The following is a 144,179-nucleotide window of genomic DNA, read 5'->3' on the forward strand; positions in this document are numbered from 1 at the left end:
TATTCTTCTGCTTCAACTTTTCCCAGATATATTTCCTGATCATCAGAGGCCACCATATTCAGTGTTTACCTGTGCCTTCCCATGTTTTGTCTTCATATTTGTAAATAATTTGCTTATAATTAATTTTTATTAAAATGGTAGATCATATTACTGACCTTCATAGTTGTTGAAAGTGAGATTTCCAGTCTTCCACACATCTTTCAACCCTCCATCTTTAAGCTATGTCCATTTTTTATGTAAGTAATTTTTATTTATGCGACTATAATTCCACAAATATTTTTCACTGATCACCTCAGTAGTGTCCCTTGATAATATTTTCTTTCTTCTCATGGAATTTTTACAAGCATATCTGCCGTGGATAGAGTAATAGTTCTTCCCAGTGGTCAAACATAGTGCTAAATACTCATTTCCATTTTATTTCTGAAGATTTCCTCATCTGTCTTCCTACCCTGTTTAGTTCTGGGGAACTTAGGTTGTACAATTATATGATAGAAAAATATTTATTATCTGAAGGCCTAAAAAGATATTTATTTTATCTTTATTATTGATCTATAGTTGCTAGTGGATTAAATTCTTGGTTAAAATAAACTTTTTTTCTTTTAGATTTTAAAGTCATTATTTCATTTAATTTCCAAATCTTGGGGTTGTTAAAAAAAAAGTACTTTTTACTCTCATTCCTTTTGTATATAATTTTTATCTTGTTCTTCTGGCTGCTTTTGGGTCTTTCTTTTAATTTTTGATATTCTGAATTTTCATAAAGATGTGACTTGCTGTGGGCTTTTATCATTAAGTGTACTGCCCATTCATTCATACATTATTTAGAAAATACATGTATATAAGTTTTGGAGAATATTTTTATTATATATTTTATCATATTATTATTATTGTATTTGTTTGAAACATCTCTATATCCATTCTCCCCTTTTTATTTTTCTGATATCCCTGTTATCTCTGGTAGTTGGACCTCTTGGATTGATCCTTTTCTTCCTTCATTTTTTTACTATTCTACCTTGTAAACAATTTTATTGAATTTATATTCACAACCTATTACTATTGCTCTATTACTTTAATTTTTATTTCAAATTATTTCTTCATCCTGGATAATTTCAAATGATCTTTTTATTCTGTACATATTTGTAGTGTTATCCTTTTGTGTAATGTGATAGCTTTATGTATCTGAAGCTAGTGTTTGTATGTAATTTTCATCTGCTTACTGTACTGCTTGTTTTATTCAGCTTCATTTGTTAATGTTCTTCCCATTCATGTAAGCTCTCTCAAACATCTTATAATCATTCTGGTAATTATTGACTCTCTATCCATAACTAAAATTAAGGCACTGGAAAGGTAATTTTGAGTTTAAGATAATAGATGGGGCATAAGTACAAGAGGACTTTTGCATGCAAGGTGTTTGAGTGGACAGACAGACTTTGAGGGGAAAAGATAGCACATTTCAGATTTTTTAAAGATAGCTATTTCCATGAAATTGAGTTTCTTTAGAAACCATATTCCAGGCTCCAGCTTGGGGAGGATATAGAATGATTGCGGGGTGATGCAAAGTACCTGAGACACTTCATCGTTCTCTTTTTAGCTTCCATTTTATTTCTGTGTTTTTATTTTCTCACCTTAGCTCTCCATACCCACTCTCTTTTATCTAGAAAGCCATACGCTCTCAAGTAAAATATTTTCAGAAAACGATATCTTCTGACAAGCTTGGTGAATTAATTACATGACTATGAGGTTGAAGGTGAGGCAAGTGGGTAGGGGAGGATGCCCATGGTTATCGCAACTCTGATGATAGGTTTTCAACTAAACTCTTTGGTTAATCTCTTAGGATAAAGCTTTGCCCCCATCTTACTGTGTAGCCTGTGCCATCAAACATGAAGTTTTTGAAATTTCTATCTGGTAAACCATGCATCTCTTTTTTATTCTTTTCTGAAGGTACTCACTCCAGTATGTTAAATTAGACAAGGTCTCCTTTACTTGGTAAGTCAATGAATAATCCTCTATTGTCCATTTCCACCTTCTAAAATCTGTTGGTGCATTAGCCACACTGTTGGATAAATGTACATTTTCACAATTCTCATTGGTTTGTTACCTTTTCCTCTGTATTGTCACTATAGTGAAATCTGGAGGAAAATAGAAAATCCATTTCTGACTTCAATTCATTATGTTTAACTCTTAGTCAAGATTTAGCTTTTTTTGTCTGCATTTTTAAAAGAATAAAAGTACAATTGAACTAAGTAATAATTAATATGGTCATTTCAATTTTTTAAAAAACTGCTCTTCCTTCTGAACACAGTCTTGAGGTAAGTAACAGAAACCCTTCCCATGTCTTTTAGTACAATCTCATTTTGCTCAACTTTATAGCAGTCCCTGGGTTTTTAGGACATATAAAATGGCAGAGGAAAGTATTGAAGGGCAAAATCATCTTGTAGAAGAGAGGACTCTAGGGTTTCTGCCACACATAATGGCTTTATCAACAGTTTTCATTAAAAACACATTCAAGCTAACATTAAGTTCCATCACTTATAGTGGGACTTTTTATGTATGTGCCAAGGAAGGAAATTTAAAAATGTGTTGTGTAGGGTATATTGCAATCCATTTAGGAGAAGTTCATCATTTCCATAACAAAATTATAAACCATTCAGATGAATGATTTATCACCAGATTATTGGAAAAAAATTCTCCATTCTCTTTTTCATTCTTTCTACGCAGTGTGTTGGCACACAAGATGGTTTTATTCCTATCAAATATTGAGGGGTGGAGCTCCTAACTCAGAAAAATAACATAGGCAAGAATGGATTTTACTTTTAAAAAATGATGTTCCTGAGAACCTATAAAACAACATGGATTAGAACCTACAGATAAACACTTAACCTTCCAACATACACCCTAAGAGCATTATTCCCAAGAGTACTGAGACAAATTATGACCTATGGTTTATGCCATACCAGAAACCAAAATACAGAAATGTAAGCAGATTTTTCCAGACTGCTTTCCCTAACTCTATCAGTTCCCTGGTAACCCTGCTCTTGATCCTCTTTACACTGAACCAGTTAGACATCTACTAATCAGACTCATCATCTTTTTTAACTCTAGTTGAGTGCCTTTTTCCTGGTCTATATAATATTCCTAACTTGGCCTCATCCCTGAAAATTAATTCCAGGGGAAGATGAACCATTCTGTGAGATAGAGAAGCAAATGAACATTGTTACTAAGTCTGCCCAAAGGAAATGTGTGTTTGAAAACATAACAGATGATGATTATATTAAAAGTAGCATTGATATATATGAGCAAAGCATATCATGGCTGTTTTATACACATTAACTTTATTTTTTATTTTCATACCAACCACATGAAGAAGGCAGGAGTCTATTTACATTTCACATTATTTTAAAAGGGTAGGTAAACTAAAATTATACAGAGATGGGATTAAATTGTTGGATTTATATACAAAACCTAAATCTCTTTCCCACTCAGGGTGGGACTCAACCTTTTGTAGTAGCATAGAGTTAAATTGAAGCGCCTTGTATCTATTCTAGTTTTGCTTCCTTTCCTTTTTTATTCTTGAACTAATTAGAAATACAAGGCATCTAAATGAAATAGAAGTAAAATTGTCTCTGAAGATGATGTGATCATATAATCATATATATATACATATATATATTTATAGCCTTAAAGACTCAACAAATAAGCTGTTATACCTAATAAATAAATTCTGTAAAGTTGCAGGTTACAAAATAAATGTATAAAAATTAGTTATATTTTTACACACTAACAACAAGCTATCTGAAAGGTATTAATAAAAATATCCCATTTACAATAATATTAAAATACAATCTTTAGGAATAAATTGAACCATGGTGGTAAAAGATTTTTACAGCGGAAACTATAAAGCATTATTGAAAAAAAACTGAAGGTACAAATAAATGAAAAGATATCCATGTTCATGGCTTGGAAGAACTAATATCATTAAAGTGTCTATGCTACCCAAAGCAATCTAAAGTTTCAATGCAATCCCATCAAATTTCATGGGCATTTTTTACAAAAATTTTTAAAAATCCTAAAATTCACTGAGGAAGATGGCAGAGGAGTGAGGGGAGGCTGTGCTTTCAGGCTCCCGAGACCCATCTGTAGTTTGGACTAATTGCAGACAGAACATCTCAGTGAGCAGCTGGACACTGGTAGGAATCGAGCCTTGGCACTGCTGGATTAGAGAAAAACCATCTGGGAACAACCTGTTTAGTGAGGCTAGTGAAAGAAAAAGGGATGAAACGGGGTTCCTGACTGGGGTGGCTGCCTGAGCTGCGGCTGGAAGTACACAAAGGCTTTTTGGGGACCACAGGCATCCCCAGAGGGAAGTCAGGAGGAGAGCGGATCTCGGCCATCTCTCAAAAATAATATTTTTCATCCCTAAAAACAACTCTTATCTATTCTTCCTATAGTATAAAAGCTCTAATCTCTCGACATTTATATTAATACTGGCTCGTTGGCTGACGATAGCAGCATAGAGGGTGGAAGATATTTTTGAGGGTGCAGGTCTCCAGCCGGGGCTGTGTGTTTATGCTTTTAACAGCATCTCCACAAAAGAACTCAAGACGAAGTGGATAGAGTGACTCTCAATCAATTAGCCAGAAGGAAGATCCTACCAAAGAGCATCTGAAATATAACCAGACAGCATAAACAAACGACATAAAGGGTACCCCAAGAACATCATGCTCAGGAGATCAAAGAGACTGAACCACTTATTCCCCCAGGTCTCAAATAAAGAATCTCATACCACAAAGGTGGGAAGTCAAAGCAGAAAAACCCAAAAAACAAACATATACAAGAAGAATCCAACATGGTAAGATGCAGAAACAACCTCTCAATGAAAAGAAAAGAGGAATCCCCAGAAAGAGAGGTAGATGGAATAGACATAGCCCAAATGTCAGACACGAAATTCAAAACAACCCTGGTGAAGAAGCTCAATATACTCAACAACCTTAAAAACAACTATGACAACCTCCAAGGAAGTTACCAACAGCTCCAAGAAAATTACAGGCAACTTGCAGAGAATTACATCAGCATAAAAAAAAGACATAGAAACTATGAACAAGAACCAGGAAGAAATGAAGAATGCAATCTCTCAACTAAAAAACACAGTAGAATCAGTCAAAAGCAGACTAAATGAAGCAGAGGATCAGATTATTGAGTTAGAAGATAATGTAGAAAAAAATTCTCAGATGATAAAGCAAAATGGAAAAAGATTGAAAAAGTATGAAGAACAGGTAAGGTAATTACAGGATAGCATAAGGAAGAACAATACCAGAGTCATTGGAATTAAAAAGGGATCAGAAAAAAATGAATAGAAAAACTGATAGGAGAAATAGTGACAGAAAATTTTCCCAACCTGATGAGAGAAAAAGTTATGCAAGTCCAGGAAGCACAGAGAGTTCCAATAAAGAGGAATCCAAAAAAACCCACTCCAAGGCACATCATAGTTAAAATGGCAACATTCCAAGAAAAAGAGAGAATCTTAAAAGCAGCAAGAGAAAAACAGCACGTAACATACAAGGGAGCTCCAATAAGGCTATCGACCGATTTCTCAACAGAAACACTACAAGCCAGAAGGAAATGGTCAAAAATATTTCAAGCAATGAAAAACAAAGGCCTACAACCAAGAATACTCTACCCAGCAAGGCGTTTCTCAGACAAAGGAAGACTAAAAGAATACATCTTCACCAAACCAGCATTGCAAGAGATGCTAAAGGGAATGTTCTAAGAAAAAGGAAGAGAAAAAGGAGTAGAGGAACAGAGGTACAGAGGGAAATGAATAAATACATGTCAATAATAACCTTAAATGTAAATGGATTAAATGCTCCAATTAAAAGATATAGGGTAACGGAATGGGTAAGAAAACAGGACCCACATATTTGCTGTCTACAAGAAACACACCTCAAAACAAAAGACTTACACAGACTAAAAGTAAAGGGATATAAAAAAATATTCCAGGCAAATGGACCTGAAAAAAAAGCTGAGGTAGCAGTCCTTATATCAGATAAAAAGGATTCCAAAGCAAGGGCAATAAAAAGAGACAAAGAAGGACATTTCATAATACTTAAAGGAAGAATCCATCAAGAAGATATAACACTGATAAACATATATGGACCCAACATAGGAGCACCCAAATACATAAAGCAAATACTAGAAGACCACAAGAAGGACGTTAACAACAACACACTCATAGTAGGGGACTTCAACACACCCTTATCAACAATAGACAGATCATCGAAGGAAAGAAACATCAAGGATATACAGGCATTGAACAACACACTAAACCACATGGACTTAACTGATATATATAGAACTTTTCACCCCAAAGAAGAAAAATATACATTCTTTTCAAATGCACATGGAACATATTCAAAGATAGACCACATGATAGAACACAAAACAAGCCTCAACAAATTCAAGAAAATTGAAATCATATCAAGCATCTTTTCAGACCACAATGCCTTGAAACTAAAAATCAACCTCACAGAAAAAAATCAAAGACACCCAAACTCATGGACAATGAATAACACGCTATTACACAATGAATGGGTTAACAATGACATCAAAGAAGAAATCAAGAAATTTCTAGAAACTAATGACAATGAACACACAACAGCCCAAAACCTATGGGACACAGCAAAAGCACTCCTAAGAGGGAAGTTCATAGCAATACAGGCATATCTGAAAAGGGTAGAAGAAGCTCAAATAAAAAATCTAACCCTAAAGCTACAAGAACTAGAACTACAACAACAACAAGCAAAGCCTAGGGCAAGAAGAAGGAAAGAAATCATCAAGTTCAGAGCAGAATTAAGTGACATAGAGATTAAACAAACAATTCAAAAGATCAACAAAACTAGGAGCGGGTTTTTTGAAAAAATAAACAAAATCGACATGCCTCTAGCCAGGCTCATCAAGAAAACAAGAGAGAAGACCCAAGTAAACAAAATCAGAAATGAAAGAGGAGAAATAATGACTGATACGACAGAAATACAAAAGATTGTAAAGAATTACTACAAACAACTGTATGGCAAGAAATTGGACAACCTAGAAGAAATGGACAAATTTCTAGAAACATATAACCTTCCAAAACTGAATCAAAAAAAATAGAAAGTCTCAACAGACCAATAACAAAGAAGGAAATTGAAATAGTAATCAAAAATCTCCCTGCACACAAAAGCCCTGGACCGGATGGCTTCACAGGTGAATTTTACAAAACATTTAGGGAAGAACTAACTCCTACCCTCCTCAAACTATTCCAAAAAACTCAAGAAGAGAGAAAAATCCCAAACTCTTTCTATGAAGCCAGTATCACACTAATCCCAAAACCAGGTCAAGACACAACGAAGAAAGAAAATTACAGGCCAATATCACTGATGAAAATAGATGCTAAAATCCTCAATAAAATATTGGCAAACAGGATCCAGCAATACATCAAAAAGATCATACACCATGATCCAGTGGGATTCACCCCAGCGATGCAAGGATGGTTTAATATTCGCAAATCAATAAATATAAAACACCACCTAAACAAAATGAAAGACAAAAATCACATGATCATATCAATAGATGCAGAAAAAGCATTTGATAAAGTACAACACCCATTTATGATGAAAGCACTCAGCAAAATGGGAAGAGAGGGAGTATACCTTAACATAATTAAGGCTATATATGAGAAGCCTAAAGCTAACATTATACTCAATGGACAAAAACTGAAAGCATTCCCCCTGAAATCAGGAACCAGACAAGGCTGTCCACTCTCTCCACTCCTATTCAACATAGTGTGGAAAGTCCTAGCCACAGCAATCAGACAAGAAAAAGAAATAAAAGGCATTCAAATTGAAAAAGAAGAAATAAAACTATCGCTATATGCAGATGACATGATAGTATACCTAGAAAACCCTATAAAATCCACTAAAAGACTACTCGATATTATAAGTGAATTTGGCAAAAGAGCAGGGTACATAATAAATATACAGAAATCTAAGGCATTTCTGTACACCAACAATAAAATATCAGAGACAGAGACAAAAAAAGAAAATACCATTTACTATAGCAACAAGAAAAATAAGGTACCTAGTAATAAACTTAACCAAAGAGATAAAAGACCTGTACTCTGAAAATTACACAACATTGTAGAAAGAAATTAAGGAAGGTACAAATAAATGGAAGCAAATATCATGTTCTTGAATGGGAAGAATCAACATCATCAAAATGGCCATACTACCCAGAGTAATTTACAGATTCAATGCAATTCCTATTAAAATACCAATGACATATTTCACTGACCTAGAACAAATACTCCAAAAATTTATATGGAACCAAAAAAGACACCAAATAGCCAAAGCAATCTTGAAACAGAAGAACACAGCAGGAGGAATCATGATACCAGACATCAAACAATACTACAAAGCCACTGTGATCAAAACAGTCTGGTACTGGCATAAGAACAGACATATAGATCAATGGAATGGAATAGAGAGTCCAGAAATAAATCCAGGCCTCTATGGTCAACTAATATTTGATAAAGGAGGAAGGAACATAAAGTGGAGTGAGAAGAGCCTCTTTAACAAATGGTGCTAGGACAGGGACATGCAAAAAAATGAAACTAGACCACCAACTTACACTACACATGAGAATAAACTCAAGATGGATCAAAGACTTAAATGTAAGCCACGACACCGTAAAAGTCCTAGAGGAAAACATAGGCAGGGAAATTTCAGATATCCCACATAACTGTATTTTCATGGATACATCTCCTAAGGCAAGAGAAATAAAGGAAAAATAAACAAATGGAACTACATCAAACTAAAGAGTTTCTGCTCAGCAAAAGAAAACATCAGCAAGATGAAAAGGAAACCAACCATATGGGAAAACATGTTTGCCAATGATATCACAGACAGGGGACTGATCTCCAAAATATATAAAGAGCTTATATGACTCAACATCAAGAAAACAAACAACCCAATTAAAAAATGGGCAAAGGACCTGAACAAACACTTCTCCGAAGAAGACATACAGAAAGTGCATAGACACATGAAAAAATGCTCAACATCATTGGCCATCAGAGACATGCAAATAAAAACTACAATGAGATAGCACTTTACACCAGTCAGAATGGCCATCATCAACAAATCAACAAACAACAAGTGCTGGCGAGGATGTGAAGAAATGGGAACCCTACTGCACTGTTGGCTGGAATGCAGACAAGTGCAGCCACTATGGAAAATAGTATGGAGTTACCTCGAAAAACTAAAAATGGAACTGCCTTTTGAACCAGTGATTCCACTGCTAGGATTATACCCGAAAAATCCTAAAACCCTAATTCAAAAAACTTATGCACTTCTATGTTCATAGCAGCCCTGTTTACAATAGCTAAGTACTGGAAACAGCCTAAGTGCCCATCTGTAGATGAGTGGGTCAAAAAACTGTGGTACATTTACACAATGGAATACTATGTAGCAGAAAGAAAGAAGGAACTCCTGCCATTTGCGACAACATGGATGGAACTAGAGAGAATTATGCTTAGTGAAATAAGCCAGGCAAAGAAAGCAAAATACCATATGATATCACCTAATACAGGAAACTAAAGAACAACACAAACAAACGAACTAAATAGGACAAAGAGTAGAATAGTAGTCAATAGTGAGGAGGGGGGAGGGAGAGAAGGGGGATAAGTAAGGGAAGGGTCTAGTCAAGGAACGTGTATAAATGACTCATGGACATGGACAATGGGGAGGGATATGATTGCAGGAGAAGGGGTGGGTTGGGGGGGAGCCATTGGGGAGAAATGGGACAACTGTAATTGAAAAAACAAAAAATAAAAGAAAAAATTCTAAAATTCATATGGACCCCCCAAAGACCCTGAATAGCCTAAGTTTTCTTGAGCAGGAAGAGCAAAAGTATAATAATCAAAACAGTATAATACTGGCATAAAAACAGACATATAGAACAATGGAACAGAAAAGAGAAACCCAAAATTAATTCACACATACAAAGTCAACTAATTTTGGCAAACGCAAGAGAATACACAACAGAGAAAGAAAGTTTTCAGTAAATAGTATTGAGTAAATTGGATATTCACTTGAAAAAGAAATCCTAATTTTAAAAATGGATACAGGACTTCAATTGGGTTTATTTTTTTTCAAAAAAAAAAAAAAACCAACATGCAAATGGCTAACAGGTGTTTGAAAAGATTCTCAGTATCACTAATGATAAAGAAAAGGTAAATCAAAATCACAATATCACTTTACACTTGTTTGAATGGCTCTTACTAAAAAGTCAGAATATAGAAAGTGTTGACAAGAATGTAGAGAAAAAAAACCCTTGTACACTTTTGGTGAAATGTAGGTTGGTAAAGCCATTATGTAAAACAGTATATTTTTTTGTCAAAAATTATATATAACTACACTATGATCCAATAATCTCATTTATGTGCATACATCCAAAAGAAAAATGATAATATCTCAAAGAGATATCTACATTCCCAAATTCAATTCAGCATAATTCAAAATAACTACGACATGGAAACTACCTAAGTGTCTGACAATAGATGAAAACATGATATATACATAATATATGATACATGCACATATACACACTGTGCATATCATGTGTATATATATTGTTGCATGCACATGTTCATACACAATTTTATAGTATTCAGCCTTAATAATAGGAAATCCTTCAACATGGATTAAGCTAGGAAATATTATGCTTATTTCACTTAAATATGTTATCTTTAATTTTCTTTTTAAAGCCACACTTACAGTTACAAAGACTAGACTAGCACTTACAAGAGACATGGGGGAAAAGATGAGATTAAAAACAAAAAAGAAATTGGAATTGCAGTTGCCAGGGGCTGGGCAGTGAGCGTCACTGAACTGAAATTATTGTTCAATAGGTAGAGAGCTTTAGTTTTGCTTAAAAAACAAACAAACAAACAAACAAACAAACAAAAACAACAGTTCTGGGACTGGAAGATGGTGATGGTTATTCTACAATATGAATGTACTCAATAGTTCCATACCACTAAAGTGTACACTTAAAAATATTTATGATAGTACATTTATGTTAGTCTATTTTGCCATGAGAAAAAAAATGAATAAAAAAAAAAGTAAAGGCAAAAAAACTTAATGTTGAATTCATAGATCTGTAAGGAGGTCTCTGGACATAATGAGTGGACAATACTCACTTGAAATTGTTTGCAAATTGTGTATTCTTACCCTCCCCATTTAGAGGAGAGATTCTAAGAGCTTTCAACAGGGACAGCTATGAAAATTAAGGAGAGGTTAAGAAAAGTTCTTTCAGTTGTTTGCAATTTAAAAGTTATCAAAATCCAAATGTTTTATTGTTAGATTTTCATGTTTAAGAAATATTTTAGTGCCAATAAGTTATATTATTTATCCAGCCAATACTAATAATTTCTTAGAGTTAGTGAATATTCTTTTTAAGTGCCTATTCTTATCTCTCTTAAATGTCAAAATATTCTGAATTTGCAGACCCATCTCTTCATTTGACAGTCAAGAATTGGTGTTTAGAGATTGTAAATGATTTGATCAAGGTGACAAATGCCTATTCTATATAATTAAAACCCAGAAAGGCCAAATTCTTATTCTCACTAAGGTCAGTAGACACTTAGAACTTTATGAATAATTACTAAGATTTAATATGAGCATAATAGGTATCAGGACGCCCCTTGGCTGGGAATGGTCTGCCTGCAGTGTGGGGATGAGTCAGCACTGGGACCCGGCCGGCTGCTTCCCCAGCTCTCCCCTCAAAGCCACCACACCAAACTCTCCCCAAGCATTTCCAGTCCTCTCTGTCTTCCCACTGCTTGTGCCCAGGGTAAGTGGGGGCTAAAATATTTTTGTATGTGATCCGCTTAAGAGCTCTTTTTCTCCAGCTGTTTCTCTCCGGCTAGCAAGAAACCCTGTGGCTTTTTGCTTTTCTCAGCTGGATACTATTTTACTTTCCACTCTGTTGCTGTAGGCTGGGAAGCTCAGCTGGGGGTTTAGACCCTGCCCTTCTCAGGGGAAGCCCCCAGCTGCTGAGCTGTTTCTCAGTCCCTTCAGTTGCCACCCATGGGAGCCCAGTCAGCCTTTCCGCATCTCCACACTCCCTACCGGTCACGTTGTGATGTAGCAGCCTTTTCTGTCTCTCCGTGGTTATAAGACTTCTCTCCAGCTGGTGTTCGGTTGGTTATTCCAGATGATTTCTCCAAAATTATGTTGTAAATCCAGACTAGTTCTGGGAGGAAGTTAGTGTAGCTTCCACTTACTCCTCCGCCATCTTGTTTCTCCTCTGTTGTTCATTTCTTATGATAAAATACTCTGTGGTCATGACCAGAAACCATTATGGTTCCTGCATGAGAAATAGGGCTTTTAGTCTGGAACAGGTGATATTTCTATTGATCTTATCAGAACATCAAACCAATTATAATAACATGGTCAGTATAAAGTTCTGTGTGAATGGATTAGAAATACTTTTGTATTGGTGAATGCTAGAATTAAAAACTATTTAGATAACGAAAAGAAAGATGAAGTAAGAGGAAGCAAAACACATTATATATGGGGGGAACTTCTCCAATTTAATTGTATAAATAAACACTCTGGTAATCTGATTTAAAAATGAGCTGTGGACTTGGATAGATATTTATTCAAAGAAGACATACAGATGGCCAACAGGTTTATGAAAACATGTTCAAGGTTACTAATCATCAGGGAATTAGAGATCAAAACCACAAATAGTATATCACCTCATACCTGTCAGCTATTATCAAAGAAATAAAAGACAAGTATTGGTGAGGATTTGGAGAACTTGGAACCCTTGCACACTGCTGATGGAAGTGCAGAATGGTACAGCTGCTGTAGAAAACATTATGGTAGGTCATCGAAAAATAAAAAACAGAAATGCCATATAATTTAATAATCCCACTTATAGGTATTTATACAAATAGGTTGAAATCAGGATCTCAAAGAGATATTACCTCTCCTGTGTTCACTGCGGCACTAATCACAATAGCTAAGATGTGAAAACAACCTGAATATCCTCTGACTGATAAACAGATAAAGAAAATGTGGTATATAGTAAAATATATGTACAATGAAATTCCTTTTAGTCTTAAAAAGGATTTTGCAAGATGTAACAAAATAGATGAACCCTGAGGACATTATGCTAAATGAAATAAGTCAGTCTTAGAAAGACAGAGACTGTATGATTCCACTTACATGAGGCATCTAAAATAGTTTTTTTCATAGAATTAAATAATGGAATGTTGGTTCTCAGAGGCTAGGGGATGAAGAAATGTGAAGTTACTAATCAATGAGGTTAAAGTCTCAGTTAGGCAAGATGAATAAATTCTAGAGATGTGCTATACAATATTGTACCTATAGACATAGCCCTGGCTGGTTTGGCTCAGTGGATTGAGCATCGGCCTGCGAGCTAAGTGTCGCTGGTTCGATCTTCCAGTCAGGGCACATCAGAGAAGGAAAACTCTGACTCCAAAAAACCTCCGCTGCCTTGCGGCATACCTCTTCAGGGGAAAGGCTAAGGGAGTAAACCCCGACAGAAAATCCGGAGCTGGAGTCCCTAAGGCGGTTTGACGTTGTAGTCAACACCGGCAACTCCTACGGCACACCTGAAGCCAAGCTGTATTGACTCCGTCTTTCCCTTGGACCCTTCAGCTGCGAAGAGAGGGGGGGTGTGCTGCATGGGCAACAGCAGATCCTCCATATCACCCTTCCCAGGCTCTGTAGCTTCAGCTTCACTGGAGAGGACACTCCAGCGTCATCGCAAGATGTCGATTCAACACGGGAGGAGACAGATACTGTGTCACTCCCGAGTCGGACTGCACAGCCATTCTCGGCGGTGCAGATAGACTCTTAAGAAGCTACACCATCGTCTCTCGAGACGGACGGCTGCCGATGACGAATAGGTATCACAGATTTAAGCACCACATACATAATGGCATTTCTTTCTTCACAACATTCTTATGAAATAGATGCTTATTAGTTCTCACAACAGTTTATGAGTTGATGCTTTCACTTCACAAGTAAATAAAGTGAGACTCATAAATATGAACTTACTGTATTTTTTTTCTCTAATTACACTGGGGAACAATTTTTAACACAATTCCTGTTGAGTTCTATTTTTCAGCTGTTTTACACTTAAATAGGCATGTTGATTTCAAAACTGCAGTTAGTTTTCTTCTATCACATCAAGGTTTTTCTCGACAGCTTATGTTAATGCAACCACTCTAGGCTGGATTGAGCCTGGATGGAGGGAAGCACTAGTGCTCTCCTATTGGCTGAGAGCAAACCTCCCTTGAGTGAGAAAGGATGGGGGATAACCTTGCAGACCAGTGACAGGTTCATACTTGTCTAGGTTATTCAGTTACACATGAGATACTGTGGTGAGGAGTTGTGTGCTGCTCTATATAGTGAATCATATTCAGAAGTGTAGTCTGAGTACTTGTCTGTATACAAGGAGTTAGCAGAATTTATTTATTAATTTACATACGTACTTATTTCCTTTCCTTCAGATCATGTCTGCCTCTGCTATTTCTCATCATAAGTGCCTAAACAACCCTGATTTATTTTGTTAAATCTGTGGCAGTTTCACCATTCCCAAAGGACAAACATCAGTGCATTTGTCAGGCAAGCCTATTTTGCATATTATAAAGTAACACTTGGTGATCAAGATAAGTCTTGGGCCCCTCACAAGGTGTGCAAGCAGTGTGTTGAGAATTTATGGATGTGGATGAATGGAACACGTGACAAATTGCCATTTGGAATACCTATGGTTTGGCGAGAGCCCAGAGATCATTCAAGTGAGTGTTCCTTTTGTATAGTGAAAACGTCAGGATATAAAAAGAAAAATAAATGTAAAATAGAGTATCCTGGTCTACCATCAACTATATGCCCAGTGCCTCATTCAGCTGAAATCCCAATGCCAGTTTTCATTGAACTACCCTCTTTCAAAAACAGGAGTATGATTAAGAACTAAGTCACAGCAATGATAAGGATTTTGAAACCAAAGATGACTCAGTTCATAAGGGATTTGATCAGCATGAGTTGAATGATGTGGCACAAGATTTGGGACTATCCAAAAAGGCTTCAGAACTCCTAGCTCAGACTCAAGACTGCATGAGAAAAACTTGCTTGAAAAAGGAGTGAAGGCATCCTACTTTTGATCAAGAGAAAGTGCATTTCTGCAGTACTTTCAAAGTGATGGTAGCTTTGTGAATTGTCATAACATACATGGTTTAATGGAGGAATTGAGAATTCCAATCTAGAATGCAACTGACTGGTAACTGATCTTCGACAGCTCAAAGCAGAGCTTGAAGTGTGTCCTCCTCCACAATGGCAATTTAGTTGGTTCAGTCCCAATTGGCTATTCAGTTTGTTTTTGTGAAAAACATGAAGACATAAAGAGTCATTGATCTGTTGCAATATCACAAGCACAATTGGATCATGTGTGTTGACCTTCAAATGGTCTGCTTCCTTCTTGGTCAGGTATACACCAAGTACCCCTGTTTACTGTGTATGTGGGACAGCAGAGGTCATGAGAAGCATTGGGTGGAGTTGAATTGGCCTCCAAAATCTGACCTCAAAACTGGTGATCCAAACATTTTACATGAGCCACTTGTTGACAGGAAGAACATTACATTCCCACCTCTGCACATAAAACTGGGTCTCATGAAGCAATTTGTGAAAGCTTTGCCAACTGAAGGAGACTGTTTCAAGTATCTCACTTTGGCATTTCCTAGCCTGTCATTTGAAAAGGTAAAGGCCGGTGTGCTTGACAGTCCACAGATTCAGAAGCTCATTAAATATTTAATTAGGACAATGTCAGAACTCCAAAGGAATGCTTGGTTGTCATTCAAAACTTTGTCAAGGACTTTCTTGGAATTATATGAGCACAGAATTACACTAAAATTGTCCAGAAACTCCTGGAGAACCTCAAAATGCTTGGTTGCAACATGAGCATCAACGTGCATTTTCTGCATAGCCATCTTGCTGACTTCCTGAAAAACCTTGGTGCAGCCAGTGATGAGCAAGGTGAACAATTCCACCAAGATTTGAAGGTCATGGAGGCATGGTATCAGGATAGATGGAATGTATGTATGATGGCTTACTATTGTTGGAGCACCAGGCAAGATTGTCCACAGATTGAACACTCCAGGAAAAGCTATAAGCATAAATTTACACATTAATATGAATGTTTTGTAGCCCAACGTTGCTACTTGTACATAATTTGACTTACAGTAACAATATATAGCCTTTATGTAAATAAAATAACTCTAAATAAACAGTATATTCAGGTCATTTTTTTCTTTATTTTCCTTTGTATGTACATTTTGTATGATATTTGGGACAAAGGGAGGGTATCCTGTACCTTAAAAAGCTGACGTGATAGAGAAAAACTGGCATCATTTTTGGATTCAGATGCCAAAAGTTAGTCAAAACCAAGTGTCAGATCTAACTCAATAGAGATCGTGTTGCCCAGTGTCATGAATGAAGAGTGAACTGTAGTCATTGGCACAGAAGATATATCAAGAATGCAGATCTACATGGCACAGAGATGTGAAAGCATCCAGCTACTAGAGCTCTGTGAAGGAAACTGTTATAGTAGTCCCTCTCTATATTGCAGTTCACTTATCATGGCCTCATTGTATCGCGGGATTTTAAAAAATATTATATTTAATTATTTATTGCAGATTTTTTGCTATATCATGGGATTTTGTGGCACCGTATACATATTTATATGCGTAGTATTTATGATTTTTGCCCTGGCTGTTTTGGCTCAGTGGATTGAGCGTCGGCCTGCGAGCTAAGTGTCGCTGGTTCGATCTTCCAGTCAGGGCACATCAGAGAAGGAAAACTCTGACTCCAAAAAACCTCCGCTGCCTTGCAGCATACCTCTTCAGGGGAAAGGCTAAGGGAGTAAACCCCAACAGAAAATCCGGAGCCGGAGTCCCTAAGGCGGTTTGACGTTGTAGTCAACACCGGCAACTCCTGCGGCGCACCTGAAGCCGAGCTGTATTGACTCCGTCTTTCCCTTGGATCCCTCAGCTGCGAAGAGAGGGGGGGTCTGCTGCATGGGCAACAGCAGACCCTCCATATCACCCTTCCCAGGCTCTGTAGCTTCAGCTTCACTGGAGAGGACACTCCAGCGTCATCGCAAGATGTCGATTCAACACGGGAGGAGACAGATACCGTGTCACTCCCGAGTAGGACTGCACAGCCATTCTCGGCGGTGCAGATAGACTCTTAAGAAGCTACACCATCGTCTCTCGAGTCGGACGGCTGCCGACGATTTATGATTTTAGTGATTTTTACCTAAAAATTTTCAAAAATAATAAATATAATAAATGATTCTAACATTAAAAGACTATTAAATCAAACTAAAATATTGGACACTGTTTACAATATGTTTTTTTTTTTTGCTGATGAACACATACATTATGCTAAAACAAGAAGTATGCTCTAGCTTGTTTTCCTATGTGAGATTGTACATGGCACACAATTGGCTGATTGATGGAAGGCAACAAACCAGAACACTGTCTTGTGTATCCTGGGTGCTGATTGGCTCAGTAATCGTAACATCAGTCTGTCTGCTCTCCCACACTGTGCGCATACAGTCAGCATCACACCTTGTTCACTTCACTCCTATCTCCAACAGCTGTGCATAGTTTTGCTCTGTGGTGTTGTGTTTTGTGAAATTTTCCTTAAAGACTGAATTTATTGCAAGCCTTACAATGCCACTCAAACTTTCTGCATCTTCTAAGGATTCTGGCAGTGAACCCAAGCACCAGAGGAAGATGCTTACCATAAGGCAGAAGGTGGAACTTCTCGACATGTTGAAGAAAGGGAGAAGCTATGCATCTGTTGGCCGCCATTAGGGGATCAACAAGTCTAAGGTTCACTATATAAAGAAAGACAAGGAGAATATCAGGTCTACGGCATCAGTGACTTTCCACAAAACAACAAAGAGGGTGATTACTTCACACAATAAGATCATTGTGAAGATGGAGTCTGTATTAACTGTGTGGATAAATGATTGCAGAAAAAAGAATACAGTATTCCCTCATTTATCATGGGTATTACGTTCCAGACCCCCCCCCCACAAGAAGGAACCTTACATTCATTCTACACTCTTAAACCTATGTAACTTTAACAACATATGTATACAGTACCACAAAATCCCAAGATATAGCAAAAAATCTTGGATAAATAATTAAATATAATAGTTTTTAAAATCTGGCAATATGGCGAGGCCATGATAAGTGAACCACAATATAGTGAGGGACTACTATATCTCACTGGATACAAACACCATCCAAATGAAGGTCAAGCAACTGTATGATCATCCCAAAGAGGGATGATCATGACGGTGATGAAAATGAAAAAGAGAACAACAATGATGATGCTGAAGCAGGACCTTCAAATGCTTCTCCAACCAGACCAACCCCATTCAGTGTCAGCAAGAGCTGGTTTGACAAATTTCAGACACTCTTTGGACTCAATAGCATTTCTCTGCATGGAGAGGCTGCCTCTGTATATAAAGCTGGAGCCAAGGAGTACATGAGCAACATGTTCAAAAATATCATAAAGGAATGAGGATATAAGCCTGAACAAGTTTTCAACATGGATGAAACGGGCTTATTCTGAAAATGGATGCCATCTCACACTTTCATTATGAAGGAAGAAGCAAAACCCTTTGGTTTCAAGGCCCCAAAAGATAGGGTAACTTTAATCATGTGTGGGAATACTGCAGGCTTTATGATAAAGTCAGGGCTTATTTATAAGCCCAAGAACCCAAGGACCCTAAAAAACAAAAATAAGAATATGTTGCTTGTGTACTGGATGCACAACCCTAAGACTTGGATCACAAAACTCCTGATGACTGGTTTCATCAATGTTTTATCCTGGAGGTTAAAGTTTATGTGGCAGAGAAAGGCCTTCATTTCAAAGTGCTTCTGATAATGGAAAATGTTGGAGGTCATGCTATTGACCTGACATATGATGGCATCCAGATAGACTTCTCACTGCTGAACACCATATCACTCACTCAGCGAATGAATCAAGATGTTATTCATGCTTTTAAGGTACTCTATACCTGAAACACCCTGTAAAACCTTATTGAAGCTATGGACTCGGATGAAGACTTCTAACTAAAGGCATACTGGCATGAGTACACAATTGCATCATGCCTCCAAAATATTCAAAAGGCCATAAATAAAATGAAGAGTGAGACTTTGAATGCCAGCTGGAAAAAATTGTGTCCAGAAGTGGTCCATGACTACAAGGGATTCTCTCCTGATGAAATCCATCTCTCTGTGGTCGATAAGGCCGTGAAGATGGCAAAAACACTTGGAGGAGAGGGCTACAGTGACATGACTACTGGAGACGTAAATACCCTGATCGATGTGCACTCTCAACCATTGATGGACAAAGACCTGGAGGAGCTGACTAAATCAGCAAGTGAAGAAGAGGATGTGGAACAAGATGAACAATGGGTTGAAGAAGAGGAGGAGGTTGGCCTAACACTTGATTGTCTTGTAACCATGGTCAGAATGGCCAAAGAACTTTAATGAATGGCTGAAGAATGGGACCCCATATGGTTCATTCATTGCAGTTTGCAAATTCAGTTGACAGTGCCATGTCAGTTTATAAAAACATTCTCAATCAGAAAAAGAAGCAGCGCCAGCAACTCCCCATAACTATGTCCATCACTCGAATGAAGAGGTCAGTTATGCCTATGCCTTTAGCAGAAGTAGAAGTTACGGATGAGGCCTAAGATACTACTACACCACCTGAAGAAGCGCCTGATGAAGTGGTGCTTTTAGAAGAGCTGTAATGCTATTTTTTGCTGTGTAGTACATTCATATCACCTTAATCACCTTCATCGTCATCAGTATTGCACAGCTAATTCATCACCTTCATCATTCAAGTTGTAGTGTTCTTCACTGGTGAGTACCCATATAAAATTTTACAGTACTGTATATGTATGTTGTTAAAGTTACATAGGTCTAAGGGTGTAGAATATGTTTAAGAACATAAGTAGTGTTTATAAAAGTGTGGAAAAGGTTAACAAGGGACTGGAAATAGTTTATAAGTGTGTGGGAATGGTTCATAGATCCTTAAAATATATATAAATACTAAAATAAATGTAAGGTTCCTACTTCGCAGATTTTCATCTATTGCAGGGGGGTCTAGAATGTAATACCCATGATGAGTGAAGGAATACTGTACTTAAAAACCTCTTGATATTGCAGAGTAATGGAAAGAATATGGAAGCCATTATTACTATTATTTTTTAAACCAACAACAAGAAGATGATTAAGATGGACCCAGACACCTAAAGCAAACCTTAAAAAAAGGAGAGCTAAGACCTTGACTTTGTCATATACTGGCTGAAGAACTTGGATAACTTACTTAACTTCTCCTCTCCTCAGTAGCTTGAAACCATTATCACTTGTAAGACTATTTCCTTTTAAATGCAGTTCTGCCTGTCTGCCCCTTTCCATGGCAAACATATCTTAGTGTTGCTTAAAATTTTTATATCCGTTTTTTTACTTAATTTTAAGTATATTTTATTGATTATATTGTTATAATAGCTCCAATCTTTTCCTGCTTGCTCCCCTCCATCCAGCACCACTTTCCCCCAGCAATCCCCATCCCCCTCACATTCCATGCCTATGGGTTGTACATACAAGCTCTCCCGCTTCACCCTTTCCTATGTTATTCTTTTTTTAATAAAATAATTAATTAATTTTTTAACAATAAAAAAATAACAATCCCTCCCTCTCAGACTTAAGACCCTTTATAATCTTATAAAGGAGGATGGGCGAAAGTCTCAAGCTCCTCTAGCTGCTTCAAGCTGGACATGGTCATCGTCCTACCTACTCTTGGGTCTAGAAATCTCTAATAAGAGTGGGGGTGTGGAGGGGAGGGTGACCTTCCCACATGGGGAAGGATCGTGCAGACTCCAGGTCAGTTGGCTATCCCTGGACAACAGCGTACTTGGTTTAACAGGCTAGCATCCTTGTTGTATTCTGGAGGCAACAGATTTGGCAAAAGGGTTAAAAGACATCATTCGATCCATAACCACTAGATGACAAAATGCAGGTATTAATTTTTCAATGTCCCACATTATGGAAAAAAAGGGCTTCTTTGGAGGAAGGCGTGCCAGGCATGTCTCCCCTGTCCAAAATCTTTTTGCCCATTATACTTAGCTTGGGCTGAGGGAAATATTTTGGGTTTCCCCCTTCTCAGACATCTGGGCCCTTAAGGTCCAAGCCATTAGGATAGAAAAGAGAAACCAGTTTTAAAGTGAAGCCCATAGACCTCCCCATTCTTCACCAACCCAGCCACTTAGTTCAGCCAAACCACTGAGTCTCAGGAGGCAGCTCTGCAGACAGAATTAAGTGAGGCCTATACCTGCAGACAATCACTCAGGTAATAAAATCATATGCTTATGCCCTCTGAAAATGGAAAACACATGTTAATTTATGTAACATAACCCACACACAAGTTTATAGATCTGTAGGACTGTCTTATCGGAAAGACATCCAGTTGCAAGGCATTTGACATTCTTCTTGCCTGTAAATTAAACATCTTTGATAATGCCACAGACATAGTTTAACTTTCAAATGAAAACATATTTTAAATGAAAAGAAACTTTAAAGATGGTTAGCTGCACTACTTTATAGTCTGCCATTGATCATTGTGATTTTCCTTGAATCACAGTTTTTCTCCCTAAGATTACCCTCCTTGTCATTAAAGGGATTGCATTAAGTCCATTTTTAATTTATCCTGTTCCTTTGCATAAACACAACAAGAGCAGAAAATGATCACTTATGATCTTTAGTTCTGCTTTGCTGGAACTTACGCAAGGAACATTTAGGGTGACCTTCATTCTGCCCTTCAGGGCACAGAGGCTGAGCCACATACCTGCCATTGAGCCTTGCCTGTAAACACCTGTCTTTTCCAAGTCCTTCAGGTTTTCTATTGTGCCGTAAGGTCTCTTCTAGCCATCTTTCAGGAAAACCTTCATTCCTTCCCGGGAAAGATTGCTGTGGACCACACAACCGACCAAGGTACCGGGCCTTTTATCTCATGGACTTTTATTACCTTTGAAAGTCAATCCCAGTTCCTCAGGGTTTTTTTGGTAACAACCAGAGCCCAAGCATGTCTCATTTAGGGATGACATTCCAGTCAAAGTCTTGGTTAAAAAAAAAAAACCTCTATTGACAACTGGTCTTATTAGTTTTATGCAAAGAAACTTATGTCATTACTTACTTGTTTAGAATGCCAAACTCTGGAGGGATTGAATAGGGAGAAAAATATACAGTGTGAAGGAAAATCCTCGTCCTTATATTCACTGAACTTGCATTTCCATTCTTTATATTTTCATTTTTTCCCCCATTAAAATTTTTTTTTGTTTTTTCATTACAGTTGTCCCACTTTTTACCCCCTCTTGCTTCCCTGCACCCTGGCCCCCTTCTCCCACATTCAGTCCCCACCCAGTTGCCCATATCCGTGGGTCATTTATACATGTCCTTTGAATAGACCCTTCCCCTTCTTACCCCTTTCTCTCCCTCCCCCCTCCCCCCCCTTGTTACTGTTAGTCTACTCCTTGTTTACATACCTCTGGTTCAATTTTGCTCATTTGTTTGTGTTGTTCATTAGTTTCCTGTAACAGGTGACAGCATAAGGTATTTTTCTTTCATTGCCTGGCTTATTTCACTAAGCATAATTCTCTCTAGTTCCATCCATGTTGTTGCAAATGGTAGAAGTTCCTTCTTTCCTTCTGCTACATAGTATTCCATTGTGTAAATATATCACAGTTTTTTGATCCACTCATCTAAAGATGGGCACTTAGGTTGTTTCCAGCACTTGGCTATTGTAAATAGTGCTGCAATGAACATAGGGACTTATTCATTATCATGTCCCCCCTTTGTATTCGTGTTCCTCTCTTTCTCTCTCTGTTTCTTCATCTTCTTAAAGCAGGCCCTTTAGCATCTCTTGCAATGCTGGTTTGGAGATGTATTCTTTTAGCCTTCTTTTGTCTTTGAAACTCCTTATTTCACCTTCCATTTTGAATGAGCACCTTGCTGGGTAGAATATTTTTGGTTGTAGGCCTTTGTTTTTCATTGCTTGGAATATTTTTTGCCATTCCCTTCTGGCTTGTAGTGTTTCTGCTGAGAAATCTGATGATAGCCTTATTGGAGCTCCCTTGTATGTTATTTGCTGTTTTTCTCTTGCTGCTTTTAGGATTCTCTCTTTGTCCTTGAATGTTGCCACTTTAATTACAATGTGTCTTAAAGTGGGCCTGTTGGGGTTCATCTTCATTGGGACCCTCTGTGCTTCCTGGACTTGCGTGACTCTTTCTCTCCTTATGTTAGGGAAGTTTTCTGTCATTAGTTTTTCAAAAAGGTTTTCTATCCCTTGCTCTTCTTCTTCTCTTTTTGGAATTCCTATGATATGGATATTATTATGTTTCATGTTATCCTGCAGCTGTCTTAGAACCTCTTCATTCTTGTTCAGTCTTTTTTTTTTTTTTTTTAATTTTGTTGCACTGTCTGGGAGTTTTTGTCTACATTGTCCTCCAGCTCACTGATCTGATCTTTTGCTTTCTCTAGCCTGCCTTTAATTCCTTCTAGTGTGTTCTTCAATTCAGAGATTGTACTCCTTATTTCCTCCTGGCTCTTATTGATAGCTTTTATGTCCTCTTTTATGCTGGTGTAATTCTCAATAAGTTCCTTGTAGTTTCCCTGGAGTTCTTTGTAATTTCTCTTGAGCTCACTGAGCTCATTCATCTTCCCCATAATCCATGTTTTAAATTCCATATATGATAGTTTGCTCCCCTCTATTTCATTTAGCACTGTTTCTGGGGATTCTTCCTTTCCTTTCGATGGTTGGTTGTTTCTCTGTCTCTCCATTTTTGTGACTCTTATTGTTTGTTGCTGCTCCTTAGATTGATCTTCACTTCCTGGATCTGCCCCTGGTGGCATCAGATCATGTACCAGTCTTTCCCTAGACAGCCTGTTGGAGACTACCAGGGATCTGCTGCATTTTTACTTAATTTTTAACTATTAGGAATCTATGTTTAGAAAAACAGGCACATTCAAGTGTATCATATACCAAATGTTATTGCAATGGAGACCAACACAATGCTTACTTGTCTCACCAGATTCACTGTCTTGGTGCAGAGGTAGCAAGCCCAACCCTTCCATCATCCAGGGCTGCATCTCCCCGACGGTGCCCTCTGCGGAAACTTTAGCCTCTCTGGGCTTCTCCTATATACATTTTTTATATACTAATCCCTCTCTTTTATAAGTAGCTAAAATAAAATATGGCATTCTTTAAAAATAGGTATGAGAGACTCCGGCCAAGATGGAGGCCTAGAATAACACGCTCCATCTCCCTTCAAAACTAAGAAGGAAAACAACTAACTCAAAACCAGAAATAACCAGAAGTTCAAGAAAATAAATGGAAGTCCAACGTAAACATTATAAAGAAGTGGTGCTCATCCAGACAGACAGGAAGGATGAAGATGGGTGGAAAGGTCAACCTGTGCTGGCGGTAGCAGCAGTGGTGATGGTGGCAGGATGGTGGTAAGCACAGACACCTGTATTTAAGGGGAGGCAAGAAGCATCTGGGGAGCACACCTTGCTGCAGACCAGACCTATCAGCTTGCAACCCTAAAACCAGGGAAGGCAGACCCCAATTGCCTTGGATTGTGAGAGCCTGATGGGGTCAGGATGGAGGAGGTGGCTCCCAGCCTCTCAACAGAGAGTGAGCAGCAGGAATACATCTTGGACACCCACCCCCACAGAAAATGCCACATCGTGGTGAGAAGAGCTGCCTGGTTGTGATGAGTGCATGAGGTTCTGTCCTCTATAGCACAGGAAATGTGACAGCCCCACCCAGGAAGCAAAGGTAAACACAAAACTGTCAGGATGGCACATGTCATGATAGAGATCCAAGTGATGCAGCTCATCAGACAGCAAATATCTAATTTAACTGATCGGCAGATAGGAAATCTTTCTGAGGCACAATTCAGAGCTTTGGTTATAAAAATTCTTACAGACCTAACAGCAGATCTTAAACAAGATGGGGAAGAAATGAAGGCTAGTCCAGCTTAAATTAATGAAAACACATACAAAACTAGTGGTGAGGGCAAGAAAACCAGGGATCAAATCAACAAATCAGAACATAGGCAAGGAATAAACAGTCAATCAGTGCAGAAAGAGGAAACAAGAAGTGAGAAAAATGAGGAGAGGCTCAGGAACCTATGGGACAGCTATAGTGGGACAACATCCAAATCATAGGGTTTCCAGAAGATAAAGAAGAACAACTAGAAATTGAAAAATTATGTGAAAAAAATAATGCATCAACACTTCCCTAACTTGGGGAAGGAAATAGACTTACAAGTCCAGGAAGCACAGAGAGTTCCAAAAATACTGGACCCACGGAGAACCATACCAAGACACATTATAATCAAAATGTCAAAAATTTAGGACCAAGAGAAAATCTTAAAAGCAGCAAGAGAGAAGAGAATTATATACAAAGGGGTCCCTATAAGACTCAACTGATTTCTCAAAAGAAACTTTGCAGTCAAGAAGGGACTGGCAAGAAATATTCAAGGTAATGAAAAGCAAAAACCTACAACCACGATTACTCTAACTAGCGAAGCTGTCATTCAGAATAAAAGGGCAGAGAAAGTGCTTCCAGGACAAAATAAAACTGAAGGAGTTCATCAGATCCAAACTATTGTTATATGAAATGTTAAGGGGACTTATTTAGGAGAAGGAGGATCAAAACTATAAACATTAAAATGAAAACTGTATCACAACAACCAGCAACAGAAGCTAGGGAACTGAAACAAAGGCAAACTAAGTAGTCAAGGAGAGTGGGAAAAGAGTTATAGGTATGGGGAACATTATGGGCGGAGATCAGTGGGGAGGGAGAAGAAGAGAAAGGGAGGGAAATGGTACAGGAAGTAAGAAGTATAGTTTGAGGGAATAGAGTTGGCAGGAAGATGTTGAGAACTATATGCACAACCAATGGGCATGGATTAAGTGGTGCGGACAGCTGGAGGGGGGTGTCACTGGGTGGAGGGAAATAAAGGGAAAAGAAATTGGGACAACTGTAACAGCATAATCAATAAAGCATATTAAAAATATAGGAATGAAACAGTGTATTAAGAAAGAACAAAATTAATATCCATGTTTTCATATTGTGGTATAAGAAATAGAAAGTTAGTGGTAATAACTTAGGAGTGGCCTTTGGACTCCTGACCTTTACCTAATATCCTCCCCTAGCAATAAACAGTGTCCTGATTGTTTAATTGTCTCTTCTTTTTCTTAATAGTGTGAGCATATCTGCATGTATTCCTAAATAATACCTGGTTTAGTTTTAATTATTTTTGAAATTTATTTTGCTATAATCATTTTCTCTCTATATTTTGGTGACGGGCTGCTTTTCTAATTGGGGTTTTATGAGACTTAACCAAACTATTATATATAGCTGCAGTTTATGCTTTTGTTCTATTAATCGTTGTTCAAGTATATAATTACATGCTAATTTATTTTTCCATTTAACTTTTAATGGACTTTGGGTTGTTTCATCTGTTATTATAAATGAGACTGCTACATTCTTTCAGACATTCCTAGGCAAAAACTACATGAATTTCTCTGGGGCATATACTCCTGAATAGACTGTGCAAAAGTGTTTAAATTCAACAGTAATTCAAATCTTCCAAAGTGTTTGAGTTATTTTTTACTTCTATCAGCATATGATAAGAGTTCTTTTTTGCTATACAACCCTGAAAGAGATATTACCTCCTTTAAAAATTTGGCCTACACTTTCATAAAATTTGCCTAACAAATACTAACAAAGTATCAGAAAGACAAATAAAAGAAGAAAACAATTTACAATTGTCACAAATAAATATCTAAGAATAAACTTAGCAAAGGAGGTGAAATACCTATACAATGAAACCAGAAGACATTGTTGAAATAAGTTGAAGACAAAAAAAATCCATTTTGTGATCATAGATTGGAATAATTAATATTGTTAAAATATTGCTTTACCTAAAACAACTTATAGATTTAATACAACCCATATCAAAATCCCAGTGTCATTTTTCACTGAAATAAAATAATAAATCTTCACATTTTTATGGAACCACAAGAACCTAATTGCAAAAGCAATCCTGAGACTAAATTAAGTACAGAGCTGGAGGTCTCATATTCATTGACTTCCAACTATACTACTAACCTATAGTCATCAAAACAGTATGACAATGGCAGAAAATGAGGCACATAGACCAATGTAGCAGAAATAAACGCCCAGAAAAAAAACCCTACACATATATGAAAAACTAATTTCTGACAAAGGACCCAAGAACATACAATAGAAAAAAGAAAATCTCTTTAATAAATGGTCTTGGAAAAACTGGACAGTTGTATGCAAAAGAATAAATACAGACAACTATTTTAACACCATACACAAAATGAACTAATAAATAAAAACTTGAATGTAAGACCTAAAATTGAAAGATAGATAAGTAAAAAATGGGCACTAAGCTTCTGAACATTGGTCTCAGAGGAGTAGTTACCTGAGAAGGAGTGTGAGCAGAGGGTGAATTGGGTAAAGGAAGGTCAAGTCTATGACAATGGAAGAAAATTAAATTGAGTGGTAAGTATGCAGTAAAAAATACAGATACTATATAATAATGTTATACAGCAAAATGTGTATGTCATTAGAAAATGTCATCTCAATAAATATAATTATCAATAATATAAAACAAATAATCTAATTAATGTCTTTAAGCATCTTTGTATTTATGGGTGGGCCATTTTCTGTCATTTATATGATTTGTTTTTAATCTATATCTTTTTCTTTAATACGTGTTATAATTAGATTTACACAAAAGGGTAAAGAACCCAAACATATCCAGTTCATAAATGATTACAAAGCAAATAGCCATGTAACCAACACTCACATCAAGAAATAGAATTTTGCTAGTGTAACAAGGAGACATCTCCACCCTGGAAATGGGGGAGGGGTGCAAAAGTGGCAGTCCCACTGCAGCTGCTGAAATAGCATATATTACCCTGGAAATCAAGGCAGTGTACACTGGCCATGCAGGGGATTCTGTTGGAGCCTTTAAAAGCTGAGCAGAAACACTGCTCTTTTGGATTCCCCCCTCTTTCATACCTGCATGGGCCAGAGAGCCTGGGCTCCTGGCCTTAATGACTGAGTGGTTTGGGAACGTTTCCAGGGCTCTCTCAGTGCTCTAGGGCCTGCCTGGAGGTCAGTGGACTCAGGTAGGAGGGGAGTCAGCGTGGGCTGGCAGCTCCGGGAACTTAGCTGCAGGGCAAGCCCTTGCTCCTTCCCCACATGGGAAGCCGAGGGGGCTAACCTCGACCCTCCCCTTATGTGAAGCCATGGAGGTAGCCATCCGCCCACTGGCTAATCGCCTGCGGGCTCCTTCAGCAGAAGCCCTGGTCAGCTCCAGCAGCAGTATGTGGCCCACCAGCCAGAAGCCACATGTAGTGGCCACATGTAGTTCTCCAGTGGGGGGCCGGGGCAACAAGGCACATCCCGTCATGGCTCCGCTCTGCCTGCTCCAGCCCAGGCCGGACCGCCGACGCACTGTACATGTGGGGAAGGAGCCAGAGGAAGAGGTCAGTACCCCACAAGTAGGGAGCAGGACACGTGAATGAAGAGGACAGCACTTTAGGTGGGAGGAGAGGTTCCTGATACAACACTGAGCTGAGCTGGTAGAGGGTGGCCGAGTGATTTTCTCTGAGACCTTTTAAAAGAAACAGTCTTTGAGGCAGAAACCTACTATTATTTCAAGCTGTACATGCTTTAAATAAAGGATTCCTTTTCCTTTGCACTGGACTCTGTCCCCAGAGTTTTTGCCTACAGGTAGACCGCACTAGGACCGACCCCGCTGGCTGCTCTGGAACGGAATGAAGTTGTACCATAGCACCAATACTCCATAAATCTCTTGTACCACTCCCCAATTTGAAATCTTCATTCTGTTCACAGTTCGTCTCCTTTTATTACACCTATAGTTCTTAATTGAATTTTTAAAATAGAGACATCTTGTGTGTCTGATTTCTTCCATTCAAAATCAAGATTAATTCTTGTGTGTCTGCTTTCTGTTATTCAATATTATATCTAAACCTATGTGCAACTGATAATGACATTTGCTTGAATTCACCAAAAACAATGAGTTCACTAATAGAAAATTATTTATTAAATCTTTTTCTAGTCCCTGTGTGCCACCCTATTATTATCTAAAATATAATTTTGGCAAAACATACCTGAGAAAAGTTTGTTTTTGGAACATCCGTGGGTAAACTTTTTACCATAGATGGCTGTAGATTTAGGTACAACTACATACAAGAATAGTGAACTGGAAGATATATGAGTAGAAATTATTTAGACTGAAGCACAGAGAATAAAAGAAAATTATACATATTTTAGAATGGTGAAAATTTGATTATAGGTATATTTGTATTTCTAGTTAGATAACAGAAAAAGAACAAGGCAGGAGAAATATTGAATATTTAATAAAATAAAAATTTCCAAAATTAATTAAGCACATCAAGTCACAGAAGCACAAATCACTACAATCCTCAAGCAGTGTACTAAAATACACATACTATTGCAAATTAAAATCTTTTAGAAGTTAAATCTGTGGTGGATATTTGCATCCAGGAAGTTTGTTATACTCTTGGAGTCAACACCTGTGGCAGGGTGGACTAAGCTGAACAGGTCAGAGTGAGAGGTTGAACTTCAAAGCAATTTTAAAGGCTTCAGCCAACCCATGGTGATCTTGAGAGTGAAGGTAGTTCTTAAGAGATGTTCTGAATTAGAAGATAGGGGAAAGGTCTTTATATGTATTCATCAACCACACATTGAATATGAGTACCACCAGGAAGGGAGTGTAAGGTGAATTTTTTCTAAGAAGAAACCTAAAGACAGACTCAAAGGAAAATAATTAATTGCCAACACACTTAGGAGCTGGCAGAATGAGTGCTTCAGTCCTGGAAGAAAAATCATCTGGGTGGCACATACATCATCTAATACACACACACAAACATACCCAGGCACATTAGAAAAAATGCTGAAACCTGGCAAAGAGAATATTTTCAATTTATTTGAGTAAAAAGATTATTCACTTTGAAGGAAACATGTTTACACAATGAAATACTACTGAGATGTAAAACGGAGGGAAATATTACCTTTTGGGACAGCGTGGATGAACCTGGAGAGTATTATGCTAAGTGAAATAAGCCAGTCAGACAGTTACCATAGGATTTCACTAATATGTAGAATGAGGTAAACAAATCAAACAAACAAAACAGAAACAGACTCATAGAAACAGAACAGACTGACAGCTTTTAAATGGGAGGGCTGGGTGAAAAAGGTGAAGGGATTAAGCAAAAAATAGGTAAGTAACTCATAGATACAGACAATAGTATGGTGATTACCTGCAGAGAAGGGGGGGAAAGGAGGTGGAAGAGGGTATAGGGTAGTTAAATGATGACATACAGAAACTTGGCTTTTGGTGGTAAACACAATGCAACATACAGATGATGTATTATAGAACTGTATACTTGAAACCCATATAATTTTATTGACCAATGTCACTCCAGTAAATTCAATAAAAAAATTAAAAAAAAAAAAAACAAAAAAATGCAAAAAACACAGGCAACTGAATTCTCACTAAAAATTATAAAAATGAAAAAAATTGAAATACAGTTTCAAAGTATAGAAAAAGAAACGCTTGCAGCCTGAAAATCTATAATACAGAAAAAACATCCTAAAAAGTTAACATGAATTAAAACATCTGTAGACCAAAAACAGAGCACTTATGGCCAGGAAGGCAACACTAAAGGAAATATTAAAAGGAATTCCTCAGAAAAAAGTCCCATATAGAAAATCTCAGAAATCTGAGAAGGAATAAAATGTAAGAGAAGGAGCAAATAAGTAACTAGGAGTTGGTGATATTCTATTTTTTATATGGTAATCTTTACAAGAGTTTGTTCACAGTTTTAAAATACTTTGTATTTTTCAAGAATAAATTTTACAGTTTTCTATATGTATTTTGCACTTACATGACATACTGTTAAAATAAATGAGACCAATCTTGAATAACCTCAGGTAGACAAAACCATTTAAGCCATGTAAAGCAAAAGTCTAGTTTATTTGGTAAACAAAAGCAAAACTTAGGTTACTTCTTGTAAATACTTCTGATAATCATAAAATTTAAGTAATCATCCTAAAATTGTATAAGATAATCACTTTTAAACTACTCCCTACTCTCTGGAGACTCTCCCCTCTCCCATTGTAATATTCAATAATTATAAAAGATAAAAGTCTTCCAGACTTCTTCATTTTCAATTTATAAGCCATGGCAAAAATGTCATGCCTCTGATACCAGTTTCCATTTTGAAGTTTCCCTGGTCATAAATATTGTGTTTCTTGCTCAATAAAATAGTCATATCAAGTAAGTCTTTCTGAATTTTCTTCCAAGAACAAACGCACACTATACCTTTACATGTTGAATTCTTTGTTCTATTTTTTAAATAAATTTTTTAAATGAGTTGATGTTTACTCCTTTTCTATTTACTTATCATTGAATGTACCATCATGGTTTATGCCAATGTACAGAACTGCTGTATTTAACTTGATTTATTTTTTGTGTTATAAATATAACTATTCCACTCAACTTTTTAAATTGAGGTGCCCGTGAGAGAAAGGATCCATTGTTTTTCTTGTGTGTTTAACTTTCTATCACCAAATTTAAAGGGTTTCTTTCTTCCCATTTACACATCTGTGTAAGAATAGTCCAAAATTAAAGTGAAGAACACATGAATTGGGATGAGTGAGGAAAGGGGAGATGCAGTATCACCATCTGAGAAGAGTGCTCAAAGGTGAAAGGGAAGGAAGAATTCACAATTCCAGTCAATGAAAAGCCCGTTATTTTCTGCTGGAGATAAGCAGGGGTTATTTGGATAGAACATACTTCATACATTGCTTCAGGGTTTCATTTTAATTTTGTTTAGTTAAAATTTTCCTGATGTCTAGGAGATCATTGAGCACTAATTTTAGTTTCTATTGTCATTAACAAATTCCTCCTCCTTTTCTCTGAGTCAAGTTGGATGGTGGAGAGGTAAATGTTTCTTTCTGCTCTTACACTAGATAATTCCTTTACCCAATTTGATTGTGTATATGTGTCTTAATATGTCTCTGTGAATCATTTATAGTAAGGAAGCACGTAAACACATAATTTTTAAAATTCAGCTTGTTTTCATTACTGTAATGATAAGGGTATATTAACCTGAATAAATATAGCATTTGAATTTATTTAACCCTTTTCATCTAATAATACTATCACCAAATGTTTGATTAAGACTAGATTTTCCACATAAGTTTGCCTATACTACTTTTGTCTTTTAAACATCCTACTTTAAAGAAATAAAATAAGCCAATATTTTGCAAAGAGTTTTTTGTCACCCAAACCTAAATTGCTCACTATTATGAGTTATGAAATAGTTGTTGGGATGTCTGGCTTCACTTTGGTTTGCTACTGACAAACTTCTTGACAGGAAGCAATTCTCCTCACCCCTCTAAGCTTTAATTTTATTTTCTCATTAGGAAGAATGAGAGAATATTAAAGCGAATGATCTTATAGTTTCTTTTCAGCTCTAATACTCAAGCACTTTCATAAAGTGCTAAAGTTTGTTCCAGATTATAAAATAAGCTAGCAATAGAATTGGAAATAAAGCCCCAGAGATATATCTTTAGCTATAATAAGGTAACCTAGAGAAAAGAGAAATTTCATAAAAAAGAGAGAGTAGAAAAATAAATAAATCAAAGGTGAGTGGTAAGTAAAGTGAGTACAAAAATAAGAAAATTGTTTGAAAAACAGCCGAAGGTAACATAAGAAACACATGCTATGATTGCACAATTTCCCCCTTCTAATTTACATTTTCACAAAACCTAGATTATTCAATCCAACCATTCTTCTGTCTCTCCAAAGTTTTATGCAAATATCTGTCAAACCCAGAGTCCCTGTCACATTTAGGAACTCTCATTTCCCTTTATTTCTCTGCTCCCTCCCCAGAATCCTCTTGCACTGGAGATCTACGTTTTCCTTGCAGCCACACACACACCACTGTACACCTCATCTACCCATTTCCTAAACCTCGGCTGGTGTCGCCGTACAGAGAAAACCAATCTATAATACAACCACATCATAATTTTATTTTAAGGTAAATGCTTTTCATTATTGGGCTGTGACTCAGCAGGACTTGTATGAAGACTATAAAGCAATCACAACAGCACTATTTTGATGCAGCTGAATAAAGTGTGATGATAAAGTGGTATACAAGGATTAGAGGGGATGTGGTTACATTATCGACATAAGTGGCCAATATCCCTTATGAAAAAAATACTGGAATGAAGGCACAACCTGTGGGTTTTGCATTCTTCATACTTGACTTAATTAATTACACAATTCATGATCATTACTAACAATGACGTTTTCAGTTACATGAGCAAATACATTCATACTCCAAAAAACACATAAGAGAACACAATATAACAATATCAACAATTAAACTGCAGAACAACCACCATCTAGAATGACCTGAAATATAGCTGAATGAAATTCTACAACTAGGGAACTAGAAAAGAAGGCACATAAAGACTGGTAGGAGTAGTGCAGAAGGGGCTGGTCTCACACCCACATGTGACAGATAAGAATTGGGAGGGATAGCTTGGCTGTGGGAGACCTTCTGACCCACATCAGACCCCCAGGCCAGGATTCCAGTGCTTGGAAAGAGAAGTACCCATAACTTCTGGTAGTAAAAATGAACAGGAGGAAGTTCTGGCCAAGATGGAGGCATAGGTAGACATGCTGCATCTCCCTCCACAACCATAAGAAGGAATACAACCACCTCAAAACTAAAAACAACAAGAACTTCCAGGAAATTAAACTGCATGGAAGTCCAACAACCAACGATATAAAAAAGTAATACTCATCCAGACAGGTAGGAGGGGGCAGAGCTGGGGTGGAGAGGATGCGGTATGGTGGCAGTGGTGGTGGTGGTCACAGCAGCAAGGCAGTAGCTGTGCCAGGTCATTGCAAAGTGCAGTTACACATTTTTAAAGTTGGGAGGGACACATGGGAAGTGATCCCAGCCCTAGACCAAACCTTGCAGCTCACAGTTCCAGCACCAGAGAAAACAAAAGCCTCATTGCTTCTGATGGTGTAAACCAGAAAGGGTTGTAGCAGCAGAAGAAACTGCCAGTCTCTCAGCAGAGTTTACTTGTTTAAAGGGCCCCCAGGGTCCTAGAACATTTGCAAACCAACCCACTCTGGGAACCACAAGCAGGGCAACAGCTAGAGGGATATCAGTCTCTTTTGGGAAGTGGGAGAACTGCTTGGAAATGGGACAAATGCTAAGCAAGTGGCATTGTTCCCTCTCAGACCCCTCCCCCACATACAGTGTCACAACATGGTGAAACGGGTCACCCTGTAGACAAATACCTAAGGCTCTGCCCCTTACAACATAACAGGTGTGACAGCTCTGTCTAAGACACAGAGGCAAACACAGGAGGCTGTCATGTTGAGGAGACAAAGAAATATGGCCTGAAAAAGGGAACACGTCAAGGTTTCAGTGGGAGAACTAAGCGACAAGGAGGTAGCCAACATAACAGATTTAAAGTTCAAAACACTGTGATAACAATGCTTACAGACTTGACTGGCATGCTTGATTATGGCAAACACATAAGGGAAGAAGTTAAGGCTATACTAAGTGAAATGAAGGAAAACCAATGGTGAAGGGAAGGAAGCTGGGGTTCAAATCAACAATGTGCAACATAAGGAAGAAATAAACAGTCAAACAGTACAGAATAAAGAAACAAAAATTGAAAATAATGAGGAGTGGCTTAGGAACCTCTGGGACAGCTTTAAATGTGCCAATATGTGAATGATAGTGGTGTCAGAAGAAGAAGAGGAAGAGCAAGAAATTGAAAACTCATATGAGAAAAAATGAAGAAAACTTCCCTAATTTGGGGAAGTGAATAAACATGCAAGTCTAGGAAGCACAAAGAACCCCAAACAAGCTAGACCCAAAGAGGACCACACCAAGACACATCATAATTACGATGCCAAAGGAGAAAGATAAAGAGATAATCTTAAAAGCAGCAAGAGAAAAGCAGAGAGTTACCTACAAAGGGGTGCCTATAAGACTATCAACTAATTTCTCAAAAGAAACTTTGCGGGCAAGAAGGGACTGGTGAAGAAGTATTTAGTGATAAAAAGCAAGGACTTACAACCAAAATTACTCTATTCAGCAAAGCTATTATTTAGAATGAAATGACAGAAAAAGTGCTTCCCAGACAAGGTAAAGTTAAAGGAGTTCATCATCACCAAGTCATTATTATATGAAGTGTTAAATGGATTTATTTAGGAAAAAGGTCAAAACTATGAACATTAAAATGACAACAAACTCACAGCTATTAGCTACAGAATCTAAAAATTAAAAACCAAAACAAATTAAACAAACAACTAGAATAGAAACAGAATCATAGGTTTGGGGATTCTTTGGAGGGTTATCGGTTGTGAGGGGAAAGGAGGTGAAATGGGGAAAAGGTGCAGGGATTGAGAAGCATAATTGGTAGGTACAAAATAGACAAGGGGATGTTAAGAGTAATATAGGAAAGGGTAAAACCAAAGAACTTATATGCACAACCCATGGACATGAACTATGGGGGGTAGGGTTGCTGGAGGGAAAGAGGATACTGGAAAGAGGAGAGCAAAGGGGAAAAACCATTTGGGACAACTGTAAAGGCATAATTAATAAAATATACTTTAAAAAACAGTGAGAATGGAAGCTGCAGGAGATGAAGATCTTCTGGATCCCCACAGTTCCTACTAAAGGCTCATACACAGACTTACTCAGACTCATTCCCTCTGATTCCAGTATGGGGGAAACAGCTTAAAAGGCACCAGAGACTACAGAGAGGAACTGAATTGTCCAGTATCAGAGAAGATCTGGGTGGCAGCTTTCTCCCAGAGAGAAGTGCTGGCAAAGGCCATTGTTCTTTTTGTGAGACCCCCCCCCACCTAATACATACACAGAGCCAGTAAATGAGTGCCATATCTGAGTCTCCATGAACTCAGCTGACACTGCTAGCCCTGCCTGATGATTCTCTTAGGTCCAGCTCCACCCAACTTTCAGGTCCACCTAAGCTGTTTTCAATGGCTTTTAAACCACACCATGGCCAGTCTTGGCTCAGGCTTCAGGTTTTCCTAAAATCTCTCAAACAAGCAATATTTGGCCTCAGTATGCTCTGTGCCTCTCTCTAAATGGCCCCAGGCCCAGCACTAGCAACACCCAGCCTTTGTTCAGAGGTTGGCTCCAGCAGAGCACCTAAATAAAGCCCAGCACAAGTAGCAGCTACTTGCACATCACTTTGTAGCTTATGTAAGGTGGCCCAAGGCAGCACAAAGGCAGTGACTTGCACATAGGCAATGACCTTCACTTCCTGGGAGGCCTCAAAGCCAGTGTACCCAATAAACAGCTTCAGATCACATCAAAGCACCACCACTAAACCACCTCTATAAGCGACACGCTGAGCGGTGAAGTTAGTGAGCACCAGAACCCTGCTGAAGTAAGTCCTGCTCTGCCATCTGGACACTTACAAAGGTGATGCAACAGTTTGTTTGAGACTGTAGAGTTAAGTCTACATTTTTTCAGATCTTTGATCCATATATAAGTCTGTCTCCCAATGACTGCCTGTGAGGAAGTGGTACTTGACCTAGATGCCCAATCATTTAGAAGGCCTAAAATATAAAGTAACAAAGACACTTCTATTTGAGTAGGAAGATGTTGAGATCATAACAATTTCAATAGTTAAAATGTACAGTCACTTATCTACACTATTTATGAAAATGCTATATTCTCAAATAGAATTATAGAAGGATCTTATCCTACTTCCTGAAAAAAAGTCAACATTTACATGGCACATTTATTTTAGGATAAAAAATAATATCTTGAGTATAAAATTTTATTTATTTAACTAGTTCTTCAGTATGTTTATGTTTAAACATTTTATTTCTCCATTTGTTATTGTTCAGATAAAGCAGCATTAACAACTCTGAAAGATAGTTTTTCATTCAGCCACTTAGAAAGCAAACAATGGGAAGTGTCACATAACCATTAAAAGAGATCTTTTTCTTTTTAATGAAACTGATAAACTTTTTTTTTCTTTTTTCTTTTCTCCTTTTCTAGCTTATTTTGGGCCTAGAACAGGTTTCTTTGAATATTAAAACTGAATTTAAAGAAAAATGTGAAGTTATAGCACAGGATATACAGCACTGAAATGATAGCATACAAAATTACTAACATTAGGGCAAAAGCAATGGGCAAGGTTATTCTAACCAATGGACACAATAAGTGTAAGAATCAAGAAGCATGGACTTGGGACAGGAGCTGAGTATGAAGCAGATTCAATATGGTTGGACACACAATGCAAGATGGAGAGGTTGGAGGGTCAAATGGCCTGGTGAGTCAGGTTAAAGGTCTTAGACTTCATCCTGAGGGTAATGGGAGGCCACTGCATTCATCTGACCTAGACTGTAAGCATCTCGAGAGCAGGGCATTATTTTTATTGATAAAGTCTTAATAAATATTATTACTAAGTTATTATTTTCTTCCAGAAAATCACATGACTTTAAAGAGAGATGTGATATGTATATATATAATTGCATATATATATATATATAATTGCGAGCTAAGTGTCGCTGGTTCGATCTTCCAGTCAGGGCACATCAGAGAAGGAAAACTCTGACTCCAAAAAACCTCCGCTGCCTTGCGGCATACCTCTTCAGGGGAAAGGCTAAGGGAGTAAACCCCAACAGAAAATCCGGAGCCGGAGTCCCTAAGGCGGTTTGACGTTGTAGTCAACACCGGCAACTCCTGCGGCACACCTGAAGCCAAGCTGTATTGACTCCGTCTTTCCCTTGGACCCTTCAGCTGCGAAGAGAGGGGGGGTCTGCTGCATGGGCAACAGCAGACCCTCCATATCACCCTGCCCAGGCTCTGTAGCTTCAGCTTCACTGGAGAGGACACTCCAGCGTCATCGCAAGATGTTGATTCAACACGGGAGGAGACAGATACCGTGTCACTCCCGAGTCAGACTGCACAGCCATTCTCAGCGGTGCAGATAGACTCTTAAGAAGCTACACCATCGTCTCTCGAGACAGACGGCTGCCGACGACGACGACATATACATGGTCTGTCCAGAAGGTATCCAGCCATGTAATATACAAAATAGAGACATTTATTGAAGAAGATACAAGATACAAGAAGCATTGTACACAGGACAAGAACACCTCAGTCCCCTTCAAAGTAGGCATCTTGAGACTTCACATAGTCCTAATTGCCATCAGCTGCCCCTGTCATATTTTCCTGAATCTCATCAATGATCTCAAATCTCTTCCTTTTCAAAGGTGATTTCAGTTTTGGGAAAAGCCAGAAGTCACAGGTCACCAAATCTGGGCTATAGGGGAGCTGAGTTACCTGGTTGATTTGATGTTTTGCCAAAAAACTGCAGAAGATGTGACACGTGTGCAGGCACATTGTTGTGATGAAGCTGCCGATCACCAGTTGACCATGGCTGGGGCCTTCTGAATCACCAAATAGTTTTTATGCAGGAATGTTCAAACTTAATGCAAAATTTGATGCAGAGTTGTTGTTCTGCTCATTCAGTTATTTTAAATGTGACAGCCACACATACGCATGCTCACTCAGTGGAATCTACAGACCCCACTGACTAGTACAGTGAAGCTGTCATTGTTCAAACATGAGCATTATAGTGCACTCTGGTTGGCTGTCATGTTGCATCGATGTCACTCAAACTGTTCATTTTATATTAACATTGGCTAGACTTTTTCTGGTGTGTCTATATATATACACACACATACATATTATATATAGGAATGAATAAATTATATATAAACCTACATATGCATATGAGTCAAATTTATTATACCACATGGTTGTTTTACTCCCTACAAGTTAAGAAGGCTCTTTTTATAAATAATTGAACAAAAATTAAAATAATAATATTACACATTGAAATTATATAAACTTTTATTTCCAATATCCAAAAAGTACAATTTCATTGGAATACAGCCTGCTCATTATTTATGAATTGTTCTTTATTGCTTTCACATTATAACAACAAAGCTGAGTATGACTCACAAATCCTAAAATACTTACACGAACCATTATCAGGCAGGCTTGCCAATCTCTGATATAAAACAAATACCCACACTACCTATGCATTGCTTTCTTGCTGTGCTTTAGTTCCTACAGCCAGCTGCTCAGTTTATGCTTTTTTCATTCTATGTACCTACCCTAGCTCTATTGTGCATTAGTTGCACTTCTCTGATATTTTCATTCATTGATGGTAGAAATCAGGCTTTTCCTGGGATTGTGAGGAAAACATTCCAAGGACCCATGCCCAGGGATTGTGATGTGACATGGTTTATTTGGGTAGAAATCTGTCCCTGGATTTCCAATGTCCCATCCCTCTCCATATCACTATAGAAAAAATTCAACTCTGTCCTTAGCAAGGTTAAAGCAAAAGCCAGTGTTCAGAGTTTTTGCTTCATATTAAAGCTTAGTCTTTGGAGACCATGTAGTCTGCTGTGTGTCCCAGTAATGCTAGAACTGCATGTTCACCTGCTCCCAGATGAGAGAGCATGTGAATGAATGGGATGAGTTCAGGTCACAAGTAAGGCAGGGGTGTGCTTCTTTGTTCCCCTGGGATTACATGAGCTTGACTTTGGGACACACACAGGTGATTTTTCAAAATAGCCAATCAACTTCTCATGCTTTTACAAGCTTTTTGATAAGTCCACCTTCTAGTTAGACTGACAGGCCTCTGTGGTCAAGCAGTTCCCTCTGCCCACTATAATTCAGTACAGTATTCCCTTGTTTATCATGGGTATTATGTTCTAGACCCCCTCCCCCCGCGATAGGTGAAAATCTGAGAAGTAGAAACCTTACATTTATTTTAGTATTTATATATATTTTAAGGCTTTATAAACCCTTCCCATACTCATATAAACCATTCCCAGTCCCTTATTAACCTTTTCTACTCCCTTATTGACCTTTTCCACACTTCTATACACACTACTTATGTTCTTAAACATATTCTACACTCTTAAACCTACATAACTTTAACAACATACAGTACCGCAAAATCCTGCAATATAGCAAAAAATCCGCAATACATAATTAACTATAATGTTTTTAAAAATCCCGCAATACAGTGAGGCTGCGATAAGTGAACCATGATATAGAAAGGGACTACTGTACTGCCTGGAGCAGGGAGTGGAGGAGTATTAATCCCCTTGGTAGAGAAATGCTATAATCCCCTGGAGTGTGAAGCTGTAACTTCCTGGTGAAGTAAACAGGCTTATGCTCCCCGGTTTATTAAACTCAATGTCTAATTCCCTTTGCTCCCTTTTTTTAGTAGTAACTAGTTAATTGACTACAATAACACATATACAAACTTATTTCAATCTAGCTCAATTATAGTTCTTATCTTCCTTCCATGATGACCTTTATTCCTTATTTATATGTGAACACTATTCTCAACTTCTACTTTTCCTCAGTTAACATCCCTTCCCTAGAAAAAGTGCTGCTTATTAATAGAATATATTTATTTTATAATTTTTCTAACTAATAAAATTGAGGGGAACAGAATTTGCCACCCTGAACATGCCCCTTTTTTTGAGATATTATGTTAAGCTGGTTACTTTAAAGAAACAAAAGACTCAGAAAGAAATATGGATCCTCCCCATTACCTGCCTGGAGAAATTCAGACAGAAAAACCTGTTTAAAGGAAGGGAGCTCTCACCTTAGCTAAATATAAACTAAGTGTGACTGACAGAGAAGAGCCTAGCAAAGTTCATTTGCTGGTCTCCTTTCTGTGTTCCATTGTTTCTGGATGACCTAGCAAGAATTTGTTTAGCCAGTGCTTGGTCTTTCTCATTTTCCTGGAATTATTGAGTAATTTGTCTTTGAAATCCCAGATCCCTGCATCCCTCTCTTTAGTCCAGAAAGGCATAGAATCCTTAATTGACTAATGTGTCCCTTGGTCCCCTATTCTTATTATATGTCACTTTGTGTACACATATAATAAACGGGTATTTTCTTCTGTCATTCTGTCTCGTCTATTTGATTATTAGATCAGTCTGAAGATCTTAAAAAGGCACACTCTCAGACTCAATATCAGGGTAGAATGTAATGGCAAGTGTAAGCCTGAATACATCAGAAATATTGACCTAATCCTCAATACAGACGCATGAGGCAGGCTGCATTTTATATCCAATGTAGTGCAGGGAAGATGGCAGAAAAATAAATCAGATAGATGAATCTATGCTAGTGCATCTGTTTCTTCATGAATACATGTGCACAGTTCTGTATAACTGGTGAGACCATGTGACAGTTTTGATGGAAATGCAGACCATCATAAACCCAAGCAAAGGTCAAAGATGCCATCATGTGCACAAACATTTAAGACAATGGTGAGGACCATAGTTTCCAATGCTTGTTTCCAATTCTCATTCCAAACATCCAGAAAAATTGTTCACTTTTCTGTGTGTCTGGAACCAAATGTCACCAGATATTTCACTCCAGAAAACAAGATGGCTCTAATGTCACAATGAGAGAGTAAACACCTTTGTACACTGTGACTTCATATTGAGAATTTGTAGGACTTTGGATGCAGAACAGGGAATCACTGAGAATTTACTAAACAAACTAGATGACCCAAAACTCTGTTTATCTGAGATATGTTATAATTAAACAGAATATCAAATCTATTAAGAAAACATTTTGACTGAAAAGAGATATCAATTGAACAATCTAAGTTGCAATGTTTTTTAGTAGGATAAAGTTGGAGTGTTCATAAAACAAGGTTGCATAAATTTTATGACATAAAAATTCTATAGTATATTTGCATAGTTTTGAACTATAATTCTATTTTTAAACTCTCAGTACAAATAATTGAATGTGATACTTTTGATACTATCTTTTCTATAAAGACATAACAATAAGATGATATGATAATGACTTGAGTGGGAAATTTCCTCCGGTTGTTGATTAGGAAGGGCTTCACTCTTGAATGACAGTTTTAAAACCTGAAGGTCAAAGAGGACTTTATAATTTAAAATTCTGCATTCAAACTGCTCTAAATTTAGGGAACAACTTGCAAAATACTCACATATGAAACAAGTTTAGCAAGAACAAGAAAAAATAAATTTACATATTTTGCAAGACCTATGTGAGATGTAATGGTGACAGCAAAAGGATCAGTTTAGCATATGAAATGGGCTGAATGTGGGGAGGGGTAGAGAAAAGAATGATTCAGGGTACCTTCTAGATCTTCCCTTCTTTTTTTTTTTTTTTTTTGCATTTTCATGACAACTTTATTAAAGCCTAACTTTCATAGTATTCTTTTTTAAATTTTATTTTTCAATTACATTTACATTCAATATTATTTTGTATTAGTTTCAGGTGTACAGCATAGTGGTTAGAGAATCATATACTTTACAAAGTGGTCTCCCCAATATTTCAAGTATCCACCTGGCAGTATACATAGTTAGTACAATATTATTAACTATGTGCCTTATGTTGTACTTTATACCCCTGTGACTATATTGTGACTACCAATTTGTACTTCTTAATTTCTTCATTTTTTTCACCCCAGCCTTTCAACCTCCCTCCCCTCCAGCAACCATCAGTCAGATCTCTGCCTGATGAGTTCTTTTTTTCTTTTTTTTTTTTTTTGAGGGATAGGGGAAGGGAGGGAGAAAGAGAAGGAGAGACTCATCAATGTGTGAGAGAAACATTGGTTGCCTCTTGCACGCCCCCAACCAGGGACCTGGCCCACAACCCAGGGATGTGCCCTGACCAGGAATCGAACTAGCAATCTTTTTGTTTGCAGGCCAGTGCTCAATCCACTGAGCCACACCAGCTAGGGCTTATTTTGTTTGTTCATTTATTTTGCTCTTTAGATTCCACATATAAGTAAAATGTTATTTGTCTTTCTCTGTCTGACTTATTTCACTTAACATGATACCTTCTAGGTCCATCTATGCTGATACATATGTTAAGATTTAATTCTTTTTTATGCCCTAATAATATTTTATTGTATATATGTACCACAGCTTATTTATCCACTTGTCTATTTTTTTATTAATTAATTTATTTTTTAACAAGGTTACTTGATTTTACTTTATTTTATTTTATTTGTCTGTTTTTAGAGAGAGGGGAAAGGAGAAAGAGAGGGAGAGAAACATCAATGTGTGGTTGCCTCTTACATGCCCCCAGCTGGGGACCTGGCATGCAACCTTAGTCATGTGCCCTGACTGGGAATTGAACCAGCGACACTTGGTTTGCAGGCTGATGCTCAATCCACTGAGCCACAGCGGCCAGGGCTCCACTTGTCTATTGATGGGCATGTGGATTGCTTCTATATCTTTTTTTTTTTTAATTATTTAATGTGTTTTATTGATTAAATTATTACATTTGTGCCAATTTCCCTTCCCTCTGCTCCCCTCCACCCGGTGGCCCCCCTCCCTCCAGTTGTCCCCCCCTTTTAGATTATGTCCATTAGTTGTGCATACAGTTCCTCCCAACCTCTCTCCGTCTATTCCATTCCCTCCTACCTTGATCCCCAATTCCTATATCATCTCCCTCCCTTTCCCCATTCCCCCTCCCTGTTGACCTCCCCCCAATATGCTTCCCGTACCCACAGTTCCTCTTTCCCTCTCGTTGCCTATTTAGTTTGCCTTTGTTTCATCTCCCTAGCTTGTTTTTTTTTTTTTAAACCAGTCCCTTTAACATCTCATATAACAGTGGTTTGGATCTAATGAACTCTTTCAGTTTTATTTTGTCCTGGAAACACTTTCTCTGTCCTTCTATTCTGAATGACAATTTCGCTGGATAGAGTATTCGTGGTTGTAGGTTTTGGATTTTCATTACTTTGAATATTTCTTGCCAGTCTCTTCTTGCTTGTAGGGTCTCCCTTGAGAAGTCAGCTGATAGTCTAATTGGGACCCCTTTGTACATAATTCTTTTCTTCTCTCTTGCTGCTTTTAAGATTCTCTCTTTATCTTTAATTTTTGACATTTTGATTATAATGTGTCTTGGAGTGGTTCTCCCTGGGTCCAGTCTCTTGGGAACTCTCCTTGCTTCCTGGACCTGCAGGTCTATTCCCTTTCCCAAGTCTGGGAAGTTCTCCTTTATTATATTTTCACTCAATTTTTCAAGTTCTAGTTCATCTTCCTCATTCTCTGGCAAACCAATGATTCTTATGTTGGGCCTTTTATAGCTGTCCCAGAGGTTTCTGATCCTCTCATTGTTGCTTGCCATTTCCTCTCTCTGCATTGGTTGACTGCTTGTTCCTTCTCCAAATTCCAGTTTGTTGAAATGAACTCTGGATTTTATTTCCTTTCCTTCTATCTCGTATGCGGTTTTGTTCCTTTCGTTATGAAAGTTTTTCGCTTCTTTCATATCTTTTTCCTGCTCTTTTGTGAATTCTGTAAGCCACCTGATAACAATGGCCCAGAACTGAGCCTCTGACAGGTTTCTTATCTGTTCATCTGTCAGGTTCTCTATCTGCTGCCTGGTGAGTTGTGTTACTGGTATTTCTAAAGTTGCCTGCCTCATTTTGACAGATGCTTTTTGTTTTCTTGGGCTGGCTGTGGGGGCAGTGCTTGCGTACGCGTCACAAATTAGCGACCGGCGCCTGCTTGTCCGCGACCTATTTTGCAGCCCTGTGGTGCTTTCTGTGGGGGCGGGGGTCCAAGATGGATTCACACAGTTATTCAGCTAGGAGACCGGGATCCGTCCTCCCGCCCCCCTGGGCCTCACTGTTCAAGGCGATGCGGTGGCCGCTCTCCCCAGCTCCGGAGTCGCGGTGCGCGCACCGCCAGGGGCTTGGTCACCGGGACTCCTCGCCGGGGTCGCGCACCGCCAGGGACTTGGCCACCGGGACTCCTCGCCGGGGTCGCGCACCGCCAGGGACTTGGCCACCGGGACTCCTCGCCGGGGTCGCGCACCGCCAGGGACTTGGCCACTGGGACTCCTCGCCGGGGTCGCGCACCGCCAGGGGCTTGGCCACCGGGACTCCTCGCCGCCCGCCGCTCCGGGTGCGACCGCAAACAGCACTGCCCACTTTAACTCTTACCTGCCCAAATGGCACCGTTGGTTTATAACTTCATATGTTGGACTTCCGTGTAGTTTTATTTTCTGGAATTTCTAGTTATCCTTTGTTTTGAAGTAGTTGTATTCCTGTATAGTTGTAGAGGGAGACCTAGCGTGTCCGTCTAAGCCTCCATCTTGGCCGGAAGTCTTCACTTCTTTTTGTGTGTTAAAGTTCATTTAAAATGGTGGTCCAAATAATTAATCTTATCTCTTTGTCTAGTACAAAAAATTTGTAGCCCAAGAATTATAATGATAGTACTTTTAATAAAAGAGAGATTTGCAAAGCAATGCTTTAATTCTGATCTCTTATTTCTTGTAGCTTTTATTACTATAAAAGTATTTTTAAGCTTTCAGGTGAAGACTGGAACAGAATAATCTAATTTTTTATACTCTCTTATGTATTCAAATTTGTCATGGCTGAGGCAGATAAAGCAACTGCCTTCGCAAGAATAAGCAGAAATGTATAAATTTAAGGCAGATAAGACAAACTGCTCTAATAAGAATAAACAACAGTGTGTAAGCTCTACTAAGGTCTGAATCACTTATCACTTTATAATGTTTACAATAATAAAAGTGTAATGAACAGATACCTGGATGAAATGTACTTCCTACTGGATATCCTTTCACGAGAACACACTCTTAATTGATATGCAAAATGTGATAAGCATTGGTATGCACCAGAATCAAAAATAGTCTTAATATTGTTAATATTATGACATTGTTTTTACTTATTAGCCTTTAATCTTTAGAGTCAGTTTTGTTTCCTTACAATCTACTCTCACTCACTTTTTCTGACTCAGACTAGCTTCCCACTGTTTTATTTCTTTTATTTTCCACTATTTTAAATAAGATCATTGAAAATATCCAGATCTGACTCTTAAATTCTACTATTAATAAGGAATAAACTACAAAGACTCTCTCATGAAAAACCTGTAATTACATGAATGTTTGTTCTTTATCAACAAAAAGTAAAATATGAAAATTCAGATTGCAAAGCTGCTAAAATCTTTTCCACAAAGAACATATACACACAATATCCTTATCCTCCTTCTCCTTTCCAAAACAAATAATCATAGATTTTATTTTTACATAAAGAGTTACTTCCTCTTAATAAAAACTGAATTCCCATTTATTCTGTCTATGGTTTATTAGAGATGCTGTACTAAGTGTTGTAAATGTTAAAAGAAAAAGAGAATTTCTATTTACAAGAGAATTCTTGAACTGGAGGAAAATTTTAAGGATTATATTGACCAATCATCTAATGCACACAGTCCTCACACAGGAAATTTTAGTCATTAACTTTCATATTTGAAGGAGTTTTGGGGGAGGGTTCGATACTTATTGCAATCCCTTGAGGAAAATTCCAGTAGAACTCTATCTGAAAGATGGTCCCTTCCCAATCAGGTTTCCCGTCATTGTAGTGAAGGAAACAGTAAGCAAATGGGGACCTCGAGCTGGACACAAGTCTCACATCTGAATGTGTTGGGCAAGTAGGAACCTAGGACAGATTCATATGCCTAAAGACACACACACAGCATTCAGAAAAAAACAAGAAATATCACAACTTTCTCTTTTTTATAAATGCTGTATCTATCTTACTTTGCTATATGATATTTAACAATATTAGCACCTATTTATTAACTATGTGCCAAATGTTTTTGCTAAATGGGTTATATTGGTTACCTATGCAATCAATATTAATTTTTTTCTTCCTGTTAATCCCTAAGTATGTAGATTTGAGGGGGAGTGCAGCAACCAAAAACAAAATAAAATATTGATATTCAGTCTTTTATCCAGGTCAAGGTAAGCAGAACAGAGGGGACAGCAGCAAAAACTGGACAGTATGACAACTCCAGGACAGTTCTTCAAAATAGTGTAATTCACTGGCAGACATCCTCTTGCTCCAACTTTCTGTTATGAAGACTGATCCTGCAGAAGGTGCCACTTGCTAGGCAATGCCTCTTCAAAACCTTGGCTTGAAGTGGAAACCATATCAAACTTTTCAACAATTGTCCTATTAATTTGATAGCAACTGTGTGACCGAGGGTCTTCTCAAATAATAGCAAGAAATTACACAGCTGTCCCTGCTTGCAATTAAAAAAAAAATTAAACTCTCTTCATCCCTCAGATCCTCTTTCAGCATCCTTTGTTTCCAGATTCAGAACGAAATTGTACCCTCCAGAGCCTGGCCACAGACCAAGAACTGATATCAGAAACACACGAACCACAAGTTGTGGTACTGCAATAGGCAGGTAGAAATGACTGGTCCTGTCTATGTCTCAGCATCTTATGGCTTATAAATAATTTTGTCTTAGACCATATCAAACAGGCACAAAGCAATCACATATCCTGTATGGGCCAGTTTGAAGAAAGCCCTGCCTAACCATTTATGCAGTGTGATAAAGACCAGTTGTACTGGTAGGGCATAGGAAATGTGTGCCTTATGATGTTTAAATATACATCTTTTGAATCAGTAATTTTGATAAATTTAGCTGGATAAAAATGATCTGATGTGCATGCAGAATTTTACATTAGTGCATTTGTCATAGGGAGAAAATCTGAAATACACATTACGAGGGAAATATTTATACAATTTACATACATTTCTACGCTGAAATAATAATTTCAAAAGTTATGTTTATATATAAAGATATTAAAAGCTTGAGAGAATGATGATTGAATGGTATCAAGAAAAACATAATATAATAAAATTTATAAATAGTATTATTTATATTAAACAGGCATGTATAGGTAGGAATTTATAAATAAAAGTCATATCTAAAAAAATACCCACATCTAATTAGCAAAATACTTTTTTAGTGCTCATTACTTTAAAATTTAGGAAAAATATAAATGTCACTTTAAAAAAGAACTCTTAAAATGTCACTTCTTTGGGTTTTAGTGAAATGAGATACTCTTTTGCCCTTATAGACTATTTGAGAAAATAACTTTTGAAGAAGGACATAAATAGAAAACTTAGCCATATTTTAGTGCAAGCCTTTAAAAAGTTCATTGCAGTATGTCTATTTTTTCCCAACTTAATATTTCCTTTAGGCTAGTTGACAGTCCCTTGTCTGAACCTATCCTATTGTTTAGTAGCACACTGTTCTTGTTGGACTAGTAGTCCCCTCCCTCTGGTTATACATCCTTTTTCTATAATGAGGATCCTTCCAGGATACCTCGCATTTCAGAGTTGTTTCTAACCTCTCTGGAATTATTTTGTATAACTTCTTACTAAGAAATACTTATGCTAGCTTTCACCTACTTTCTTTCTCTGTCCTTTTATTGTACTCTAGTGGAGATAATAAACTAGGACAGCTCCCAAATAGCTACTTAATTCATTGGACCCTTGTTTATTTTCTTTCATTCATCAATGATTTATATTTCCTCAAGAGGAGAGATCTGCTTAGGTTGCAATGTGTCTGACTGATACATCCCTTGGAAGATATATGCATGTAAAATAGTTATTCCCTAAAATGCTTTTTCAAGTTTAATCACACTGGGGTGCTCTTATCTTGAAACAAAATTCCCTTATTTTGCTGAACTGAACTCTCAGTACAAAAAACAGCTGGTAAAATAATTTGAGTTTAAGCTACAATCTGATAGTTTTTTCTCAACTCTCATTCTTAAAGGGAAAATCTCTTTAATTTGTTATTGTTACTACAGAATAAAAATACACAATCTACAAGGAGGAAGCTCAAACTGCTTAAAGATGTAAACTATAATTTAAATGTTGAATTCTAGATATATGACTTATTGAATGCATAAGCTTAAACAAGTTACAGTGTATAGCCTTCAGTTTGCTTCTATGAAATTAGGAATCTCTATCCAATAGCATTCTTGTGAAATTAAATAAACTGCTCCAAGCAATATGATTGAAAAATAGTAGGTCCTAAGTTAGTGTTAGTTATTTTCCTATTATGTATTAGATACTATCACATATGATAGCCCTTGGATAAAAAATATTACATGACATAAAAATTCTTCAAGAATTTGATTAAGTCTGCAGGAACAGTGGGAGAAATACAGTATTCCCTCACTTATCATGGGTATTATGTTCTAGACCCCCCCATGAAGTAGGAACCTTACGTTTATTCTACACTCTTAAACCTACGTAACTTTAACATACATATACAGTAGTGCAAAATCCAGTGATATAGCAAAAAATCCATGAGAAATAATTAAATATAATATTTTTCAAAGTCCTGCGATACAGTGAGGCAGCGATAAGAGAACCATGATATAGGGAGGAACTACTGTAATGCAGAATAATAGGATTGAGAGAGATTAATTTTATTTTTGATAACTTTTAATCAACAGTAATAATACTGATGTTTATTTATTCACTATTTTTAAGACTGTGTGTGTGTTTGTGTTGTAGCTATTATATGCCCTATGCACTATTAGAATATAATAATAAAGAACATATCTGTCACTTCCTTAGTGTATTTTACATTCTAGACAAAAAAAGGGACAAGCAGAAAGCATTTAAGTAGACAAAAATTAAATAGATATATGATTTATCTTCAATATCACGAAGAAAACAAGACTTGGATTATTATCAAGTTGAAGAAAAGAAAAATAAGGAAAAATAACTGATCAAAATCAATCTTATTCTTAGCCTCACTCTGAATGTAATAATGAAATAACGTAGTTCATATGCATGTTTAATCAAATCCTTAAGAGGGTGTTGGGATATTTACAAGTTTCAGACATCATGTTTTTTGATGATGTAGTGAGTTGCTGAATCTCAGAGATAAAATTAGGGTACTGAGAAGATGTCTGGGACAACATTCTGATTGTACTGACTATCCGTCTATGGGATAATTAATATATGTGTTTCTATAGTCTACTCATTTATTCAATAGATCTCCATTAAGCATACTTTTTATTTAGTATGTAAGTTATAAAGAAATTTTAAAGATGAACATAAAATAATTCTATACTTAAGAACTCATCATTCATTCAAAGAGAAAAAACAAGGCTTTTTGTGCTATAAGTCTAATAAAATACAGTTACACCCATCATAAAATGGGAGCTTGGTTCTGTGTAGCTCAGTAGGTATTCAGCGGTGAGGGATTTAACTCTAAAATTTATTGTAGAAAATAAAAAACTTTTTTCTACCCTCTTTGATTTTTAATTAGGGACCTGCAAATTAAACTGACCAAAGATGTTATTCTGAGAAAAACAGGTTTGATTAAGTACATATTCACTAGAGTTCACAAAGGAATGTGAAGCAAGGAGACATTTAAATTTGAGGTTTAAATACTATCTTCACAGAGAAAAGGGAGAGATATAGCACTCTTCCATGCAGGAAAAAAAATGGCTTCTTAGAAGGAAGGCAAGACTGCACTTCAGGAAAAAACAAATGACTTGTGGGAAAGATACATAGGCCCTTACGAGAACAAATGGGAGATGTGGTAGTTTTGTAACAATGTCTGTTTGGGTGTTTGTGAGGACAATATGTCAGGCTCCCTCACCCTGGATGCCCAGGCTGGGCTGCATAGAGATAATAATTAGATTCACATGAGCAGCACACATGTAGTTATATAAGCATTGATGTCATATTTTTGGCTAGTAACTGGCTTTGTCTGTGCCTAACATATAAGGGGTGGAACCTCCATGAGAGTGTTCACATGGTGAGTGACAAGAGAGTGTGCAGTGAGCGATGGGAGTGATGAGTGGTGGGAGCACGGTTGGCAGTTGGCTGGTGGTTCAGTGCACACCCACAGCAGAGGGAAAGCATGAATGCTATAATATCTGCAATAAAGGAATGTCAGACATCCTATCCTTACCTTGCATATTTTTCCATTTGCCAGACAAGAAGAGTCTGCATTGGTTCTGCAACAGTGTGGTACAGAATTCTTTTCCCTGGGAGGATTAAAATTTTTCCTTGGGAAGGGATTTATGACTACTGAGTTCTTTTGGGAGGCTGTGCTTTTAGGAAATAAGAAATTATGGGAGCTCAAATGCTTTTCACTGTGTATATATACATATTACACTACTTTACAGTCTTTATGAATAAAGATTTACAAGTTAAATTCAGAAGTGAAGGGCAAAATGATAAACAGATGGTGCATAATATTAGGGTTGATTTCATTTTACTGACCAGGGAAAAGAAAGGTTTTTATAACTGGTAAAGAAAACCAGAGCTGAACAGTAGTTAACATGGTAAAAACAAATTTTATTCAGGAACTATTGCCATAGAGGAAAAGACGTCTCAGTGTAAAACTGGGCTCAGTTTCAAACACAACAGATTTATTCAAGGAGCAGAGTATGGTCATTAGATTAATAAAATATGTTAACATAAAATATGGAGAGGAGGTAATTTTGGTTAAACTGACTCAACAGGATCCTTTCTGAAGACAGGCTACAGTGACCAGATACCATGGGTAGGGGATGAGTAATTTTATCAGATGTGGAAGGATATTTAGCAGGGTTCTTGATAAAGATGAGTGATGCAAAGACATGATGATTGAATCAAACAGGGAACTCAGAGGAGCCTGACAAAAGTTTGGTCATGGAAAGAGTCTTTGTTAGTATGAAAATAGGGAATGGGGCAAAATGGTGTCAGGGACAAAAGCAAATGACAATAGGATTACCTCCCAGAGTTCTTCTTGCATAGATGTGAACAAAACAGGGGTTAGGTAGGAAATCTTATTATCTTAATGGCCAAAGTAACCTCACAGGATGATCATGAAGTCTTAACTGGGCAGGTCATGGTGGGTAGTCACGGGCCAGACTATTAAGTCTTTAGTAAAATGTTTATTTTTGCCTTAGGCAAGCCCTGTCCAGTGTTCTTGAGCATATTGTTACTTGAATACCATTCCTGTTTACTGTAAATGTTAACTATCTTATATAAACAAATGTAAAAGAAATATGAATCTCTTCATTTTGCCTTATCCAATCATAGTATTTCCCAGCCTGGCTTTCTCCTGTCTTCTTACTCTACCATCAGTGGATTGATTATATGTCATCTTCCTTATGTTCCCTTCTTTAACCCCAAGTGCATAAAAATAACCACACAACTGAAGTTTTGGAAGCATTTTCTCATTCTGTTGAGATCTTGCTTCTGGGCATGTTCTCAGTTTGGCTCAAATAAACCCAATAAAACTCATAGAAATTTCTATAGTTTTTAAATATTTTTATGCCAACATAGAGAACTTACCACTTCTGATTTTTTCTTCTCTTTTTTTTTTTACATTTTTTCTTTTTCCTTTCCCTTTCTTTTACTCTATTTTATTTTGTAAATTTCTATGTTAAGTTCAAATATCACCTATTGTTCTAGATTTGTTATGTAGATAAAATGTTTGCTGGCAGAAACATTATGCCTTCAGGCAGCAAATAATTTTAAATTCAAAGACTTATTCAGGAGAAAGTTACCAAACAAACCCATAGGACTAACTACTTTGATGAGGTCAAAGCCTCAGAGGAGAACAATATCGATCATTAAGAGAAAGCTTTACTGTAGTTGCTCTTGAATAGATTAAACTGCTCAGTGAGATTTTTTATTGAAAAGAAGTTGTCAGAAATTTCTTTTTCTTAATTAAGCCTTTGAATTTGAGTTATAATTACAGACAAGAAAAGTGGGGGGGGGTAATGAAATTCTATAGCCAAGAGGGATGGTGAGTAGAATAAAGTAATAATTTAAAAACCAAATGAAAACAAAAAATAACAGCAGTTCGGTGAGCTCATTGGCATCATTTTCTACTGTTTCTAGTTGATAGGCAATTAATATGAAAGTGTTGCTTTTAAAAAAAAAAAAAAAGTATCTTGCCACAAACAGGAAAACTCTTTATACATTTTTTCCAGACACTGTTGGCCTTTTCTTATTGGTCTGATTTCTTTTGCTGTTAATCCTATGTCCCTTAGACACTGTGAGAGTTTTTCATAATACTATTGCAAAACACGAAGTCCATGTGTTTGAAGTTACAACCTATTTTTGCTTTTTTTTGGGAAAACACAACTTGACTTTTATATGTTGAAGTAATTGTTGCCAAATTGTTTGATCTTTAAGGGTGATCAAACAAGCTCTCTGCACTAAAATACCTTTCTTGAAATCTCCTAAATAAAGATTAATTTACTGGCATTTAAGAAAACACTACAGAAATGCAAATGTCTCTCTGTGTATATTAAATAAAATCTGGACTTAGAGTGTATTTTCTATTTCTTTTGTTAAATAAAAAAATGATGTAAGAGATTTGATAAATAACAGTAAGAAAATTTTATTAAAGTGGAACTATTGAAATAGATACATGAGTGTTACTGCAATGGAATTCTGTAATAGGGGAGAGAGATGCGGCTCAACTCTGAATACAAGAAAAAAAAGTGGGGATTTATACCAAGGAGCAATATGGGGGGCCAAAGATGTTGAAGGGGTGCAGAACAGGCCTCCCTAAGATGTGCCACTTTGCCATGAGAATTATTGGAGCTAACAGCAGTTGAGACCCTCTGTGGGCTGAAGAGAAAACTTACCTCTCCCTTAAAGGGTTTTAATTAGGGGCCTTGTCCATAATGAGTTATTATCAGAAATAAATTTCTATCACTCATCTGTATGGCAGAGCAAATATCTACTGAACATCTGCTCTTCTTATTGTCTTATGTATTACTTTCCTCCCCTCTGAAGCCTCAGATTCCCATCCCATTTTTTGGATGAAGATGGCATTTATGCCTCATTTTACCTTTCTGTATTCAAACCTCTCATGTACATGGGTTACTGTACATATGAAATTAAACGTTTTTACTCCTGTTAATCTGTTTCAGGCAAATTTTATTATTAAACGAGTCAAAAGAACCTTCATAAGGTAGAGGAAAACTTTTCTTCCCCAACAATGGAAAATTTCTAAGAGAAAATATCAGGGATAAGGAGAACTTCTGGCTAAACCAACCTATCAGGATTCTTGCTAAAACTGAACAACACAGAGACAAACAGAAAAGTATAAATATCAAGGCCTACATAAAAAAGAGCTAAGAAGAGCCTGTGTAGAACTGGTCAAAAAGAGAATCTTCATCAGTTTTTACATAAATGTATTTTGAAGAATTTCCTCTTCAACTATAATGCAAATTTCCTGAATACAAAAATAAAATACACTCAAAACAAAGCTGAGACATACAGGTTGGTGTAAAGTTAGTGCATTCAGCAATGAGGCCCAAATCCAGATGTCCTCTATGTTACCTTTATACCTTTCAATCAATGATTATTACAATCATTACAAAACTTGCAATAGGTAATAATGGAAGAAAAAGAAAAGATAACTTAAACAAACCTCTATAGCCATTTTTATATCATGTGATAAAGATACTTGGCTCTCATTTCTCTAATTTGAAGTGTTACCCTTGGCATTCTTAGATTTTTTTCTGTCAATACAATCTTTAGAACACTGTTGGCTGCATTAAGTGTCCATTCTAGGATTCTCCAGTAATTAACACACAGGAATTCAATTGAGAAATTGTCCTTCATTATATACCCTATTGTTCTTTTATTCAATGTCAGGTGGCTTAGACCTAACTAAATATATTTATGTTGTATTTTGTATCTGATGGAAGTAAAATGCAGTTGTTCCCCTTATCCATGGGGGATACATTCCAAGAAACCAAGTGGATACCTGAAACCATGAATAGTACCATATATACTATGTATTGCCCTATGCTTATATACCATTTTTGATAAAGAAATCACTTTACAGCTTCTCTTAGGCATATCCAAATTTTCAGCACCACTACTTATTTGTTTGTTTGTTTGTTTGTTTGTTTTGTTTTTTGCTTTGCAGGCATTATTAAGTAAAATGAGGATTACTTGAACACAAGCACTGAGATATTGGGACAGTTGATCTGATAACTCAGAGGACTACTAAGTGACTAATGAACAGGCAGGGTATGCAGCATGGAGGCACTGGAGAAAAGTAAAATTCATATTTCAGTCAAGACAGAATAGGAAAATGTGAGATTTAATTATGCTACTCAGAATGGTATGCAATCTGAAGCTTATGACTTGTTTATTTGAAATTTTATATTTGATATTTTTGGAGCATAGTTTGACTACAGGTAACTGAAACTGCAAAAAGTGAACCTATGGAAAAACTACTGTATTTGGCTGGAACATGAAGGCATTGGCAAATTGCCTCTTTGCCACTTGGCTGCTCTAGGTGAAATACAATTTACATTGGAATCACTATCCCTTCAGGTCATTTGGTGCTCAGCAGGAGGGATTTGGGAGAACATTTGGGAAATCAATCTTTTTTCTTTTGCTCCTTAAATGTCCACCTCTTCTCAAAACTTTATGCTGCTCTTTTTTGTTACTAAAGTTATTAGCTTAGAAGCATCTTTCTTTTTTATGTAGAATCTTTTAAGAGGATGTTAGAAGCAGCCCACACAAAGTCCAAGTTTCTGACTTTTTTCCTATCAAACTTTCAAAACTTAAGTAGGTATCCATAACAATGTCTTTGAAGTCTCTAGAGTTGATAGTTTAAATGTAATTTAAAAACAAGCATCATCATCATTATTATAGAGACTTCTGGACAAGATAGAGGCGTAGACAGACATGCTGTGTCACCCTCCACAACTAAGAAGGAATACGACTACCTCAAAACTAGAGACAACCAGAAGTTCCATACAATCAAGCTGCATGGAAGTCCAAAAAACAAAGACATAAAGAAGAAATACTCATCCAGACAGGTAGGAGGGGCAGAGCCAGGGCAGAGAGGACGCGGTGTGGTGGTGGCAGCAGCAGCGTCAGTGGCAGGACAGCGGAAAGCACGGTTACATGTTTTAAGAAGTCAGGAGGGACACCTGGGGAGCTTTCACAGCTCCTCACCGGACCTCGCAGCTCACCGTCTCAGCACCTGGGAAAATCAAGCCTCATTGCTCCTGACTGTGCAGACCAGTGGGGGTTGGGTGGAGGCAGAAACTGCTGGTCTCAGCAGAATCCACTTGTTTAAAGGGTCTCCATGGTCCTAGAAAATCTACAGACCCACCCACTCTGGGAACGATGGCCAGGGCAACAACTAGATAGGTTTCAGTCCAGTGTGGAAATGGGAGAGGTGCCTAGAGAAGGGGTGAGTGCTGGACAGGCAGCTTTGTTCCCTCTCAGATCCCTTCCCTACATACAGCACCACAATGTGGTGAAACAGGTCGCTCTGTACTGACAAATCCCTAAGGCTCTGCTCCTTAGAATGTAACAGGAACCACAGCTCTACCTTTGATGTGGAGGCATACAAACATAGGAGCCTGTAAGAAGGAGAAGAAAGAGAAGTATGTCCCAAAGGGGGAATGGATTAAGGTTCCAGTGGGAGAACTAAGCGACAAGGAGATAGCCAACCTAACCGATGAGGAGGTAGACAACCTAACATATGCAGAATTCAAAACACTGGTGATAAAGATGTCACAAGCTTGACAAATATGCTTGAGTATGGCAAATGCATAAGAAAAGAAGTGAAGGCTATGCTGAGTGAAACGAAGGAAAATCCACACAAAACCAATGGTGAAAGGAAAGAAACCAGAGTTCAAATCAATGATTTGAAACATAAAGAAAAAAAGAAAAAAAAAAACAGCCAACCAGTGCAGAATGAGGAAGCAAGAATTGAAAAAAATGAGCAAAACTTCTCAAATTTTGCAAAGGAGATGGACATACAGGTCTGGGAAGCACAAAGGGCCCCAGGTGAGCTGGACCCAGAAGGGACCACACCAGGACGCATCATGATTGAGATGCCGAAGGTGAGAGATAAAGAGAGAGTTCTGGGTGCAGCAAGAGAGAGGTGGAGAGTTGCCTACAGGGAGGTGCCTATAAGACTATCAGCTGATTTCTCAGGGGACACTTTGCAGGCAGGAAGGGACTGGCAAGCAGTATTCAATGTGATGAAAGGTAACCTGCAACCAGGATTATTCTATCCAGCAAAACTATCATCTGGAATGGAAGGGCAGATGAAGTGCTTCCCAGAAAATGTAAAGCTAAAGGAGTTCATCATCACCAAGCCATTATTATATGAAATGTCAAAGGGACTCACTTAAGAAAAAGAAGTTCAAAACCATGAACACTAAAATGACAACAAACTCACAACTATCAACAACCGAATCTAAAAAGTAAAAACAAAATCCTACTAAGCAAACCAGAATAGGAACAGAATCATAGGTAAGGGGATCATTTGGAGGGTTATCAACTGGGAGGGGAGAGGGGGAGAAATGGGGATATGGTGCGGGGATTAAGAAGCATAATCGGTTGGTACAAAATAAACATGAGGAAGTTAAGAATAATGTAGGAAAGGGTGAAGCCAAAGAACTTATATGCACAATCCATGGACATGAACTAAGGGGGATGGGATTGCTGGAGGGAAGTTGGGTACTGGGCAGAGGGGAGCAAAGGGGAAAAATATTGGGACTACTGTAACAAGATAATCAATAAAATATACTTTAAAAAAAGTATTATTATTATGATGATGATTTCCTAATCATGTATAAGGAGTCTTTATTACTTACCATCCCACCTCAACTCAGCCAATCCTGCATATTAAAATTTTCTCTTGGGGTATTCACCAATATTCAGGGTTCAAGTTGGAAGAGAAAATGATCCAGGTCAAACAAGCTTAAGAGAAAATAATGAAAATGTATTAGCTCACTTATGCGAGGCCTCAGGGCTTGAGTATGCCTCCAAAACTTCAGAAATTCAAAATATATAATTTTTCAATTTATTTTCTTCTCTCTCCATGACCCTCTGAATGTTTTGTCCCACTTTCTCCTTCTCCTAGAAAGAGAGCCTTGGCTATAGAGAAATAAAGACTTAAATTATCTGAATTGTATAAAGCAAAAGGGAAAGGAGGACCTTTAGGAGAGTGGGTAATGAGCCCATTCTTTGACAAATTGCTATTAAAAGGAGGAGGGGCGCTGGGTTATAATGTTAGCCATTATCAGGTCACATTATTACATAAATAGCCAGGATACAGTTCAGAACTATATAAAAATGGGAATAATAAATTTCACAAAAATTAATAAGTATTTTATTTTGAAAAGAGGCTAGGTATGACGTGAAAAAAAGAAAGAAACAGATCTCCATACTATATAGCTTTTCTCCATTTCCCTTGAGATACATACCTTTAGAATCAAATTCTTAAAGCTAAACAGTCACTTTCAAAAACAGTTGCCTTCCTTTTAGTTAACTGTAAAAATAAACATACCTCTGGAAATGCCAAAGCCATATTTTGATAGTTCTGCCAAGGAAGAAGTTTTAAAAGGAACATTTGGTTGGAACCATTCCTGCTCCAAAATATTTGTCCTGCCATCCTAAAATTTTACCATCTGTAACTTCATTGTATTAGCCATTAAAAACCCTTACAAAAGCCCCACACAATAGAAACTTTATGATGGAAGGGATGTGCAGGATCATTAACTCAACCTCCCAAGCCACTCAAGAAATAGTTTTTTTTTAATAGTCGAGCACTCTACACCTGATCTCCAGTGTGTCCGCTTCTGTCCTATGGCAGTCTGGTCTGGTGTTAGACATTTCTGATCATTGGAGAGCAGAGTAAACATGTTTTAAGTGCTACAAAGTATTTTTCCCATAATACTGAGATGAAGACTACTATCCAATAATTTCACTAATATCAGGGCCAGGTAAAACAAGTATAATTTTCCTCTCCCGAGACAGCCCTTCCTGTAGATCTAGAGACAGCTGTATGTTCCCAAGGCATCACTTCTCCTCCTTTAACATATAAAGAAACAGTGCTACAGTCTTCAGCTTTTTTTTCATCTAAATAAGTTTAACTCATACCTGTTCAAAAGGAATTTGATTTTTTTCCCAAAGCTTCCTAAGACTTAAGAAAAAAATAACACTGAAATCTCATGCTCTCTTCCTCTCTCATTTTCTCTCTTCCACCCTCTCTAACAATAGAGACTATGCCAGTAGCAGAAATTTTAATTGTTTTGAAAATGAAAGGGAAAATGATAGAAACTAGGGAAGATATAAATAGAGGTAGAAGAAAATAAATTGCTGTTTTAATTCCTTACTGCATTTTCTCTCTCTCTTTTTTATTTCTGTAACTCATTAGGATCATATCAAGGCTTAATCTGCTTAATCATCACAACAGCCTTGAAAGTCAGGTATGATTTTGTCTCCATTTTTCTAATGAAGAAACCAAGGCTTTTCTCAGGAAATATCATTTTACAGGAGCCAAAACTCAAATGCAATTATTTCTGATTGTGAAGCCTGTATTGCCACCTGTTCATGGGAGATATAAAAAGGACATGCTGTCACAGGAATGGTTTGATGCTAATCATGCCAGTTAGGGAGGTATCCATTTATTCCGCATTCCCACTGATTCTGATACAAACTACAAAATGGATCAACCTTAATACTATGCTAAATGAAAGGGTTCATACATAAAAGACTGTGTATTTTATGATTCCACTTATGGGAATTAACCAAAAAAGAAAACACACATATCTATAATAGGTTCCTAGGGCATAGGAATAGTCATGGGAATTGGAATAAAGTGCAAATGGATATAAGGGTTCTTTTAGGAGCAATAAAGACATTTTAAAAATGAACTGTGGTGATATTTGCACAATATTTAAAATTTACAACATTAAAATTTGCACATTTGAAAGGAGAAGTTTAGTCCTGACTCGTGTGGCTCATTGGTTGGGCATAACCCCAAAAACAAAAGGTCACCTGTTCAATTCCTTGTCAGGGGACATACCTGAGTTGCAGTTTCGATTGGAGTGCATATGAGAGGAAACTGATCAATATTTTTCTCTCACACCAATGTTTCTCCCCATCTCTTTTCCTCCCCTTTTTCTTTCTCTAAAAATAAATAAATAAAATCTTAAAAAACAAGAAACAAAAAAAATGATGTTTATGTCATGTAAAGTATATCTCATTGAAACTATTAAACAAAAGACCTACAAATAACATGAGAAAATACTGAAATAAACAAGGTTGTACCACAATACCTTTTTATTGCTTCCCCTGAGATGTTATACATTATGTCATACCATCATTTTATACACACTAAGAAAAAGTATGGCAATTAAACTGTAACAAAACTATACCAATATTTGTCATATATATGTATATGTGCTCTGTTGGTGGGAATGTAAACCAGTACAGCCATTACAGAAAACATTGAGAGGTTCATTTAAAAATTAAAATAGAACTATTATGTGATCCAGAAATTCCATTTCTGGGTATATATAAAAAATAAATAAAATTAAGATATTGAGGAGAAATCTGCACTTCCAAGTGTTGCACTGTTATCCACCATAGCCAAAACATGAATACAACTTATTGTTTGTCAACAGACAAATAGATGAAGAAAATGTGACACACACACACACACACACACACACAATAGTTTATTATTCAGTATTTAAAAGGAGGTACATCTTGTCATTTGTGACATTATCAAAAAAAGTATGTGGAATCAAAAAAGGTTGAAATCATAGAAACAGAGCATAGATTGATGGTTACCAAGGACTAAGGGATGGGGCAAATAGAGATATGTTGGTCAAAAGTACAAACTTATAAGATGAGTCAGTTCTTGGGATCTAAATCAAAGTGTGATGGATATAGTGATTCATACTCTATTATATACTGGAAATTTCCTTGTAGACTAGATCTTAAGTATTCTCATCCCAAAAAAGGCAAGTATGTGAGGTGATGAATTTGTTCATTAATCTTAATGTGGTAATCATTTCACAATATACCTGCATATTAAATTATCATGTTGTTTACCTTAAGCTCACACAATATTGTTTATCAGTTATATCTCAATAAATCTTGAAAAAATAGAAGTTGCCCTGTCATGACATTTCAAACCTAAATAATTTAGTATGAAAGTTTGTAAGATGAGAATACAATTATTTTTATGAAGTCAGTAGATTTTGTGATTCAGTTGGAGCCAAAGTTCAGTAAAAAAATAAAATTTCATAAATTGTTTTCCATAGAGGTAGAACAATGTACTTTTTAAAAGTCATTTGCATCCACTGTGTCATTCATTCAATCCTAATATAATGATGTAGGAAGAACAGGCACCATTGTAATCATCAGTATTTTAAAGAATAAAAATTAAACCCAAAGGGATTAAGTAAATTTCTGGAAATCAAACAATGTGTTTAAAACAGCTTCATATCTCCAATTTTCCAACTCCCCAAGTAAATAAAGAAAAGAGCTTAATGTTAGCATACTAAATGTTTAGAATCATTATTAACTTTTATCAATTTAATATTTCTAAAAGGTAGGAAATGTTTTCCTCAGTTTACAGATAATGAGCCAGAAACTCAGAAGAAAGAAATTCTTCATCAGAAGTCACAGAGGAAGTAGTAAAACTGAAAAGTTCCCTCTCTTCCCTCTCTCTAAACATAAATAAATGGAATTTAAAAAAAAATTAAAAGGCCTGCTTAGTGTGGCTCAGTTGGTTGCGTGTCAGTTTGAAAAGCAAAAGGTGACCAGTTCAATTCCAAGTCAGGACACATACCTGATTGCGGGTTCTGTCCTGGTTGAGGTATGTATAAGAGACAACATATCAATGTTTCTCTCTCACATTAATGTTGCTCTCCCTCTCTTTCTCCCTCCCTTCTTCTCTCTCTAAAAATAATGAAATCTTTAAAAAAAGATTACTTTTCTGACTCTTAAAATGATGCTGCTTATATCACCAAATTGAGAATATTCAAGTGCTTTTCATTGCTCAGTGCTATAGTCCTGTTACAGAGAGCTATCGATTTCACTTAGATTGTTGTTTAATTGATTATTCATTTCCTCTGTCTTTGGTTAAAAATAATAGAAAATAATAAACAAAAATCTCTTAAATTATGTATTCATAATTTAAGGAACCAGCACTTGGAAACATACTAATTGACATGCACCAAGCTACTACTTATATATCAATCCTCACAAGAACCCAGTCACATATAAAGTATTTTCATTATCACATATGTGGTAAAAATGATGAGAGAAATTATGCATTCAACTTTGAAAGTGTGGGCATTGTACAAACTGTTTTATTTATCAAAATGTTATAGTTCAATGGCAAAGTTCAGCCTTGGGTATGTTGAGAATGTTATTTTGAAATATCTCAAATAAAGCAAATTCAAAAGAGAATGGCTACTTTTTGGAAGCTTTCTCCCATTTTTTTGTACTTCCATCTCCTTTCCTAAAACCATGAGCCCTCTTATTGCCTATGAGACATTAAACTGCTCCTGGTAATGGCTTAACACTGTTGTTAGCATCATTTTACTCTTAAAAGAAACAATTGCAATTGTATGAGATCTCCAATTTGGTAAAATGTCTATCATAGTGGAAACATTATTCTGTAGGGCTGTGACATTTACTTGATGAGATAACAGAATACAGTTGACGAGAAATTCTTTGATTGCCTCTCAGATCACACAATGCTGATGAAAATTATGTTATACAGGACTAAATTGGATCAATATATGGAATTTTACAGGAAAAAAAGTCTCAGCACACGTTGTTGATTTTTGCTCCTCTTAAAAAACTTGTATCCATGATCAGTCTAAGCAGAACCTATTAGTACTTCATCTATGCTCCCATTCTGTCTGTTTCCCCCTCTGTCCTCATCCTCTCCTTTCCCTTCTTCAGAGTTTTAATGAGCCCCAAGGCTCCCTTTCCATACCCTCTACAAAATTGGAGCTCAGATATAATCTAACAGTCATTTACCCCCCCCTTGTGAGTATAATCATAGCAGCATTAGCAGTATTACATGATATATAATATTTCACCTGAGTCACTAATTTCTGATTCTTATACTATTACAGCATTAATTCAAATTCTGGTACAAAAAGAACTGTCCCCATTATAAAATTTTCTGAAATTACTAAGAAAATGTGTTTAATAGAAATTCTAAAATAATATGTCACAAAGTAGCTACCTATTCTGTTCACATATAAATCAATGCTGATTGCTGTCTAATCACTGGTTGGAAAGAATTGGATTATGTGTAACCAAAAGAATTTATATTCAGTTAATTTAAACCAGTTTATTTTCTTCAATAAGAACATATAATAAAATACTACACAGTCATGCCTTAGTGATACTGGGAAGAAATGCATCATCTCCCTTAATCTCTGAATCATTCACCTGTCAAATCAATCCTTCTGGAATAGCTCAGGTCTAACTTAAATAGAGGAAACATTTCTTTTTCTCTTGCTGTTTGTTTATTCTTTTCCTCAATATATGTTTATGATAGTGTATCAATTTTCAAAGAGATTAAGATTATAAACACACAAACATAAGAACTAGAAACTGGAAGGAAATACATATCTAAAAGCAGAAATAATAACATTCTAAGCTCAGTTATTTAAGCTTCTAGAAGAATATGATTAATATTCCAGAATTACTTTTAAGTTGATAAAATTTTTATCTCAGATTGCCTGCATCAATACAGTCTAAGTCTCCACCTTACTTTGAATAGTAGGGTTTGTTCTAGAACTTCCACAATACAGCCAAACCTAGTCCAAGTCCATGTATGAAAAACATAATGAAGGTTTAGTATTTACATAGGTGCTTTATTAATATCGCTGTTAGTTTGGAAATTAACTTTGTTTAGAATTCCCATAAATTTAGTCTCAAATAAAAAAAAGAAAAAAATCACTCACTTGCAGCAACCTGACATGCATATAAAGGATGGTTATGGGGGTCTTTTTAGAGTGAAAAAGCATTATAAATGAGGCATATCATCTATTATTTTCCCTTACCCTCTTTATCACTTTCAATCTAAACAAAAGAGTGATGTATTACAGGAAAATGACCCCCTCTGTGACATTTTTTATATGACTTATACAATTTCAACACCAGAGTGGTTCATTTTCTGAAATGGATGAACATATTTTAACATTTAATGAATTCCATGTTTTGGAAATTAACCTTGCAAAAATTCATTAAGCTACTGCATAAATTCTAAATATCAGAAATAATATGATTTCAATGATAAAAATATTTTAAGAAGTACCCTAAAATATGCATATGTAGATGAAAATGGTCATAGCAAAAATAATTCTTAATTAATAATTCTATGATCTGCTTATTGTAAAGAAGAAAATGGGTGTCAATTATACATGGTTGATATGGATTTATTTTTCAGCAGTAAGAGTTTATTTTTATTTTTTATTGTTGTTCTATTACAGTTGTCCCAATTTCCATCCATTGCTCTCCTCTGCCCCATCCAGCCCCTGCTCCCACAATCAATCCCTACTCTGCTGTCCATGTCCATGGGTTATTTATATATGTTCCTTGACTAGACCCTTCCTCTTCTTTCCACCATTATCCCCTCCCCCTCCTCTCTGGTTACTGTCAGTCTGTTTCTTAATTTCAAAGTGGCTGTGAAAACCCTTTTCCAAAATTGTCTTCCCCAGACTTCTTCAGTAAAAACTGTTTTTTAAAATGAAGTGTATTTATGCATGCAGTTAAATGATATTCACCTAAATTAAGGACACGATCCTTATGACTGCCTCATGATATGATGCTGTAGATACATAGACAATATGAACCTGATAAATTTAAATGTGCGATTAATATGGTTCTAGAATTGCTTTGTCCTTAAAGTCCCAATACATAAACATATAACATTTTTTAAAATACAAAAATGCCCAGATTCGTTGAAGAAGAATCTTTTTAAAATGTAAATACTTTACTAAATAATGTAAACTGTTTTTTACTTTTTCCTACTTAATTATACAGATACACTTATATTAAGGCCATTTTAAAATGAGGTGCTGCTATTTCCAAAGAAGCATGTTCTAACCCACTCTCACTTCACAGCTGAACTAAAACTAGAAATGAATAACCTATGACCCATGGCCAGGCACCCACAGGAGAATGAATAGTCCTGCCATATGTTATCCCAATGGAACTTCCATAAATAGCACTAAATTGCTGGATTTAAACTATGTTTTAAGAGAAGCACTATGGCAAAAACAAGAGAACCTACTGAGGGCATGGACATAGGAAAAATAAAAAAGGAGACAAAACAATCTTTCCCTGAAATTCTCAACAGAGAAGTAAGCACACATATTATTCACACTCTGAGAACAGGGTTGGGCTATTTCAAGAGGAAAATAAATCCTGTTATAAAAAGTTTGGACCTGGTTTTGCTAATAATTATCCATATAAAATGAGAAACATGTCAATTCTCTAGTCTTCCATTTATTTTTAAATATAAATGCATATGAGTGTGTGTGTGCGTGGGTGTGTGTGATGTATGTTAAGGTTATCCTGGAGTCTCTTTCAGGTATATTTTTCTGTGATGATAAGTAAAAATGGCTTTTCCTAACAGGTATTACATGACAATTTCTACATCCCCAAATTGTATTTTCTTTCTCTTGTTTGTTACATATCATTGTGTCTACCTTGTTGTGTTTGCCTCATTAAAAGGTGGTAACTGCTTAATGGAATAGCAAAACTGCATTTTAAATTATTCTAATCTATAAAAGATGGGCATTCAGCTTCTCTACTTGTATAATTATTCAATTGAGTGTGATATTGCAAAATCATTAGTTGAATAAAACAACCAGGTGAACAAGCAATCTCATTGTGAGTCTAGAGAGATTTAAATTTGGTTCAGCATTAACAAGCAGTGTTACTCACTGGAAGAATCTTCTAGGTATGTTATATGTTCTATGTATGATAAGTCCTAAGGCAAAAGACAAAATTTAATGCCTGAGAAGTACCATACATCAAAGAGTCATTTATTATACAAGTCTTTGTTGGTGAATATCAAGAGGAAAAAAAATTATTCAAGTGGAGATATGAATATTCAGCATTCAGATATAGCCTGTTATTTTCAATTTCTCAAGTCAGCTTAGCTGTGGTGATTAGCATTCTACCTGGTCGCATTTCCAAAAGGACCAAGGGAGCATTCTCTGTCAAAGTGTTTCAAAAGTCACATGAAAATGCTGAGTTTTGAAAGAAGTCTCAAATTCCTGAAATTCAGGTTTGTTTGTTGTCTCTTGACTGCCTATGAATTAGTTAGATCACCATGTCTGAATGTGTTGAAGAGAAAGTTGAATATATGCATGGATAGCATAGTTTTTCTTATCAAGTAATAAGTTTCAGAAAACCTAGCCAGTTATGAGATTCTATAATCCTACAAAGCTTTCATTCTACAGAGTAAGATATTTTTAGCACATTCAGTCTTACAAATGTTTTCTTTGTTTTTGTTTTTATTTTGGATTATCTAAGCATGCCTCAACAAATGCAAAGAAGAGTTCTGGCTTGTGTGGCTCAGTGGCTCAGTGGATTGAGTGCCAGTTTATGAATTGAAAGGTCAGTGGTTTGATTCCCTATCTGGATACATGCCTGGGTTGTGGGCCAGATCCCCAACTGTGAATGTATAAGAGACAACAGATTGATGTTTTTTCTCAAACATCAATGTTTCTCTCCCTCTCTCTCTCTCCCTCCCTTCTTCTCTCTCGGAAAACAAATAAATATTTTTAAAAAATTAAAAGAAGAGTAACAAATATTAATTAGAACACAGAAAGAATACACTTGAATCTTTAAAATGTTATCGATTCTTTTTGTTAGTGAAATTAACTAAAAACACAGACAGGCACACACAGACACACATATATAACATAATTGTGTAAATAACTAATGTAAATAGATTTTGAATGAAACTTTATTATAAAGTTTTTGGACTTAAAATTATCTTGGAAATCCATTCTGTACCTTCCTCTAAGGGGAGTCATAATGTAACCAAGTCTAATGATTGCATATTATTTTTTTTATAAATATTCACTTTCATCTCTCCTTTACACTGTTGTTATTGTTATTTTCATTGTTTAAAATAAATGCACAAATAAACTACATTTTTATTATTTTTATTTCATGATTAAAAAGAACTTTTACTATATATTTGAAGCAAAATGAGAGTATGGGGTCTTGGTTGATTGAGAACAGCAGTCTAACCCAAACTTTTCACCTTAGATAACTAAAGTTGCAAAAGAGAAAAAATGACTTCCCCATTATCACAGGATAAAGTAAGGAATACAGCTGCAGTTAGGAGATGGGCATCTTGTATCTACCTTCAGCAATTTGCCACTAAGGCAAGATCAAAGGGGAAAAAATGAGATAATAATAATAATAATAATAATAATAATAATAATAATAAAAGGATAGGCTCTTTTGGCCTAATACTTGGCAAAAATAAGAGATAATAAAGTTTAAAAGAATTCCTCAAAATTCTAATTAAAGAGGGTAAAATTTTTTAAATTAGTAATACATATTTCCATATATCATAGAAATGTACACTTGAAACCTATATAATTTTATTAACCAATGTCACCTCAATAAATTTAATTTTTAAAAATGTATTCTAATATGTATGTTGGAATATTTCATTGGTATTTCAGTTAGGATTTTCTAAATGACAAACAATATTGAAAATCTTATTATAGGCTTGTCATTTGTAAATGAATAATCTTCATTGAAATGTATCTTCATATCTTTGACCCATCAACAAATTGTATGATTCTTTTACTGTTAAGTTTTAAGCATTTTCTTAGTCAGCTCATGCTGTTATAACAAAATACCATAAGCAATGTGGCTCAAACAACATTTAATTCTTCCTTATTATCTCGAGAGTTTTTATCACGATTAGGTATCAAATTTTATCAAATGCTTGTTTTTTTTCAAAGAGAGGAAGAAGGGAGAGAGGAAGAAAGAGATGCAGAGAGAGAGAAACAGAGACAGAGAGTGAGAGACAGACAGACAGACATTAATTTGTTGTTCTACTTATTTATGCATTTATTGGTGTCTTCTTTTATGTGCCCTGACCAGGAATTGAACCCTAAATCTTAGCATATTGCAATGATGCTCTAACCAACTGAGCTAGCCAACCAAAGCCTTGAATGCTCTTTTGGAAACAATTTATATTATCTCATGATTTTAATTTATTAGCCAGTTAACATGGTAGATTATATTGGGATATTATAAACATTAAACTAGCCATGCACCCCTGTATATAGCTTACTTGGTTATGTTGTTTACTTGTGTTTATGTATTGCTGATTTCAACGTGCTGCTTTTTTAAAATATGTTTTATTGTTTATGCCATTACAGTTGTCCCAATTTCTTTTCCCTTTGTTCCCCTCAACCCAGTGACCCCCCTCCTTCCAGTTGTCCGCCCCCCTTAGTCCATGTCTATTGGTCGTGCATATAGTTCTTCTCAACATCTTCCTATCTACTCTACTCCCTCATACTGTGCTTCTTAATTCCTGTACCACCTCCCTCCCTTTCCCCTCTTCCCCCTCCCCACTGACCTCCCCCCAAAATATTCCCCATACCTATAATTGTTTTCACACTCTCATTGCCTACTTAGTCTGCCTTTGTTTCAATTCCCTAGCTTCTGTTGTTGGTTGTTGTGATACAGTTTTCATTTTAATGTTCATAGTTTTGATCCTCCTTCTCCTAAACAAGTCCCTTTAACATTTCATATAACAGTGGTTTGGATCTGATGAACTCCTTCAGTTTTACTTTGTCCTGGAAGCACTTTCTCTGCTCTTCTATTCTGAATGACAGCTTCACTGGATAGAATAATCATGGTTGTAGATTTCTGCTTTTCATTACTTTGAATATTTCTTGCCAGTCCCTTCTTGCCTGCAGAGTTTCTTTTGAGAAATCAGCTGATAGTCTTATTGAAATCCCTTTGTATGTAATTTTCCTCTTCTCTCTTGCTGCTTTTAAGATTCTCTCTTGATCCTTAATTTTTGACATTTTGATTATAATGTGTCTTGGTGTGGTTCTCCCTGGGTCCAGTTTTTTTTTTGAACTCTCTGTGCTTCTTGGACCTGTAAGTCTATTTCCTTCCCCAAGTTAGGGAAGTTCTGCTTCAGTATTTTTTCACATAATTTTTCAATTTCTAGTTCTTCTTCTTCATCGTCTGGCAGCCCTATGATTCAGATGTTGGCCCGCTTATAGCTGTCTCATAGGTTTCTGAGCCTCTCCTTATTTTCCTCACTTCTTGTTTCCTTTTTCTGCACTGATTGACTGTTTGTTCCTTCCCTATGTTCTGATTTGTTGATTTGATCCCTGGTTTTCTTGCCCTCACCATTAGTTTCATATGTGTTTTTGTTCATTTCAGCAAGACTACCCTTCATTCCTTACCCATCTTGTTTGAGATCTAGTGTTAGGTCTGTAAGCATTTTTATAAGCAAAACTCTGAACTGAGCATCAGAAAGATTTCCTATCTGCTGCTTCGTTAGGTTAGATATTTGCTGTCTGGTCAGGAGCGTCACTGGGATTTCTATCATGATCTGTGCCATCCTGACCATTTTGTGTTTACCTTTGCTTCCTGGGCAGGACTGTCACACCTCCTACACTACAGGGGGCAGAGCCCTGTGCACTCGTCACAACCGGGCGACCTGTCTCACCATGCTGTGGCATTTTCTGCGGGGGTGCGGGTCCAAGATGAATTCCTGCTGTTCTCTGTTCACTGAGAGACCAGGAGCCTCCTCCTCTGTCCCCACCCTCTCCAGGCCTCACAGTCCAAGGCAATGGAGGTCTGCCTCCCCTGGTTTTGGAATCATAAGCTTACGGGTCTGGTCTGCAGTCAGGATTGCTCCCCAGGTGCTTCTCAGCTCCCCCTAAATACGGGTGTCTGTGCTTAGCACTGTACTGCCTCCATCGGTGCTGCTGCCACAGACAGCACAGCTTGAACTCTCCTACCCAGCTTCACCCCTCCTACCTGTCCAGACAAGCATCACTTCTTTATAACTTCATACGTTGGACTTTCATTCATTTTCCGGAACTTCTGGTTATTTCTGGTTTTGTGGTAGTTGTATTCCTTCTTTGTTGTGGAGGGAGATGGAGCGTGTCAGTCTAGGCCTCCATTTTGGCTGGAAGTCTCCTGTGTTTGTTTGTTTCCATGTCCTAGGGAGAGCTGTCATTCCTACTATATTGCATGGGGTGGAGTCTTAGGTATTCCTCAGTAACAGGTGACTTGTTTCACTACATTGTGGCGCTGTATGCAGGGGAGGGGTCTGAGAAGGAACAATGCCGCCTGCCCAGCACTCGCCCCTTTTCTAGGTACTTCTTGCACTTCTGCACTGGACTGGTGCCCCTCTAGCTGCTTCCCTGGCCATCGCTCTCCGAGTGAGTGGGTCTGCAGATATTCTAGGTCCATTGGGGCCATTTAAACAAGCGAACTCTGCTGAGACACTGGCAGTTTCTGCCTCCATCTCAACTCCCACTTGTTTGCACAGTCAGAAACAATGAGGCACGATTTTCCTCAGTGCTCGGACTGTGAGCTGCGCAGTCTCGTGAGGAGCTGGGAATGATCCCCTGTGTCTCTCCTGACTTTTTAAAATGTGTAACTGCACTTTCCCCTGGCCTGCTGCTGTTGCCGCTGCTGCCACCATCACACCGCATCCCCTCTGCCCTGGCTCCGCCCCTCCTACCTGTCTGGATGAGTATTTCTTCTTTATATCTTTGTTTGCTGGACTTCCATGCATTTTGATTTTCTGGAACTTCTGGTTGTTTCTAGTTTTGAGGTAGGTGTATCCCTTCTTAGTTGTGGAGGGAGACACAGCACGTCTTTTATGCCTCAATCTTGGCCAGAGGTCTCAACTTGCTAATGTTTTAATGTGACTTATGTGTTGAAATGTATGAGGAATTTTGGTCTACAGATTTCTTCTCTTTCTTTCTTTTTCTTTTGTATTATCATTGTCTTGTTTTAGTATCTAGTTAACACTAACTTCATAACATAACTGGGATCGTCACCATTCTCCTATTTTGTAAATTGGTGTAATTTTTCTTTAATTGGCTTGTATAATTCTTTAGTGATGTTGTCTTTGCTTGGATATTTCTATTTGTGAGTTTTTTAATTATAAATTCTACCTCATTTATAGTTATAGCTGTATTTGAATAGTCAATTCCTTATTAGGTGTAGCACGTTATGCTTTTCCAGGGAATTGTCCATTTCATTTCAGTTTAAAATTTTCTGGGTGTTGAGTTGCTTGTAGCACTTCTTTATAATCTTTTTTGATGTTTGCTAGGTATATAGTGATATCGTGCACTTCATATTGCTAATTTGTCTTCCCTCTTTTTGCTGTTCTTGCTAGAGATTTGTCAATTTTCTTAATATTTTCGGAAAACCAGATTTTTTGTTGACTTTCTCTATTTTCTGTTGTCAAAGCATTGATTTCTGTGCTTTTTAAAATTATTTCCTTCATTCTGCTTGCTTTTGGTTTATTTTACTCTCCTTTTTTCTTAGTTCTTGAAATGGAATCTTAGATTATTTATATCTTTCCTCTTTTCCAATAAATGCATTTCATGTTATAGATAGCCTCCTCAACACTGATTTAGCTGTGTCCCATGTAATTTAATATGTTGTATTTTCATTTTAATTCAGTTTAGTGCATATTTTTTATTTCCTTGAGACTTTCTCTTTGGCTCATGAGTGTATCCATAGAACATTGTTCAATTTCCAATCTTTCTGATTGTCTTTATGTTATTGATTTAAAATTTGGTTGCATTATGGTCAAAAAAGTTTTGTTTTATAGCCCAGGATGTATGTTTGTCTTGAACCAAACTGAATAGATCATTCTTCACCATCAGATTTGAGAGGACTAAAATACCTTTTTAAAAAGAAATAATAGTTATATAAAGGAAGGGAGCTATGTTTTGCTAGGTTTAAAACATATATTTAAAAAATTTCAGAGAAGAGAGAGCATTCCAGATTTTTAATATCCTAGAATTTTCACTTTTAAGAGAGCATAACAAAATTTCAAAGTATGATCTCCTTGGTTTGCTGACACCATTCTTCTTCCTAAAAATATTTCACTGTGCATTATTTGAAGCTTGCTTGGTTTCCCTTGTCCATGTATGCCTATTCTACTTACTAAATTGTTTGCCTTTGTTTTTTATTTAATTTAATCAGGTGGCCGCTTGCTTTTCTCTTTCTTATGATTTTGAATTCTTTATTTTTTTCCTAGTCCCAACTTCTGGTTCATTATATGCTCACTGCTGTCAACTGATGGTCATTAGTTCCATTTCAATGCCAAAAAAACCCTCCAAGTTGGGTGTGGTAAAGAAGACTTTATTCAGTGCCAACACTTCATTCATGATGCAGCATGGCTGTGGAGCAGCTTAACAGTGGTACAGCTAAAATATGAAACAGCACTGCTGTGGAACAGCATGGTCTGCTCCATTTTGGTGTGGCAAGATATCTTTGCTGTTTCAGCTCCAGCTCCAGCTAGGGAAACACAGTATTTTGTTGAAAGGGAAAGTGTATTCTCTGAGTCAGAGGGGAGCTGACTTATATATACAGAAGTTCTGACCCTTGGTTCCTGATTGGTCCATCCTTATGCAAATGAATACTCCAAATCTTGACAGTTTGACCCAAAAAGCACTCTTTTGACTGGGCAGAATAGAGCCACTCTGATTGGTCAGAGAAGATGCTAATGGGAATATAGCTTAGCAGCTCTGCTTGGCCAGGGAAAGTCTAAGTAGTATTTTGTTGAAGTATAATTCCAGAAACTCCTTCATAAGGGCTGGCTCAGCTAACAGGAGCATAGTGTTGGTAGGCAGATCAATGGAGGAGGCCATCAGCTTAGTACATCCAGGTGTCTTCCTGAAGCACGTGTTGGCACAAGAGGCCCCTATTTAAAAACAGCTACTAGACATTATTTTTTAATTTGAGCCCAGTTAGCCACCAGGAGCCCTTCTTGATAAATATCTTCTTTCTTTAGTTTAAAAGAGTAGGATGAAAAATCTGTTTTGAAGACATAGTCTCAAAAATTTTTTCTTCAAAATCTGAAAATAAATACTTTATTTACATATTTTATTCCCCTTAATCTTGCCTCTGGGGGAAAAATCCTAGTAATGTTTTAGTTAATAAATCAAATAAAAGACAATGACTACCTCATAATGTTTTCTTTAAATGATTACCTACAACTGTATGCGCAATTATATCATTTTCTGCAATGTCAGTCATTCATTAAATTAACTAGGGATTTTCAAGGAAAATATATTTGACATTACTGTGAAGAAAAAGTAAGATAGGAGTACTAGGCTAATAATGGAAATTGTATGCATTTTGTATAATTACACTTTTATGAGTTTGTAAGCATTTGTCTTTTACATTTACTTGGATTTATCTTATTTTTTTAAAGCACTATTCTCAGTATATTTTCTTAAATGTAGTTAAGTATGGTCACTATGGAAAGTACAATTTAACTATTTCTTAGGTTTCCTCACCTGAAAAACCCAGTCTTCATTTAGCTAAAGATACTTACTTACTTGAAGACACAGTTGATTGATCAGTGGTAAAAGACTTCTTATCTGGTCTCATTCTATATTTTGGAAATTCTGGTTTTGATATTTAGCGTAATAGAAGTCACATATTGGCAACATATAGAATAATTTAAATTAGAAATGTATATATGGAATATTTCACCATATCATATTTTAGTAAATATTTATAGTTCATCAAGGTAATGCCACAGGTGATCAAATGTGGCAATGACTCTCTGGTAAACAGTATGAATATACACAGCCATAATTAACTTTTCTTTTTGGTAGTTTCATGTTCCAACAACACAACTGTATTTTAGTTCACAATTGCAGGTAATGCATTTCTAAAATACAATGTGGATCCTGAATGTTGGGTAATCTGAATCCCCTCACTTCTTCAAATGGGAATTGTTCCCTAAATTACCAAATTTATTTCTTCTGATCTTGTCAGTTGCAGTACAAACAAACAAAAAAGTTGGCAAATTTAGCTCTATCATCTGGAATCTGGAAGGAAAATTTATGAATCTATTTTAGAAGAATGAGCAACTTCCTGATGCATAATAGTGTGTGTTCATTAGTTCCAGGTATGTTTTCTCACGCAAAGTCTTCCCTTAACGGCATTTTTAAAAACTTGAATTTCAAACAAGTTTTTAACTCTTTTCCTATGGATAAACAGGGAAAAAAGAGTCTTGTTTCTCTGCTTTCTTCAAAATATATCAAAGGGAAAAGAAATATCTTGAGAGTTGAAAATGCTTTTTCTAAGGTCATTGTCATTTTTACTCCATTGGTTTCTCTGACATGTAACTCTTATAAGGCAAATGTCCAAGAATCACAAATAAAAGGTAAGGAAAAAGGTTGTTTTGCTTTTATTTTTGTTCTTTATTTCTTTTAAGAGAAAAAATAAACAATTTTTGTATGGGTTCCTAAAATAATATCAGTCAATATTCAACTCAGTCTTTAGATTTTGTGCCCGACTCATAAAACTTTATTTGCTCTTTTCATACAATCTTCTGTTTATTTAGATTATAATTTGTTTTAAACCATAGGTCTTCACAGAATTTTTTTTTGGAATTAATAACTACAAAAAAAGTTTAACAAGTACAGAGTTTCAAATAAAAATGAGGATGAGTATTCATGGTATCCCTGTGGCCTAGGCTAGAAATGTCTGTATCTGAAAATACCAAGAGCTTTTTTCATTGAAGAAAATGTTAATAAGATCTAGGTATAAGGTAGAGATGACTCAACTATAAAGGGTTTGATTTGGAAAAGGATTAATTCGCAGTGAAGAATTCCCAATGAATGTGCCATTGAAAACTATTTCTATGGATAGAACTAGGCATTTCTCATGCAGTAGAAAATTCTGTTACTAAGGAAAAAACTGAAGCTTTAATATGAAACTGAATCATTAAAAAAAAAAAAGGATGTGATGAGCTCTAACATGTTATTTGATCACAAACTTCTACTTCTTAGTCATAGGACTCATATTGTTACAGAGCAGGGTCCCTAAAATTCCCCAGAGCTCGTGGTTTGGGGATGGTGGAGGGGAGAGCTTTCAAGATGCCTTTGCATATCTATGGCAGGTAGCTAGTGTCTTAGTTATGCAAATAGCTTTGGTTCTTCCAAGGCCCCAAGGTCATAGGAGGGGTCTTGGCCAAAGAATGGTGAGGAAAAAGCATATAGGACCTGCACACAGTTCTGGAAATGGTCAAAACCTGTTACCAAGCCCACTGCATCACAGGCCATGGTCAGGGATTTAAAAATAAGGTGGCAACAATTTGCAAGGGGGAGAACCATGTGGTTTTGAAAAGTAAAAGAGAGAACCATGGGGTTTTGAAAGCATTTGGGGCCATACAGTCTGAAAGAAAGAAAGGAATGCCATGTGGCCTGGGCTAGTAAGAAAGCTGGTCTGTTGCTGCTGCTGCTGCTGCTTTAATTTGCCAACTTCAGAAAACTCCAACGACTGGACTTTTGGACATTTGGACTTTTGGACTTTTGGATTTTTGGTCTTTTGGAACTCAGGACAAGCAGAAAGGACTCTGCTAAAACTTAGGACTTCACCATGATCCAGTGCAACATGGCACATGCTTTCCTGGACTACTATATGGAGGTTGATGACATTGTACTCCAGATCCTGAGAAGAGAGCTGACAGAAAAGGAATGAGGAACTTCTGGGCATGGTTTTGGTTTATTGCCTTTGGGGAAACAAGGGAAGTGCTGGGTCCCATGGGAGAACCAGGCTCTGGGCAGAAATGCTCACATCCCTCCCCAGGTTGGAATATTATAAATAAAGACCTGTTTTCCTCAACACTAATTGTTGGGATTTATACCAAAGCATCATGTGAAAGAACACCCTTTTCACTCAGTAACATTATTTAAACTACATGTGAAAAAATCTGCTAAAGAAGAAATAACAGAAAACGAAGCTTCCAGGTGCTTTTTTTCTTGTTTTTTTTTTTTTTTTTTTTTTTTCAGTTTTCAACTTACCTTCCTTTAATTTTAGGAACAAGACTATTCACTCATAACTTTTGTGTGCCTCTATGAATTTTACATATCGATGTAAATTGTTGGGTGCCTATTATGTTGCTGGCACTGCAATAGACCCAGCAGATATAAAAACATAAAGAAAATGTTGGTATTTTATTTCACTTTGTATGTACATTTTGTATTATTTTTTGGGACAAAGGGAGGATATTCTTTACCTTAAAAAGTTGATGTGATAGAGAAAAACCGGGGTCATTTTTGGATTCAGATGCCAAAAGTTAGTCAAAAACAAGTGTCAGATCTAACTCAATGAAAATTGTGTTCCCCAGTGTTATTTATTATTGTTACTTTTTTTTTTTTTACTGCAACTTTATGTTCTCCTGAATAAAGCTCATCTAGAATGTTTGGATCACCAGGTTTGAGGTCGGATCTTGGAGGCTAAATCAACTCCACCCAATGCTTCTCACAAGCTCTGCTGTCCCATGCTCAGTAAACAGGGATACTTGGTGTATACATTTTGCTGACCAAGAAGGGAGCAGACCATTTGAAGGTAAACACAGATGATCCAATTGTGCTTGTGATATTGCAACAGATCAATGACTCTCTTTATGTCTTCATATTCTACATGAAAACAAACTGAATGGCCAACTGGGACTGCACCAAATAAGTTGCCATTGTGGAGGAAGATACACTTTGAGATCCACTTTGAGCCATTGATGAACAGTGAACAGTCATCATTCAGTTGTGTTATAGATTGGAATTCCCAATTCCTCTATTAAATCATGTACATTATGGCAATACAGTACATAAAGCCACCGTCACTTCAAAAGTACTGCAGAAATGCACTTTCTCTTGATCGAAAATAGGATACCTTCACTCCTTTTTCAAGCAAGTTTTTCTCATGCAGTTTTGATGCTAGGAGTTTTGGATAGTCCCAAATCTTGTGCCAAATCATTCTACTCATGCTGATGAAATCCCTTATGAACTGAGTCATCTTTGGTTTCAAAATCTTCATCATTGTTGTCACTTAGTTTTCACCATACTCCTGTTTTTCGAAAGAGGTTAATTCAATGTAAACTGGCACTGGGATTTCAGCTGAATGAGGCACAGGGTGTATAGCTGATGGTAGACTACGATACTCTATTTTACATTTGTTTTTCTTGTTATATCCTGATGTTTTCACTATACAAAAAGAATAGTCACTTGAATGATCTCTGGGCTCTCACCAAACCATAGGTATACCAAATGGCAAGTTATCACGTTTCCTTTGTCCACATCTGTAAATTCTGGACACACTGCTTGCACACCTTGTGAGGAGCCCAATACTTATCTTGATCACCAAATGTTACTTTAAAATATGCAAAATAGGCTTGCCTGACAAGTGCACTAATGTTTGGCCTTTGACTGGGAATGGTGAAACTGCCACAGATAAAACAAAATGAATCAGAGTTGTTTAGGCACTTATGATGAGAAATAGCAGAGGCAAACATGATCTGAAGGAAAGGAAATAAGTAGTATGTAAATAAAAAAATAAGTTCTGCTAACTCCTTGTACACAGACAAGAACTCAGACTACACTTCAAAATATGATTCATTATACGGAGCAGCACACAACCTCTCACCACACTTCCTCATGTGTAACTGAATAGCTTGGACAAGTATGAACCTGTCGCTGATCTCCAAGATTGTCCCCCACCCATCCCCACTTGAGGAGGTTTGCTCTCAGCCAGTATGAGAGCACTAGTGCTTCCCTCATTCCAGGCTCTATACAGCTTAGAGTAGTCACATTGAGGTAAGCTGTAGAGAGAAACTTGACATGATGGAAGAAAACTAACTGCAGTTTTGAAATCAGCATGTGTATATAAGTCTAAAACAGCTGAAAAAATCAAACTCAACAGGAACTATATTTTAAAAAATTTCCCTTGTGTAATTTGAGAAGTAATACCATCTAATTTGGGTTTTCAGAAGACAATTTTGATACACAGCTTAGAGTGGGAAAACTATTAAGGATGCTACTTTAGTAAGAAGAATTAGAAGTGATGAAATGGCCATAGAATTTAGGAACAACCAAATATATGTCCCAGTTCACACACTATATATATTGTCCCAGGAGAAAAATTATACTCCAGCCAATGAGACTTTGGGCATGGGAGTACTTGCTTCTAGGCCAGGTATCTGAAATGGTTTTTTAGCTTGTCACTTTGTTTTCAGTCTGTCTTCAGACTTTTCTAATCTGTCCTGCTTATTTTGCCCAACACATTTTCTTTTTATGTACTTAAGAAAGTAGAATAATTGCCTCTTACATTAAGTAATAATTTCTGTAGTTACCTTGTGCATATGACTCCATGCTTACATCCCATTTTCTCCCAGGAAGCCATCTTGCATCATTCAGTTAATTTTTTTTTTCTCACACACTCTGCCTGTGTCCATGCTGATTGCAAACCTAATATTACCCTTTTCCTCCCATCCATCCAACTAATATTTACTCATTCAGACAGGAGCTGCAGTTGCATCAATTCCATGAGAAAACCTATTACCCAAATGTATGAGCCTTCTGTTGCTCAAGTTCTATTATACTTACATATTATCACAATTTAACACTGAGAAATTCCATGTGCACTTGTTATAATGCAGACCAAGCTCTAAGATTAATTGTATTTGTTTATAACATTCTCAGTAGGTGGAAAAATAGCTTAGTACTGAGATTAACAATTTAAAAGATCTTTAAAACTCTGATCCTTATGCTTTTGCTATATAGAAGCTTTTGGTTCACATGGTTTAGGATTCATTCAACCTTTTGAAATTCACATAATAATTGACTTTCCAGCTGTTTCTTTTCAAAACCAAACTCTTTTCACAGGGGTAGGGGTCACAGGGAGACACCTTAGTTTTGTGATAATCAATAATCAGTTTTGACTTCTATACATTTTCTTAAAAATGGTGTGCAGGTAATTGGGAAGCCCCAAAGGTTTAGGAAGAATGAAAGGCTCTGAGAATCCTCAACTTAATAGAAATATTTTATCACATGTGCTTAATATCCTCACAGCTATTCTGGCTATGTATCAGCAGCTGGTATTAATATCACCTCTATTTGTGGATGGAGGAAATAATGGTAATGTTCCCTTACCAAAGATGACCTCTTCCAGGGAGCGCTCAAGGCTGAAATTGCAAAGGTTTTGTTGGGTGTCTTAAGGTGAAATATTTTAATAGAAACACAGTAAAGGAGACAAGACTTGGTGGGAAGAAAAGTTTAAAACAACAGAATCTATAACTACTGACATCCAAGGAAATGCCATTATTCTGAACAGGTACAGGTCTAAGGACATCAGGAGTGATGTAGGGCCACTCAGTGCCAGGTAGGCAGGATAATGTGTCACATGCATGGCACACATGAGGGCTGTTGACAAAATCACCTCCTGCCCTTCCACACATGATATTGAAGTCCCTGTTGTATTGAGAGAACTCTTTTTCACACTTGGATTTCTTTTTCTGCATCCTTTCTGTATGATTCTCTTTTCAGCTTTGCCTGCTCATCTTTAAAGAACTCAGCAATTACATTACACTGACTTTTTGCTCTTGGGAATCAGACATTCTTTTTCAGATTTATTTTTTTCCTGGCTCGAATAAAAATTTACCTCTGCCCTAGTCATTCATCTAGGGTATGATAAAGACTGAAGCCTAAGGTACAAAATGTGTAAATGATCTTAAGAATAATATAGTTGCTGATACACAGTTAATTTTTATGTTTTGCCATAGTATGTTCTATAGAGTCATCATAAACACTGAACTGTTGAATACTGAACCATTACCCCTAGGAGAGACACAAGGTAGGCTCTTATGAACCTCTGGTCACCAATCAGTACATAACTTTGATTCACATGCCTTACAATTTAAAGACACCTTGTTTAATATTTGTTTTTTGATTTACCAATATTGCACTCACAGCTAACAGTATTGCAACCCATATTTGAACAAAACTTATCTAAGCACAAATTTTCTCTATTAGACACATTACAGCTTTCTTGTGCTTGAGTATACCAGAAAGCACTTCAGCACTGTACTTGGGGGACATTTTAAACATCAAAATAACCAAAACAAACAAATAAACAAAACAAAAAAACCCATAACAGGACAAAACTGCAAAACATGACCTTAAATATATCATGAAAAGCTTGTTTACATCTGAGAGGCCAAACAAGGCAGAATGTTGCCTTTTTTTTTTTTTTTTTTACCTTTGCTGGAAACGTGTATACTGTGTCTTAAAGATTTTTCCCACTCTACACATGTCTATAGATAATTATAATAGTGCTATGGGTATTGATTTTGGATTTACAAATTTTAGTGTGTAGATAAAATCACAGATATGAAATCCATTGATAATGAGATTAGACTGCGTAGGAAGAGTGTGGAAGAGGAGCCAATTTGCAAGAGAAGTCAATGGTTTCATCTTGACATGTTTAGAGTTCCAGGATAAGTTTTTCTGAGGCATTTTATAAATATGAAACAAGTTTCCTAGTAAAAGAATAAAAGAGAAAAACCTTGGGATCAGTTGCCATAGTGCATGTAATTGATGATGCACCAAATTATATAGGAAAGTCACTAGGAGGACAAGATTGGGGAAAGAAGAACAAGTTTTGCTAAGAAATGATAGCACTAATCAATCAAACATCTTAATTACATTATTAAAAGGAGAGCATAATAGTTAGACTGTGAAGCTTGCTTGTATTAACAAATAGTAATCAGAATTGATGAGATAAACAAGCCATATAAATTTATTGGGTTTTTATAATTATTGTTTTTTAGTCTTCTATCTTTACATTTCTTCTACCACTGTCAGTTGGATCCATTGATGTTTCTCCTTTTTTATTGCTTTCCACACCATTTCTGAATGTGACAGAAAATTTTATGGATTCTAGCCACTCTTAGTCTATTTCATTCAACTATGATGGGGCTTAATATTAAATATGCTCATGTTTGGTATTCTAATGCTGAAATCAGTGTTTCCTTAAGCTTGGTGATTTTCATATTGTAATGACGTTATCTGTGCCAGAATTCCAGATTCCAAATCTCAAAATTTTGGAATTCTGATTATTCCCTCGATTCTGAAGCTGGTCCTTTTAAACTCTGTAGTGCCTCATTCTTTCCCTGGCATAATGTCTATTCCTGGTGTCATGTTAGCCAATGAAAGAACTTGCAGCAGGGACTACATTCCTGTCATTACATCTGGTGTTGCTAGCCACTTAATTCTTCACTATCATATGCTCATCTTTAGGGTCTCTCCATTACTTTATCTAGGACCCTTATATCTTTATATTACATACTGTGATTGAAGACCGCTATAACCTTTGAACAGTGAAATTAGGCTGCTGAGCCAATTTTGTATATTTACCCCGAACAACCCTCACAAATTTCTCAGTGCCTGTCTCTCCAAATGGTTAAATCAATACCAAACTTTTGCTTCAATAAAAATGCCTAAGGTAGAAAATCAGCAATTCCATAGAATATCTATAGTACTTCTGAATTTCATATTGCAGTTCCAAATTATAAAGGCTAAATAGTATGAGATTGGTGAAAATCTCTAGATTTTAACAACCTTCTCTTTCCCAGGCCTCCTATAATCACCTCTTTATGGTAATACTTTCTTTCTTTCTTTCTTTCTTTCTTTCTTTCTTTCTTTCTTTCTTTCTTTCTTTCTTTCTTTCTTTCTTTCTTTCTTTCTTCCCTTCTTCTTTTTGATACTATGTGATCTAGGTATTCATTAGTCTGACTCTCTGGTCAATTTTTGATTTTCACAGAATGCATTCGGACAAAGTTATGTTTCATAAGTCCCCTGATGAGCTCAATATTTCTGTGTAGCTTTGCCTTCTTTTGCCTCTTCAACTACAAATTGCCTCTCCCACCATCATTTTCTATAACTACACTGCATGCATTTCCAATTGCAGTGCCCTAAATATGTGCATTCAGCTGGTCATCAGTTAAGCTAGCAATATCCTGCGCTATCAGTTCTTGAGATCTAATATATAAAAATAATTCATTCTTTCTTTTTTTCTTTTTAAGTATATTTTATTGATTATGTTGTTACAATAATTCCAATTTTTTTTCTTTGCTCCACTCCACCCAGCACTCCCATGCCCCAACAATCCACCCCCAAGTCCATGCCCATGGGTCGTACATACAAGCTCTCTTGCCTCGCCCTTTCATATATTCTATATTTTTAAATAAATAAATAATTAATTAATTATTTTAACAATAAAAAATAACAATCCCTCCCTCTCAGACTTAAGACCCTTTATAATCTTATAAAAAACAATGGGCGAATTCCTGAGCTCCTCTAGCTGCTTCAAGCTGGACATGGTCATAATCCTACCTACCCTTAGGTCCAGAAATCCCTAATAAGAGTGGGGGTTAGGAGGCAGGGGTGGCCTTCCCACATGGGGAAGGATCATGCAGACATCAGGTCGGTTGGCTGTCCCCAGACAATGGCATGTTTGATTTAACAGGCTGGCATCCTTGTTGTATTCTGGAGGCAACAGATTTGACAACAGGATTAAAAGACATCATTCAATCCATAACCACTAGATGACAAAAGACAGGTATTAATTTTTCAATGTCCCACATTAGGGAAAAGAAGGGCTTCTTTGGAGGAAGGAGTGCCAGGTACATCTGACCTGTCCAGAACCCTTTTGCCCATTATACTTAGTTTGGGTTGAGAAGAATATTTTAGGTTTCCCCCCTCTAAGACCTCTGGGCTCTTTATGTCCAAGCCATTAGGACAGAAAAGAGAAACAGTTTTAAAGTGAAGCCCACAGACCACCCTATTCTTCACCAACCCAGCCACTTAGTTCAGCCAAACCATTGAGTCTCAGGAGGCAGCGATGCAGACTAGATTAAGTGAGGTCTATACATACAGACAATCACTCAGGTAATGAGATCATAGGCTTATTCCCTTTAAAAACAGAAAACACATGTTAATTTATGTAACATAACCCACATACAAGTCTCTAAATCTGTAGGACTGTCTTATCAGAAAGACATTCAGTTGCAAGGCATTTGACATTTTTCTTGCTTATAAATTAAACATCTTTGATAATACCACAGACATAGTTTAATTTTCAAATCAAAACAAACTTTAAATGAAGATAAACTTTAAAAACAATTAGCTGCACTACTTTATAGTCTACCATTGAGCATTGTAATTTTCCTTGAATCACAGTTTTTCTCCCTAAGATTACCCTCCTTGTCATTAAAGGGACTACATTGAGTCCATTTTTAATTTATCCTGTTCACTTGCATAAACACAACAAGAGCAGAAAATGATCACTTATGATCTTTAGTTCTGCTTTGCTGGAACTTACACAATGAACATTTAAGGTGACCTTCAGTCTGCCCTTCAGGGCACAGAAGCAGAACCACATACTTGGCATTCAGCCTTGCCTGTAAACACCTGTCTTTTCCAAGTCCTTCCTGTTCTCCATTGTGCCTTAAGGTCCCTTCTAGCCATCTTTCAGGAAAACAACCTTCATTCCTTCCCTGGAAAGATTGCCATGGACTGCACATCCAACCAAGGTACCAGGCCTTTTATCTCGTGGGGTTTTATTACCTTTGAAAGTCAATCCCAGTTCCTCAGTGCTTTTTGGTAACAACAAGAGCCCAAGTATGTCTTTTTTAGGCATGACATTCCAGTCAAAGTCTTAGTCAAAAAAAAAAACAAACCCTCTATTAACTGATCTTATTAGTTTTATGCAAAGAAACTTATGTCATTACTTGTTAAGATGCCAAACTCTGGAGGAATAGGATAGGAAGAAAAATATACAGTGTGAAGGAAAATTCTTGTCCTTATATTCACTGAACTTGCATTTTCATTCTTTATATTATCATTTTTTCCCCACTAAAATTTTTTTGTTTGTTTTTCCATTACAGTTTTCCCACTTTTTTCTCCCTCTTGCTTCCCTGCATTCTGCCCCCCCTTCTCCAACATTCAGTCCCCACCCAGTTGTCCATATCCCTGGGTCATTTATACATGTTCTTTGACTAGACCCTTCCCCTTCTTACCCCCTTCTCTCCCTCCCATATCCCCCTTTGTTACTGTTAGTTTATTCCTTGTTTACATACCTCTGGTTCAATTTTGCTCATTTGTGTTGTTCATTAGTTTCCTGTAATAGGTGACAGCATAAGGTATTTTTCTTTCGTTGCCTGGCTTATTTCGCTAAGCATAATTCTCTGTAGTTCCATCTATGTTGTTGCAAATGGTAGAAGTTCCTTCTTTCTTTCAGTATTTATTCATTGTCATTTTCCCCCTTTGTACTCATGTTCCTCTCTGTCTCTCTCTGTTTCTTCATCTTTTTAAAGCAGACCCTTTAGCATCTTTTGCAATGCTGGTTTGATGGAGATGTATTCTTTTAGCCTTATTTTACTTGGAAACTCCTTATTTCACCTTCCATTTTGAATGAGAGTCTTGCTGGGTGAAGTAGTCTTGGTTGTAGGCCTTTGTTTTTCATTGCTTGGAATATTTTTTGTCATTCCCTTCTGGCTTGTAGTGTGTCTGCTGAGAAATCTGATGATAGCCTTATTGGAGTTCCCTTGTATGTTATTAGTTGTTTCTCTCTTGCTGCTTTTAGGATTCTCTCTTTGTCCTTGAATGTTGCCACTTTAATTATGATGTGTCTTGAAGTAGGTCTTTTGGTGTTCATCTTAATTGGGACCCTTTGTACTTTCTGCACTTGTGTGACTCTTTCTCTCTTCACGTTAGGGAAGTTTTCTGTCATTAGTTTTTCAAAGAGGTTTTCTGTCCCTTGCTCTTCTTCTTCTCCTTCTGGAATTCCTATAATACAGATATTATTATGTTTCATGTTGTCCTGCAGCTGTCTTAGAACTTCTTCAGTCTTATTCAGTCTTTTTTCATTTTGTTGCACTGTCTGGGAGTTTTGTCTACATCATCTTCCAGCTCACTGATCCGATCTTCTGCTTCCTCTTGCCTGCTTTTTAATTCCTTCTACTGTGTTCTCCAATTCAGAGATTGTATTCTTCATTTCCGCCTGGCTCTTATTGATAGCTTCTATGTCCTTTTTCATGCTGGTGTAATTCTCAGTAAGTTCCTTGTAGTTTTTCTGGAGTTCCTTGTAGTTTCCGCTGAGCTTATTGAGCTTCTCCATAATCCATGTTTTGAATTCCATATCTGATAGTTTGCTCCCCTCTATTTCATTTAGCACTCTTTCTGGGGATTCTACCTTTCCTTTTGATGGGGGGTTGTTTCTCTGTCTCCCCATTTTTGTGACTCCTATTGTTTGTTGGTGCTTCTTAGAATGATCTGCACTTCCTGGATCTGCCCCTGGTGGCATCAGATCCTATACCAGTCTCTGTCTAGGGAGCCTGTTGGAGACTTCCAGGGATCTACTGCCTTTGACTGACTTCTTTAGTTGTTAATCTATTCAAGCTGTGATTAGCCATCAGGCTTAAGGACCGTGGGTGTGGCAGCTTAATTCCTGTAGGCAGGGCTTTTGCGTCCCCTCAGGCTGATGCCACTTGGATGGGGAGTGGAATGGTCTGCCTGCTGTACTGGGGATGAGTCAGCACTGGGACCTGGTTGGCTGCTTCCCCAGTTCTCCCCTAAAAGCCACCACACCAAACTCTCCCCAAGCATCTCTAGTTGTCTCTGCCTTTCCTCTGCTTGATCCCAGGGTAAGTGGGGGCCAAAATATTTTCATATGTGATCTGCTTAAGAGCTCTTTCTCTCCCATTGTTTCTCTCTGGCTAGCAAGAAACCCTGTGGCTTTTTGCTTTTCACAGCTGGATACTATTTTACTTTCCACTCTGTTGCTGTAGGCTGGGAAGCTCAGCTGAGGGTTTAGATGCTGCTGTTCTCAGGGGGGTCCCCTGGCTGCTGAGCTGTTTCTCAGTCCCTTCAGCTGCCACCTGTGTGAGCCCAGCCATCCCTTTTGCATCTCCGCACTCCCTACTTGTCACATTGTGATATAGCGGCCTTTTCTGTCTCTCCGTGGTTATAAGACTTCTCTCCAGCTGGTGTTCGGTTGGTTATTCCAGATGATTTCTACAAAATTAAGTTGTAAATCCAGACTAGTTTTGGGAGGAGATTAGTGTAGCTTCCACTTACTCTTCCACCATCTTGTTTCTCCAAAATGATACATTCTTAATGAAGAGTTTGCTTACTCTCATTAGCACCTTTGTGTCAGATCAAATTTTGTATTTGCATAATTAGGAGTGCATCAGTGCCCCGTCTTGACTGCTCTACTTCATTTAGCACTTTATCCTTAATCTCTCACCTCATGCCCAAATCCTGCCACTTTGCACTTATCAATAATCATACAAAAAGTGTAAGCACTTGCTTAATACATCCCATAGACAGTACTTTGCTGTTGTGAAATGAAACTTGCAGGTCACTTACCAAAAAATACATGTCAGTGTAGCCTTATCTGTCTAGAACTTCAGAATCGAATGCTAATTCTTTTTTTCTTGGTCCTTCCTTGTTAAAAGGCAGCATGATGGCAGCAAAAAATATATTGCTTAAGAAATAATCCTATTTTTTCAATCATCCTCCTAGCATAGTAACAAAATTAGAACAGTTTTATTGGTTTATTCTGCGATGGACAGTTCATGTTTCTAGGTAATTCCTTTTTGTAGTGTCTCTTAGGTTATCTAGAAAATAACCAAAGTCAAAATAATACATAATTGAATATACTGGAAAGGAACAAGAAAGCCAGAAATTGATAATTAAAAGGATGATTAAATTAATAGATGTTTGTTTTTCATTGATCAGAAAAAAGAAACAAAGTACAATGATCTAATATAAGCTGCATCTAAAAATTACCCTTTCTTTCCTTTTATTAATAGCTCCCTTACCCCACCTTTCTTTTTTAAAAAACCTTTCACTTTGTACAACTCCTCAGAGTACCCTTTTAGTTCCTAGATGGGATGCTTCCCAATATATGTCATGTTGCCAACCTTAAAAGATGTCCAAACGTTTAAGAGTTTATGAGTTTATTTGAGCCAAATTGATGACAATTGCTGGGAAGCAAAATCTCAATGGATTGAGAAAATGCTCCAGAACATGGCAGTTTTGCAGTTTATTGTATACATCAGAATCAAAGGAAGACATGTAAAGAGGTTACTTGAAATTTATTTGTGATAGATTAGGGAGGTGGAAGAAAACAAAGCAGGGAAATCTCTGGGATTGAATAAAGACTAAAATGGAGGGACAAATGCTTTTTTTATATTGATAGGTACAGGATAGTTAACAATTACATTTACAGCTCATAGAGATAACAAGGTTTCCTTGGTCCAATACTTTGGTGAGAGATTGTGCCCTGAGGGGTCTGGAAAAAAGAGGATTATTCTGACATGCAAAGGTATGATATGGTACATGTAAAAAAAAAACAATGGATATGCTCAGTTAAGATAAAGACTGACCTTTGTCAAGGAAGATTCTGGCCTAGGATATTACTGCTATGACTGGCTTTTAGTTAGGCATTTTTACATTCAGACCATACTATGTGGTTATTTTAGATCTCTGTGTTTGTAAGGCAGCCATGCTGGCCTCCCTTGAGCTTGTCAAGCTTAGTATGTAGCCCCTTTTCCATCCACAATTTAATAAAGCCTATTATGTTTTTAATTTACTCAGTTGAATTATTTTCATTAGCAGAAGCATATAGTGTATGATAAAAATCAATTTAGGTAGAAAAAATAGCTATTGATAAAATTCAACATACTTTGTGGCAAAGACAAGACAGGTTTCTGTTTCTTCATGCAAGGAGCTTGGAAGTTGCCACACTGTCCTTAAAGTCATGTAAAAAGCTGCCCTGGCTGGTGTGGCTCAGTTGGTCAGAATGTAGTCCTGTAAACCAAAGGGTCACAGGTTTGATTCCCAGTCAGGGCACATGCCTGGGTTGCAGGGTTAAGTCCCCATTCATGGCCTGTATAGCAAGCTACCCATCAGTGTTTCTCCTCTCTCTCTCTCTCTCTAAAATTAAAAATAAATAATCAATAGGCATGGCCTCTTACAGATGTGAGGTGATATCTCATTGTGGTTTTAATCTGCATTTTTCTGATGATTAGTGCCATTGAGCATCTTTTCATATGTCTATTGGCCCTCTGTGTATCCTCCTTGGAGGAGTGCCTATTCAGGTCCTTTGACCATTTTTTAACTAGATTGTTTGTTTGTTTTGGTGGCTATCATTAATAAAACAGTAAACAACAAGTGCTGGTGAAGATGTGGAAAAAGGGGAACAATTGCACTGTTGGTGGGAATGCAAATTGGTGCAATCACTGTGGGAAGCAATATGGAGATACTTTAAAAAAATAAAAATGGAACTGTCTTATAACCCAGCAATTTCATTTCTGGGAATTTATCTGAAGAAACCTAATTTGAAAGAAATAAGCATCCCTATCTTTATTGTAGCATTATTTACAATAGCCAATATTTGGAAACATCCCAAGTGTCCATCCATAGATGAGTGAATAAAACAAATATGGGACATTTATTCAGCTGTAAAAAGAAGAAAATTTTACCTTTTGTAACAGCATGGATGGACCTGGAGAACATAATGCTGAGTGAAATGAGCCAGTCAGAGAAAGACAAATACCATATGATTTCACTCAGATGCGGAATCTAATGAACAAACTGAACAAACAAGCAAAACAGAGACAGACTCATAGATAGAGAACAGTCTGATAGCTCTGGGCAGGGGTTTGGTGGGTGGAGGGATTGATCAATAAAGAAAAAGAACTCGTGGACACTGACAACACTGTGATCATTTTTGGGTGGGTTGGGGGGTGGGCAGAGATGAAAGAGGATATAAAGTCTCTCTCTTTCTCTCTCCCTTCCTCTCTAAAAATTAATAAATAAAATCTTTTTTAAAAAAATAAATAAATAAACAAATTAATGTATCTCTCTCTCTCCCTCTTTCTTTCTTTCTCTCTCTCTAAAATCAAAATATATATTGAAAATCATTAAAGAAGACCTGCATGATGTAAGAAATACATTTGATGTTCATAGATTTAAGGATTCCAACTTATGTGAAGATTTAACACAATGTAAGTAGTAATTGCAACACAAATTTTATTTAAATATTGTAGCTAAAATTAAAATACATACATGAGTATATGCAAAGCTCCTTGAATAACCACTCTTAAGAAGAAAAAGATGGAAATTATTGCACCATGATATAATAATAATGCATATAATATTAGTATATGAATAAATGAAGACTAATAAAACAAAATGAAGACCCCAGAAACAAACTCACACTTTTATTCATATTTGATTTATGACAGGTGGCATTGCACACTGCAGACTTCTGGAGGAAGGCTGTCATACATTAAATGACTGTGGAAAAATTGAGCATCTATATACACTGAAAACAAAATGAAGTTAGGAAACGCAAAAGTACAGGCAAAATATAACTTATTAGTATTAACATTATATAAAGTACTCCTACACATTAGCATGAATGGGTATATATCACCCTCCAATGGATAAGATAGATAACATATGCTACTCAAAAGGCAAAATACTAATAATAGCCAATGTACATGAAAGGGTTTCAAGCTCATTACAATTGTGGAAGTGCTAATTATATCAGTGTGTTAATTTTCCTTCATTCCACTATCCATATTTTCCTCCCTTTCTGCTTCCCTTCTTGAATGATTTAATATACAGTAGTCCCTCGCTATATCACAGTTCACTTATCATGGCCTCACTATATTGCGGGATTTTAAAAAAATATTATAGTTAATTATGTATAAGGATTTTTTGCTATATCGTAGGATTTTGTGGTACTGCATACGTATGTTGTTAAAGTTACATAGGTTTAAGAGTGTAGAATAAATGTAAGGTTCCTACTTCACAGGGCTGTCTGGAACATAATACCCATGATAAGTGAGGGAATATTGTAAGTCATTGTGTAAGCCCAAGCATGGTAAGTATTCATGTGTATAGGGTTTTGGAATAGGGTAGAAGGCTATCTGTCTCAAAGTGTCTAGGTTTGAATGTGCATGCAAGGAATTGGAGGAGGCAGCTTGAGGTGGGTGGAATGAATCTATGTGGGATAGAAGGACATTCATTTTGTAATGACACCAGTAACAGCAGGCTAGCAAAGGATGTCTGAGCCCAAGAGAGAAGAAAGGGATATCTGTGTGGGTGACAACAGTGGCAGCCCTGTGTGTGGTGTCAGATCTTGAACTAAAAGAGATCATGTGAGAATATAGAAAGACTCAGTGGACGTGATGGGTTGTTGACTACTTACAGGGGGAGGTAACCATTAGGCAAACATATTGAGGATAATGGAAGCCAAGTGGTTCACTTTTGGAAAAAAAGCTGCACATATGAATAAGAGAAAAGCATAATGAACTCCAGTTTTGAGTTGAAACTGCATCAGAGTTTTATCATATTGTTTAATATACAAGGGTATGTAAATAGAGATGTGTGTGTATGCATATGTGTCCGTTCTCTTTTTTCCTACTAAAATTTGGAGTAACAATACTCAAATGAAGATGTGCATCATCAGCTTGAATATCTTAATTTCTAAATAATATTATTCCATAAAGCAAACTAGGCCTCCTTAAAGAGATGGTTAATTTCAGGACTGGCAAAGTGGAAGACAATATGAGCCTGGAATATTTTGTTTGTCAGGAGATAAATAACTGCCCTAAGAATGATAGGGACATCACTGACAAACAGACACAAGAACCAGCTTAAGTGAGCACTTACTTGAAAAACCCAAAGCAATATTAATGAATTATGATGTTTTGAGTAAAATTGAAATGATTAATTCATACCAATAGATAGATTGATGATGATAAATACATAAATGCCAAAAGTTTTTCTTTTAATAAAATGCTAAATAATAAGTAAAGAATAAATAATGGAATTAGAAAGTCATAATTTATTGGCAATTATAGTAAAAAATTAATTCACCCAGAAATATCAGTGAAGATAAAAATCAGTAGGTGAAAGTTTCATCAAGAGCAGTGATTTGCATAGTCTCAAAGCACCTCCCAACACTTTACATTTCAACTAAAAAAGGGAAATAAGAGTAATTTTACAGTTGAAAGCCTGACAAGTATCATTTTAGTAAAGTGAGTCAAGTTAACAATATCAGGTAATGGGCAAAAAAAAATTGCATATCACCCAATAGGGTGCAAGGAGAAGAGCATAACAACACTTCTGGAATATTCTTTCCAAAACTAGACTATCTGAATTTAAATATGAAAAAGCATCAAATAAACCCACATTGAGGGACACTCCATAAAATAACTCGCCTGCCATCTTCAAAAGTGTCGATGACCAAGTCAAATGAAGATTGAAAACTGTTCTAAATTGGGGGAAGCTAAATAAACACAACAGTGAAGTGTAACTTTTGATCCTGCATTGGGTCTCTTTCTTGTGAAGAACAATATCAGGACAATTGATAATATGTATATAATATGAAGATTACTTATCTTCATATTATATGTTAGTGTTAGTAATATGTTAGTGTTAGTTTCATTTGGATAATTGTATTATGGTTACATAAGATATTCTTTTTTTAAACATGCTTTATTAATTATGCTGTTACAGTTGTCCCAATTTCTTTTCCCTTTGATCCTCTCCACCCAGTGACATTCCTCCATCCAGTTGCTCCCCCACCTTAGTCCATGCCCATTGGTTGTGCATATAGTTCTTCTCAACATCTTCCTGTCTACTCCACTCCCTTCTATTATGCTTCTTAATTCCTGTACCATCTCCTTCCCTTTCCCCCATTCCTCCTCCTTGCTGACCTCCCCCCCAAATGTTCCCCATACCTATAATTCTTTTCCCACTCTTGTTGCCTACTTAGTTTGCCCTTGTTTCAATTCCCTAGCTTCTGTTGTTGGTTGTTGTGATACGGTTTTCATTTTAATGTTCATAGTTTTGACCCTCTCTCCTAAACAAGTCCCTTTAACATTTCATATAACAGTGGTTTGAATCTGATGAACTCCTTCAGTTTTACTTTGTCCTGGAAGCACTTTCTCTTCTCTTCTATTCTGAATGACAGCTTCGCTGGATAGAATAATCATGGTTGTAGATTTCTGCTCTTCATTATTTTGAATATTTCTTGCCAGTCCCTTCTTGCCTGCAGAGTTTCTTTTGAGAAATCAGCTGATAGTCAAATTGGGACCCCTTTGTATGTAATTCTCCTTTTCTCTCTTGCTGCTTTTAAGATTCTTTCTTGCTCCTTCATTTTTCACATTTTGATTATAATGTGTCTTGGTATGGTTCTCTCTAGGTCCAGTTTTCTTGGTATTCTCTGTGCTTCCTGGACCTGTAATTCTATTTCCTTCCCCAAATTAAGAAAGTTCTGCTTCATTATTTTTTCACATAATTTTTCAATTTCTAGTTCTTCTTCTTTACCTTCTAGCAGCCCTGTGATTCAGATGTTGGCCTGTTCATAGCTGTCCAATGATTTCTGAGCCTCTCATTTTACTCACTTTTCATTTCTTCTTTCTGCACTGGTTGACTGTTAGTTCCTTCCCTGTGTTTTGATTTGTAGATTTGATCCCTGGTTTTCTTGCCCTCACCACTAGTTTCATATGTGTTTTTGTTCATTTCAGCAAGACTAGCCTTCATTCCTTCCCCATCTTGTTTAAGATCTGCTGTCAGGTCTGTAAACATTCATATAACCAAAGCTCTGAACTGTGCCTTAGAAAGATTTCTTATCTACTGATCAGTTAAGATTAGATATTTGCTGTCTGGTCAGCTGTGTCACTGGGATCTCTATCATGATCTGTGCCATCCTGACAATTTTGTGTTTACCTTTGCTTCCTGGGTGGGACTGTCACACCTCCTACACTATAGGGGGCAGAGCCTCATGCACTCATCAATATTGGGCCACCCTTCTCACCACATTGTGGCATTTTGTGTGGGGGTGGGCGTCCAAGATGGATTCCTGCTGTTCACTCTCTGCTGAAAGACTGTGTGCCTCCTCCTCCATCCCCACACCCTCCGGCCCTCACAGTCTGAGACAATGGGGGTCTGTCTTCCCTGGCATTGGAATCGTGAGCTGATGGGTTTCGTCTGTAGCCAGGGGTGCTCCCCAGGTGCTTCTTGCCTCCCCTTAAATATGGGCGCCTGTGCTTACCGCTGTCCCTCCTCTGTCCCCACAACTGCTGCCTCCAGCATAGCTTGACCTCTCCGCCCTGGCTTCACCCCTCCTACCCATCTGGATGAGCACCACATCTTTATAACTTCATACGTTGGACTTCCATGTAGCTTTATTTTCTGGAACTTCTGGTTATTTCTGGTTTTGCGGTAGTTGTCTTCCTTCTTAGCTGTGAAGGGAGATGGTATGTGTCAGTCTCAGCCTCCATCTTGGCCAGAAGTCTAAGATAATATTCTTAATTAAAGGAAACATTAAACTACTTGAAGATGATGGGACATCATGTCAACAACATATGCTTGAACAGTTCAGGGCAGAAAAGATCTTTGTACTAGTCTCTTAAATTTTCTGGGTGTTTGAAAACATTCTAAATAAAAATATAAAATGTACCTGCCAAATTGGCAACAATTAAAAAGTATAATTATACCAAATATTAATGACATCAATAGGAAATCCCAGAAACTGATGGTGGATATATACATTGCTTAAATCATATGTATGGTGTCAGATGGGTATGAGATATATTGGGATGATTCCTTAGTAAGCTATATAATGTCTAATCACTGGGGTGTATACCTGAAACTAATATAATATTATATATAAACTATAATTGAAAAATTTTAAAATAATTTTAAAAATTAAAAAATTATATTAGAATTACATAATACATTTGAAAATAGGCAAACTCTATTATCCAGCTGTTGAAGGTAGAATTCTTCAGGGTTTTCATAACCTGGTATTACTCCAATTATTATGTTAAATTGCATGGAAAAAGGGATTTTATAGATATGTTTGAAGTTACCAATTAGTTGTTCTTAGGACAGGGAAATCATCTAGGTGAGATGTATAAAATAACATAAGCTCTGTAAAACAGTTTTCTAGAGCTGGTAGCAGAATAAGAGTTCAGAGAAATCAGGAGGATGGCTAGGATTTGACATAGGGACTAAGCTTTGTTTTTGAAATGGAGAAAGATAATGGCAAGAAACTGTATGCATGGCTTCAGGGATCTGAGAGGCTCCTGGCTGATAGCCTGCAAGGAGCCTTAGCCACCTCAGTCCTACAACCAATAGCAACTGATTTCAGCAAAAATCCTGAAAAAAATTAGAAGTTTATTTGTCTTCTGAGTTTCTAAATAAGAATTTAGCCTGGTGAACATCTTGATTATGGCTTTGTGAGACCCTGAACAGAGAACTTGGCTGAGTACACCCAGGTTTCTGACCTAAAGAATGTGGGATACTAAATATGAGTTGATATAAGCTGTCAAGTTTATAATAATGTATTCAAAATGTAATGATAACAATTGAGTCTTTTGGGGGGGATATAAGTTTAAAATGAGAATGAAATTCTTTCTGGGAAATAACATTTTACTCAGTTGGGCTTAAAAATTAGTGTTCTCTATTACCAAATTGATTACAGATATTCATTTGTAAAATCAATTCTTAGTTCATGAGCTATACAAAAACAAGCAGTGGGCTAGATTTGCCCCCTGAGCTGCTGTTATAGAATCCCAATGATTTCATCAAAACAGTTAGAATTGTGCATATGTAATTACTTAAGTTTTCTCCTAAGTGATGGTCTGAAGACAAAAGAAACCACCAGGGTTGAGTGAGAGGGAGGCAGGAGGAGGGGCTTGTGCTTTAAAAGGGAGAGAAGTGGGAGCATAGAGGCATCATGTTTCCTATGCTTCTGGTGCGTCCCAATGTGGTAGATGCCCTCTATGGTGATCTTTATGCATTAGTATCAGCAGAAACTATCAGTTGACACCAAACTCCATCACAGAAAATAAATTTTCTAAAAGAGACAAGAAGATCAATCACAAAAACACTCCTCATACAAAAATCAGCCAAATCACTTGTTCCGTAGATTTCTTCTTACTGCCCTCTTTCCTTTAAAATAGTTAGTCAAGTTAAATTGTATTATTTGTAAGGACATTGACATATGTAAATGACAAATTTGGCAATAGATTTTATCAATATCTGAGATTATGTTATATATATTTTTTGAAATAGAGATGAGATTTCTTCAGCACAAAATGCACTACTCCAAGCATTGTAATGTTTCATTTAAATCTGTGGCACTTCAGCATTTTCAATATTTTTCTGTAGAGATACAATTTGATTCAGTGCTATACCCAGTGAAGCAGTAGTTATTGCTTTACAGAAATGAAAGAATTTTGTTATTGTTTTCTGCGGTAAAAAATGAGCAAAATAATATATAGTATAAATATAATATGACCTCAAGGAAATACCAGAACATTATTATAAATCATTGTGTGAAACAGAAAGCAAGGAACATCCTGAAATCTCCCCTAGATTCCTTCATTTTGGTGAGAAGCTGTTTGGTTTGCTTTGATACCCCTCTAATGTAGTGTGGAAATGGGTTTATTAGATATATAATGCATCATCCAGTTACCTGTAAAACAGGAGAAAACTCCTGGGAACTCACTTCAGTGTGGTTTGGGTAAACCCTTATAATGCTCAGTGCCAGTTAACTGAAGAGGTTAAGCAGACAACTACTGTGTATTGGCAGTTTTCTCTGTTTAGGATTTCTCAGGCTTTGGTGAGTCTTTCAAACAGAAGATGCCAATTATTCCATTAGATGTTAACAGTGATGCAAATTACAGATAGCTAGCTGATCATAGAGTGGGAGACATCAGATGTCATGTCTTCTGTCTGTCCTGGCTGAAGGTGGCTAAAGGTTATTTACAAACCTTATATCAGCTTCTAGGGGTCTGATGACACTTGTCACCACTGACACTATTTAAAAAGAAATGAAAGAAAGAGCAAAAGAGAGAGAGAGAGAGAGAGAGAGAGAGAGAGAGAGAGAGAGAGAGAGAGAGAGAAATGTGACTAGCTTTTGAAAGAGTAATATAGTAATGTCTGACAAGGAAAGAAGTTGCTCTAATGTGTTGCTAGTTGAAATAACTTAAGTAAAAATTAATTGGAAATGTGCTAACAATTCCTTAAAAATGGAAAACTAAAATTTTTGTCAAATATGGCTGCAAATTCATTTGTTTGACAAAGCAAGATATTTCATTAGACTTCACATTTTCATTTTGTAAATGCTTTCTAAATACCTGCTGTTTTCAGATATTATATTAAAAGTCAATTCAATCATAGGTAGCTAGAGTCAAGAAGGAATTTAGAAATCAACTAGGACAGAATTCCTCTGTCAATGGCATCCTCCTGTCACCTGTCAAACAAAACCTTTCTCCCATTTTACAGATTGTGAAACTAAAAACAGGAATTAGATAACTGTAGAACTATTACAACCTAGTTTCTAAAAGTTCAATACTTAGAATTGAACTGATTCAAATCCTGGTTTCATCATTTTTCCACTAGAAGATCTAGAAAATGTTGTTTTACCTCCATGATATATTTGATTTTCTATTAAAACAAACAAATAAAAAAACCAAACCAGCAACCTAGCAACATGTAGTGGTAAATGCTCCTACTTGTTTCCCCAGTTGATGTTATCTTCAACATTTCTAAATTTTGAAAATTTATTTTACTATTTATAATAAGTAGCTAATAGGGAAGTTAGTATTAATAATTCTATACTTCAAGGTCTCTCTGCTGCTGCTCTTTGTAGTCTCCTCTTCATTTTTTTCAAGACTCAGAAAATTCTGAAAAATCCCTGAAATTAAAGTTCAAAGTCTAGTTTCTAGATCATATTGCTATTTTTCATATATATATATATATATATATATATATATATATATATATATATATATATATATAATCTCCCTGGAGGCTCAGAGTTAGTCAATTACTTTCCCCAATATAAATATACATATTCTGGATGAAGTTCTACCTGGTGTGTTTTGCTTGTTTGTTGTTTGTTTTACTCAAACTTGACCAATCTGGTGTTCCCTTCACTCAGGGTCCTACTAGCTGCCTTACTGGTTTATCTGAGAAAACAAGTGAGTACTGAGGGATAACCCTTTTTTGTTATTTGGTTAATGGAACACAGGAAGCAAAATCTATAAAAGCAGAGTATGTTGATATTGTCCTGGGAGGCAACACTAAACAGCTGGGGCCAACATCAGGTATCACAAATTTTAAGGGTGATATTAAAATGCAGTTGAGACATCATCAAGATGGTAACACAAGTTGTTCTCACTTCAGTTTCCTTCATAAAAAGATGAATGAGCAACTACCATAGACAAAAAATCATGAAAATCCTATTAACCAGGAGTAAGGCTGAAGCAAACTCCTGGGCCATAGAGATCATAAAGAACCACATTAGAAGGACCAAAGGAGTGGCTACTCTCTAACTATATCACCCCTCCCTTAGACCAACACAGTGCAACACTGAGAGGACACTCTTGGGCCTACAGGTTTTCCAGTGTGTAAAAAAGAAGCCCATAATGAACATCTATCTCCCTCAGAATTGCAAGTTGTTTCCCAAGAGGCCCACTTGGGTCCTGCCTCACAGAGATCACTGAGGAAATCTGTGGGGCTTGGCAACTGAGAATCTAATGGAGACTAAGAAGGCAGGTAGGGCTTACAGTAACTAGCTCTCAGATCTTGTCAGGCTATATCCCTCATCTCAACAATAATGCCTGAGCGGAAATCTTAGCCAATGTCTTTGCCCATCTGCAGAGTTAAATCTGTGGTCCTGATGACTGGGAAATTCAGAAGGTGGCTTGGCCCAGTTCACATCTCTAGCCATCAAGCTCACTCTATTGGCCCCACCCACACAGTAAAAGAAATTTGAATCCCCATATACTGCTGAATATAGCCCCTAGTCTTGCCCAACCAGGAAGCCTAACCAGAGAACAAGGTAACTGTCTGACTCATCTTTCAACCATGGTTGCAGTGGCTGCAAGTAGAGAGCCCAGCCAGGAACTCTGCCTATTCCGGAGTTGAGCTGGTAATCTTCTCTGGTCAGGGAGTTTGGTAGTACTGCCTTATTCAGGTCCCCAGATAACAAGCCATACCAGTCAAGAACATATTCTATAGCCCTGTCTGGGAAGAGAAGGGAATGTGAAGCTCCACAATTGTTTAGTATTGTCTATGGCCCACCAACCAGAAACCTTAACCAGAGGAACCAGGCCACCTTGCATCTCATCTTATATAACCCTGCTTCTAAAGGAATTCAAACTAACAGTTCTGCCTAAATGGTATAGCTTCTCACCCCTCATAACTAGGGAGCCTTAAGAGTGACACTGGGAAATCTCAGAATATAGCCACTAGTCTTCCCTGGCTATGGAACCCATCCTACAGCACTGTTGACAGCAAACCTCAGCCTACAACTTTGCCCAATTGCTAAATGTAGCCTGTGGCTTCTCCCACATGGAGAGTCCAGTCCAGAACTCAACCCAATCAAGAAGCATAACCTACAATCCCACCTAACAAGGGAGCCTGGACAACCCAACTGTGCGATACACCTTGAGGCCCATCTCAACCAGAGAGCCAGGCAGGCTAGCTACTTTGCTCAACAATGGAGCCAGCAACCTACTTGATAGTGAAACCCAACCTGCAACCTGCCCAACTCTGTGAAACTCTACGTCCCCGCCTTACCATAAGGCAACAGCAGCAGTATATAGATACTTAAGAGCACACAGAACATTTTCTAGTTTAGATCATATATTAAGGCACAAAATATTTTTCAGCAAATTCAGCAGATTTGAACATAATGAAATGAAATAGAAAGCAATAACAGAAGTAAAGCTGGAAAATTTATAGATATATGTAATTAAACAACCAATGAAACCAAGAATAAATTGAAAGGGAAAATTAAAAATTTTCAATGTAGAAGAAATGAAGAAATTCCTAAAAACATACAACTTACTAAGATGAAATAGAAAATCTGACAAACTACTAAGAATAAGGAGATTGAATGTGTAATCAAAATCCACCCCCAAAATAAGAGCCTAGAGCCAGATTGTTTCACAGGTGAATTCTACCAAACAATTAAAGAAGAACAATACAGTCCTTCTAAACTTTTACAAAAAATTGAAGAGGAGAGAACACTCCCAATCTCATTTTACAACACCATCATTGCCTTAACACCAAAGCCAAATACAGACATGCCAAGGTGCACAAACTAGAGGCCTGCATTCCTGATGAATCGAGATATGAAAATTCTCAACAAAATACTAAGCAACTGAATTCAATAGCACATTAAAAGGATCATACACAATGGTCACATGGGATTTACCACTGAGATTAAAGGATTGTTCAATGTATATGTTAAAAAAAAATTATCGTTTCAATAGATGCAAAACAAATATATCAAAAATTCAACGTCCATTCATGATAAAAGTTTTAATGAATTGTGAATAGAGGATCACACCTCAAAAAAATAAAGGTGATACACAAAAAGCACACAAAGTGTCAATATTCAATAGTGAATGTTTGAAACTTTTTCTCTTAGATAAGGAGTAAATCAGATGTGCCCAATGTTACAACTCTTATTCTCCACAGAATTGGAAGTCTTAGCCAGAGGAATCAGGCAAGGACAACAGTTCTAATTCTAATTATAAGGAATATAAATGCCTTATTATTATAAAGCATTTAAATTAGAAAGAAAGAAGTAAAACTGCCCCTATTTTCAGAATGCATAATCTTATATAGAGAAAATTCTAAAGACTCTACCACAAAATGTGTTAGAAATAATTCTTATTCAGTAAAGTTGCATTATACAAAAGTAATATGCAAAATAAGTTATATTTCTATAAAATAACAACAAACTATTAGAAAGAGAAATTATAAATATTAAATTTTATTAAAAGCAATTTTCTGAATTCATAAGGTTCTTTTTAATGTTTTTCTTATTCTGATTATATGATCAAATAATTGATTGCTTTTCAAAGTTAAACCAACTGTAAAATTTCAAGTAAACACAATTTTGCCATAATGTATATCCTTTTCAAATATTACATTAAACTTGCTATAATGATTGCTTATGTATGTACAAGAACAATCAATATGTAAGTTTTATTTCTCATAATCACATTGTTTGATTTTGGAAGCATGAAATTCCACACTTTATTAGGAAATTGGACATTCCCCTTTTTCTCCTTATTGAAAAGTTGGTATAAAAAAATACAGTCCTGGAAACAAGATGGCGGAGGAGTAAGTGGAAGCTACACTAACCTCCTCCCAGAACTACTCTGGATTTACAATGTAATTTTGGAGAAATCATCTGGAATAACCAACCGAACACCAGCTGGAGAGAAGTCTTATAACCATGGAGACACAGAAAAGGCCGCTACATCACAATGTGAACGGTAGGGAGTGCGGAGACGCGGAAGGGGCTGGCTGGCATCACACGGGTAGCAGCTGAAGGGACTGAGAAACAGCTCAGCTGGGGATTCCCCCTGAGAAGGGCAGGGTCAAACCCCCAGCTGAGCTTCCCAGCCTACAGCAACAGAGTGGAAAGTAAAATAGTATCCAGCTGAGAAAAGCGAAAAGCCACAGGGTTTCTTGCTAGCCGGAGAGAAACAGCAGGAGAAAAAGAGCTCTTAAGCAGATCACATATGAAAATATCCTGCCCCCACTTACCCTGGGCACAAGCAGAGGGAAGACAGAGAGGACAGGAAATGCTTGGGGAGAGATTGGTGTGGTGGCTTTGAGGGGAGAGCTGGGGAAGCAGCCGGCTGGATCCCAGTGCTGATTCATCACCAGTGCTGCAGGCAGACCATTCCCGGCCAACTGGTGTCAGCCTGAGGGGAAGCAAAAGCCCTGCCTACAGGAATTAAGCTGCCACACCCATGGTCCTTAAGCCTGACGGCTAATCACAGATTGAATAGATTAACAACTAAAGGAGACAGACAAAGGCAGTAGATCCCTGGAAGTCTCCAACAGGCTGCCTAGGCCCAGACTGGTACAGGATCTGACGTCACCAGGGGCAGATCCAGGAAGTGCAAATCATTCTAAGAAGCACCAACAAACAATAGGAGTCACAAAAATGGGGAGACAGAGAAACAACCCCCCATTGAAAGGAAAGGTAGAGTCCCCAGAAAGAGTGCTAAATGAAATAGAGGGGAGCAAACTATCAGATATGGAATTGAAAGCATGGATTATGGAGAAGCTCAATGAGCTCAGCGGAAACTACAAAGAACTCCAGAAAAACTACAGTTAACTCCAGAAGAACTATAAGGAACTTACTGAGAATTATACCAGCATCAAAAAGGACATGGAAGCTATCAATAAGAGCCAGGAGGAAATGAAGAATACAATCTCTGAAGTGAAGAACACAGTAGAAGGAATTAAAAACAGGCTAGAGGAAGCAGAAGATCAGATCAGCGAGCTGGAGGACAATGTAGACAAAAATTCACAGATAGTGCAACAAAACGAAAAAAGACTGAACAAGACTGAAGAGGCTCTAAGACAGCTGCAGGACAACATGAAACATAATAATATCCGTATCATAGGAATTCCAAAAGGAGAAGAAAAGGAGCAAGGAATAGAGAACCTCTTTGAAAAACTAATGACAGAAAACTTCCCTAACATGAAGACAGAAAGAATCATTCAAGTCCAGGAAGCATAGAGGGTCCCAATGAAGATGAACCCCAACAGGCCCAATTCAAGACACATCATAATTAAAATGCCAACATTCAAAGACAAAGAGAGAATCCTAAAAGCAGCAAGAGAGAAACAACTAATAACATACAAGGGTACTCCAATAAGGCTATCATCAGATTTCTCAGCAGAAACACTACAAGCCAGAAGGGAATGGCAAAAAATATTCCAAGTCAGCGGCGGCGGCAGCCGTCCGTCTCGAGAGACGATGGTGTAGCTTCTTAAGAGTCTATCTGCACCGCCGAGACTGGCTGTGCAGTCCGACTCGGGAGTGACATGGTATCTGTCTCCTCCTGTGTTGAATCGACATCTTGCGATGACGCTGGAGTGTCCTCTCCAGTGAAGCTGAAGCTACAGAGCCTGGGCAGGGTGATATGGAGGGTCTGCTGTTGCCCATACCCGTCCATCTCGAGAGATGATGGTGTAGCTTCTTAAGAGTTTATCTGCACCGCCGAGAATGGCTATGCAGTCCGACTCAGGAGTGACACGGTATCTGTCTCCTCCCGTGTTGAATCGACATCTTGCGATGACGCTGGAGTGTCCTCTCCAGTGAAGCTGAAGCTACAAAGCCTGGGCAGGGTGATATGGAGGGTCTGCTGTTGCCCATACCCGTCCATCTCGAGAGACGATGGTGTAGCTTCTTAAGAGTCTATCTGCACCGCCGAGAATGGCTATGCAGTCCGACTCGGGAGTGACACGGTATCTGTCTCCTCCCGTGTTGAATCGACATCTTGCGATGACGCTGGAGTGTCCTCTCCAGTGAAGCTGAAGCTACAAAGCCTGGGCAGGGTGATATGGAGGGTCTGCTGTTGCCCATGCAGCAGACCCCCCCACCCTCTCTTCGCAGCTGAAGGGTCCAAGCAAAAGTCGGAGTCAATACAGCTTGGCTTCAGGTGCGCCGCAGGAGTTGCCGGTGTTGACTACAACGTCAAACCGCCTTAGGGACTCCGGCTCCGGATTTTCTGTCGGGGTTTACTCCCTTAGCCTTTCCCCTGAAGAGGTATGCCGCAAGGCAGCGGAGGTTTTTTGGAGTCAGAGTTTTCCTTCTCTGATGTGCCCTGACTGGAAGATCAAACCAGCGACACTTAGCTCGCAGGCCGACGCTCAATCCACTGAGCCAAACCAGCCAGGTAATATTCCAAGTAATGAAAAACAAAGGCCTACAACCAAGAATACTCTACCCAGCAAGGCTCTCATTCAAAATGGAAGGTGAAATAAGGAGTTTCCAAGACAAAAGAAAGCTAAAAAAATACATCTCCACCAAACCAGCATTGCAAGAGTTGCTAAAAGGTCTGCTTTAAGAAGATGAAGAAACAGAGAGAGACAGAGAGGAACACAAGTACAAAAGGGGAAAATGACAATGAATAAGTACTGAAAGAAAGAAGGAACTTCTACCATTTGCAACAACATGATTGGAGCTAGAGCGAATTATGCTTAGCGAAATAAGCCAGGCAACAAAAGAAAATTACCTTATGCTATCACCTGTTACAGGAAACTAATGAACAACACAAACAAATGAGCAAAATTGAACCAGAGGTACGTAAACAAGGAATAAACTAACAGTAACAAAGGGGGAGATGGGAGGGAGAGAAGTGGTAAGAAGGGGAAGAGTCTAGTCAAAGAACATGTATAAATGACCCATGGACATGGACAACTGGGTGGAGACTGAATGTGGAAGAAGGGGGGGCAGGGGGCAGGGAAGCAAGAGGGGGAAAAAAGTGAGACAACTGTAATGGAAAAACAAACACACAGAAAAATTTTTAGTGGGGGGAAAAATAAAAATATAAAGAATAGAAATGCAAGTTCAGTGAATATTAGAAGGACTAGGATTTTCCTTCACACTGTATATATTTTCTCCCTATCTGATCCCTACAGAATTTGGCATTCTAAAGAAGTAAGTAATGACCTAAGTTTCTTTGCATAAAACTAATAAGACCAGTTGTTAATAGAGGGTTTTTTTTTGTTTTTTTTTTTTTTTAACTAAGACTTTGACTGGAATGTCATGCCTAAAGGAGACATGCTTGGGCTTTGGTTGTTACCAAAAAGCCCTGAGCAACTGGGACTGACTTTCAAAGGTAATAAAAGTCCACGAGATAAAAGGCCTGGTACCTTGGATGGATGAGCGGTCCATGGCAATCTTTCCAGGGAAAGAATGAAGGTTGTTTTCCTGAAAGATGGCTAGAAGGGACCTTAAGGCACAATGGAAAACCAGGAGGACCTGGAAAAGACAGGTGTTTACAGGCAAGGCTGAATGCCAGGTATGTGGCTCAGCTTCTGTGTCCTGAAGGGAAGACTGAAGGTCACCCTAAATGTTCCTTGCCTAAGTTCCAGCAAAGCAGAACTAAAGATCATAAGTGATCATTTGCTGCTCTTGTTGTGTTTATGCAAATGAACAGGATAAATTAAAAATGAACTTAATGCAGTCCCTTTAATGACAAGGAGGGTAATCTTAGGGAGAAAAATCAGGATTCAAGGAAGATCACAATGCCCAGTGGTAGACTATAAAGTAGTGCAGCTAACCGTCTTTAAAGTTTCTTTTCATTTAAAATTTGTTTTCATTTGAAAGTTAAACTATATCTGTGGCATTATCAAAGATGTTTAATTTACAGGCAAGAAGAATGTCAAATGTCTTACAACTGGATGTCTTCCCAATAAGACAGTCCTACAGATTTAGAGACTTGTACGTGGGTTATGTTACATAAATTAACATGTGTTTTCTGTTTTCAAAGGGCATAAGCCTACGATCTCATTACCTGAGTGATTGTCTGTACGTATAGGCCTCACTTAATCCTTTCTTCATCGCTGACTCCTGAGACTCAATGGTTTGGCTCAACTAAGTGGCTGGGTTGGTGAAGAATGGGGTGGTCTGTGGGCTTCACTTTAAAACTAGTTTCTCTTTTCTATCCTAATGGCTTGGACAGAAAGAGCCCAGAGGCCTGAGAGGGGGGAAACCTAAAATATTTCCCTCGGTCCAAACTAAGTATAATGGGCAAAAGGGTTTTGGACAGGTGAGATGTACCTGGCATACCTTCCTCCAAAGAAGTCCTTCTTTTCCCTAATGTGGGACATTGAAAAATTAATACCTGTCTTTTGTCATCTAGTGGTTACGGATTGAATGATGTCCTTTAACCCTGTTGCCCCCAGAGTACAACAAGGATGCCAGCCTGTTAAACCAAGCACGCCATTGTCCAGAGACAGCCAACCAACCTGGAGTCTGCACGATCCTTCCCCTTGTGGGAAGGCCACCCTCCCCTCCACACCCCCACTCTTATTAGGGATTTCTTGACCCAAGGGTAGGTAGGACGACGACCATGTCCAGCTTGAAGCAGCTAGAGGAGCTCGAGACCTTCGCCCATTGTCCTTTATAAGATTGTAAAGGGTCTTAAGTCTGAGAGGGAGGGATTGTTATTTTTTATTGTTAAAATATTTAACTAATTAATTAATTAATTTTTTTAAAAAAGAAGAATATATGAAAGGGTGAGGCAGGAGAGCTTGTATGTATGACCCATGCGCATGGACTTGGGGAGGGGATTGTTGGGGAAGGGGGGTGCTGGGCGGAGGGGAGCAAAGAGGAAAAAATTAGAACTATTGTAACAATATAATCAATAAACTATACTTAAAAAAATAAAAATACAGTCCTTAAATATTTGGTAGAATTTATTGATATATGTGGACCTAGAGATCTCTGTTTAAAATAAAAAATTACAAATTCAACTATTTTAATACATATGTAAATATTTAGAATTTCTATTTTTTCTTGTATTAGTTTTCTTCAGCTGTGCTTTTCTAAGTTTAGAAATTTATTACATCTAAAAAGAGTCAAAATATGTGACAAAACTAATAGAATTGCAAAAAGATAAATACAAATCTACTATTATATTTAGATAATTCAACATCCTACTTCCAATAACCAGTAGATCAAGAAAACATGTAGTTGACTTGAACAATAATATTAATCAACCAACTTGATTTAATTGATGTTGATGAAATATTGCATCCAGCAATAGCAGAATACAAATTCTCAAGCTCACTTGGAGCATTTACCAAGATAGATGACACTCTAGGCCATAAAAATACTTTAATATATTTAAAAGAATAGAAATAATACCAAATAAATCCTCAGACCATAATGAAGTTAAACTAGATATGATAACAGAAAGAGAGCTGAAAATTTGCAAAATTATTAGAGATTAAACAACACACTTCTGAATAACAAATATGCCAAACAAGAAGCAGCAACTAAAATTTAAAACTAAGTTTAAATGAAATGAATATGAAGATACAACTTATCAAATTTTGTAGAATACAACAAATTCTGTGCTTAAATGGAGAGATTTTACATGTTTATGGATTAGAAGACTCAAAACTGACATCATTTTTTCCCAACACAATCTGCAGATTCAACGTAATACTAATAAAAAGTTCTAAGGGGCACCGTTAGCTGAGATGTCTCTGACAATGCTATTTTTCAGTTTACCTAAGCATGGTTGCAGTTCATGAAATATACCAGAGAGGTCCTGAGTGACAAAAATATCAAGCCATTGTTGAGTACCTTCAGACAATTACCTGGTAGTGAAAAAAAAAAAAAAAGTACCCTTGACCATGTTTTCAGAGGTGTTCTAGAATAAGAAATTATAAACCATTCATCACATGAAACATTTTAGCTATTATTTCTCTTGCCCTTGGAGGTATAACTGAAGGTATCTATACCACATCTACATCTTTGTATTTTGGGAGATATTTATGATTGCCTGCCTTTGGATTGGTGTGATACAATATTCACTTTTGTGGAAAAAAGATATTGCTACTTGGACATCAAATAATTCTATTCTTCTGGAAAAATAATTTACTCTGCATGTGCATTTATATCTTAAGAAGTTTATCAAAATCATGGAATGCAGTCTTCTAAGGACAAATTCAATTATTTGTGGCCAGGCTTTTCCCTTTTTCTGAGAAATTGGGTCTTAACTTGCAGTCAGTTTAATCTGGAAAATGTCACTTCTAATACCAATGACTAGGAAAGTTCCTTGGGTTAGAACACACTGAAAATAGAGAAGAAATTGATATAGAAAAAAGCAAAATGGGAGATGAGGAAGTTACAACAACTTGCTCCGTTCCAACTGATTACAACTTGTATTAAAAATTCTGGTCGCTTCAGGAATACTGCAGAAATCCTGTGCAATGCTATGAGAATACTTCATGGAAAACTTTTCTCTAGTATTCAGAAGTTCTAGGTGTTTTCAAGAGTTATAAATGGGCTGATACTCAAGCCTCAAGAAAAAAGAAGGGAGAGTTAAAAACAGGAGAAGAACATGTATATTTTGCAAAAATTTTAACCAGTGAACAGTTGATGTATTTACAATTGTGTGACAGCAACTTTCCTATTGCAGTATCTCATTTTATTTTACTATCTTGAGAGACAGGTTAAATTTAAAAGTTCAAGCTATCTTTTAACTAATGAGCAACCTCTCTGGGTTAAAAATACTACAAAATCAGTATATTGACTGCTATCTAAAAACCTACTTGATGTAGAAGAGAGTAGTATGAAAGAGAATAGCACCGGAGGTCTTCCTAGGTGAAGGATCCAACATAAAGATTCTGATGGAGAATGAGGAGTTAACAAGGCTTTGGAATCCCTGCCCCAATAATTTGGAAGCCTGTAAATCAGAGACAAGGAAATATATGCCAACTTTGAAGAAATTCTGTGAAGAAGCCATTGAACAGGCAGACCCTAAAAACATGGTTGAAAATGAACATAAGGCTGTAAACAATTCAAATTCTGGTTGGAAAGCCCTGAGACTATTAGCACAGAGAGACCCTCACTTCTTCTACACAACCAACCAGCAGTTTAAAAGTTTGTCAGAATATCTTGAAAATATGGTAATAAAGCACACTAAGGAATTACCACCTTTTTCTGAAGAACTAAAAACAGGTGAGAACTAAGATGAAGAAGACAATGATGCTTTACTGAAAGAAAATAAAAGTCCTGATGTTCAGTGAGACAAACCTGTAATGGGAACAAATCAAGGTATTTATTAATAACTACAGATTGGGTGAGAGATGGGAGATTCTTGCTCCCTACTTGGAGATGAAAGACTCAGAAATTAGACACATTGAGTGTGACAGCTAAGACACGATGATTAGAACTAGCAGCTACTAGTTGCCTGGCAAGATCAAGAGAGAGTACATGCAATGTCCAAGAATCTGATTACAATATACTGAATAAGTTTGGATTAAGTGATCTTGCAGAATGTCTAACTAATGACAAGGATATAAATAGTGAGATTATTTTTCTTATTTATTAAAACTGTGATAAGATTTTGTTACCAAACAATATTTGATAAGAGGTCCACTGGTTTTGATAAATGATAAACATTTTTATAACAGTAAAAAAAATTCTAGTAAACTGCTTTGTCAATATCAATATACTGATTCTCATATACAGGAGTGGGCAAAAGTAAGCTTACATTTGTAATACAAATAAATAATAAAATAATTAATAATATAAGAATTAACTCTTTGTTCTATGTACTCACAACTGTAAACCTATTTTTGCCCTTTCCTCTATATATAGAAAGGAAAAGGACCCAGTACAACTAACACAATACCAAAGAAAAAAATTCCTGGCTGAAGAATGACACTATGTGACTTCAAAATTTACTCTAATGTCCCAGGAATCAGGACAAAATGGAATTGGTGAAAGGACAGGCATATAAATCAGTGGACAGAATAGAGGAAAACATCTCCCTCAATTAGCTCAAGATGTATCATAGATCTAAATATAAATATAAAACTATACAACCTCAAGAAAAAAACATAGGAGAAAATCTGTGTCATCTTAGGTTTGAAAATGAATTTTAAAATACAATGACAAAATTGTAATTCATGAAATAAAAAATTAATGTCAAAATTTATTAAAATAAAATTTCCTCTTAAAAAATACTGTTAAGACAATGGAAATATAAGCCATAGACTGGAAGAAAATATTGACAAAAACATATCTGATCAAATAATTTAATTAAAGCATACATGTTTAACCTCAACAATAACAAACAAACACAAAAAAACAAGTTAAAAGAATGGGTAAGAGATCTGAAGAGGCATCTCACTAAAGAAGATACACAGATGGCAAATACTTATAAGAAATGCTGAGTATCATTTTTCATTAAAGAAGTGCTAGTTAAAACAACAACATTATACCACTACACATTATAATGCTCAAATATACAAACTGATCATTTTAACTTCTGGCAAGGATATGTTGTCTCATTGAACTCTCCGTTTTTGGTTATTGATGGCAGAATTGTTAAATGATACACTAATGAAATCTGTCTTACCATACAATATAGCAATAACACTACTGAGTATCATACCTAATTAATATATATATAATATATATATATATAATATTCCCTCACTTATCATGGGTATTATGTTCTAGACACACACCCCCTGTGATAGGTGAAAACCCGTGAAGAACCTTACATTTATTTTAGTATTTATATATTTTCCCACACACTTATAAACCATTCCCATTCCCTTATTAACCTTTCCCGTTCCCTTATTAACATTTTCCACACTTTAATAAACACTACTGATATTCTTAAACATATTCTACACTCACAGAGAAGGAAAACTCTGACTCCAAAAAACCTCCGCTGCCTTGCGGCATACCTCTTCAGGGGAAAGGCTAAGGGAGTAAACCCCGACAGAAAATCCGGAGCCGGAGTCCCTAAGGCGGTTTGACGTTGTAGTCAACACCGGCAACTCCTGCGGCGCACCTGAAGCCAAGCTGTATTGACTCCGTCTTTCCCTTGGACCCTTCAGCTGCGAAGAGAGGGGGGGTCTGCTGCATGGGCAACAGCAGACCCTCCATATTACCCTGCCCAGGCTCTGTAGCTTCAGCGTCATCGCAAGATGTCGATTCAACACGGGAGGAGACAGATACCATGTCACTCCCGAGTCGGACTGCACAGCCATTCTCGGCGGTGCAGATAGACTCTTAAGAAGCTACACCATCGTCTCTCGAGACGGACGGCTGCCGACAACGATTCTACACTCAAACCTACATAACTTTAACAACATATGTACACAGTACTGTAAAATCCTGCGACATAGCAAAAGATCCACGATAATTAACTATAATGTTTTTAAAATCCCACAATCAGTGGGACTGCGATATAGAGAGGGACTACTGTATATGCATATATGTGACATATATCATATATGTGATATGCATGCCAGATTATATATATGATATATATGTCAACAAAAACATGCAAATATTTATAACACCTTTATTAAGTTCCAATACTAGAAGTAATCAAAATATACTTAAATAGGTTAATAAATTGTACATCCATTCATTGAACTATTTATTATAGTATTCTACAATAACAAGCTAGTAAGAGATGTGAAAAAGGTCAAATCTCAATTACATGTTGATAAGTAAAATAAACCAGTCTTAAAAAGTTACACGTTGTATGATATATGGCATTCTGGAAAAGGCAAAAGTATACAAGGGGTTAACATCAGCGGTAGTCAGAAATTCAGCAGGGGTGACAGTTGGCAGGTTAAATATTGAAACACAAAGAACTTTGTATGGTGATGAAAATTTACTGTGTAATACTATAATGGTAAATATACATTAAACATTTGTTAAAACCTATAGAACTATGCAGCACAAAGAGTAACCTTTATATGTATACAAATTTAAAAAAAATATTAAGAGGTCCGATGATCCCACAATGTAATGCAGATGTTACAGGTGATTCTAAATATATTACAAATGTATGAAATATCACTAAAGAGTGATAGGAATAAGGTGCTGACTTAATATCACTAAAGGGTTATAGGAATAAGGTGCTCTTAGACTGAGTGCAGTTGAAGACTAAAAGCAGATGGAAATGTATATCTGTGATGTACTCCAGTTGATAAAATTATTATCTATAGGGTATGAACTAACAATTCTAAAACCATTACGTTAATACATGCATAGAGGAACTTGAAAGTTAAGTACATGAATGTGAGATGTTGGCAGCCAGGTTTCTCCCTGTTGGAGTAGAAATTTATAGGCAGGGTACAAGGCTAGAATGATTCTATGTGGTGATAGATTAGAATTGGGTATATTAATATAAACTCAAGATTAAGCTTATATAGATACATATGCTTACATATAGGATTTTTATAGATATTTGTATTTACATGGATTAATATATACACATCATACATTTGCTTGATGTATCAGCTGACAAGGTCTATAAGCAACAACACTCTAATCACAGTGAGCATACCTAGCATCCAGATCTTGGTTTCTAATACCATCCTCCAGTGAAAGTAAAGTCTCCTTAGAAAATGTCTGATTCTAAGGTTAATACAGGAAATATACAAGATAAATATAAAGCATTTTGTATTGCTAGAAAGTAGGGGAGTGCTCAAAAGCAAAAAATCAACTGCACATTGATAGGGGTATGTCAAAGAGATACAAAGCCAACTGAAAATGTCCCCAAAAGCTAAATTTAAAAAATTTTGAGAAACAAAATACATGAAATAGTACGGGTTATAAGTGAAAAATACAAAATAAGTATACATGACTTCATACTGTTATAAGTAAATGATCAGATACAGAAATAAAAAAAGAAGAGACAAATCTGGGCAGAAAAAGTACAAATAATATATGTAAATACTTCAGTTTAAGGAAGGGGAGTATAATTCCCCATTCCTTAGTATAGGCATGCATAATGACTTCCTTCCAGTGAGTACAGTATAGAAGTACAGTATGGAAAAGAAGGAAAAAAAGAGCAACTTTGCAGTGGAGAAATGTGATAACACTAGCTTAGTCAGGTGGTCAAGATTTATTGCATTGACTGTATATACCCTTGACATGATATGATAAATTGGCCTTTATCTTTGCAGTCTTCTTCAAAACCTATATCCCCTAGTTTAATTTTTTAAAAAAATCAAATTTCAACAAAGGACTGTCCTAAAAAATACATGATCAGTGTTTCTTGAAATGCATCAAAAACAATATCTGAAAAACTATGTCAGTCAAAAGAAGCCTAAGGAGATGATACAACTGAATGTGATATATCCTGGATGGGATCATAAAACAAATGAAAAAGGACAGTAAGTAAAAATTAATAAAATATGAGTCATATGATTTAGTTAATAGCAATGTATTCATATTGGTTTAAGTCACAACAACTATAAGAAATGTATTATACTAACAACATATTTCTAGAAAAGGAGGAAGTATATGTGACCTACACAAGAAAAAGCATAAGCTTAGTAGGTGTACGTAGGGAAAGGACCATACCAGGTAGAGTATATTAAAACTTGTTTCTAGCGGTATATGATGCCTTGAATGGGATGCTTTAACTGATAAAGATTTGCACTAGGACTGTTGGAATATAGTTTCAAAACAATCTGTGTAGAATTATTTCTAAGAATCTCCTCTGAAATGATACCATGCTTTTAAACTGTTACTGAACAGCAAGTTAGGATCCTCCTACTCACTAACATCCTCTAGGCAGAGTTCCAGAGGCAAAGGTTTGGTGATAAAGGAAAGGAGTCTTTATTCAAAAGATTGCTGTTGCTATTTGGGGTCTTTTTTGGTTCCATGTAAATTTTTGAAGTATTTGTTCTAGGTCTGTAAAATAATTGCTGGTATTTTAATAGGGATTGCATTGAATCTATAAATTGCTTTGGGTAGTATGGACATTTTAATGATGTTGATTCTTCCCATCCATGAGCATGGTATATGCTTCCATTTATTTGTATCTTTCTTAATTTCTTTCTTCAGTGTTATGTAGTTTTCTGAGTACAGGTCTTTTACCTCCTTGGTTAAGTTTATTCTTAGGTATTTTATTTTTCTTGTTGCTATGGTAAATTGAATTTTTCTTTCAGTTTCTATCTCTGAGTTTTTATTGTTGGTGTATAAAAATGCCTTTGATTTCTTAATATTGACTTTGTATCCTGCTATTTTGCCGAATTCACTTATTAGGTCGAGTAGTTTTTTTGTGTAGTCTATCGGGTTTTCTATGTACACTATCATGTCATCTGCAAATAATGACAGTTTTACTTCCTCTTTTCCAATTTGGATGCCTTTTATTTCTCTTTCTTGTCTGATTGCGGTGGCTAGAACTTCCAAGACTATGTTGAATAGGAGTGGAGAGAGCGGACATCCTTGTCTTGTTCCTGATCTCAGGGGGAATGCTCTCAGTTTTTGCCCATTGAGTATGATGTTGGCTTCAGGTTTCTCATATATGGCCTTTATTATGTTGAGGTATGCTCCCTCTATTCCCATTTTGCTAAGAGTTTTTATCATAAATGGGTGTTGTACTTTATCAAATGCTTTTTCTGCATCTATTGATATTATCATGTGGTTTTTGTTTTTCATTTTGTTTATGTGGTGTATTACGTTTATTGATTTGCGAATGTTAAACCATCCTTGCATCCCTGGGATGAATCCTACTTGATCGTGGTGTATGATCTTTCTAATGTGTTGCTGGATCCGGTTTGCCAATATTTTGTTGAGGATTTTAGCATCTATGTTCATCAGCGATATTGGCCTGTAGTTTTCTTTCTTTGTTGTGTCTTGACCTGGTTTTGGAATTAGGGTTATACTGGCTTCATAGAATGAGTTTGGCAGTCTTCCCTCTTCTTGTATCTTTTAGAATAGTCTGAGAAGGATAGGAGTTAGTTCTTTCCTAAATGTTTTGTAGAATTCACTTGTGAAGCCATCCGGTCCAGGGCTTTTGTGTACTGGGAGTTTTTTGATTACTGCTTCAATTTCACTAGCTGTTATTGGTCTATTCAGACTTTCTGCTTCTTCTTGATTCAGTTTGGGAAGACTATAGGTTTCCAGGAATTTGTCCATTTCCTCTAGGTTGTCAAATTTCTTGCCATACAGTTGTTCGTAATAATTTCTTATAATCCTTTGTATTTCTGTGGTATCAGTTGTGATTTCTCCTCTTTCGTTTCTGATTTTATTTATTTGGGTCCTCTCTCTTTTTTTCTTGATGAGCCTGGTTAAAAGCTTGTCAATTTTGTTTATTTTTTCAAAGAACCAGCTCCTACTTTTGTTGATCTTTTGAATTGTTAGTTTAGACTCTATGTCATTTAATTCTGCTCTTATCTTGATGATTTCCTTCCTTCTACTTGATCTGGGCTTTGCTTGTTACTCTTCCTCTAGATCTTGTAGCTGTAGGGTTAAATTTTTTATTAGATATTCCTCTAGCTTTTTTAGGTAGGCCTGTATTGCTATGAACTTTCCTCTTAGGACTGCTTTCGCTGTATCCCATAGGTTTTGGGTTGTTGTGTGTTCATTATCATTAGTTTCCAGAAACTTTTTGATTTCTTCCTTGATGTCATTGTTAACCCATTCATTATTTAATAGCATGTTATTCATTCTCCATGAGTTTGAATGTTTTTGAGTTTTTTCCTTGAGGTTGATTTCCAATTTTAAGCCATTGTGATCTGAGAAGATGCTTGATATAATTTCAATTTTCTTGAATTTGTTAAGGCTTGTTTTGTGTCCTACCATGTGGTCTATCTTTGAAAATGTTCCATGTGCACTTGAGAAGTATGTATATTTTGCTTCTTTGGGGTGAAAACTTCTATATATATCAACTAAGTCCATTTGATCTAGAGTGTTGTTCAGTGCCTCAATATCTTTGGTGTTTCTTTGCTTCGAAGATCTGTCCATTGTTGACAATGGGGTGTTAAAGTCCCCTACTATGAGTGTGTTGTTGTCTATATCTTTCTTGGAGTCTTTCAAGAGTTTCCTTATATATTTGGGTGCTCCTAAGTTGGGTGCATATATATTTATAAGGGTTATATCTTCTTGATGGATTTTTCCCTTAAGTATTATGAAATGCCCTTCTTTGTCTCTTTTTATGGACTTTGCTGTGAAATCTGTTTTGTCTGATATAAGTATTGCTACCCCGGCTTTTTTTTTTCATGCCCATTTGCTTGAAATACTTTTTTCCATTCCTTTACTTTCAGTCTGTGTAGATCTTTTGTTCTAAGGTGAGTCCCTTGTAGACAGCATATATGTGGGTCATTCTTTCTAATCCATTCAGCTACCCTATGTCTTTTAATTGGAGCGTTTAATCCATTTACATTTAAGGTTATTACCGATAAGTACTTCTTCATTGTCATTTTTCCCCTTTGTACTCGTGTTCTTCTCTGTCTCTCTCTGTTTCTTTATCTTTTTAGAGCAGACCCTTTAGCATCTCTTGCATTGCTGGTTTGGTGGAGATGTATTCTTTTAGCCTTCTTTTGTCTTGGAAACTCCTTATTTCACCCTCCATTTTGAATGAGAGCTTTGCTGGGTATAGTATTCTAGGTTGTAGGCCTTTGTTTTTCATTGCTTGGAATACTTTTTGCCATTCCCTTCTGGCTTGTAGTGTTTCTGCTGAGAAATCTGATGATAGCCTTATTGGAGTACCCTTGTATGTTATTAGTTGTTTCTCTCTTGCTGCTTTTAGGATCCTCTCTTTGTCTTTGAATGTTGCCATTTTAATTATGATGTGTCTTGAGGTGGGCCTGTTGGGGTTCATCTTCATTGGGACCCTCTGTGCTTCCTGGACTTGCGTGACTCTTTCTCTCGTCATGTTAGGGAAGTTTTCTGTCATTAGTTTTTCAAAGAGGTTTTCTATCCCTTGCTCTTCTTCTTCTCCTTCTGGAATTCCTATGATACGGATATTATTACGTTTCATGTTGTCCTGCAGCTGTCTTAGAACCTCTTCAGTCTTGTTCAGTCTTTTTTCATTTTTTTGCATTGTCTGGGAGTTTTTGTGTAGGTTGTCCTCCAGCTCGCTGATCCGATCTTCTGCTTCCTCTAGCCTGCTTTTAATTCCTTCTACTGTGTTCTTCAATTCAGAGATCGTATTCTTCATTTCCTCCTGGCTCTTATTGATAGCTTCTATGTCCTTTTTCATGCTCACGTAATTTTCTGTGAGTTCCTTGTAGTTTTTCTAGAGTTCTTTGTAGTTTCCGCTGAGCTCATTGAGCTTCTCCATAATCCATGTTTTGAATTCCATATCTGATAGTTCGCTCCCCTCTATTTCATTTAGCACTCTTTCTGGGGATTCTACCTTTCCTTTTGATGGGGGGTTGTTTCTCTGTCTCCCCATTTTTGTGACTCTTATTGTTTGTTGGTGCTTCTTAGAATGATCTGCACTTCCTGGATCTGCCTCTGGTGGCGTCAGATCCTGTACCAGTCTGGCCCTAGGCAGCCTGTTGGAGACTTCAAGGGATCTACTGCCTTTGTCTGGCTTCTTTAGTTGTTAATCTATTCTGTCTGTGGTTAGCCGTCAGGCTTAAGGACCATGGGTGTGGCAGCTTAATTCCTGTAGGCAGGGCTTTTGCTTCCCCTCAGGCTGCCGCCACTTGGAGGGGAATGGTCTACCCGCAGTACTGGGGATGAGTCAGCACTGGAACCCAGTCGGCTGCTCCTCCAGTTCTCCCCTCAAAGCCACCGTGCCAAACTCTCCCCAAGTGTCTCCAGTCCTCTCTGCCTTCCCTGTGCTTGAGCTCAGGGTAAGTGGTGGCCAAAATATTTTCGTATGTGATCCACTTAAGATCTCTTTTTCTCCTGCTGTTTCTCTCCGGCTAGCAAGAAACCCTGTGGCTTTTCGCTTTTCACAGCTGATACTATTTTACTTTCCACTCTGTTGCTGTAGGCTGGGAAGCCCAGCTGGGGGTTTAGACCCTGCCCTTCTCAGGGGGAATCCCCGGCTGCTGAGCTGTTTCTCAGTCCCTTCAGCTGCCACCCATGTGAGCCCAGCCAGTCCTTCCGCGTCTCCGCACTCCCTACCGGTCAAGTTGTGATGTAGCAGCCTTTTCTGTCTCTCCGTGGTTATAAGACTTCTTTCCAGCTAGTGTTCCGTTGGTTATTCCAGATGATTTCTCCGAAATTAAGTTGTAAATCCAGACTGGTCCTGGGAGGAGGTTAGTGTAGCTTCCATTTACTCCTCTGCCATCTTGGATCTCTGTCTTTTATATATTTTTTAATTTTATTGAATTTATTGGTGTGACATTGGTTAATAAAATTATATATGCTTCAAGTGTACAATGTTATAATACATCATCTGTATATGGTATTGTTTATTACAATGTTATAATACATCATCTGTATATGGTATTGTGTATTCATGACCCAAGTCAAGTTTCTTTCCATCACTCTTTATCCTCACCTTTACCCTCTTCCACCTCCCTCTATCCCCTTTCCCTCTGGTAATCACCATACTCTTGTCTATGTCTATTAGGTGCTTTTGTTGTTGTTGTTTGTTGTTATTTTGTTTAATTTCTTCACCTTTTTTACCCAGCACATAAATTCTCCTCCCATCTGACAGCTGTCAGTCTGTTTGCTGTATCTATGAGTCTGTTTCTATTTTGATTGTTTATTTTTTTCATTAGATTCCACATATAAGTGAAACCATATGGCATTTGTCTTTCTCTAACTGGCTTATTACACTTAGCATAATATTCTCAAGGCACACCCGTGCTGTTTCAAAAGGTAAGATTTTCTTTTTTAATATGGCCAAGTATTATTCTATTGTGTAAATGTACCACAGCTTTTTTGTGCACTAATATACTGATGGATACTTAAATTTCTTCCAAATATTGGCTATTGTAAATAATACTGTAATGAACACAGGGGTGCATATATTTCTTCAAATTAATGTTCCAGGTTTCTTCCTATATATTCCTAGAAGTGAATACATGGGACATTAGGCAATTCTATTATTTTATTTTATTTTTTTGAGGAAACCTCACACTGTTCTTCACAATGGCTGCACTAATCTGCATTCCCACCACCAGTGAAGAAAGGTTCACTTTTCTCCACATTCTCTTGTTTTATTGATGATAAGCATTCTAACAGGTGTGAGGTGGTATCTTATTGTGGTTTTAATTTGTATTTCTCTGATATTAGTGATATTAAGCATCTTTTCATATATCTTTTGGCCATCTCTATATCCTCTTTGGAGAATTGTCTATTCAGGTCCTTTGCCCATTTGTTAAAACCGGATTGCTTTTTTATTTTATTTTTGGCATTGTATTCTTTATACATTTTGTATATTAACCACTTACCAGGTGTATCATTACTAAATATGTTCTTCCATTCAGTAGGTTGCCGTTTCTTTTTGTTGATGGTTTCTTTTGCTATGCAGTAACTTTTAGTTTGATGTAGTCCCATGTGTTTAATTTTTCTTTTGTTCCTAATGTCCAAAAAGATATATCAGAAAAAGATATTGCTATAAGAAATCTCCAAGATTTTAGTGCCAAGGTTTTTGAGTCTTACATTTAAGTTTTTTATCTCTTTTTATTTTATTCTTGTGTATGGTATAAGAAGATATTTGTGCATTTTTTGGCATGTATCTGTCCAATTTTCCCAACACCATTTATTGAATAGACTCTCTTTACCCCATCGTATGTTCTTGCCTCCTTTGTCAAATATTAATTTACAATAAAGGTGTGGATTTAGTTCGGGCCTCTCTACTGTGTTCCATTGATTGATATGTTTGTTATGCCAATACCATGCTATTTGATTATTATGGCCTTGTAGTATAGTTTAATGTCAGGTAGCATGATTCTTCCAAGTTTGTCTTCCTTCTCAAGATTAACTGTGGCTAGTCATGATTTTCTGTGGTTCCCTATCAGTTTTTGGAATATTTGTTTTAGTTTTGTGAAATATAACATTCATATTTTGATAAGAATTGCATTGAATCTGTGAATTGATTTGGGTAGTATAAACATTTTGAAGCTGTCAAATTTTTATATCCACAAATTCTATATATGCTTCCACTTACTTGTAGCTTTAATTTTTTTTTTTTTATGGTCTTAAAATTACTTGAGTACAGGTCTTTTACACCCTTGGTTAAATTTATTCCTAGGTACATTTTTGTGCAAGTGTTAATGGGATGTTTTTTTAATTTCCTTTTCTGATAGTTCATTATTGGTGTCTAAAAATTCACCTAATTTCTGGATATTTATTTTGTATCCTGCCACTTTACTGAGTTCATTTATAAGTTGTAGTAGGTTTTTTGTGGAATCTTTTTAGTTTTCTATATACAGTATAATGTCATCTGTAAATAATGACTGTTTTACTTCCTCTTTTCCAATTTGGATGCCTTTTATTTCCTCTTCTTGTCTGATTGCTGTACCTAGGATTTCCAGTACTATATTGAATAATAATGGTGAAAACAGAAATCCCGGTCTTGTTGCTGATAAGGGAAATACTTTTAGTTTCTGCCTGTGATGTATGATGTTGACTTTGGGTTTGTAATATCTGGCCTTTATTATGTTGAGGTGTGTTTCCTCTATATCTACTTTGCTAAAAGTTTTTGTCATAAATATGTTCTAGATTTTATCAAATGCTTTTCCTGCATTTACTAAAATGATCATGTGATTTTTTTATCCTTCATTTAGTTTATGGGGCTTATCATGCTTATTGATTTGCAAATATTGTACCATTCTTGCATCCCTTGGATGACTCTCACTTGATCATGGTATGATTTTTTTAATGTACTGCTGGATCTACTTTACTAATATTTTGTTGAGGGTTTTAGCATCTATATATTTTAGAAATATTGCCCTATAATTTTCTTTCTTTGTGTGTACTTATCTGGTTTTGGAATTAAAGTAATATTGGCCTTGTAAAATGTGCTTGAGAGTCATCTCTCGTCTTGAATTTTTTGAAAGAGCTTGAGAAAATAGGTATTAGTTCTTCTTTGAGTGTTTAGTAAAATTCACCTGTAAAGCCACCTGGTCCAGCATTTTGGTTTTGGGGAGTTTTTGATTACTGCTTCACTCTCATAAGTTCTAATTGGTCTATTCAGATTTTCTGGTTTTTGTGATTGCTTTGAAAGATTATGTATTTCTAGGAATTTGTCCACTTTGCTGAGATTGTGAGAAATGCTCACAATAAAACACTGGGACACAGGACTTCAGTAGCAAAGTGAGGCATTTATTGTGTTCACAATTCTGCAGAAATGGGTGCACAACCAAAGGGTAGGCACACCAAAGTAAGGTGTTAGCTTTTAAGCCTAATGTGAGATGCCCTCCCCCATTTTTCCACTGGCTGGGTACTTCAGGGTTACAATCTGAACATGGCATGTCTAATTTTTATTGGATATTTTCTTTGTTCTCCCTAGCATCATTCTTCAGTTGCACTTCCCCTTTTGTGGGTTTCTGCATTATTTTCCCTCCTTTTTATTTTGTGAGAAGGCTTTAAGTGTAAAGTTTAGTAGTTAGTAAGGGGATACTATATGTTTAATCAGAGAAGGAAAACTCTGACTCCAAAAAACCTCCGCTGCCTTGCGGCATACCTCTTCAGGGGAAAGGCTAAGGGAGTAAACCCCGACAGAAAATCCGGAGCCGGAGTCCCTAAGGCGGTTTGACATTGTAGTCAACACCGGCAACTCCTGCGGCGCACCTGAAGCCAAGCTGTATCGACTCCGTCTTTCCCTTGGACCCTTCAGCTGCGAAGAGAGGGGGGGTCTGCTGCATGGGCAACAGCAGACCCTCCATATTACCCTGCCCAGGCTCTGTAGCTTCAGCGTCATCGCATGATGTCGATTCAACACGGGAGGAGACAGATACCATGTCACTCCCGAGTCGGACTGCACAGCCATTCTCGGCGGTGCAGATAGACTCTTAAGAAGCTACACCATCGTCTCTCGAGACGGACGGCTGCCGACGACGACTATATGTTTAAGAGACATCCTAAATATCTCTCTCAACATTGTCTATTTTGTTAGCATATATTTATGCATAATATTTTCTTACAAACCTTTGTACTTCTTTGGTGTCAGTTGTTACTCCTCTTCTTTCATTTCTGATTTTATTTATTTGGGTCCTCTCTTTCTCTTTCTCTCTCTCTTTCTTGATAAATCTAGTTAAGGTTTATCAATCTTTTTACCTTTTCAAAGAACTAGCTGTTGGTTTTATTAATCTTTTTTTATTTTTTATACTATTTAATATATTTCTGCTCTGATTTTTATTATTTTCATTCTTCCATTCACTTTGGGCTTGTTTGTTGTTCTTTCTCTACTTCCTTTAAGTGTAAAGATAGAATTTTTTATCTGAGATCTTTTCTTGTTTTTTAGAGGTAGGTTTGTAATGCTATGAATTTTCCTTTTAGAACTGCTTTCATTTGTCCCATAGATTTTGTGTTGTTTTATTTTCATTTTCACTTGTTTTAAGGTATCTTTTGATTTCTTCCTTGATCACATTGTTAATCCACTAATTGCTTAGTAACATGTTATTTAACCATCACGTTGTGTGTGTTGTGTGTATATGTGTGTGTTTATTTTCTTGTGATTGATTTCTAGTTTCATTCCATTATGATTGGAGAAGATACTTGTTCTAGTTTCATTCCATTATGGTTGGAGAAGATACTTGATATCATTTCAATATTCTTAAATTTATTGAGACTTGTTGTTTTGTGTCCTAATATGTGGTCTATCTTAAAAAAAAATGTTTCTATACATTTGAAGAGAATGTATAATCTGCTGCCTTGGGCTGAAGTGCTGTGAAGATAGTGAGATCCATTTAATCTAGTGTATTATTTAAGACCACTGTTTCATTGTTGATTTTCTGCCCAGATTTATACATTGATGCCAATGGGGTGTTAAAATTCCTTATTATGACTATTATTACTTTCTTAAAATTAATTAATTAATTAATTTTGGGGGGTACCCCTGTTCTGTAACAATTCGTTCCTCTCAGACTTAAGACCCTTTATAATCTTATAAAGGACAATGAGTAAAGGTCTCATGCTCCTTTAGCTGCTTCAAGCTTAACATGGTCATCATCCTACCAATCCCTTGGGTCAAGAAATCCCTAGTAAGTGTGGGGGTGTGGAGAGGAGGGTGGCCTTCCCACATGGGGAAGGGTCTTTCAGACTCCAGTTAAGTTGACTGTCCCTGGCCAACAAATGGCATGCTCGGTTTAACAAGCTGGCATCCTTGTTGTATTTTGGAGGCAACAGATTTGGCAACAGGGTTAAAAGGTACGATTAAAACCATAACCATTAGATGACAAAGGCAGGTATTAATTTTTCAATGTCCCAGATTAAGAAAAAAAAAAAGGCTTCTTTGAAGGAAGGTGTGCAAGGTGCATCACACCTGTCTGAAGCCCTTTTGTCCATTATACTTAATTTGAGCTGAGGGGAATATTTTAGGTTTACCCCCCTCAGACCTCTGGGCCCTTTCTGTCCAAGCCATTAGGATAGAAAAGAGAAACCAGTTTTAAACTGAGGCCTACAGATCACCCCATACTTCACCAACCCAACCACTTACTTCAGCCAAACTGTTGAGTCTCAGGAGGCAGCGATGCAGACAGGCTTAAGTGAGACCCACACATACAGAAAATCACTCAGGTTATGAGATCATAGGCTTATGCCCTATGAAAAAAGAACACACATGTTAATTTATGCAACATAACCCACAAACCAGTCTCTAGATCTGCAATACTGTCTTATTGGGAAGATATTCAGTTGCAAGGCATTTAACATTCTTCTTGCTTGTAAATTAAGCAGACCTAGTTTAACTTTCAAATGAAAACAGACTTTAAATGAAAATAAACTTTAAAGACAGTTAGTTGCACTACTTTATAGTCTACCACTGGGCATTGTGATTTTCCTTGAATTATGATTTTTCTCCTTAAATGATATGAATACTATTATGTTTCATGTTATCCCTCAGCTGTCTTAAAAGCTCTTCATTCTTTTCAGTCTTTTTTTCATTTTGTTGCACTGCCTGTGGATTTTTTTCTACGTTGTCCTCCAGCTCACTAATCCGATTTTCTGTTGCCTCTAGCCTGCTTTTAATTCCTTCTACTGTGTTCTTCAATCCAGAAATTGTATTCTGCATTTTCTCCTGACTCTTAATGAAAGCTTCTATATCCTTTTTCATGTTTGTGTAATTCTCAGTAAATTCCTTGTAGTTTCCATGGAGTTCTTTGTAGTTTTCTTTGAGCTCACTGAGCTCATTGAGCTTCCCTATAATCCATTTTTTCAATTCCATGATATTATTTTGCTTTTCTCTATTGCATTTAGCACTCTTTCTGGGGATTCCTCCTTTCCTTTTGATTGGGGGTTGTTTCCCTGTTTCCCCATTTTTGTGACTCTTCTTGTTTTTTGCTGCTTCTTAGATTGATCTGCACTTTCTGGATCTGCCCCCTGGTGGTGTCAGATCATGTATCTATCTGTGCCTAGGCAGCCTGTTGGAGACTGCCAGAGATCTGTCTCCTTTAGTTGTTAATTTATTCAATCTGTGATCAGGCATCAGGTTTAAGAACCAAGGGTGGGGCAGCTTAATTCCTGTAGGCAGGGTTTTTGCTTCCCCTCAGGCTGATGTCACTTGAAGGGGAATGGTTTGCCTGAAGTATGGGGAATGAGTCAGCACTGGGACTCAGTAGGCTGCTCCTCCAGTTCTCCCCTCAACGCCACCACACCAAATTCTCTCCAAGCATCTCTAGTCCTCTCTGCCCTTCCTCTGCTTGAGCCGAGGGTAAGTGGGTGCCAAAATATTTTCATACGTGATCCGTTTAAGAGCTCTTTGTCTCCAGCTATTTCTTTCAGGCCAGCAAAAAAAAAAAAAAAAAAAAAAAAAAACCCGTGGCTTTTCGCTTTTCACAGCTGGATACTATTTTACTTTCCACTCTGTTGCTGTAGGCTGGGAAACCCAGCTGGGGGTTTAGAACCTGTGCTTCTCAGGAGGAATCCCCAGCTGCTGAGCTGTTTCTCAGTTCCTTCAGCTGCCACTTGTGGAAGCCCAGCCATCTCTTTTGCATCTCCACACTTTCTATCCATCATGTTGTGATGAAGTGTCCTTTTCTTTCTCTCTGTGGTTATAAGACCTCTCCAGCTAGTGTTCAGTTGGTTGTTCCAGATAATTTTTCCACAATTAAGCGGTAATTCCAGATTGGTCCTGGGAGGAGGTTAGTGTAGCTTCCACTTACTCCTCTGCCATCTTGGATCTCCGACTGTTATTACTTTTGATCTCTCCTTTTACGTCCATTAACTTTTGCTTTGTAAGTTTAGGTACTCCTATGTAGGGTGCATAAATGTTTACAAAGATTATATCCATTTGTTGCATTGCTCCTTTAATCATTATGTAGACTCCCTTTTTGTCTCTTATTATAGCCTCTGTTTTAAAATCTATTTTGTTAGATAAGTGTTGCTACCTAAGCTTTTTCATTTTCATTTACATAAAAATATTTCTTTCATTTCTTTATTTTTAGTCGTGTCTATTTTTCCTTTTGAGGTGTGTCCCCATTTTCTCATCTATTCAACTACTTTACTTCTTTTGATTGGAACATTTAATTCATTCACATTTAAAGTGATTGTTACTATGTACATATTTATTGTCACTTTAATATTAATAACTATGTGAGGCAGATGTGCCTCTCACACCCTAGGCTCGGTTGGAATCTGCTCTGTCCAGCAGAGTCTTCATGACCATGATGGAACAAACTCTTACCCAGGATACTTTATTACATCTGATGAAATAACTTTTACCCAGGACAATTTATTATGTCTGGGGGAAGGAAGATGACTGCTCTCTCTAGTGGAGAATAGCGATTAGACCTTCTTCCCTCATGCCTTTTATTGAGGAGGATACACATGAGAGATACAAGGTCAAGATTCATGAATCATCAATAGTGTGGAGTGTAGCAGGAACTCAGATCTCTGGGTAGGGGCATGTTCACATGCTCCTCCGTCCAGGTGTCCTGTGGCTCAAGAGATAAGCTGGCCTTGTCTCTGCCTGTGGCTCTAGGCTGTTCAGGCCACTGGGTCATGGAATCCTGAGATCAAAGGGGTCTGTTAAGTACTCCATCTGCCTCCTTGTAAATAAAGTCTTAATTGGAGCTGGCCTTGAGGATTAATGGGTCTACTTTGTATCCTTAATAGGTGCTATATAAGTCATAAGTTACCTTAGCTGTATTTTACACTTAACGACACATTGTAAAATCCTTTCACTGTTAGCTGTAAAACTCACCCCTCTCCTTGCTCTTTTTTGTAACTTTTGAAATCCTAATAAAAATACAGTGGGATCTCATGCTCTCCGCTGACTTGCCTGAGTGTGCAGAGGCCCCCCGATCATCTCCATTTTGCTTGCTGGAATTACTCGCATGTCTGGGACCAATTAAATATACAGTGGAGGCATTAGGATTACAGTTGACAGTAACAGATTACATCTACTAGTATAGAGGACACAGTGACTAGTCTGTGTCAGGGTCTATCAAACATCTTAATGCCACACTGGCAGTAGGTGCAAGGTTTCATACATTTCTTGCTAGAGATTGTTTATGTTATATTAATGATAAAGAAGGCAGAGCAAGTTCTAAAGCATAATAAGTGTTCTTTAAATCCAATTCCCACGGAAACCCTCTGAGTGGCTTTCGGTTATGTTTCCTGTGCAGCCTTATGTTGAGACTTAAAGACAAGCATGGCCAGGATGCCGGCGGAAGTCATGCTCAGGTCGGGGCTACAATTCCCTAAACCACAAGGATCGGTTCCCTACAACTATGTTCATCTGTTTTATTTTTCTTCTCCCCCTTAAAGAAGACCTTTTAATATTTATTGTAATATTGGTTTGGTGTAAATGAAAACCTTTAGCTCTTTATTGATTGGAGAGTTCTTTGTTTCTCCTTCAATTTTAAATGATAGCCTTGCTGGGTAAAATAGGCTTGGTTGTAGGTTCTTGCTTTTAATAACTTTGAATATTTCATGCCAATTCCTTCTGGCCTGAAATGTTACCCTTGAGAAATCTTCTTACAATATTATTGGAGCTCTTTTCTAGTAAACTGTTTTTCTCTTGTTACTTTTAAGATTTTCTCTTTTTCTTTAACCTTTGCCATGTTAATTATGATGTGTCTTGATGTAGGCCTCTTTGGATTCATCTTGTTTTGTAATCTCCGTGCCTCCTGGACTTGTGTGTCTTTTTCCTTCACCAAGTTAAAGAATTTTTCAGTTATTACCTCTTCGAATAGGTTCTCAATACCTTCAACTCTCTTCTTATGGTACCCTGATGCAGATATTTTTACTTTTCATGTTTTCAAAAGGACCCTTAAACTATCTTCATTTTTATAATTCTTTTTTGTTCCTGCTCTGATTGGTTTTTTTATGCTACTTTATCTTCCAAGTTGCTGATTTGATCCTCTGCTTCCTCTAACCTACTGTTTATTCCTTCTTGTGTATTTCAGATATTGTATTTTTCATTTCTGACTGTTTTTTGTTATTCTTTCTGTTTTTTCATGCTATTAAAATTTTCACTAAGTTCCTTAAGCATCTTTATAACCATTTTTAGAAAAAAAACTCTATAGTAAACTGGTCACTTCTATTTCATTTAGCACTTTTTTTTCTGGAGATTTATCCTGTTCTTTCATTTGATGCATGTTTCTTTGCCTCATCATTTTGGATGCCTCTTTGTGTTCTATGTGTTTGGTAGGGTAGACTTATGTAGTTGGTGTCTCTTGGGACTCAGAATCACAGTGTGCTTGATCGCCTAAACTTGATGCTTCAGAAACGTCCCTTGAGTGAGGTATGTTGAGCCTTCCTGTTGTAATTTAGTCTTGATTGCTATTGGCTTGTTTGTTCATGGGGTTTACCCTTAGGCTGGCTGACTGTGACCATTGACCCTGAACATGATGTACAAGTTTCTGTGTAGGTCTTGACCACATGCAGATGATTTGCCTCAACAGGGTTTGTGCTTGATGAGATTTCTCTCTAGATATATTGCTTGTGAAGCTATTTGTATTCTGCTCTGATGTTGTCTGAAGCTGGTCCATGGGTGTGTCTGTTCTAGGACCTTTAGGGTGATACACTGGTGCAAGTCAATGTCAGATACTGCCTATGACTAATGCTGTGCAATCTGTTTGGAGCTACATTTTGTAGCTGACTCTAATTGGCCTTGATATGCATGGGAAGAATCAAGCTGAACACCAAGGCTGGCCTCCACCAGCACTGAGTCTGGGAGTAGGTCAGCAAAAGATCCAGGAATCCTGGAGATCTGCTTCCACTTGCTTCCCCTGCCAGCTCTCTGTTAGGCTCAGTCACTGAAAGAGCCTCTGGTGGTACTTGAGTTGTATGAGGTAGGTTCTTAGTGAATTATCTGGTAGGTGTGAGTGGTGTTCACCAGATGGTACAGGTTCAAACTCAGTGCCAATGCTGTGTCTGAAGCTATTCAGAAAAAAATCCCAGGGTATACCAAGTCTAGCTGCCCTTTGTGGCAGGGAAGAGTGTCAGGAATTAGTCAGGGTAAGGACAACAGAGTTTATCAGGTCCAAACAGACCAAAATATGAATGTGTGAAGGGAAGGCTCTGCACCAGTCAGGTGTGCAAGGGAAAAATGGTCCGCATCCTATACACACACAACTCATTCTGTCTCAGATTCTGCTTTGGCACCTGAGCTCAGCAGGAAAGTGCAGCTTGGAGTCAGGAGGATGGGGCTAGTGAAAATCTCAGGAGAAGGAGGTGCTAATCAGGCTTAGGGGAAGATTAGGATAGTGGTTCTAATCTGAAATCCACACAACTCAGACACTGTTACACACTGAGTCTGCTCAAACCTCTATACTAAAGTCCAGACAGCTGGACTCCTCAGCAGAGTACAAATGCTATAGGTTGGGTGACAGTGAGTCCAGAGGATGGAACTATTGCATTTCCCCAAGGTGATGCCCTAAGGAGGGGAGTTCTCCACCCAAGAAAGATGGCACCTGCATTGTGGGAGAGCAACTCAATGCAGGGATCCTGGATGCTATCCTTTCAGCCCTCTTCTCATAGCAACAAAACCCAGTCTATCTTCACACAACTCTAGTTTCCTCTACCTTACTTCCACTGGAGCCCTCGGTCAGTGGCTGCAAACAAGATTTTGTTCACTGGCCCTTTTAGAATGCACCTACGTATCTATCGGACTCCCATCTCTCCCGGGCAGGCAGAATCCTTGCTGATTTTCACAGCCAAATGTTATGTGGGTGCCTCTTTCCAGCTCTGGCACTCTGGGCTTGGTATCTGGCATGGGATTGAGATCATGTGCTCCTCATGAATAACCTTTGGAGCTGAGATATTCCTCCAGCATCTCAGCTGCTGCCCATGTGAGCAGGGCCAGCTCTTTCTATATCTCCACCCTTTCTATTAGTCTCTATGTTGTTTCTTTTGTACATCCTATGTTATAAGACATGTGATTACCTGGTCTTCAGATGGTTATTCAGGTTGATTGTTTTATATCTTAGTTGTAATTCCAGTTTTGTTCTCAGAGCAGATGAGTATATCTTCCACATACTCCACCACCACCTTGGATCTCCTGCTCTAGCTTTTTTCACTCAGATGAACTAGTATAGCATTTTTAAAAAAATTGTGTGTTCTCTGTTTCTCCCCACTGAGATGACACATCTCATATGTCCCATGACTCCTTGCCTTTTGGATATCTGCTTTCAGAAAAAGATCTGAATATACATCATTTACAACTTAGGAGGGATGTAGGTCCCAGCCCATTCTCACTTACAGAAAACTGACATTTTAAGCAGCATCTTACACTATGAAATAATTTTTTTTTACTTAGCAAGTAACAATGAGCATATGGAATAGGAATATTTTGATATTAAGGAAACCTACCCAATTTTCAGAAATCACTGCTTATCTTTTTTCTATGTACAGATGTCATATAAACAGTAAAATCTGTTCCACACTCTTAGTTTCAGTAAATTCCTGCATCAGTGACTCTCTAAAGTCAGTTTGTAATATACCAGAGAGCCTGAATTAACCTGCCAAATGCGTACAAGAACAGTGCTTTGGATCATTGCAGTCAATCCATTCCTTATACTTATATTCACTGTCAGTCAAAGTGATTGGATGACTGAATGGACTGGTTAATCCACCAAATAGGTAATATTGTGAATGAATTTCTCACTATATAGTATCTATTATTCTACTAAAGGCTAAAAGTCATGCATTAAAAGGGGTTAAAATCCATGGAAAAACTTATAATAACTAGTAGCTGAATCTGGGTTTAAGTCAAGATAGTCATTCTTGCACCACAGTATGTAGGATGAAAAACTTAAACATTTTTTTAACTAGAGAAAACAATGTTTCCAATTACTGAAATTAATTAACATGCATGAGCACCATCTAAGCTTTTTTGATCCTAAATGGGGCCCTAATATATATTGAGCCTTATAACATAAACTTTATTTTAAGGACATTACTTTGCATGGTTTATCTCACTCAGTCCCTCAGTGACACAATCAAGGGTGTACTACCACAAACTCTGTTTTATAACATAGGTAACTGAGGTGCAGGGACCTTGAGCATCTTTCACAGCATTAGTGGAGCTCACCCCTAAGACTTCTCTGACTTTTCCCTAAGGCACTGACAATAGTTAGGCTTCTTCTTACTGTATGCTCTTTTTCACAATTTTCTGAGTATATGACATTTTCCTACAACTGTAAATATTCTGAGGTCACAATAAATATTTATTTCACCTTTTATTAGGCGATGGTACCCAATATATCAAGCTTTTTGAAGAGTAATCTTTTTAAAAGAATGAACAAATTTAAAAATGGATAATAAAAGAATGAATGAATATAAAAAAGTCATTTTCACTTTATATGGAAGCTTTATGTATATATACACACAGATCCTGAAAAAAATTATGTAGTTGCTGTTTGGCCAGTGGAGTCTATCTATGTCCACTTGTCCTACTTTTACATTTAGTGAAGGACACTGCAGTTGCCTGGTGCACATGACATAACATCATGAAAAATTTTGACTTTCTTTGCTGAGTTAATTCAAAATCTAGCTCTGGGGATTACTGTGACATGATTATTATATTTGGAAGTTTTGACACAACTAGTAATAAAATTGCAAAATAAATAAACAAAACAGACGTGTTTGGAATGTCAGCAGAACCTTATTAAACTTATACTCTAAGAACAGTATGTGGCTCAGTGGGTTGAGTGCTGGACTGTGAACCAAAAGGTCACTGGCTCAATCTCCAGTCAAAGCACATGCCTGAGTTGTGGGCTAGGTCCCCAGGTGGGGGTTGTGTGAGAGGATAGCAATTGATGTCTCACACATCAATGTTCCTCTCTGTCTTCCTCCCTTTCAGAATACAAGAAAGAGAAGAGGAGGAGCAAGGGATAGAAAACCTGATAGAAAAACTAAAGACAGAAACTTTTTCTAACCTGATGAGGGAAAAAGTCATGCAAGTCCAGGAAACACAGAGGGTCCCGATGAAGATGAACCCAAAAAGGCCCACTCTAAGGCACATCATAATTAAAATGGCAACATTCAAAGACAAAGAGAGAATCCTAAAAACAGCAAGAGAAAAACAGAAAATAACATACAAGGGAGCTCCGATGAGGCTATCAACTGATTTCTCAACAGAGACACTACAAGCCAGAAGGGAATGGCAAAAAATATTTCAAGCAGTGAAAAACAAAGGCCTACAACCAAGAATACTCTACCCAGCAAGGCTCTCATTCAAAATGGAAGGTGAAATAAGGAGTTTCTTAGACAAAGGAAAACTAAAAGAATACATCTCCACCAAACCAGCATTGCAAGAGATGCTAAAGGGAATGCTTTAAAAAAGAAAAAGGAAAAAGAGAGAGGGAGAGGAACAGAGGTACAAAGGGAAATGAATAAATACCTTTCAATAATAACCGTAAATGTAAAAAGATTAAATTCTCCAATTAAAAAATAGGGTAGTGGAATGGATATAAAAATATGACCCACATATATGCTGTCTACAAGACACATACCTCAAAACAAAAGATTTACACTGACTGAAAGTGAAGGGATGAAAAAAAGTATTCCAAGCAAATGGACATGAAAAAAAGCTGGGGTAGCAATACTTATATCAGACAAAATGGATTCCAAAGCAAGGGCCATGAAAAGAGACAAAGAAGGACATTTCATAATACTTAAGGGAATAATCCATCAAGAAGATATAACCCTGGTAAACATATATGCACCCAACATAGGAGCACCCAAGTATATAAGGAAAATACTAGAAGACTACAAGAAGGACATCAACAGCAACACACTCATAGTAGGGGACTTCAACACCCCATTATCAACAACAGAGTAATCTTCAAAGCAAAGAAACACCAAGGATATTGAGACATTGAACAACACACTAAACCAAATGGAATTAACTGATATGTATATAGAACTTTTCACCCCAAAGAAGCAAAATATACATTTTTTTTTCAAATGCACATGGAACATTTTCAAAGATAGAGCACATGATAGGACACAAAACAAGCCTCAAAAAAATTAAAGAAACTGAAATTATATCAAGCATCTTTTCAGACCAAATGCCTTGAAACTAGAAATCAATCTCAAGAAAAAAAATCAAAGACATCCAAACTCATGGAGAATGAATAACATGTTATTAAATAATGAATGGGTTAACAATGACATCAATGAAGAAACCAAGACATTTCTGGAAACTAGTAATAATAAACTCACAGCAGCTCCAAACCTATGGGACACAGCTAAAGCAATCCTGAGAGGAAAGTTCATAGCAATACAGGCCTACCTGAAAATGATAGAAGAATGTCAAATAAAAAATCTAACCCTACAGCTACAAGAACTAGAGCAACAACAACAAACAAAGCCTAGAGTGAGAAGGAAAGAAAGCATCAAGATCAGAGCAGAGTTAAATGACATAGAGACTGAAAAAATAATTCAAAAGATGAAGAAAGTTAGGAGCTGTTCTTTGAAAAAATAAACAAAATCAACAAGCCTTTAGCCAGGCTCATCAAGAAAAAAAGAGAGAGGACCCAAATAAATAAAATTAGAAGTGAAAGAGGAGAAATTATGACTGATATCACAGAAATACAAAGGATTGTAAGAAATTACTACAAACAACTGTATGAAAAGAAACTTGAAACCTAGATGAAATGGAAAAATTTTTAGAAACATATAATCTTCCAAAACTGAATCAAGAAGTAGAAAGCCTGAACAGACCAATAACAAAGAGTGAAATTGAAACAGTAATCAAAAATCTCCTGACACACAAAAGCCCTGGACCATATGGCTTCACGGGCTAATTTTACAAAATATTTAGGGAAGAACTAACTCCTACCCTTCTCAAATAATTCCAAAAAATCCAAGAAGAGGGAAAACTCCCAAACTCTTTCTATGAATCCAGCATTACCCTAATTCCAAAACCAGGTCAAGACACAACAAAGAAAGAAAACTACTGGTCAATATCGCTGATGAACATAGATGCTAAAATGCTCAACAAAATATTAGCAAACCGGATCCAGCAACACATTAAAAAGATCATACACCATGATCAAGTGGGATTCATCCCAGGTTTACAAGGATGGTTTAATATTCGCAAAGCAATAAATATAATATACCACCTAAAAAAAAAAATGAAAGACAAAAATCACATGATCATATCAATAGATGCAGAAAAAGCATTTCACAAATTTGAACACCCATTTATGATGAAAACTCTCAGCAAAATGGGAATAGAGGGAGCATACATCAACATAATAAAGGCAGTATATGAGAAACCTGAAAGGTAAAAACAAGTGAAACACTAAAAAAGAGTTATGCAATGTATGGGGAAGGTGCTGTGACTAATCAAATTTGTCAAAAGTGGTTTGCCAAGTTTCATGCTGGAGATTTGTCACTGGACATCGCTCCATGGTTGGGTAGTCCAGTTCAAGTTGATAGTTATCAAATCAAAACATTAACTGAAAACAATCTATGTTATACTACAAGGGAGATAGCAGGCATACTCGAAATAAAGTTATTGGTGAAAATGAAAAATGTGTCTTTTTTTAATGAAAAAAATCAAATGAATTTTTTGACCCACCTAATATTTAAAGAAAATTTATCTTCGTAATTGGCATAATATCTAAAGGGCTCATTTCTACCCTGCCCACATGATCTCATTCCTGTTCACATTCTCTGTCATCTCTGCTTTCTTTATTTCTTGATTAAATTATTAAAGACCTCTACCTAGACCCTGTTCTACATTGAAGCCAGCCTCAGCCTCTCACTGCGTAGAGCTTAGAGCTCAATTCCTTATCCAACTTATTCCTGAAGATGAGAATAGATAAGTGATCAATATATATTTGTTGAAAAAATAAAAGGACATAAATGAGTCATTTTTCCAGTGTCACTTTGTTTTTGAGTTTCTTTTGCTGCCAATTAGACCTGTAGTCCTCCAATACACTGGAACTGACAATCACCCTTCTATATTGCTCCCAAATCAAAGTTATCCACCTTGACTCCCTTGCTTGGGCCTGAAACTCACAGTCAGACTCATCAATATGACTGCTTGCTTTCTCAACTCAAGATAAAAACTGTGGAATCAGTCTCGTTAATCTTATAGATTTTGTACTTGCCCTTTTACCTTCACTGTCAGAGTCACATGCAAAGGCATGAACAGTTTATCTACAAATTGTCTTCTAACCTTGTGGTGAGGATATGTTTATTAATTTATTTTTATTCTGGTGTATATTTTACTTTCAAAGCTTACCTCAGGCTTTATTAACAAGACTGGGACTAAGGCAGAGTAGAAAATGTAAATTACATCAGAGAATATCCACAGACTTCAAAATCATCAATATCTACTTTTGAAGACTAAATGTGAGGTCCATCCAGAAGGTATCCAGCCATGTAATATAAAAATAGAAATATTTATTGAAGAAGATACAAGATACAAGAAACATTGTACATAGGATAATGATGGCTCCAGTCCCCTTCAAAGGAGGCACCTTGAGACCTCACACAGTTCTTCCAATCACCATCAGCTGCCCCATTGTATTTTCCTGAGTATCATGGATGATCAGTCTGAAATCTCTTCCCTTTCAAAGGTGATTTTAGTTTTGGGAAAAGCCAGATGTCATAGAGCACCAAATTTGGGAGATTTTATGTTTTGACAAAAAACTCTGCCTGAGACATGATGCATGAGCAGGTGCATTGTTATGATGAAGCTGTCAATCGCCAGTTGCCCGTAACTGTGGCCTTCTGAATCATCTGAATAGTTTCTATGAAGAAATGTTCAAGCTTAATGCAAAATTTGATGCAGATTTGTTGCTCTACTAGTTCAGTTCTTTTGAATGTGATGGCCACACATTACACATACTCGAACAACATCTATCACCCCCACTGACTAATACAGTGAAGTCATCATTGTTCACACATGCACATTTCAGTCCACTTTCCTTGGCTCTTGGTTGACAGGTTATATTGATGTTGTGCAAGCCATTCTTGTTATATTAACATGGCTGGACTTTTTCAAACCAGACCTCATATGTAAACACATAATCTGTGTTTCTTTCACTTAACTGACTGAATAAGTTAAATTTTATAGAATCTATAATGAGAAACTGTTGGAAAAGTTTGAAGAACTTGGTATAAGATAAATGGAGGAGAATTTGAGAAAGTGTCAGAGGTAATTCAATCATTAGCCAAGTTTAACAATCCCATCTAGAACCAGAAATTATAGCCCTGGCTTCCTTATTATGGTGAAGTTAACCATGTCATCAGTAAAATATCTGAATAGAAGTTACTAATAGTTCCTTACCCAGCTCTATTTCACAACCATTCATTTTCTAAGTGGTGGTGAAGTTCTAAGTTTGTGTGCAGGTGCGTGTGGAGGACTGGAGTTTTTTCATTATGTAAATAACAATGGTAAATAAAAAATCATAAAGGAGAAATAAATTAAAATTAAATTAATTAAATCCTTTTGAAATTTTCATTAAATATTTGGAAGTGCAGAGAACTATTATGAGGGAGCAGACAAATGTGAAAATTTGTGAGAAGTGTATGACTCTTTGTTATTTTTTTTGCAGGAGGGTGTCCAGTGCTTTTACTGTACTATTAAAAATCTTTGCAATGGTCTTACGAAGTCTCTCCTACAAAAGACAGGCCAAGGTTTCCATCATTGCCATTTATTCAATAATCATTTATTTTCCAGGTTGTCTACCCTCTCTGTTTCAGTGTTATTATTGTTGAGTAATTTCTCCTAAGGCAAAAGTCTGTCATTCACCAAAGACAACTCAACCCTCTCAGACCTTTATAGGGAATAGCTGTAGCACTACAGAATGCAATTTGCAAAATAACAACCTGGGATCCTTTTATTTACTTTGCACAATAAGTCACTTCTCAGAAAGTGGTTATGTCATCATTGCATTGTGGCAAAGGGCCAAAGATATGTCCTTTTAGCTAGTTGAAGTCACTTGGCAAGCATGCTGACAATTTTTTGGCCATGGTGAGATTCATCCCAATGACCAACTACAGTAATTCTTCATATGGTGAAATAAAGATACTGAGCATGATTGGCTGGAATGTATTGAAATAGTTTAATTATCTATACAGAATTCTACAATAAGACAAAATTTAAATTTTAAATATCTAAATAAAGTACTATAATATGATCACATAAGTATTAAATAAATGATTAACTTATTAAATTATTTATTGACTAAATAAAACTTTAAGTAGAATTCCTTTTATAGCACTGCATTAGATATAAAGGGAGAATATTAATAAATTAGTATGAGACTGTTTTTTTTGCCTGTCAAAAGTTATTTAGGCCGTGGCTGGTGTGGCTCAGTGGATTGAGCATCAGCCTGTGAACCAAGTGTCGCTGGTTTGATTCCCAGTTGGTTGCGCGTGAGAGGCAACCACACATTGATGTTTCTCTCCCTCTCTTTCTCCTTTCCTCTTCTCCAAAAATAGATAAATAAAATAAAATAAATAAACTTTAAAAAAATAAAAAAATTAAGTAACCTTGTTAAAAAATTTTTTTTAAGTTATTTAAAATTATGGAGGAATATTTAGCAAGAAATACAAAATAATTCCTATGAAACTATTCAATTATAGATCAGGGAATATAAATACACATGCTCTATAATTTAAAAATGTATGCTCAAATGGGGCATCTGGAAAAATTAAGTTATAAGGTGGCAGACGGTTGAGAAAACATACTGGGAAAGAGATTGATATTTGTTAAGGCCTGTAATCCAGTCACACCAGTCAAGAGAGAGAGAGAGAGAAAGATAGATGAGAGAGAGAGAGTTGAGAAAGAGAATAATAAAATAAGACTGTTGGACTGTCAAGGCATTATCAATTCCACTCTACTTGAAGGCATGAACGATCTAAATAAAAAGTGGTAGAAAGGATATCACTTAGAAGTTAGACAAATCTTGATAAGTTAAGACATTTACCATGTGAGAAAGCTGTTTGCTTCCATGAAGTTCAGTTTCCTGATATCTAAAATATTAATAAATTGCTCTGAGGATTAGATAAAATCATAGAGTTAGAAGTCTTTATTCATAATAGATCTCAGGCAAATGTTAGATTCCTTCTCAGTTCCCTTTAATGCAGATATCTTGTTATCTAATTCTGAGACAACAATCACCACAAGGCTTACCAAAATATCCCTATTGTTTAGGATCCTAGAAACCAAGTATATAAAATTCTAATCTGAATTCATTGTGGGAATACTTTTTATCCTTATACCTCATATAAAACTGTTTAAATATATTTTTATTAATCTAGATTCTTTTATATATTTTTGTGTTTGTGTTGGAATATTGGTGATATGAGAAGACATATTGGAGCCTAGAGCAAAAGGAAAAAAGTAGAAACACTGATCATATATCTGTTTTAACTTTTGATTTATTTTTATCATATTCTTTGAAATAATTTTGATTATAAAAAGCATTCTATTGTCCTGGCCAGGCAGCTCAGATGCTTAGAGCATCATTCCAAAATGCCAAGATTGCAGGTTCAATTCCCAGTCAGGGCACATGCAAGAAGCAACCAATGAATGCATAAATAAGTGCAACAACAAATTGATGTTTTTTTCTCCTTCTCTAAAATCCACAAATTAAAAAAAATTAAGATTTTATTAAGTATTATTATTTCAACTACTGATTCTTTTAAAACATCCTTAGATTGTGCTCCTGAGACTAATGTCTCACTTGCCTTACACTAATCCTGGGTTTTAGGATAGTTCTGGCCCTGTGGGAGATATTTTTGGAGGTAGATTCAGAGATTTTGTTTTAGTGTTACCTTATAATACAGGTTAGCATGAACCTCACCACAGTATATTTTATCAAATTAGTAACAAGAATTGAGGTGAAATGAATAGGAGTGGGATTAGTTTACCCCAACCAAAGCAATAGACTCTTCTAACTGTTCACCCTTTATTTTCATTATCTTAGATTCGATTCCTTTGTAGCAAGTAGCCTAGTGCTTTAAGGCCCCTGCAAGGCATCATGAAGTTAGTGTCACTGAAATACTATGCATTTTCTCTTTTTATTAATGACAACCTACTACTTTGTGTTTCCTAATGATAACTTGTTTTATTGAACATTTATAACACTCGAGGTATTGAAATATGCACTTAGGTTTTTTTTTCACCTGGTTAATTCAAAGAAACCAACAGAAAATTATTGACAACATTTTACAGATGAAGAAGGGAAAATTCACAAACATTTGCCAACCCATTAGAAACCTGTCTTTTGAAAAAGTCTCTGATGTGGCAGCCTTTCTCAAGAGGAAAATAAAATTGAAGGGATTAAACAAACTAGAGTTGTAACTCTAAACCCTAGAAATAAAGATTAGATTATAGACTACTCTGTACATAGTTAAAAGATCTTTATGATCTCCACAGTACCAGAAACAACATTCTTATTAAAATAATATAACAATGAAAAAAGTAAACAAGGCAACACAAAACAAAAGTATAAGTGTAAGCCTTGGGGATAGAGAAAAAGACAGGAAGGAAGAATATTCTTGTGGAAGGGAAAAAATGACAAGGCTCTAGGGAAGTCCCAACAACTTATATTTGCAGAGGGTAGAGTACAGAATACTATGATTAGTCTAGAAAAGTGGTGTATTGCCATTAATCAGATAATATTTGGTAAGCTCTCTACTGATCAAAAGTCAAATGAAAGAAGGGACATAATTATCAGAGTGCACATAGATGACAACCATTCTGGTTTACCTATTACTGAAAAAATTTCCCAGATATGGGTAATGGAGTTCTGAAAGTAGGACAATTGCAGGAAAATTGGAACAGTTCCAGGCAAGACAGGATAGTCTACCACTCTAGAGGACCAAAGTCTTAGCAATCAATACCCAAACTTGGTAGGACTGAATGAGATGAAGAGTCAAGTGTGCTAGAGTTGGAGACAGGAATTAGGCCAGTCAGGTTGTGGTATGGGCCAGATTCAGAGACGGAAGTGTAGACAAGAGAGTAAAAAGTCTCAGTCATTCAAAATCTATTAGGCTAATTGAGGAAATAATACCTGTACAGAGCTTTGTAAAGTAAACAATAATACATTTCATAACTGAAAAATTGAACAAGAGTTATGGGAATTCAGGGAGCGTAGAGAGTTGCCAATTTCAGTGACATGAATAGAAAAGCATTAAAACTGGTACTTTAATCATGAATGGTTTGTCATTAATCAGATTTGGAAGAAAGTCAGAAAAAGATGTGACATCAAAATAGACAGGAGATGCACAGATTACATACTCATCTGCCCTTCCATCTGAGTGGCATTTCAAGTTGAAATAGAGTTGTAGAAGTATTTGAAATTAACTTTGGGATTATTCTCTGATGTCAAGATGAACATTTCAGTCAGTGAACTAACCATTTAAAAGATTTTTATCAAGGAAATGAGTAATGAGTTAAGCTGTTTCAGATGATTCGCACAGACAATGGTGAACAGACAGCCTCCCAATAAGGAATCACTGGATACAGAGAGTTCTTGCAAAGGGCAATGATAATAACACAGAAATGAGAAGACACAAAAGTTTGAGAGAATGAGAAGAAGATAGAAAGTGTGGAATAGTGAAAAGATTAGAATTTAAAGCAGTGTGGCAAAATATGATGAGCACAGGCTCTAGAGACAGACATGACTGATTTCTATGATCCTCAGCTTACTGACAGTATGGCCTCAAGAAGAAAGCTCAACATTTTCAAGCTTCAGATCTCATCTATAAAACAAGAATAATATCACCAGTACCAGAGGTCTCCTGTAAATTATCAAACATGGCAATAGATATAAAGTCCATATTACAGTGCCTAGTAAGTCAGTAAATGATGACTACAATGCTCTAAATTAACAGAAGTTGGCAATCGATTGCAGATAGAAATAGTACATAAGTATCAAAGGTATCCTCAAAGTGTACTTACAGTTATATGAGATTCCTCTAAAAGTTCATAAGATAGCTATTGAAGGTCTCCTGCAGTTATAAATAATTTACCTCACTTCAAGTCCTACCTGCCACATTCTTGCCTTATAGACTTGAAGATTCACCTAATTTTTCTGGTTATTAAATGGGGTACGCAAACACATATTTAAATATATTTACTAGTTGATAGGTTGAAAAATTCATATATTATTAACCTTTTATTAAGAACTAAATTTTAGTGTTGAGCATACCACACCCCCCAAATAAAAACAGAAAAAATCACTTTGTAAAGAAATCATCAACTATCCCTTCCCTCCCCAAAAATCAGTGATCAGGTTATAATGTACTGCCTGACTGGATTATACTAAATTAAAACCTAGGACATGCTCATATGGGAATAATTGGTACTTTAGGATGGGTGTTCCATGGGCAGGACCATGGGGGATGCAGGATTAGAGTAGAAGTGCACAGTATGATTTACTTGACAGGATTCTTGAACAGGAATCAGAGCAGGTTTTGCAATACGCCAATTGATTTCATTAGAGTACAAGTGTGTTTGTCTGTGATAAAAGCCCCTGCAGTAGTACTCTCCTTTTCCAGATTCACTAGCTAATTCTTTTTGCTGCTTGGAGATCCAAATGATGGAGATTTACGTGTTAAGGTGTAAAGTGGGACCAAAAATTTTCCAGGAGCAGCCACCCAGCACCAAGTTATAAAATGTCTTGAATGATAGCAAATTAAAAGACCTAATGATCCAGGCTAATGGAAGCTAAACCTAAACATAGTGCAGAACCATTCCCAAGAAAAGCTGACTTTGAAGGAAGTCCATTTTACATGCCACATTGGTCCTCTCTGAAATATTTTTAAAGAGAAGTGAACTGAGGACATTTTTGCTCCCCATGTAGCCTATAGTAAAATATGAGAATGCCAGCGCTCACATTGGCATTTCAACTATTACCAGAGAATATATGTCCATATGGCTTGAGAATGCCTCTCAGCCAATAACTGTTAGAAGGAAATTATAAGTGCACTAAGGAGCATCGTTAACAATGATATTCTCTCTTAACCTTACAGTAATGTATTTCAGTTTATGGAACTTATACCAGCATTTACAGACCTTTGGGGAAAGTTTTGAATGTGAGTTTAATCTCTATGGTTAGATGTGAATGTCCAGGCTTATAACTATTTTCGAAAGCACACTCCTTTCAATTTCAACAGGTATTATAAAAATGGATTTGCATGGAACATTCATGCCTTTGTATAAATATATGTACCTAGTGAAGAAAATGAAAGGTGTTTCTGTAAGAATTCATTACTGATATGAGTATATTAAGAAAACCAAATTGTTGGTTGCTAGCATAAAATCAATTGTACTTTGTTAGAGAAAGTTAAATCCACAGAAACAATTGTGAAGGCATTCACAGGACTTTAAGCACTTATTGGTTAGAACAGCTCAAGCTAACGCATTTTTATGAGAGGTAGATATGACTCAGTCATTTGCTGGTAAGTAATATTCCCTTTCCTCCCTCTGTGTCAGAATCGGTAGCCTTAGCAACACAGGTACCCAGATGACTCACCGTGCATATTGTTTTGTCTTTTCCTCTGCTTTAGTCTGCTCTCTAATATGTGAGGTTTAAGAAGAGAGGGAGAGAGACTTTTAAAACAATGCTTTGGGGATATGCATCAAGAAAATACCCAAGCTAGAAAAGGAAAATTTTTGACATGTGTTTTTCCCCCAACCAATGCCCATTTAATACTGTTTTCACGCAGTGTAATGTGTGTGATTTGCTCCATTCCCTACACAGTCTTCAATACAGGTGTGCCTCACGATATGAACATAGTGTTCCTAAGAAACCCTTTGCAAGCCAAAATGGTGAAAAGTGAAGATGCAATTACTATTAATTTATAAGGAAAAAAGTTGAGCATTTTCAGACCCCCAACAATAACCTATAAAATCATACCAAATATACTTAATTATGCCCAGTTTTATGTTAAGTATAATGTTTTTCGGGTACCTTAGGACACACCTTGCTAACAGATGCACAAAGTAAATCGAGGTTAGGCAGAGATGCTACTTGCTAGGTGTAGTTCCCCCGAAGGGGCGCTCGGTGGCGACACTCTCGCTGTGCCAGTGAGTGCTGCCTCCAGATGGCTCGCTGCAAAACAAACACTGAATGCTATTTTTGCTTTTTGCTCTTTATTTGTAAAAACAAAAATTTCTTTCTGTTAGCCAAAACCAGATACTAATGTAGGTCTTTTGTAAAAATGAAGGGGCACAATACATACTCTCAAAAAGCAGGGATACCTGTACTTAGTGTCCTCTGTGAAGTTTTCCTGGCACCATACTTACTCAAATCGCTAGTGCCCCTGATGTTCTGTAACAATTAGTATATGGCCCAGTCCTTCAGCTGCCTTGTCTGGTACATAAAGTATAATTATCCTAGGAGAAAATACACCATTACTGAGAGGTTCCCCATCCCACACCTCCACGCAGATGAAAGAACTGACTCAGAAACAAATTGTCTGAGGAGAGAGAAGGGTGAGTGTCTCTCATAGGAGATCACTGATCCCTCCTTTCTCAGTCAGGATTTTTATTGAGTTTGCTATGTGCAGAAATGCACGGGGTAAGCATGCGGATCTCCACCAAATGGTCTGGAGTAAGAACAAAGGGAAGCATACTTCGACATAAGGAGATAGGTAGCAAGACTGTGAGGCGCCAAGGCATATCATAGAAATCCAGATGCCTCTTTCTACTTAAACATTTTGTTGTCACATTCTACTGATAATAATTTGGGGCTACACAGAGCAAGCAGGCTTCATCAGCTTCGAAGAGTACATTGCATTCCTATTCTACTTCTAAAACCCTGCCCCGAGTGTGGGACCAGCAGTATGGTATGTAGGACACAGCAGCCACCGCCCTCTGTACTACACATGCTGGTCTACACATTACTGTGAGTACTGCTCACTTACATAAATAAAAGATGCTCATTTTTATAAATTGCCTTGCTAGCTGACAGAAATTGTATCTAAAGTGTATGAACATATGTTTCAATAATTTCAGCAGAGGATATTGCTAGAAAAGAAAGATAGGGTCTGGGTTGTACCTATACTTGCTACATGCACAGACTGAATTCACTGGCTAATTAATTGCCTGTATACACATTATACAGAAACTACACTTAACATAGAGTTGGCGAGTACTGCTTTTAGTACAGCTCTATGTCCCTTTTAGTGATCACATCTTCCCCACAAGCTGCAGTAGTACTTTTGGGGATTTTGATTACAGTAATTGCTTGTGCATTTTCCCATTAACAGTACCTTGTACTAACTGTGTTCTTCCTTCCCTGTCCTGTGACTGCTTCATATCCAGAGCTCTCTTCACCATGGTGATATGATATTGTTTGCTGGTCATGTTTAGTGCATTCTACCTCAGACATGGCCCCTTTTTACTTAATGAATGCCTAAAGGCCCGACTGTGTAGGTGTTATGGTGGGTTTGTAGACAAGGGACATTTTTTAAAGTATATTTTAATTGATTACGCTGTTACAGTAGTCCCAATTTCTTTTCCTTTTGTTCCCCTCTTCCCAGTACCCCCTTCACTGCAAAAATAGCACCCCCTTAGTTCATGACCATGGGTTGTGCATATAAGTTCTTTGGCTTCACACTTTTCTATATTATTCTTAACTTTCCCCTGTCCATTTTGTACTATCCAATTGTGCTTCTTAGTCCTCATTTCTCTCCTTCCCCCCTCCCAGCTGCTAACCCTCCAAATGATCCCCATACCTATGCTATGATACTGCTCCTATTCCGGTTGTTTGCTCAGTTTGTTTTTATTCTTTAGATTCAGTTGTTGACAGTTGTGAGTTTGTTGCCCTTTTAACGTTCATAGTTTTGATCTTCTTTTTCATAAATATGTCCCTTTAACATTTCATATAATAATAGCTGGGTGATGATGAACTCCTTTACCTTTACCCTGTCTGGCAAACATTTTATCTGCTCTTTTATTATAAATGATAGCTTTGCTGGATAGAGTAATCTTGGTTGTAGGTCCTTGCTTTTTCATAATTTTGAATTCTTCTTGCCAGTCCCATCTTACTTGCAAAGTCTCTTTTGAGAAATTAGCTGATAGTCTTATAAGCAACCCTTTGTAGGTAACTCTTCTTTTCTCTTGCTGCTTTTAAGATTCTCTCTTTATCTTTCACATTTTGTATTTAACTTATGATGTGTCTTGGTGTGGTTCTCTTTGTGTCCATCTTCTTTGGGACTCTTTGTCCTTCCTGGACTTGCATGTCTATTTCCTTCGCCAAATTGGGAAGTTCTCCTTTTTATTTATTTATTTTTTCACATAAATTTTCAATTTCCTGCTCTTCTTCTTCTGGCACCCCTATGATTCAGATGTTGGCATGTTAAAAGTTGCCTCAGAGGTTCCTCATTTTTTTCAGTTCTTGTTTCTTCATTCTGTACTGATTGACTGTTTATTCTTCCTTATGTTCCAAATCATTGGTTTGAACCCTGGTTTCCTTCCCTTCACCATTAGTTTCATGTGAATTTTCCTTCATTTCACTTAGTATAGCCTTCACTTCTTCCCTTCTGTGCTTGCTGTACTCAAGCATATCTGCCAAGTCTGTGAGCATCCTGATCACCAATGTTTTGAATTCTACATCTATTAGGTTGGCTATCTCTTTTTCGCTTAGTTCTCCCACTGGAACCTTGATCTGTTCTCTCTTTTGGGCCATATTTCTCTGTCTCCTCAATTTGACAGGCTCCTGTATATGTCTCTGTGTCTTAGGTAGAGCTATTGTACTTGTTACATTACAAACGGCAGACCCTTAGGTATTCATCAGTATGGGGAAACCCATTTCATCATGTTGTGGTGCTGTATGTGAGGGAGGAGTCTGAGAGGGAATAATGCCGCTTGCTCAGCATTCACCCCTTTTCCAGGCACTTCTCCCATTTCCTGTATGGGACTGGAAACTCTTTATCTGTTGCCCTGGTTGTGGTTCCCAGAGTGGGTAAGTATGTGGGTGTTCTAGGACCATGGGGGCCCTCTAAAGAAATGGACTCTGCTGACAGATGGGCAGTTTCCTCCTCCGCCCCAACACCCACTGGTTTTTACAGTCAGAAGCAATAAGACTTTTTTAAAAAGTACATTCTATTGATTATGTTGTTACACTAATTCCAATTTTTTCCCCTTTGCTCCCCTCTGCGCAGTACCCCCTTCCCTCCAGCAATCCAACCCCACTTAGT

General features: G+C 37.0%; 1 pseudogene; it reads left to right on the forward strand.

Annotated features, from left to right (window-relative positions):
* The first annotated feature begins 28,660 nt into the window (after positions 1-28,660).
* Positions 28,661-107,247, forward strand: LOC150006317 (THO complex subunit 1-like; annotated as a pseudogene).
* The last annotated feature ends 36,932 nt before the right edge of the window (positions 107,248-144,179 follow it).

Source organism: Furipterus horrens, unplaced genomic scaffold (genome assembly GCF_987537825.1).
Source record: "Furipterus horrens unplaced genomic scaffold, mFurHor1.1.pri manual_scaffold_6, whole genome shotgun sequence".
In the NCBI taxonomy this organism is placed as follows: domain Eukaryota; kingdom Metazoa; phylum Chordata; class Mammalia; order Chiroptera; family Furipteridae; genus Furipterus; species Furipterus horrens.